This window comes from Rhinolophus sinicus, linkage group LG18, assembly GCF_036562045.2.
Source record: "Rhinolophus sinicus isolate RSC01 linkage group LG18, ASM3656204v1, whole genome shotgun sequence".
Classification (NCBI taxonomy): Eukaryota; Metazoa; Chordata; class Mammalia; order Chiroptera; family Rhinolophidae; genus Rhinolophus; species Rhinolophus sinicus.
This window is the reverse complement of record NC_133767.1, coordinates 18,452,049-18,589,053: the sequence shown is the minus strand read 5'-3', so window position 1 is coordinate 18,589,053 and position 137,005 is coordinate 18,452,049. Positions and strand designations below refer to the sequence as shown.

At 52.2% G+C, this 137,005-nt stretch overlaps 8 protein-coding genes and 3 long non-coding RNA genes across 33 annotated transcripts; 4 read left to right on the top strand and 7 right to left on the bottom strand.

Moving 5' to 3' along the window:
- Positions 1–21,186: 21,186 nt before the first annotated feature.
- Positions 21,187–57,179, bottom strand: LOC109437776 (putative palmitoyltransferase ZDHHC11B). 6 transcript variants are annotated; one of them, XM_019717202.2, is made up of 11 exons: positions 56,879–57,179; positions 55,201–55,932; positions 48,539–48,750; positions 44,409–44,584; positions 43,763–43,864; positions 41,872–41,996; positions 40,163–40,318; positions 36,931–37,025; positions 35,836–35,867; positions 25,921–25,969; positions 21,189–24,981 (listed from the first exon to the last, which is right to left on the bottom strand). In XM_019717202.2, the coding sequence occupies exons 3-11, from the start codon at positions 48,704–48,706 to the stop codon at positions 24,691–24,693; spliced, it is 1,194 nt and encodes a 397-aa protein (XP_019572761.2). In that variant the 5' UTR covers positions 48,707–48,750; positions 55,201–55,932; positions 56,879–57,179; the 3' UTR covers positions 21,189–24,690. The 6 variants fall into 6 exon arrangements, with proteins under 6 accessions (XP_074178782.1, XP_019572761.2, XP_074178780.1 ...); XM_074322679.1 differs by lacking the exon at positions 56,879–57,179 and adding an exon at positions 56,578–56,872; XM_074322681.1 differs by lacking the exon at positions 43,763–43,864 and having other exon boundaries at positions 21,187–24,981.
- Positions 57,180–57,423: 244 nt separating this feature from the next.
- Positions 57,424–58,696, bottom strand: AHSP (alpha hemoglobin stabilizing protein). 2 transcript variants are annotated; one of them, XM_019717294.2, is made up of 3 exons: positions 58,189–58,696; positions 57,994–58,072; positions 57,424–57,781 (listed from the first exon to the last, which is right to left on the bottom strand). In XM_019717294.2, the coding sequence occupies exons 2-3, from the start codon at positions 58,066–58,068 to the stop codon at positions 57,578–57,580; spliced, it is 279 nt and encodes a 92-aa protein (XP_019572853.2). In that variant the 5' UTR covers positions 58,069–58,072; positions 58,189–58,696; the 3' UTR covers positions 57,424–57,577. The 2 variants fall into 2 exon arrangements, with proteins under 2 accessions (XP_019572853.2, XP_074178786.1); XM_074322685.1 differs by having other exon boundaries at positions 58,239–58,477.
- Positions 58,697–61,665: 2,969 nt separating this feature from the next.
- On the top strand, positions 61,666–72,825 carry RUSF1 (RUS family member 1). Of its 2 annotated transcripts, XM_019717290.2 has the most exons (13): positions 61,667–62,005; positions 62,160–62,274; positions 63,474–63,519; positions 65,078–65,110; positions 65,190–65,295; positions 67,194–67,295; positions 68,323–68,393; positions 68,481–68,665; positions 68,748–68,805; positions 70,071–70,141; positions 70,750–70,893; positions 71,005–71,082; positions 71,544–72,825. In XM_019717290.2, the coding sequence occupies exons 1-13, from the start codon at positions 61,718–61,720 to the stop codon at positions 71,639–71,641; spliced, it is 1,395 nt and encodes a 464-aa protein (XP_019572849.2). In that variant the 5' UTR covers positions 61,667–61,717; the 3' UTR covers positions 71,642–72,825. The 2 variants fall into 2 exon arrangements, with proteins under 2 accessions (XP_019572850.2, XP_019572849.2); XM_019717291.2 differs by lacking the exon at positions 65,078–65,110 and having other exon boundaries at positions 61,666–62,005.
- Positions 71,703–78,370, bottom strand: SLC5A2 (solute carrier family 5 member 2). Of its 3 annotated transcripts, none has more exons than XM_074322677.1 (14): positions 77,440–78,368; positions 76,877–76,948; positions 76,698–76,802; positions 75,668–75,832; positions 75,252–75,357; positions 74,930–75,010; positions 74,552–74,781; positions 74,192–74,327; positions 73,837–73,986; positions 73,584–73,734; positions 73,293–73,461; positions 73,004–73,219; positions 72,210–72,339; positions 71,703–72,133 (listed from the first exon to the last, which is right to left on the bottom strand). In XM_074322677.1, exons 1-14 carry the CDS (start codon positions 77,563–77,565, stop codon positions 71,907–71,909), a joined length of 2,064 nt encoding a protein of 687 aa, XP_074178778.1. In that variant the 5' UTR covers positions 77,566–78,368; the 3' UTR covers positions 71,703–71,906. The 3 variants fall into 3 exon arrangements, with proteins under 3 accessions (XP_074178778.1, XP_019572847.1, XP_074178779.1); XM_019717288.2 differs by having other exon boundaries at positions 73,879–73,986; positions 77,440–78,362; XM_074322678.1 differs by lacking the exon at positions 76,877–76,948 and having other exon boundaries at positions 77,440–78,370.
- A 3,015-nt stretch (positions 78,371–81,385) lies between these two features.
- On the bottom strand, positions 81,386–87,070 carry TGFB1I1 (transforming growth factor beta 1 induced transcript 1). Its single transcript, XM_019717293.2, has 11 exons — positions 86,914–87,070; positions 85,173–85,288; positions 85,026–85,078; positions 84,786–84,925; positions 84,564–84,651; positions 84,341–84,446; positions 84,034–84,228; positions 83,023–83,196; positions 82,677–82,758; positions 82,245–82,393; positions 81,386–82,046 (listed from the first exon to the last, which is right to left on the bottom strand). Exons 1-11 carry the CDS (start codon positions 86,924–86,926, stop codon positions 81,780–81,782), a joined length of 1,383 nt encoding a protein of 460 aa, XP_019572852.1. The 5' UTR covers positions 86,927–87,070; the 3' UTR covers positions 81,386–81,779.
- LOC109437828 (uncharacterized) lies at positions 82,518–88,134 on the top strand. The gene is made up of 4 exons (XR_002136310.2): positions 82,518–82,832; positions 84,059–84,151; positions 85,017–85,095; positions 87,565–88,134. It is a non-coding gene; the product is annotated as an uncharacterized LOC109437828 (long non-coding RNA).
- A 1,092-nt stretch (positions 88,135–89,226) lies between these two features.
- ARMC5 (armadillo repeat containing 5) lies at positions 89,227–102,066 on the bottom strand. 6 transcript variants are annotated; one of them, XM_019717312.2, is made up of 7 exons: positions 98,562–102,066; positions 97,212–98,267; positions 95,570–95,677; positions 94,684–95,470; positions 91,164–91,669; positions 90,397–90,529; positions 89,227–90,299 (listed from the first exon to the last, which is right to left on the bottom strand). In XM_019717312.2, the coding sequence occupies exons 2-7, from the start codon at positions 97,687–97,689 to the stop codon at positions 89,480–89,482; spliced, it is 2,832 nt and encodes a 943-aa protein (XP_019572871.2). In that variant the 5' UTR covers positions 97,690–98,267; positions 98,562–102,066; the 3' UTR covers positions 89,227–89,479. The 6 variants fall into 6 exon arrangements, with proteins under 6 accessions (XP_019572871.2, XP_019572872.2, XP_019572873.2 ...); XM_019717313.2 differs by having other exon boundaries at positions 97,212–98,235; XM_019717314.2 differs by having other exon boundaries at positions 97,212–98,235; positions 101,909–102,066.
- Positions 102,067–103,973: 1,907 nt separating this feature from the next.
- On the bottom strand, positions 103,974–105,268 carry LOC141569444 (uncharacterized). Its single transcript, XR_012493067.1, has 2 exons — positions 105,159–105,268; positions 103,974–104,303 (listed from the first exon to the last, which is right to left on the bottom strand). It is a non-coding gene; the product is annotated as an uncharacterized LOC141569444 (long non-coding RNA).
- On the top strand, positions 104,297–105,292 carry LOC109437802 (uncharacterized). 2 transcript variants are annotated; one of them, XR_012493066.1, is made up of 3 exons: positions 104,297–104,858; positions 104,989–105,063; positions 105,243–105,292. It is a non-coding gene; the product is annotated as an uncharacterized LOC109437802 (long non-coding RNA). The 2 variants fall into 2 exon arrangements; XR_002136299.2 differs by having other exon boundaries at positions 104,989–105,117.
- Positions 105,293–106,408: 1,116 nt separating this feature from the next.
- COX6A2 (cytochrome c oxidase subunit 6A2) lies at positions 106,409–107,274 on the top strand. Its single transcript, XM_019717287.2, has 3 exons — positions 106,409–106,545; positions 106,702–106,838; positions 106,933–107,274. Exons 1-3 carry the CDS (start codon positions 106,473–106,475, stop codon positions 107,014–107,016), a joined length of 294 nt encoding a protein of 97 aa, XP_019572846.2. The 5' UTR covers positions 106,409–106,472; the 3' UTR covers positions 107,017–107,274.
- A 492-nt stretch (positions 107,275–107,766) lies between these two features.
- ITGAD (integrin subunit alpha D) lies at positions 107,767–133,297 on the bottom strand. 8 transcript variants are annotated; one of them, XM_074322611.1, is made up of 32 exons: positions 133,173–133,297; positions 132,940–133,092; positions 131,382–131,530; positions 129,468–129,573; positions 127,221–127,324; positions 126,837–126,907; positions 126,605–126,719; positions 124,010–124,140; positions 122,907–123,052; positions 120,922–121,075; positions 120,679–120,829; positions 120,451–120,524; positions 119,070–119,199; positions 118,832–118,974; positions 118,487–118,627; positions 118,185–118,394; positions 117,381–117,511; positions 117,111–117,268; positions 116,042–116,196; positions 115,705–115,836; positions 114,849–114,922; positions 114,467–114,608; positions 112,868–113,029; positions 112,683–112,762; positions 112,492–112,575; positions 110,012–110,090; positions 109,748–109,855; positions 109,565–109,642; positions 109,188–109,301; positions 108,929–109,030; positions 108,554–108,664; positions 107,767–108,155 (listed from the first exon to the last, which is right to left on the bottom strand). In XM_074322611.1, exons 3-32 carry the CDS (start codon positions 131,425–131,427, stop codon positions 108,042–108,044), a joined length of 3,546 nt encoding a protein of 1,181 aa, XP_074178712.1. In that variant the 5' UTR covers positions 131,428–131,530; positions 132,940–133,092; positions 133,173–133,297; the 3' UTR covers positions 107,767–108,041. The 8 variants fall into 8 exon arrangements, 6 of the variants coding, with proteins under 6 accessions (XP_074178712.1, XP_074178713.1, XP_074178710.1 ...); XM_074322612.1 differs by having other exon boundaries at positions 112,868–112,981; positions 133,173–133,296; XR_012493064.1 differs by lacking the exons at positions 131,382–131,530; positions 132,940–133,092; positions 133,173–133,297 and adding an exon at positions 129,689–129,965 and having other exon boundaries at positions 110,019–110,090.
- Positions 133,298–137,005: the final 3,708 nt, after the last annotated feature.

The window sequence follows — 137,005 nt, the reverse complement described above, 5'->3', positions numbered from 1 at the left end:
GGCAGTAGGAATGATGGAATGGACAGGTTGTCTCCGGTCTCCCACAAAACGAAAGGCACATTCAGCCCCAAACCCACTAAATCGTGGTCCCTGGGAGGTGCTACTAGACTGGGATCTGTCCAGCACTAACGGGTAAGGAAGGCTGGGGGGACAGATGCCCCTTATGGGCAGAGGCCCCTCAGGACACACTCCCCTGGGAGCTGGCACAGCCAGGCAGAGGCGCACTGGGAACCCCAGCTTCTCCCACTGGCCACCAGGCCCAATGGAGTAAGTGCACCTGGCCGATGGTGGGGACCAGAGAGGATTAGCTTCCTCGGTCACAAAGCCAAGCTCCCGGGACACAGAACGAGAAGGAAAGAAAAACCTCAAGCGGTTTCTAGACAGGGACCCAAAGCAAAGTTTGTCTCCGCAGACGCCAGTCTGGAGAGAAGCGTTTAACTCCCCAGCCTGTGGGGCCGGCTCCAACGACAGGCTTACGGGAGCCTGTGCCTGTGTTCTGTCCCCGTGGTAGTTCCTTCTTAGGACAAACAACATGCAAGACACAGACACAGGAAAAAGTGAACATCTGTGGGAGGAAAGAATAAAAACCCTAGAGTCTCTATGTTAGGCAAGAAGTTCACAGATTTTTTTTTCTGCCAATCTAAAATCAGAAGAGACAAAAGCCTCGCAACCTTCTAACTTCTACCCAACCCCACAGACAGAGACCAGGAATTGTAATACATGCGCACCTAGAATTCACATAACCATGAAATTTCCAAAGACAGTGAGGAGACATCAGGTAAATATGACATTTTCTACAAGGGTGGGAGTGGGCTCTTCGATGTTATATGTAAAAATGGGAGATTTACAGGTAACTCAGGAAAAGCTGGACACACGTGGCAGGTAAAGTTTTGTGAGGCTCCTGCATGGAGTCTTCCTGTCTACTGCTAAGGGGATTGTGCTCAGGGTTTTATTTATGCTTCAGTCATTAAGGAGGCAGGAAAAGGGGAGCCAGGCTGGACGAGGGAGGCTTGTGTTGTTAAAAGTGCCCGTTTTCAAGTTTTTATTTTATTTAGCTCAGCAGGCGTGGGGCAGTTGTGGGCTATGTTTACATTTCAGATCTACTCAGCAGAGAGCCCGGGGGCAGATGCTGAGACTTTCTCATTTCTATCAGACTGAGAAATCAGCTTCCATTTTTTGTCAATCCTGTTTTAAATCCTTTAAAACCTGTTTCAACATAACTGGTCTCTAAATCTTAAATCTCCAGAAAGGTTTTTAACATTTGCACATCTCTTGATTTTCTCTTCTGCCTTTTTTAAACCTAATATCGATATCAGCATCTGATATGACCCAAGAAGCTAAATACTCATTGAAAAGATTAAGAATATAGTTAAATTTCCTTGTATTCATTTGTATTGAAAATGGGGTCTTTCTCTAGGGTCCAATCAAACAGCTGTTTGTCATAAGAGTTCTCTGACACATTTTCCAATTTAGAAGTTTTTCCAATTCAAAGGATCCATAGTCTGACCACTGAAGATAGGATTTTAATAGCTACTCAAACCGATAAGCCTTTTCACAGCTTAAACAAGAAAGCCAAAGGCTTTCAGTCCCTGTGGTATTTCCTTCTTACAACAAACGACACAAGAGACATAGACACAAAAAATGACCACCTCTGGGAGGAGAGATTCAATAAAGAAAACCTGTGAGTCACTACTCCCAAGAAGCCAGCTTCACAAACATTTTTTCCTGCCAGTCTACATGTAGAAGAGAGGAAAAGGACACGCAGCACTTCTAAATTCTCCCCAACCCCACAGAAATAGACCAGGAAGGCGGGCAGGGTGAACAAAAACACCGCTTACCTCTGCCTGCAGACGTCCTTGAGCTCCCAGCTGCAGCGGTTTCCAGGAGCTAGCAGTGCCCCAGCAAGTAATTCTCCTCGCAGGCTCCCCAACACTGTGGGGGCTTTAAAAATTATTTCTTTTGCTCTAACCTAGTAAGTGTGTTATCGGAGAGCAGGTCAGAGTCGTCACAGGAGGGCATTCCAGGATGTAGGTTGTAACAATGCCTCAAGAACAAATGCAAACAGGCCAAGGAGGTATTAAAAGAAAACATATCCACAAAATGCAAGAGGGGACAAACCCAGGAGTAAGAGCAACTGTGCTGGAACAAAGAAAATTTAGGATTATATTTGAAAAAGGGCGCAAAACATTCAGGGATGGAGTCACAGGTGAGCCCAGGGCGTTTCCAGGGTGTTCCCAGGGCCTGTATTTGCAGACCACTCCTTCCCATCGGAGGAGGGATTCCCTTGTAGGAACTGTCCTGGTGACCTAGAGGGTGGAGACTTTTCCCTGCCAGCAATGCTAATAGTATTAGAATCCATTACAATTAGCTGTAGCTGCGCCCTTTCTTAGAAGTGATCTCATCTCCTCTCTTTTCTTAGTTTCCCTCACATCTTCCTTCCTTTCCTCCCTGCTCTCCCCTTGGCCCTGTTCTCTGTGCCTATAACAACTTCTTCTAGCTGAGCTGATCATAAAATTAACAGAATCAAACTAAGATAAAATAGAATTTTAACATACGTGCATGGGGAATTCACATACACGTGAAAATTCCTAGGACAGCGAGGTAAGATTGGGTGCTTTGCAGGTAATTTAGGAAGAGTGGGACATGGGGAATGGTGGTCAGCAGGCTGTCTTCCCGCCTTATGCTAAGGAGTTTATGCCAAGGTTCCCTCCCTAAACCTGGTCTTTCCATCTGAATCTCTTAGGCAGGAAAGAGGGAGGGTCAAAGGTACTAAATGAGTCTTTTGTTTCCTAAGAACCAGCTTAAAGTCAATTTGCTCAAGGGCAAAACTTTTGGTCCTCTTCATTCCCACCTTTGAAACTTTAATAAAAGTTTCACATCCAGAAGGTAAATTGGTAGATTGTTACGTATTTTATTGATCTAATCACTCAGTCCTGAGAATAACTTAGTTTTCTTAAATTGTCGAATCTTATTTCAGGACCCAGTGATGTAGACGCACTCCCACATTTCACCTTTTATTAAATATCTGATTACTTGCTTATGTGGGGGAGGAAGACTTTCCTCTACCCCCGGCTTCTGCCTGCTGTAATAATCAAATAGACATGGAACAGATTAGCAAGAGGAAATGAGCAGATTTAATACATACATATGGGAACCCTGCACAAAGGAGAGTCAGGGACCCCACGTGCAGGAGAGGTAGGGAGACAGAAAGGGAACACATCCTGAGCTAGGGATGAAGTAAGGTCTCTTGGGGGCTCGAAAGGGTCACTGCAGGGTGACGACAAGAGCATGAGGACGGAAAAGGGGCCACAGGTTAAACCTGACAAGCTCAGGAGACTGAAAATAACGGCATAGAAAGGACGGCGTGAACATAAACGTTCCTAACTAAGGTGGCCATGGCGGGAAGTCACATCCTTGGCCGGCAGCTGCTTTGGCAAAGGTCAGTCTTTACCTGAAGTGAACCTGACTGTTGTCTTTTTGCATCTAAGATAACACACCCTTTGGAAGGTCAGTAATCCCTCCGCCCGCACCACCAGAGCAGGAAGCTGTAGACCCCTCATTATTATTCTTGTCCGGATGACCAGCTCTATGTGCTGTGAAAAGTGAAGTATTAAGTATCCTGTACCCACCTGTGTGGAAGAAGTACCTGTCTCCCCAATTTACTTCAATCACAGAGATTTCCCTGCTTTGCTTTCTCCCGGCCCATTAATCTACCACCAATGGATTTCATGTAACCCTCCTCCTTTGATTCTCTGTATAAAATAAGCTGCAAACTGCCATTTTGTGGAGCATTTTTTCAGTCCATTGAGATTTTGCTTCCCAGCAATCGGTATTGGTTTGGCACAAATAAACTCTTTATAGCCTTTCTCTTAGGCTGAATGTTTTCTCATCGTCAAGCATGTTTTATGAATATCTTGAACCTAGTCAAAGACAGATGTTGACAGAGACTGAAGGAGAAGGTCAGACAGGGACAGAAATAGATGGAGAATGTGAGGTGTGGGGTGCTGAGCTGCTGCCAGCTCAAGGTCGCCAACTGTGTGCGTGGCCTGTGGGATTGGGATTTCTTGGGGTGTCCTCGGCTGACTCCACACTGTGTTCCCAGGTCTTCCATATAAGCCTTTAGGCCCCCCAGGACTGAAGTTCCCACACCAGGCCAGTCCTATGGACCTGAGGATGGACCCACCCTTGGACAAGACACCTTATGCCAGGGAAAGCTGAGGACAGGTCCAGCTACCACAGCTGTGCAGGGGGACGGCTGTTCCAGCAAAGCTGCCCAAGGAGCCCGGTGTTCAGCTCCCCCTGCAAATCCTGCACCAGGTGTGGAGTCCCCAAGGCCCCTTCAGCCCCAGCACCCAGGCCAGAGCCTGGGATCCCACCACAGCCTGCCTCCCCAGCTCTCCCTGGGGGCTGCAGTCTGGCCCCTGCAGGCCTCCCTGTGGTCTTTCCATACCCAGGCTTTCATCTCTCAGAGCTGGCCTCCTTTTGTGGTTGACCTCCTGGGCTGCCTCTTTTACATGCAAAATAAATCTTTGGTTTGCACCCCACTCCCCCAGATGTGGCGACTTACAGAGGCTCTCTCTAAGCACACTGGGAGTTGAAAAACGACCCTGGGGATGGTCTGGAGACAATGGAGAGGGTAGCCTAAGGCAGCATAGGTAAGAGCCAGGCGAGAGGCAGTTAATTCAGGTGTGCCAAGCCCTGGGCCGTGTTTCACCGCGAGGACTCCACACTCCTGTGGGCAGCTCCCAGGGCACAGATGACTGCACCTGGGGCACTGAGTCTGACTCGTGTTTCATTGGCTCGGAAACCTTTGGAGAGAGAAGAGCATTTCCTAGTGACCTCTGCTCAGGTGTTATTCCCATGATGCACACGAGATGGCAGCAGAGAAGGGCATTTTCTCACCACTTTCACTACCTTGGAGTTAGATATGACACCACATAGAAGCAACTATAAAAAGATGAATTGGACTTCCTCAAAATTAAAAACTTATGTGCATCAAAAGACACTATCCAGAAAGTGAAAAGACAGCCCATAAATGGGGGAAAATAGTTGCAAATTATATCTCTGCTAAGAGTCTGTTATCCAGATTAAAGGACTTATAAAACTCATCAACAAAAAGAAAGCTAAAATTTTAAATGGACTTGAATAGACGCTTCTCCAGAGAAGACGTACAAAGCACATTAACATGTTCAGCATCCTCAGTCATGATGGGAACGCAAATTATAACCAGTGTGGTCCCCTCACACAGATGGGAACACGAATTATAACCAGTGTGATCCCCTCACACAGATGGGAACACGAATTATAACCAGTGTGATCCCCTCACACAGATGGGAACGCGAATTATACCCAGTGTGATCCCCTCACACAGATGGGAACGCGAATTATAACCAGTGTGATCCCCTCACACTGATGGGAACGCAAATTATACCCAGTGTGATCCCCTCACACAGATGGGAACAAGAATTATACCCAGTGTGATCAAATCACAGATGGGAACGCGAATTATACCCAGTGTGATCAAATCACAGATGGGAATGCAAATTATACCCAGTGTGATCCCCTCACAGATGGGAACGCAAATTGTAACCAGTGTGATCCCCTCACAGATGGGAACGCAAATTGTAACCAGTGTGATCCCCTCACACAGATGGGAATGCAAATTGTAACCAGTGTGATTCCCTCACAGATGGGAATGCAAATTATACCCAGTGTGATCCCCTCACACAGATGGGAACGCAAATTATAACCAATGTGATCCCCTCACACAGATGGGAACGCAAATTATAACCCAGTGTGATCCCCTCACACAGATGGGAACGCAAATTATAACTAATGTGATACCCCTCACACAAACCAGAACGGCTATAATGAAGAAAAATAAAACTAACAAAAGGCACCACGATGTTGAGAAATTAGGACCCTTAAACATTCCTTGTGAAAATGTAAAATGGTGTGATTTGTGCATACAATACTTTGAAATTTCTACCCCGCAACACATTCCTCTATGGTTCTGTTGGGATGGTTTTTCCTGCAGGCACCCCCTAAAAACTCAATCTCCCGCTTATTTGAGCTGTCTTCAGCAAACTCCCCCTAAGAGCTCAATCCCCTCCTCCTCCCTCCTTATCAGAGCTGTCTCCTGCAGGCACCATAGTTAGAGGCCTCCCTGTCAAAACAAAGTTGAGGGATCACAGCTGCTAGGGACAGATCTCCCCGGCACCCCGGCCAGATTTCTCCCACAAACCCGGAGGCCTAACCCTATAAAACAAAGCACCTGACCCCAGTCAGTACTCAGTTCTTTGGGAACAATTCCACTGGGCCCACTGGCGTCATAAAGTTGTGTTCTCCCTGACCTCTGGGAGCCGCTTGAGTTTCTCGGTCTTTGCCGCTTTTCTGCAACAGTTCAACAAATCCACTTCTAGAAATATACCCCCCAAAACTAAGCCAGGTGTTAAAAGCTGATACCTGAATCCGCAGCAGCTTGGTTCACAAGAGCAGAGATGTATGAACAGTTAAATGTCCATCTTTCTTTTTTTTTTTTTTTTTAAGATTTTATTGGGGAAGGGGAACAGGACTTTATTGGGGAACAGTGTGTACTTCCAGGCCTTTTTTCCAAGTCAAGTTGTCCTTTCAATCTTAATTGTGGAGGGTGCAGCTCAGCTCCAGGTCCAGTTGCCATTTTCTAGTTGCAGGGGACACAGCCCACCATCCCTTGCGGGAGTCGAACAGGCAAGCTTGTGGTTGAGAGCCCACTGGCCCATGTGGGAATCGAACCAGCAGCCTTCGGAGTTAGGAGCATGGAGCTCTAACTGCCTGAGCCACCGGGCCAGCCCTTAAATGTCCATCTTAATCTTTAGTAAAAACTAAGTAAGAAATTGTGCAGTTACACCAGAGTTCTTTAGATAGTTATGACTGTAATGAATAATTTCTAGAAATATATTTCCTCATAGCACATAAAGGAATTTTAATGTGATAAAAGATATGTTTAGTAATACACCCAAATATATTAAGTTACTATACAATAAATAGCAAAACGTTGATAAATCTATATTCAGTAATTAGTGTTTCACTGTTTTCACTTATTTGGAAATGATCTAGACATTCAATGAATATTCATCAGATAAATGAGATAATGAAACTTTACAGTTTCAAATTACCAAAGACACCTAGAGCCTTTTCAATGTATACGTACAATATAATTACCACTGAAGTTTACTTAAAACCTTTTATTTGTACCTATTGTATTTATTAGTTAAAACTTATTGAGATTTCAGTCAATAATTGCCCAAGCTCTCTTCTTGACAGGTTATGTAACATAAGACATACACTTAATATTGTAAACCCACCTAAAACAAATATATTTTATGTTAATAACTTTCCAAAACATAACTATGTAATAAAACTAAACTTACCACTTTTAATATCAAATATTTCAAATTATCATGATCCTGAAACACATTTGGTCAGTTTCTATTTTATTTCTTAAATTACATTAAGTATTGAATTTCTTCAGTCCCATCAAATATTACAAACTAGTAATATCACCCAAACATAAAAAACATCTTAACACACAAACACAAAAATTAACACACACTCGTCAAAAATTAACGCAATTAGCAGTAATTGTAGAGAACACATAAGATGTTTTCCCAAAAAAACAATGATTGTCATGATATCTCTATAACAGTTTCCAAATTAGCGGTTTCCCCTGTTCCAAAACTTCATCTTCTGAACGTGCACAGCGAGGTCTCAGCAGCAACTCACACCCATCAGCCTCTTCACAGCTCAGGCAGGAAGTCAGAGGCCGCCACACACAGAGGACCAGGGACACAGACCTCCCAGAGCCAAAGGGTCACAAAGACAGAGACAGCACGGACCTTCGTCACCCAGGCGGTCAGGATGGTGGGGAGCATACAGTGTCCGGTCTCCCACAGAACGTGAGGTGCTCTAGCCACGAACCCACTCCTCCGTGGCCCCCAGCGCGACTGCACTGGGATCTGTCCAGCACTAACGGTGACGAAGGTTAAGACGACAAAGGCCTCCTGTGAGCTGGGGCCGCTCCTGACACACTCCCCTGGGAGCTGGTGTGGCCAGGCAGAGGCGCACTGGGAACCCCAGTCTATCCCACTGGCCACCAGGTGCACCGCGGAAACTGCAGCTTGCTGATGGCAGAGACCAGAGAGGATTATGTGCCCCGGTCACAGAGCCGTGCTGCCAGGACACAGAACGAGATGGAAGGAAAACCCTCGTGCAGTTTCTAGACAGGGACCCACAGCAAAGTTTGTTTCTGCAGACGCCGGTCTGGAGAGAGCCACTTAAGTCCCCCAGCATGTAGGGCCAGCTCCAAAGACAGCCTTACGGGAGCCTGTGCCTGTGTTCTGCCCCGTGGTAGTTCCTTCTTAGGACAAATCGCACGCAACCCACAGACAGACACCAAAAAAAAACAAAACCAAACATCGATAAAAGCAGAGACTGAATAGAGAAAACCCAGCCCTCCATATGCCGAGAGGCTAACTTCACAAATACGCAGTTGTCACTGACAGTTTAAACTCAGAAGACAGACATAGGGCTCATCACATCTAACCCCTAACAAACCCTGCAGGAATTTTAATATACGTGCAGGAGGAATTCACAGAAGCATGAATGCTCTACAGGCGGTGAAACGACACATGGCATAGATGACATTTTGGAAAAGGGGTGGGATGTGCCTCTAGATTTTAGTGTAGGCATGGGCAGTTTGTAGGTCATTTGGAAAAGCTCAGTACACGTGGCAGGTACATTTCTGTTGCCAGAAAGCAATAGTATATATATACTACGCAGTGTAGAGAGCAGGTGGGTTTCCAGGCTCCTGCTTGGAGTCTTCCAGTCCACCGCTGAGGTCACTGTGTCGCGGTTTTTATTTGCCTCGGACAGTGTTTAAGGAGTCTGGGGAGCGGGACTATGCAAAGGCGTCGCGTGGTAGTAGATGTACATTTTATCCTTTTTTTTCCCCTTCCTTTGCTCCGCTGGCCTGGGGCAGTTGTGGCCTTGTTGAGGAAAAGCGGCGAGGACCGAGAAACACAAGCAGCTCCCAGAGGGCAGGGAGAACACAGCTTTATTACACTAGTGGGCCCAGTGGGATTGTTCCCAAAGAACTGAGCACTGACTGGGGTCAGGCGCTTTATTTTATATGTTTAGACCTCTGGGTTGGGGGGGGGAGTCTGGCTGGGATGCCAGGGAGATCCGTCCCTAGCAGCTGTGATCCCTCAACTTTGTTTTGAGAGGGAGGCCTCTAACTATGGCGCCGCGGGAGACAGCTCTGATAAGGTGTGGGAGGTAGGAGGGGGCAGAGCTCTGAGCTGGAGCTTGCCGGGGACAGCTCCAAAAAGGGGGAGATTGAGCTCTTAGGGGGGCCTGCAGGAAACACCGTCCCAACATATTCCCCCTGTTGATGATCGGAAGGGGAACCCTGAAAGATCATCATCCAAACAGAGAGCGACAGCCCCGCAGGACAAGGGCGTGGGCGGTGATTAGACGGGAGACGGCACCTTCTATGAAGTGGACAAAGGCAGCAAAGACGTCTGGGCCGATGGCAGCAAGGAGGAAAGTGGAGAGCAAGGGGGAGTCAGGAAGTCCAGGACTGAGAGCTAAACCCCAGGAGGCGAGCTCCTCGCAGCAGTTCTATACGCGATCCCGGAGCTCATGGACCCGGCGGCGGGGATCCCAGACTGGCCTACACAGCAGCAACGTTCTTCTTGGAGGAAGAGACAGGTCCCGCACTTTTCGGCCGTGAGCAGATCCAGGGCTCCCCAGTTTATGAGGGCGACTGTCGCCAGGCTGGAGAGTTGGGTCTGGAGTGACGTGAGTGAGTCTGCGACCCGCTCCATGTCATCATTGATTTCTTGAGAAAGTTTGTAGTAAAAGTCGATGGAAGTCCCAAGGCCGGAGGCACCAGCGGCGACCCCTGTAAAGATGGCAGCACCTATGAGGAAAGGGGTGAAAGCCGCCCGGCGGGTGCGAAGGGAAGGCAAGACCCAAGACTGGAATTCAGCGTCAGCAAAACGGGCAGAAGGAGAATGAAAATGAGGACGTAGCCACCTCCACCATGATGCGCTCCAACACCTGTATGGGTCGCTTGTTACAGAAGAGCGTGCAGAGGGCGAAGGTGCAGAAAAGCTCTGGCAGCGGGTATCGGGAGCCTGGGCAAGGCCAGGGGGCAGGTAACAGGCTAAGTTTGAGGCAGGAGCCAGGGGGCGCCGACCGGGCCGGAGACGATGGAGGCTGAGCCGCCGGGCAGGGTCCTGGGCATCGGGGAGTCTGGCCCTGCAGAGGGAAGTCAGGCCGAGGCCACGGCAGCGAGGCTGGGGCAGTGCAGCCCGAGCCATCGCAGCAATCCGGGCCACCGCAATGTCGCGGAGGGCGGTGCCCTGGACTCCACCGTCATCGCAGGACCCGGTTTGGGCTAAGTAAGTCCAGCAGACAGACCCTCGGGGGAAGAGATTGCAGGGGAACTGGGAGGTCTGAGGCTCTTGTTCCGGACCCCCGGAAGCAGGGACACTTCGAGGAGAGACCTAAGGGGGAAAAGGCAAAGGAGGCCTAAGAGCCAGAGGGCCTCAGGCAGGCGAGCACGAGCAGAGGAGAAACCCATAGCAGAAATCGGGACAGGAGGAGACCCCGCTGGGTGGGGGTCCAATCAGGCGGTCTTCTCAAGCGTGGTCTTCAGTGGCTCGTCGGGCACTGGACGAGAAGTCCGGGCAGGCTGGTCCGACCTGCTCGGGTGACTCAGGAGTGGTGAATCCACGGCGTGTTTCTGGGGACCTTAAGTGCAGTGCGGGTGACAAGGATTACTGCGCATGGGCCTGTTTATATGGGGGGAGGGGCTCACGTCTCTAATCTTGACTTAGACCCTGTCACCTAGAAGGTGGGGATGGACGGGGGTCCCTAACGAGTCAGGAGTTACTGCGCATGGGCCTGTTTATATGGGGGGAGGGGCTCACGTCTCTAATCTTGACTTAGACGCTGTCACCTAGAAGGTGGGGATGGACGGGGGTCCCTAACAAGTCAGGAGTTCTTTTTAGTAGATGTGAGTGTAGGCTCCTAAGGATCTTTCCTAGGGCGATAAGCTGACCTGGGAGTCACTTACTACTCTGATGGACGATAGCAACAGGGAAGGCCGGCCATAGAGAATTTTAAACGGGGGAAAAACCATCCTTTTGAGGAGTACACCGGGAGCGGAGGGCGCCTAAGGGGAGTAGATCCATCCATCTCAGGGAGGTTTTATTTTAGCATAGCTTAGACAATGTTTCTTTGAGGGTACGGTTCATGCACTTTACTTTCCCTGAACTCTGAGGCCGGTAGGCCGTCCATATGAAGCTTCCAGGAGACATTGAGGGCCGAGGCCAGAGTCCGCAGTCCATCTGAGATAAAACTGGTCCGTTGCCCTGTGAATGGTGAGGGGTTATGAATGATTATGGCTGGAGTCCTTGAAATTCTAGCTCTCGTTGCCTAAGGCCGTATGTTGTATAAGCAGCTACGAAGAGTTTGGGTGGAAAACTGCTGTCAGAGCAGCTGCAGTCAGTGACGCTAGGAACAAGATCACCCCTGGATTGTCTCATAAGACAGCAGAACTGAGGCTGGTGCATCCAGCACTGATATCGGCACTTTGATTTTCCCTAGTGTCTTCCTCTTCTTCCTTTTCAAACTCAGCAAAATTACAGGTCAACTTTTCTTTTCCTTCCTGCTGCTGGAAGTAGGTGAGCCTCCCTTTTACAGGTGGGTTCTCCATCTGGTAGTAAGGTAACATTAGCGTCAACGCGATCTTTGTTTGGGAGCTTGAGGAGAAGTCGTACGTGCATCGCACTTTTATAAGAAATGAGAAGGAAATAATAAGTAGTAAATCTGTAGCTGCTGTTTAGACGAACCAAGTAACAAAGAAGCGTGTCCCAATACTGTCAGACAGAAGCCAATCAGCACAGGTGCGCCAAACCTCGTTAAAAGACAGGAGATTCACAAAGTCAGCCTCTTCCCAAGCAGCGCTCAGTAAATTTCTCAGGTGTGCATTCAGAGACACTGAGTACGTCGTTTGCCTGCTTCTCAGTTTTGTGGCAGCAGTTTCCTTTGTTACTATATACTATGGCCTTTAAATAGTCCTCATCTAAAAAACCCAGAGACATTTTACATATCGCTTATTATGCTGCACCCGGAACATCAAAACTGTCGCGGAGCTTGTAAGCAGAAAACGCCTCATACAAAAATTAAAGGTTAACTTGTACGCAAAGTTTAAACGTGGTCTTTAGGTTCCCCTTCGACCGTTCCCCTGGCTGGGAACTGAACCTAAGGTTGCCCACTTGGTGGGCGAGAATTCTACCGCTGCACCACGTGTAGTAAAGTCTAAGAAGGAGAAATCCGGAGGCAGGAAGCTGGGCGCGGCCTTCCCTTGATGGTGCTCTTTCTTTCTTTCTTTTTATTTATTTTTCTCTCGCATTACCCAAGCAAAATTGGTTTTACTGTAGTTTGGGGGCTGGGCAAGGCCCAGGCTGCACTCACGGAGCCCGGGGGCAGCTGGGGTGGCCGTCAGGGTGCTCCCGGGTTCCCAAGCCGAGCTGGGACGGCTCCACCAGAGGCTGCAGTCAGGCCGCGTTCGCAACACGGGAGCACGGGACGCAGCGGCAGCGGGGGAGCCCCCGGGCTTCTTCAGCGGCGACCGGGCAGGGAGCAGGAACCCAAGAGCCACAGCTGAAAGCTTCAGGACCTGGCAGAGGGGGCGGGGGTGCCGGGTGCTGACCGCCTTTGGCTTTCGGGCCCTCTCCCTGGAGAGGCTGGTGTGTGGAAGCTCGAAAGGAGCTGTCTTTCCTTCTTCCCTGGGGCCCCCCCTACGAGATGCGTCCTCTCTCGGGCAGGCTCCCTGGGGCAAAGGCCAGAGGGTGCAGCACCACCCGGAGCCCGGGTCCAATCTTGCTGAAATCTCTGCTTCCTAGAACTGGGGTAGAGAGGGGGAGCCGAGGGAGGAGCCTCTCTCCGCCATTATAGCGCAGTCTCCCCTGGAGGCGGCTGGGTTTGCAGGCCAGGAGGAGCCACGTGACTATTGCTTCCAGGACGCATGAAAGCAGAGACAAGACGCAGGCACGCAGGCTCCTGCCGCCCCCAGGCTTGGCTGGCACCCGGGCTGCACCGGCTGACCGCAGGGCGCTCACGCAGCGCCTGGGCCTGGGTCGCTTCCCCTCCCACTCGCACTCGCCCAGAATGTGGGGTTGTGATTGTTACTCTACGTTCCGGAGGTGCCTCTCGATGCTCCCGCTCGTGCTGCGACTCGCGCTGTCCCCAAACACAGTGGATCGCGGCTCCCGGAAATGTTTTACTGGCACTCAGATGTCTGTCCTCAAACATTCAGTGGAGTTTTCTTGTGTCCTCTTGGTGAAGGGGCTTTGTCGGAGGGGCGTTAGGAGTTTCTTTCGGAGCCTGGGTTACGAGAATCCTGCACTGTCCCTTTTTACTAGAGCAGAACCGTACCCCAAAATGGAGGGACCCTGGCAATTTCCAACCAGGAGTTAACGTATGGAAACTGACTTGGTGACCAGGATTGCCGGTCACTACAATATAAACACGCCAGATGACGGCCAGGTCTAGGGTTCCCTCTGACTGCCAGCCGACGTTAAAAGTGGGCTATGCTAATTGACAGAGGGTTCTTAATTTTTCCTGGGGTCATGCAGACTCCATAATTTCTGCAAAAACCCTTTCTAAAATTCTTTAACATACAGTCTAAGACTGTGGGCTTACTTTGCTCTCCTCCCGCAGTGTACGATGTCTCAGATGGGGGGAGGGGGAGTTACTCAGGTGCTGCCCTGCTGGCGTCCCTCGCGGGAACTTAGGAGCGTTTTTCTGGCTACAGTGTATTGTGAATAATTTCACAGACCAGGCCACTCCGTAGAGTGAATCACCGTTATGCCAAATGACGCTCTTGAGACTCAGGGCGAAGCATATCCAGGTTTCCATGGCCAAAGCAATGGAATCAGACAGACACACAATCACTCACACACCGGATTGACACCCTTCCATGGGTGTCCCTGACTGGTAGGTTATAAGAACCTACAAGGAGGTGATCAGGCTCCTCTTCTGTCACATGGGACAGGACTGGCTCCAGACAATGGCCTCGAGGTTTACCTGGTCCGACGGGTGGATCCGGCTGGTTGTCCTCGGTCCCTCTCTGAGGGTCCAGCTGGGGAGGTGCAGGCCGTGGCTGCCCGGGGAAGCCCAGTCCAGGGTCCGCCAAAATCGGTGGGGCGCACCTACACCCTTCTCGGGCCTCCCGTTGCACCACGGCCCACCTCGCACCCCACACTGGTGGCGCAAGGGGCCATCACGGTTGGATTTCCCGATCAGGGAACCAAAAATGTTGAGGAAAAGCGGCGAGGACCGAGAAACACAAGCGGCTCCCAGAGGGCAAGGAGAACTCAGCTTTATTACTAGTGGGCCCAGTGGGATTGTTCCCAAAGAACTGAGCACTGACTGGGGTCAGGCGCTTTCTTTTATATGTTTAGACCTCTGGGTTGGGGGGAAAATCTGGTCGGGGTGCCAGGGAGATCCGTCCCTAGCAGCTGTGATCCCTCAACTTTGTTTTGACAGGGAGGCCTCTAACTATGGTGTCTGCAGGAGACATCTCTGATAAGGTGTGGGAGGTAGGAGGGGGCAGAGCTCTGAGCTGGAGGGCCTGCAGGAGACAGCTCCGATAAGGAGGGAGGAGGAGGGGGATTGAGCTCTTAGGGGGGGCCTGCAGGAAAAACCGTCCCAACAGCCTGTGTTAGTATTTCTGATCTACTCGCCAGGTGGGCGTGGGGGAGGTGCTGAGACTTTTGTTTAAATTCCTATCACACTTTGAAAAATCTGTTTCTATTTTCCCAATTTCTGATCAATAGGTTAATAAATCCATTCAATATCTTGTCAGATTTCAATGGGACACAGTAAATATTTCTGGTGTTGTTAAACAATCCCTTAGACCCAAAAGGGCACTAAAATGATAACTTCTAGAGTCTTTCCCTCTGATAACAAAAATTTTAAAAATGACAGTTTTCATTTCCCGTTTCCCCACTGAGACACAAGGTCTATTTTCACAATACAATCAGGTCAAAGAGATGCAAATAAAGCCTGTTTAAACATTCCAAATTCCATCATCATGCCAAAACTTCCATTTCTATATATTTTTTAATATAGTCATACCCCGAGTCAAGGCTACGCCAATGGGTTTTGGTCCCCTAGTCAAGAACTGCCATCAAGAAGTTCTGGAAATTTATCAAGGAAACCTGGAAAATTTTCTTACCATTTTACACGCTCTTGAGTCAAAATTCTCTGGCTCCTCAGAAAGAAGTCTGCCCAAGGGACCCTGCCCTGTGATCAATCTTTACTTGACTGAACCGTCCTGACTGCCACCCCAAGGGATGGCTGGTCAGATTTCTCATCATAATCGCTTCCTTCCAGTGTTTTAAGTTTCTCCACATGGGGGTAGAATACAAGTGACTTGTTTGAGGCCCTTCATTTTGGGGGGACTATCAGGGGTCAGTTTGGTCCATTCAGCTCTTGATAGTGCTGTTCTGAAACTTTGGTTAGAACCCCATCAATGTCTTTTTTATTTATACTCAATTTACTTAAAGTATCTAAAGATTTCCACCCTGCCAGGATAAGTCCTGTAACTGACTCTTCTTTCTCTCTGTTTCACCTTTATTAATATTTTAAAATAGGTATCTCTCTCGTTATTTGATTTGGGAGCATATGCTTTCCAAATGCACTTTTAAATAGTCTAATAGGAATATTCCTCATAATTGCCACTGTAGTTTTACATTATCATTCCCTTCGGGTCGCAGCAGTTTGATAGGACCTTATCCGTATACGTGGACTTTCACCCGTGTTTCTGTATGGCCATATTTTTGAGCTTTAACATTTCCTAACCTTGTATCCACAATCTACTTGGCTGCCCACCAGATAGATGCATGAGCCTTCTCCAGCTGAGGGAGATAACAGACCATCTCTGGGAGGAATGGGAGAGACACCGAAAGCTCTCTTGAGAGCTTATCATGACCGGATACTCAGCGAGGTGCACCCTGGCAATTGCACCCCTTGAATCGGAGAGAAAATATTCTCATTGATCATAAGGCCAAGCTCTCAGAACATATGAGAGGATGAAAGGAGAGAAACCAGGACTGAGACTGAGAAGTGTGAGACCCACAAGCACTCATATCAAATAACAAAGAGCCACTAGCCCAAGAAATGAGTCACAAATATTTTCTCCTTCCAATCTGAATATAGAAGACAGAAAAAGATTCTCACCAGTTTGGCTTCCACCACATCCTACAACAGAAATCAGGGGGGGTGCTGACGTGGTAAGAATCCTTACCTTACGCAGGCCAGTGTCAGATGTCCCAGGATCTCCCGATCTCCAGCAGCCTGGAGGCGAAGTCCGGGTTCCAGCCAGCGAGTGTGTTCTGCTCACAGCACCAACTCTGCGATTAACTTTCCTCTACCCTCCAGGTTCTTCTGGCTGCTCTAATAATCAAATAGACATGAGACAGATTAGCAAGAGAAAATAACCCAATTTAATACATATGAGGTCGGAAATTAAGTTCACAAACACATCCTAGAAAAAGTTCTACATACCTCACTGCTGAATATCACTACGGTCACCTTCGAAGGACTCCCCTTGGGAAGCTATGCACCGACACCAGCGCCTAGTCCACCCTTCAAAGCAATTTTGGAACTCTTTTTCTGAAATGGCCATTAGAGCTGCCGTCGTATTACCCTTGGTGTCCTGAATGTCATCAAATGTCTTCCTTTCCATATTTCCTTTATCTTCAGGTAAAAAAAGAAGTCATTGGGGGCCAGATCAAGTGAGTAGAGAGGGAGTTCCAATGCAGTTATTTGTTTCCTGGCTAAAAACTCCCTCACAGACAGTGCCCTGTGAGCTGGTGCGTTGTCGTGATGCAAGAGCCATGAATTGTTGGCCAAAAGTTCAGGTCGTCCTTTTCACACAACCTTTGCAGCACTTCCACATAGTAACTTTGGTTAAGTGTTTGTCTAGTGGGTACAAATTCATAATGAATAATCCCTCTGATATCAAAAAGATGTTAGCAACAAGTTCGCGAACTTAATTGTCAGACCTCGTACATCTGTATGGGAACCCCGCACACAAGAGAGAGTCAGAGACCCCACATGCAGGGGAGGTAGAGAGATAGAAGGGGAAGTGGGTATTGAACACATCCTGAGCTAGGGGTGAGGTAAGGCGCCCTGGGGGCCTCAAAGAGCCAGGGCAGAAAGATTAGAGCACATGATCAGTGACAACCAGGTTGCCCTGCCCTGTAGGCGGGTCACACAGAGATGGTGGCTGATGATCTCATTATGGGCAAAGCCCCTATTTCGCATTCTTCTGTGTAGTTAAAGGGAGGGCCAGAAGTTTATCATCAGTCTGAGGAGAAAATTACCCTTAGCTCAAAACAATCTGCACACCACAATCACACATCTTGGAGTGACCTGTACTGAACTCCCACAACTGTGTTTGAAAATTACAGCCATAGGATGGATAAGATAATGTAAAAGAACAGTTAGACCAGAAATGCATTGCTGGCAGGTGGAATAAAATAAGCTTTCCTGTGTAGACGGTCAAAGTTTTCTCTTAATAACATTTGTGTGAAAAGCACTTCAGGTTTGTATTTGTCCTTGGCCAGGGAGCCATGGAGGCACGGCAGCAGTCTGTGCTTCGAAAACACACTAGACCTCCATGTTTTCCATCCATATGTCACTATGAAACAATATAAATTATTCGTTTATCCAACGTGACAATATATGATAACCACAACTTTGGTACTCAGGGTTGACAGGATTGTTTTCTTAGTAATCCAGGACCAGATTAAAACAGAAAACTCTTTTAAGACAGCGTAGGATCTTTGCTTTGCAGACAGAAAACTTTTCATAACATCTTCTCTGGAGCAGAACAATGAAGGGAAACTTTGTCCTTTAACAAAGTCGGAAAGAACCAAACTCTGCTTCCACATCGCCTTACTTTTGATATTTTACTTCATCTACTTAATTGAATTTATTCCAACCTTATCTGGCTTGACCATGCATAACATTTCTTCTCTCAAGATTTCTCTTCACAAACCTTTACAACTGTCCAGTTTACATTCAGATTTTGTCCCGTATCCCTGTTTCCCATTCTGAAACAACCAGCTTCACTTTCAAAGTTAATTGCCTTTCCTTCAAAAATGCATCTCCATATCTCATACCTTTTTTTATACCCAAAACATATCCTGTTTTTCTCGTATATACAATTATTTTTCCTATTAATTTTTATTTCTGTAGCTTTAATTACATATTAGAATTCTTAACTTTAAAAAACCTTCATTTCTAGTGCTAACTAAAAGGTAAGTACTGTGACTATTACACGAGTGTTCTTTAGATTGACATTCATGAACAAATTTAATAATTTCTACAAATACAATTAGCCTCTGGAGGTTCGGCCACAGTGTGGTTTTAGTTGAGTGACAGTTGTAGATCATGGTTCTCACTGAATTAATACAAGAATAGCTGGTGAACAAGTGAACGATGGGAGAGTAGGGCCATTTCCAAAAAGGGAAATTTCATGGTGGGAAAAAAATAGCAGGACAATAGCTGAAAAGATGGTCAAAAACAATGCTACATTGTTTAATGAGAGGTGTCAACACAAGGGAAAGAACCAGCACTGAATAGACATGGGAAGAGAAGATGACTCGTGGGCTGAAGTACTTACGGAGGGAAAGACAGTACGAGCCTGGCCTGCAACCTGACCGGTCCTCCCAAGCAGAAAGTAGTGGAATAAAGTATAAGTTTGTTTATCTACTTACAAAACAAAACAAACCATAAAACCACCCTGTCCCCCACCAGCATGCAGTCCTTCCTATTGGGGACTGTTAACAGACTCCTTAAAATGGGTAGGGTGCTTAAAAAGAAAAAAAAAAGTTACTGAGTTCCCTTTAAGATGAGAAATATCCAATAATACTCTAGATAAAAACATATAACTAAATTAAAATTAAAGTACATTTTGCAATATAAGAGTGAATCGGGTTGTCTTCTAAATGTAGTAATTTAGTCAAAGAAGCATAAAAAAGATAAACCCTCAAAACTTAGGTAAACTCCAACTACTGAAACCTCAGTAGTTTATGTCACAACAAACAGGCGAAATCCCAGTTGGTATCCGATGTCACCATCTACTGAGGTCCCAATAACTCTGAACAAGGACCTTAGGAAATTCTTACAGGCAGAACATCAAATTTCCAAGACGTATCCTTGTCTTTTCTCATTCTTTCTTTCTCTATTATCTAAGAAGAATGGACCTTGAGTATAACACATTTATGTATCATTTACAAAGTTTCTTCCCCTTTTTAATTGAAGTTGATATTGGTGATGATATGGGCACTTCAAGTGTTTAAAGAAATAAACTGGAGCTTAACTTGTCAAGCTGGGAGCAGAGAAAAATAGCATTTACAGGTGACACCCCGTTCCCATGTTGTCCACGAGGTGGCAGCACAGACTCACTTTCCATGATGACGGGCACATGGTGTTAATTCCAAAGTGCACACGAGATGGCAGCAGAACGTTTCCTCGCTCCGCGTTTCAAAGAGAAACAGGACACCCGGGAATAAGCTAGCTCCCTGTGAAATAAATCCTGTTTCAGGCCCTTCACAGGCCTCATCTCACCCACTGCTCCCCCTTCCCAGATAAGGCGGAGACGATTCTTACCTCCATTTCACATGGTACTTAAACGGGAGACTGATTCTAGCGCAGTCAGTCCAGGACCGAGACCGAAATGGATCCTTAGGGCTTGCACGCAAGAGATGCTGGACAAACTACAGTGACCCAAATAGACCTTGAAGCGTTGGGTGGAATCCTGCTCATTCCACTGAGGAAAATCTGTACATAAGATTGCAGCGTGCCAGGCACTCACCCAGGCTGGTTTTGGGGTGGGACTGGGGCAGCCGATGGGGACATGGGGACGGGGACAGGTGGGAAGGGAGATGGTGCCCTGGCCCTTCACAGGAGCACAAGCCGCACCAGATCCCTGTGACAACGACTCCCCGTCAGCTATGCGATGCCTGTGCTCAGGCCTTGTAAAATGTTTTTCCTCGTCCCTGACCACAGCTCATCTTCTGCCCATGCTCCCTTCCTCTGAGGTCACAACTGACAAGAGCTTCCTGGCTGCTCAGAAGGGAGTCTGGGGTGGCACCTTCCTTATGGGGTGGGGGGGCACTGAGCCTCAGACAGGTGCAGAGCTGACAACTGTCCCCTCCAAGTACTACCTGTGTGACTTCAGACAAAGACTTTCATGGAAAGTCCGTCTCCTCACCTGTCAGGTGGGGTAACCGTTCCGTCTCAGGTGGCTGTGAGATCAGTGAGGTGAAGCAGGTCAGTCCTGCCCCACAGGTAATGGGCCCTCACTCCCCCTCCCTCTTCCCTTCTCAGTCCTTTCTCTACCTCCAAGGGCTGGAAGGATCAAGAGTTTAGCAGATAGTCTCCTGGTGGCAGAATGAGCTCTCCTGTTGGTGTCCGCACAGCCACAGTCCCCTGAGTGCTGACTCTGGCATCTGTGCCAGCTTCATCCACAGGGCAGCGCTCACCACAGCCCCTCCCTGGTCTTCACACCCCCGCTCATTTCCAAATTCAAGGCCCTTGTCTCAACTCAGGCCAGAGCGCCTGTCACCACTCTTCTCACTGGTCTCCCTGCTACTGGTCTTGTCCTTCTCTCGTCCAGTGCAACCTCCACACTGTGACCAGCTAGATCTTTCCAACTAAGTTAGGGATCTAATCCTGTCACTTCCTGTGCCTACAACTACCAACAGCTTCCTTCAGGGGTAGGGAATAAAGTCTGTCATCAGCACAATGTCCATTACCTTTATCAGGCCTCATGTCCTTCTCCTGGTCTCATTTCCTATCATAACACCCCAATTACGTCACCAGGTACCCCAGCTGTCAGCATTAACCTGTCTGGTTGATGACCAGTGGGGGCTTTTACAAATAGAGGTGCCAGCACTGAAACTGTACCTTGAATGCGGGAAACTGTATAAAATACAGACTTTCATGACTAATCATATATCGATATTTGTTCATTAATTGTAACAATTCTATAGAAAACTAGAAAGAGAGGGAAAATAAAAGTCAAATAAGAGAAACCTATTTCATCAAAATGGAAACCTAGAGGAAACGGGTGATCTCCTAGTAAAATTAAACATTAATAAAATGGACCCTAATTTAAGGACAATACAAAGAAACTAGCCATCCAGGGACCTCTTCCCCTGCTGGTTCTCCTCTCATTGTTCTGGGGTTCCCTCTCCTGGGACAAACAATAAACAGGGACAGAGCTGGTCGGAAGGCCCTAAAGTCTGACCCCACCCAGTGTCCTCATGTCCTCCAGACATGCCCCACCCAGTGAGGACACCGTGCAGAGGGCATCTCAGAGGTTATTGATTCTGCTGTGTCAGCCAGGACTTTGTTGATTGCAAGAGTCTAGACACACTGCAGTAAAAGGAAACTAATATTTTTTTAATGACAGAAAGAAATGAACACTTGTAAGAAGCAAGTTTAAGAGTGGGTTTGGTCCTGCCAGGTCCAGGTGCTGAGTCTCGCTGTGTGAGCTGATCCCTGTCTGACACTCCATCCTTCTAACTGCCATTGTGCGGCCCCATTAGCAGGCACAGTGTCTCTCCCTGCATCCAGGGCCTCCCGCCACTGCAGGCTCACACCCACTTACCGTCCATTCTACTGGGAGGGCTTCTCATCCCATTGGGTCCCATGAAAGGTCATGGCTTTAAATGCCTTTGGCCTGGCTTGGGTCACACTCTCGTCCTTGAACCTATCCGAGCGCCCAGAAGATAGATTGTGGGGTAGGCTAGACATGGGGTCAGCTCTCTGGAACTGTTTGGACTGGAAGCAGGTGGGGTGAGTCCCCCAAAGGGAAGCTGAGGAGAATACATGCTTTGTTGGGGAGAGCAGCAGATTCCACGTCACTGACGGCCCACTGCACTGCAGTGGTATCTGAAGCCCATGGAAGGAAGGGGTTCACAGGGTCGGGGCTGTACCCCCAAGTCTGTTTGTCCCATCTGCTAACATCCCACTATCCAAAGCAAGTCACACATTGGAGCCTCGTGTCAAAGCGAGGTGAAAGTCAGCCCCACCATGGTAGGTGGCACTGTAAGGTTACATTCAAAAGTTATGGAGATCGGGAGACGTAAGGAATCAGGGCCATCTTTGCAAACTATGACAGATGTCCTGTGGTGTGTTTTTTAAAGATTTTATTGGAGAAGGGGAACAGGACTTTATTGGGGACAGTGTGTACTTCCAGGCCTTTTTTCCAAGTCAAGTTGTTGTCCTTTCAGTCTTAGTTGTGGAGGGCACAGCTCAGCTCCAGGTCCAGTTGCCGTTTTCTAGTTGCAGGGGGCACAGCCCACCATCCCTTGCAGGACTCGAGAAGTTGAACTGGCAACCTTGTGGCTGAGAGCCCACTGGCCCATAGCCCACTGGCCCATAGCCCACTGGCCCATGTGGGAATCGAACCGGCAGCCTTCAGAGTTAGGAGCACGGAGCTCCAACCACCTGAGCCACCGGGCCGGCCCAGATGTCTTTTTAATTAAGTCCTCTTATCCTTCAGTTAGAGTTGGTCTGTCTTGCTTATAAGCACACAACCTAGATGACAGTTTTGTATCCCACTCTTAGGGAAAAAGTAGATCACTCTGTGGGCTGTACGTCTCATGCGGGGGATGGGACCTACTCCCTTGGTTAGTTGCTGTGGCCTCAGTGTCTGGGGGAGGCAATTCAGTAAAATGTGTTGAACACCATTGGGGTGTGGCATCTATCATCTCTTTTAGGGTGCATAGTCAACATGATGTGGTTTTAATTTTCTTCACTGTAGGCCTCTTGCTTGGGGTCTCCAAGCCCAAACTTGGAGCCAGATGCCCCATGCAGCCATGTTTCGATGGCCAGGCAGTCGTGTGGTTCAGAGTTATGGTGTCATCTTTACTGTGTAACATGGCTGAGGGAGCTGCCAGTAACCCCTGCACTTCCGGTTAAGACCCCCAAGCCCCAGAGCTGAGAGGTCCAGAGGGAACTTGTGAGTCTGAGAAGCTGGCGGCTGCTCCTGAGTTCTCCAGTTCTCTGGGGCATTGGACCCAGGCCAGAGATGCTTATGAGACTCTCTGACTTCCCAGCGCCCTGCATTTGGACTGCACAGCTCTCCAGGCGATTGCACAGAAGGAACACCGAGCAGAACGGCGTCACAGCTTCCCGGGACACAGGGGGCTGTGCCTGTGCAAAGGGAGTTTAGCTGGGGATGTTTTGCCATGTTGTTGGCCAGGCACCTAGAAGCACCGTATGTGTGGTCTTCTTTTACTATTGTTTTATTCTGTGCATTTCAAACATTCACAGTAATAAAGGTGATACTGATGTTAGTAATAATAGCAACTAACAGTTATTCATTCATTCACAGTAGGACCTGTATAAACTTAGGATCTAGTAACCTAAGACATAGGTGCTATGACTATTCCAATTTTACAGGTGGGTAAACTGAGGCACAAAGATAGGGTTTCTGTAATTTGAATTCTGTCTCATAGTTACTGAGGACTGGAGCCCAAAAAATGTTCTCCCAGTTTCCTGCTACTCCCCATAACCCCAGGCTTTGGACAGGAGGATATAACAGGCAACTGAATTCTCAAAGAAATGATGGCTTATTTTGGCACTGGTGTCACACGCTGATCCTATACTCAGCACTTTGTCTGTCTAGCAGTTTTGCTACATCAGAGCCTGGCCTCTGATTCATCTGAGATGCGGCCAAATACCAATTTATAGCTGTATATTCATTTCCTCATAATGTGTGCTTCTATCACAAGGCTTCTGCCACAGACTCTCAGGGCACAGCCTGTCCCCTGCAAGTCACTGTCAGCCCCCTGTCCCTTCAATAGCTTTGCACTTGGTCCTGATAGTGAGTGGAAGGGGTCATGGGGCAGCTGCACGGTCACTGCTGGGAGTGCTGAGGAAATTAACTGAGAATCAAATATTTGCCTACTCCAGACAGATTTATCACAATTAAAAGATATAATTATTTACTCTTTGGGTCAAGTCACAGATTTCAGGGCCTTGACTCGTAAATAAATCAAGTTACGGAAGAGTCTTCCTCGATTTTGGTCTGGTACCACAGGTCTTTCCAACTAAAAGCGGGTCATGGCAGGCAGTCACATCCTGGGCCTGTAGCTTCCTTGATAAAGGTCAATCTTTACCCTAAGTGAGCCTTTCTACTGTCTTTTTGCATCTAAAATAACATGCCCTTGGAACATCAGCGTTATCTCCTTTTCCAGACCCTCAAGCCAGGGCCTCCCATCAGAGCACAGACCACAGAACCCCTCACTGTTATCTTGTTCACTGAATACCTTCTCTGTGCTGTGAATGTTCATGCTTAACTATCCCGCACCAACCCAAATAAAAGAAGTGTCTCTCCCTTTTACTTTTTATCTAGTCCCAGATATTTCACAGTTTTGCTTCTCTCGCACCCTTAATCTACTACTAATGGATTCCAGGTAACCCTCCAAAATCTCCTCCTTGTATTCTAATGTATAAAATGAGCTACAAAACTGCCATTTTCCAGAGTGTTTTCTCAATTTATTCAGATTTTGCTTCCTGGCAATTGTAGTCAGTTTGGCTCAAATAAACTCATAAAAATTCTCTATAAGTTTGTATGTTTCTTACGTCAATAGTGCTCATACAACTTAACACTAACAAAACAACTACACAAAACAATGAAAAAATGGGCAGAGGACCTGAATAGACATTTCTCCGAAGAGGACACCCAGATGGCCAAAAGGAAAGATTCTCAACGTCAGCAATCATAAGGAAAATGAAAGTCAGAATGGCTGTTATCAGAAAGTCCACAAATACCAAGTGCTGGTGAGGATGGGAGGAAAGGGAACCCTCATGCACTGGTGGTGGTGTTGCAGGTTGGTGCTGCAAAAGAAGGAACTAAGTAAGGCAAACATGACTTCATAGCTTTCACACTGAATCCTGGCTTCCTGGAAGTTCATGTCACCTAGTCAGTCACTTTCTGACCTGTAAATCTGCCCAATCATGACACATGAACAGACTTGTGTAAATCCTGTTAACTTTTCCATTTTAAAATAGTACCAGAGTCAAACAATGGAAGTCCTTCTGCCATAATCAGTCAATAATCGTAAAGCCTCATTGTGTTTTAACTCTCATGCTGTAAGGATAAATTCAAATTATCCTAACTCTATGAAAATCAAAGCTTTATTTTTTAGAGGCTTATTTAAAATTGAAATCCAAACAAAGGCCTCAAAAATAATTTTGTTTTTTGACTTAATGGAAGATACAGAAACTCTTCAAGCAGATGATTCTTTTTCTCTGCGTGCTTATAAAAGCCAATTATTGAATACTCAGTTTTCACTCGTAAGGATAGGCTGGGCTCTGCTGTGAAAAAAACAAAGAAGCAACAAAAGAACAATCTCAGGGACAGTCCACTGAGGGTCCAGCCGACCTCCATGTGGTCAGCTCAGAAATCAAGGCCATTTTGATCTTGAGTTCAGCTGAAGCCTCATATACCAGGACATAGCAAAGGAAATGGGTTTATCATCCGGAACAACACACACTGCTTCCTCTCATGTTGAACTGCTCAGATCTAGCCATTCCTACCCACCAATGGGCTGGGAAGTGTCATTTTCTTTATGCCTGGACCGATGTTGGTGAACACTAATAATGTCACCAAAATCCTTGTATCTGCAATGAAATCAAGGCTGAATGTAGAACCAACTCTTAACTCATTCCGATTACGATTCGGTTTCTGTGCCTTAACCAGAATTTGACACTGACTCTGTTTTTATTTTAGCCATTCTGATAAGTATACAGCGGTATTCATTATAGGTTTGTTACCTGAGGGTGGGCCCTCCTTGGTAAGGTGTCGAGTCCAGATTCTTGGCGCCTGGAGCAAAGAATTGAATGAGACACAAATGAAGTGTTGAAAGAATAGTTCATTAGAAGAGAGAATACACTCCAAAAAAATAGGAGCAGACCCAAGCAGCAGAGACTGGCTCAAGGGCTCATTATTGAAACAAAAAGTACACTCCAAAGGGTTTGGAGCAGGCCCCTGAGCAAAAGCAAGGCACAGAAGGCTCAAAGGGCTCAGACTGGTGAGCACTTGGAGTTTCTACCCTTTTTCTCTAGAATGGGCTGTTCCTTTCTGGGCATGGGACCACATGATTGACACCTGTGATTGACAAGAGGCGATTATCTCATCTTTTTAGACTATGCATGTTCCTTCCCAGAATTCAGTCTGTTATACTGATATTAATGAACTTCCGGGCATATGCATGATGTTATAATGATGGTATAATGAGGCCCAGGTGAAACGAAGGTCGTTGTGGCCTTTACTGGAGAGGTGTGAGTGGCCGGTTTAATCTAGTTGGGTATTTTGTACCCATTTGTTGCTCATAGGGGTAGATAATTACAATGAAAAGGGCAAACTTTGGGCAGAGAGGGGAGGTCTTTTGGGTGGTCGCGTTCTGTGGGTGCAGGAATGCAGAGACCCGATGCCTGTCTCTAACTGCCTGCCTAGTTTTCCCCTTGAGAGACATGATCCCCATAAAATCTCTATGGGAGGTTGAGGGACAGACAGAAGGTCTTTTCTTCTGTATCTGCTTCCTGCTGGACAGGGGCATGGAGCTGTCCCTACCTAGTGGGGATTCATGGAACTCTTGTCCTATCTGATCTCATATGAGAGGAAGTGGTCCTGAGATCCACCTGGAAGACCGTGTTGGCTTCTTTGGTTGGGACTGGTGATCTTGCTGGGGCATCATCTGTATCCCTAAGGCCCCTGAATGAGGAAAAATAGATTTTTTAAAAAAGATTTTATTGGGGAAGGGAACAGGACTTTATTGGGGAACAGTGTGTACTTCCAGGACTTTTTCCAAGTCAAATTGTTGTCCTTTCAGTCTTAGTTGTGGAGGGCGCAGCTCAGCTCCAGGTCCACTTGCCGTTACTAGTTGCAGGGGGCGCAGCTCACCATCCCTTATGGGAGTCGAACCGGCAAGACACGCTCCAACCAACTGAGCCATCGGGGAGGTCAACGGCAGCTCAGCTCAAAGTGCCATGTTCAATCTTAGTTGCAGGGGGCGCAGCCCACCATCCCTTGATGGAATCGAGGGGTCAAACCAGCAACCTTGTGGTTGAGAGCCCACTGGCCCATGTGATAATCGAACCGGCAGCCTTCGGCATTGGGAGCACGGAGCTCCAACCGCCTGAGCCACCGGGCGGCCCCCGGAAAAATAGATTTTAATAAATCCATTAGCTCTATAGAGCCTGTGGCCATTCAATCAGTCATTCAGATGTTGTTAATTGTCCAGGAGTTAGGCCCAGAACAGGTAAGAGACAACATTAGGCTTCAATGATTAGTCACCAAGTATGAATCACAAATTTTAGGGTAATTATCTAAAGCAGGGGTAAAAGGTGAAAAAAACGGGGGGAAAGGAAACTTAAAATTTCTATAGCAAAGAAATCTTAAAAGTTTTTCAGTGGGGGGAGGGGCTACTCGTTGGCCCACATCAGTTTTAATTTGCATTTGCCTAATGATGTTGAAACTATTTTCATGTGCTTATGTTCCAACTGTTTACCCTTCTTTGATGAAATGTCTTTTCATGTGTTTTGTCTTTTTTCTAACTGGATTGCTTTTTTCTTTTTCTTTTTTTTTAGTGTTCAGTTTTGAGAGTCCTGATACGAGAGTCCTCATATATTCTAGATACTGCTAGTGATTTATCAGATATGTAATTTGCAAATAGTTTCTTCCAGATTGTAACTTGTATTTTTATCCTTTTAAGAGAGGATAAAGCAAGGTCTTTCACAGAGCAAAGTTTTAAATTTTTATGAAGTCTAATTTATACATTTTTTCTTATGATAGCTCATGCCTTTGGTGTCAGGTCTAAAAACTCCGCCTAGCTCTAGAACCCAAAGATTTTTTCCTGTATTTTTCTAATCTAAAAGTTTTATATGTTATATTTAAGCCATTATTCACTTTGAGTTCATTTTCATATAAAGTGTGAAACATAGGTCAAAATTCTTTGCTTGTTTGTTTTTGCCTCCAGCACCATTTGCTGAATAGTTTATCTTTCCTCCACTGAATTGCTTGTGTCAAAATCAGGCATATTTGTTTTGGGCCTATTTCTGCATTCTTTGTCTAATCCACTGATCTATCCCTCCACCAATAGCACATTGTCTATATACTGTAGCTAATAATTAGTCTTTAAATCACATAGAATGATTCTTCCCTCTTTATTCTTTTTCAAAATTGTTTTAGCAATTCTCGTTCCTTTGCCTTTCCATATAATTTTAGAATCTTGCCTATATCTATAACAAGTCTTAACATACTAATTGTTGGCAAGGATGTGGATCAATTGGAAGGCTCCCCTGCATTCAGTATCCATCTAGTCAGAAAAATAGTCAGCATTACATTCACACATGTTCCTCCTGACTTACATTTACACAACTTAAATTGTGCAAAATTTCTCCAGATGCCATGTGCAAGTGTTGCTTCTATTGCCCTAATTTGTGATTATCTCTGGAAACTCAATTTGGAACAAAATCTGAAGCAAGAAAATGGGTACTTGGCATTACTTGGAAATATTAGTACGTATGCAAGAATCCGTTTCATTCATGTGGTCTGTGAAGAAGGAATTGACAAGTTAATTAGTTTTTACACTTTCTTACGTGTTTCTACCTCTCAAATCTTCCCTGCTATTCAAATTAGTTTCTGACACCTATGTCAGCAACAGCACAATCTTTAAATGTTTGTGGATTTGTTCTGCCTTTGCTTTGAAGATACAGATCAAGTGTGATGCAGAGAAGAATTTTCTTGGGATTTGCACAGTGTTTGTCATGAGAGCAGAATTATTGGTTTCTCTAACCCAGCCTGAGCCCTGGAGCCTGAGTGACTGAGAATTATAATCAATATCCAGTGTTTCTTCTAGTATAAGAAGCGTTTATGTTAAATAGGTTAAGCAGCAGCTAAAATTCTACTATGAAAAAATCCAGAAACTGTGTTTCTATGTAAGTTTTTTGTACTTTAGTGACTGTTACTTAAAAAAAAGAAAATGACCCACCATTCTTGAGTAGTTTAGAAAACAGAAACAAAAACCTAGATCAAGTATGAAAAAAAGCATCTAGAATTGAGCTTGCTGCATATTTGTTGCTCAGTGTCTTTTAAATTAGTTCAAATCTGAAGCAACAATTTTTATCTAGTAACGCTACTAATTTGGGCTTATTTTGAATCTGTTTGCTGTTTTGCAATGTTGAGCCAAACAGCTCAAACAAAAAAGCAAAACAAAAACAACTATCTATAGCACCCATAAATGCTACATTTAAAAATTATAACCCATGGGATAAATTTCCAGATATGTTAAAATTTTCAACAGGCAAAAGTTACTAAATTGTAACATTATTTTTCTCTATAGTATGCTGTTTATGAGGAAATGTGGTAAAGATTAGAGACCAGACTGCTGTTGGTGAAAATGTTTCTTATCAAAGTTGTTAAACATTTTTTGGCATAAATTTAGTCTGATTTTCTTACTCTTGGGTTACTTGTGTTGAATGAGTGTATTTGTTCAAGTAAAGGAAAGCACTAGGCTGTGTCCATAACGTCCACATAAGCGATTTCATTTTCTGTGCTGGTGTCAGAGTATTTTAAAATGTCCCGTCAAATATGAATTACTTTTTGAGCAATGTGAGTTAAGATGAGTACACAGCTATTTTTCAGATTCCTAAAATAACTCCAGTAAGCGTACACACTTACCCAAGTGCAGGGGGATTTACATCGTCATTTATTTTCTGTGAGGGACTAAATGACAAATCATAAAATGAAAAGGATGTAGTTATTGACACTGTCCTTATTTTTAATCAAAATCCATTGCATAAGAAGTCGATTTTTCATAAAGGTACCTCAGAGTTCCCTGGGTCCTGGGAAAGATCTCTGGTGGGAGCTACCCTTCCTCCCAATCCTTCTTTTGTGGCCTGAATTGCGGTCCCTCCAGTTTCACATGTTGAAGTCCTAACCCCCAGGAACTTAGAATGTGACTGTATTTGGAGAGAGGGGCTTCAGAAAGGTCATGTTAAATGAGGCCACTGGGCTGGGCCCTGATCCACTGCGACCGGTGTCCTTGTACAATGAGGACAACAGGACAGAAGGACACACGGGGGGAAGAGCATGTAAAGACACAGAGGAGACAGCCAAGGACATGGCCTATCTCTTGACCACCCCTGGATCTCACACTTCCGGCGTCCAGAACTGTGAGAAAACGAGGTTGCTGTTTAAGCTGCCCCATCTGTGGTGTTGCGATGGCAGCTCCAGCAAAGTGACAGGGCATGTTATATGCACACGTTCTCATTCTTGTTTGGGGTTACCGTTCAGTAGCTGAGTCCAGTGGGAGCCAGCAGAAGCATGATGGTTTCTACTCACCATGTCTCAGATGGTCCAGTAGAAGTGCAGGCAAGAGACGCCTGCTTACACTTTCTCTGTCACTAAAGGGGCTGTCCACCCCTGACTGTTTGTACGTCATTACAAGGGGCTCTGTCACAGGGCTGCAGTGAGACAGAACCCCTCCAGAGAAAGTGAAGCCACCTGTCACCCTCAGCACTCAAGGTCACAAACCCTGCTTAGAAAGAACCCGTCAGAAACCCTCTGCCAGGCCGGAAATGATTGAGCTAAAGGAGTGAGCTTGCTGACTCACCTGTGACAAGGGGACACAAATGCTAAAACACACAGACACAACCACACATGTACAGGATCCCATTTACACACGTCACCCACAAACATTCACAGCGTACATCACATACACAAACATCACACACACACACACACACTGACACACACATACTAAAACCTCACAGTTAAGATTATTTTCTGTCCCTCACTACTTCTTCCTGTCCCCACCCTCCTCTGTTCCTATCCTTGGGTACCACATAAAAGCGTCAGACCAGTCAAGCAAGCAATTCCGAATACTGTTCTATCCTCTTTCTTGGGGGCCCTAGACCCCACCTTAGGCTCTGACCCTGCGTGCCAGGCCCACCCCCGGGGGCCTCTGAGCTCACCATCAGTGACTCGGACTTTGCTGGGTGCACCGCAATTTTGCAGAACAGCCATGGCCACCTACAAAGCGGCAGGAAGGGGGAGAGATGGGCCTCAGCAGGGAAGGACCTGTGTCTGGGCAGTGAGCTTGCAGAGGGCGGCTGAAGACGGCAAAGTGTCATGCAAGCGCTGTAACAGTGGCTTCTTCCTGATCTGCGAAAGTCAGAGGCCACGGCTCCTGCCAGGTGGCTGAGTGCTCCTGAGTTCATTGCATAACTAACACCCGCCTCAGGAGCCTCACGGGTAAAGGACGTGACTGCTTGCCAGGGGGATGCCATGAAGAGGTGCTTCTCCCCACCGTGGGGCCCACATCAGACGGGGCTCACATAGGAATGGCCGGCCTGCCTGCCTTGGAGCCCATGTTACGCCTCTGTGGTCTTTCTTGCAGCTGGTCTTTCTATGAAACTGTTCTAGGAGGCTTGTCCGTCATTATCCTAGTAGGTCCAGTGGAATCACATGAACCTTTAAAAACTGGGAAATGAGGGCAAGGAGGACTTCAGAGAGATTCAGAGCAACAGACGGGCTCGACCCCCCATTAGAGACTTACAGGCTGAGGAGCCCGTGGGAGGGCAGGGAGCGGGCATCTGCCCACACCTAAGTGCACTGAGGCATTTTGATGCCCAGAATTCCCAGGAAGGAACACCAACCCACTGAACCCTGACAGCTGCCCCGTGCAGTGCAATAAAGACCCAGCGGTGCTTGCCAGAGCTTGCAACCCACGGAAACAGTGAGATGACGAGTCCTGTCTTAAGCCACTGCATTTGTGGGAAGTTGCCATGCAGCAATTTGGAAAGCGTACACAAACCACCCGATGGACAGCAGCTGAGTGGAACTCCTTGAAAATGAGACAAGAAGCGTCTTTGCATGTCTGCACCTTCTCCTCAATCATATTTTCATCCTCTGGTCAGTTTCTATATGGCCATTCCATAAGAGTCCATGACAGAACACAGTCCAGAAGAAACACTCCTGGCACATTGGCACGACGACTGTCACTAGAGAGACACTTGAGAAAGTCCAAGAACATTCTCCACTAAAACGAGCCTGTGATTGACAGCCTCTCACTCCACAGGCACTTCCTGACAGGATCACATGATTTAAACAGACTCCCTGATCTCCAGGCCCTGAACTTCTGACCTGCTATGGCAGGCTTTGCCTAGAAAATAAGGGCCAGCATCTACTTAGTCAATGATCAGGGGGACCTCGAAGACACATCTGCAACAATAAAGGCCATGGGCATTTTAGTGCTCATTAGACAGTTTGTAAACACGCATTGAGTGGTGTCATGATTCTCACATAATTAACCCTTTCAATAAATAAAGGTAGCTCATTTTCCTGTTGGAGAAGTAAAGACTAGATTGAAAATAAAAAATATTCCCAAAATGAGGCATATGGTACAACCAAAGATGGAATGATTGTAGTCCTAATAATTGTGTTTTTCTCTTAGCAATGTTCACAATATTGAGATCCCCCCTTCTTCCACCTCCCCCCCCAACTCCAGTTCAAACCGTTGTTTCTCAGTCTAGTTGTGTAGGACACAGCTCCCTGGCCCGTGCAGGTGTTATGAGAATCATGTCTGGAAGAATGATGCACATACCGAAATCAAAAACAACTTATTGCTAACGTATGCTAACCATTCTCTGAGCTTTCAGTGAATCATAATCTTCTTTCCGGGGGAGGGTCAGCCTCCATGTTCATGGCTGTGACTGATAGGGGGGGTGGCTGCTGAAGACCAGGGCGGCCGTGGCAATTTCTTAGAATGAGACACTGAAGTCTACCCCATCCAATGACTCTTCCTTTCATGAGTTATTTCTCTGTAGTGTGCAATGCTGTGTGACAGCATTTTACCCACAATACAGCTTTCAAAATTCAACTAAGTTGGTGTAATGTTCTCAATCCTTTGTTGTCATTTCCACAACCTTCACAGCATCTTCACCAGGAGTAGGTTCCATCTCAAGAACAGAATCTCTCTTTGCTCATCCATAAGAAGCAGCTCCTCCTTCATCCAAGTTCTCTCATGAGACTGCAGCAGTTCAGTCACCTAGAGACCTCCTTCTAGTTCTAGTTCTAGTTCTGCTGTTTCAACCACATCTGCAGTGACTTCGTCCACTGAAGTCATGAACCCCTCAAAGTCACCCACGAGCGTTGGAATCAGCTTCTTCAAAACTCCTGTGATGTTGATATTCTGACCTCTCCTCGTGCATCACAGATGTCCTTAATGGCACCTACAATGGTGAGTCCTTTCCAGAAGATGCTCAATCAACTTTGCCCAGATCCATCTACGGCAGCTGTAACCTCATGGAATGTATTTCTAAAGTGATAAGATTTGAAAATAGAAATGCCTCCTTAGTCCATGGGCTGAAGAATGGCTGCTGTGTTAGCGGGTGTGACAACAACATTCATCCCATTGTCCGTCTCCACCAGAGCTCATGGGTGACCAGGTGCATCGTCACTGAGCAGTCATAGTTTGAAAGGAATCATTCCTCTGAACAGTAAATCTCAACAGTGGGCTTAAAACAGTCAGTAAACCGTGCTGTAAACAGCTGTGTCATCCAGGCATTGTGGTTCCATTTACAGGGCACAGGCAAAGTCGGTTTAGATAATTCCTAAGGGCCCTGGGACTTTCAGAACAGTAAGTGAGCACTGGCTTCAACTTAATGTCACCTGCTGCGTGAGCCCCTAGCAAGAGAGTCAGCCTGTCCTCTGAAGCTTTGAACCCAGGCACGGACTCTCCTCTCCAGCTATGAAAGTCCCAGATGGCACCTTCTTCCGATATAGGGCTGTCTGCATTGAAAACCTGTTGTTTAGTGCAACCACTTTCATGAATTCTCTTACTTGACCTTCTGGATAGCTTGGTACTTCATCTCGCATGTTGATGTTATAGAGATGGCTTCTCTCCTTAAGACTAATAAACCAACCTCTGCCAGCTACAAATTTTGCTTCTGCAGCTTCCTCACCTCTCAGCCTTCATAGAACTGAAGAGAGTTTGGGCTTTGCTGTGGAGTAGGCTTTGGATAAGGGAACGTTGTGGCTGGTTTGAGCTTCTATCCAGACCACTAACACTCTCTCCACGTCAGCAACATTCTGCTTCACTTTCTTATCATCCGTGAGTTCACTGCAGTAGCACAGTTAATTTCCTTCAAGAACCTTTCCTTTGCACTCACAACGTGGCTAACTGTTTGGGGCAAGACGCCTAGCTTTCATCTACTCTCGACCTTTGACGTGCCTTCCTCACCAAGCTTAATCGTTTCTAGCTTTTGATTGAAAGTGAGAGACCTGTGGCTCTCCCTTTCACTTGAACACTCAGAGGCCATTGTAGGGTTATTCACTGGCCTCGTTTCAACATTGCTGTGTCCCAAAGAATGGGAGGACCCCGGAGAGGGTGAAAGACAAGGCATGGCCAGTCGGTGTAGTAGTCAGAACACACAGCATCTATTCATTCAGGTTGCCATCTTCTCTGGGAGCTATTCATGGTGCCCAAAACACAGTTAAATAGTAACATCAAAGATCACTGATCACAGATCACCGTAACAAATGTAAGAATAACGAAAGAGTTTGAAATATTGTATGAATTACCAAAATGTGACACGGAGACATGAAGTGAGCAAAAGCTGTTGGAAAAATGATGCAACAGACTTACTGGATGCAGGGATCCCACAGACCTTCAGTTTGTAAAAAAAACAAAATAAAACAAAACAAAAAAATGCAATATCTGCACAGCACAGTCAAGTAACATGAAACAAAAGGAGGTTGCCTGTGTTTTATGTGTGTCCAGTTAAAATTCCAGGTTTCTTGGAACTGCAGAAAATTATTTTACAGTTGACATGGAAAATAAACATGTGACAGAATTCTCAAAAGTAATGAAAAATAAAACAATCTTGGGGCCGGCCCCGTTGGCTCAGGCGGTTAGAGCTCCATGCTCCTAATTCCAAAGGCTACCAGTTCGATTCCCACATGGGCCAGTGGGCTCTCAACCACAAGGTTGCCGGTTCAACTCCTTGAGTCCCACATGGGCTCTGCCCCCTGCAACTAAGATTGAACACGGCACCTTGAGCTGAGCTGCCTCCCGGATGGCTCAGTTGGTTGGAGCCCGGGCTCTTAACCACAAGGTTGCTGGTTCGACTCCTGCAAGGGATGGTGGGCTGCGCCCCCTGCAACTAGTAACGGCAACTGGACCTGGAGCTGAGCTGTGCCCTCCACAACTAAGACTGAAAGGACAACAACTTGATTTGGAAAAAAGTCCTGGAAGTACACACTGTTCCCCCAATAAAGTCCTGTTCCCCTTCCCCAATAAAATCTTAAAAATAAAATAAAATAATCTTAACAGGTAAAATAATCTTAACAGGGGGACTCACCTACCAGATATTAAAGTGTAGCTAAACAAAGCCCTGTCATTAGAACAGCACTGCATGTGGCTGCAGGGAAGGCAACACGGAGACACCAACAGTTATATGTTGTGATGAAATTGCCTTAGCTGCTATCTCAGCGAATGCAAAAACAAATTCAAGATGGCTTCAAATCAAAATGGAAAGAAAGCAAATATAAATTATGAAATTAGCAGAGAATATGGAGGATGTTTGTGTGAACTCGGAGTAAGGAAGGCTTTTTGAAGGAAGACAGTTAAGAAGAGAACATAGCTAATTTTCAGATAAAACTACTCTAGTAAGATTGCAACTTACCTTCGTGCAGATGAAAGCGGGTTATCTGCTTGCTGTGAGGATAATGAAAATACAGAAAACGAAGACAAGTTATTGACACTGAGCTTATCTTACACAAAATCCAAGGCAATGTTTAGTCGATTTTGACTCCCCTGGGTCCTGGGCAAGGACCTCACTGTGGGGACAGCATCCTCCTCCCAGCCCTCGTGACATGTGTACCTACCCTGTTTTTCCCCTTCTCTTTCCTAAAACACCAGGAATGGGACCGCTGGTTCATAGGGTAAATGTGTATTTCAGTTTTTAAGAAGTTGCCTCACCTCCAGAGTGGTGGACTTCACAGTTCCACTAGACATGTGGGAGACTGCCAGTTTCCCCCCAGCTTCACTGACAAGTGCTACGAGTATTGTCAGTCTTTTCAATTGTAGACACTCTCACAGCGTGCAGCGGTACCTTCTGCTTTTCCCTGACCCCCTAATGTTGAGTGAGGCCAGCCTCCTTTCCACGAGCTCATTTGTCACCCACAGATCCACGATGGTGTACAGTATGTACAAATCTTTTGCCCATTTAAAAAACTGGGTCCTGCTTCTCATAATTGAGTGTTGGAAGCTCTTTATCTATTCTGAATAGATTTGCAAATATTCTTTTTCTGTGTGTGGCTCATATTTTCGTGTTCTTCATGGTGACCTTGGAGGAGCAAGTGTTTTTACCACTGATAAGGGGCAGCTGCAGAAAGGGGCGAGCCTAAGGGAGTCAGCCCTGCTGGCGTGGTCCTCTGAGAGGGAATGCAGAAAGGAGGCAGCACACACGTGCACACCACACACACACACACACACACACAGGCACTGCCTCACACATGCACACTCACACACAAACATCACTCCTGCACACACCCCACGCAAACACACACCGACACATTACACACATCACCCAAACTCACTCGTGCACACATACGTCTCCCAGACACACTTACATGAAGATAGGCACTCATCACACATACACATGAAACATCACCCCAAAACAACACACCCACACACTCACACACAGGCACGCTTACAGGACCATGGCCACAGGTGACCTTGGGCCTTGTTCCAGCCCTGCTCACAGGGACTTTCATACCTTTGCTGTAGGCAGGTTTGAACTCAGCACTGAAACTTTTGATGCCTGTTCGGACCCTCTTTTTACATAACTAAGAGTGGTTAGGCCGTTGCACACTAGAAAGGAGAAAGGAACAAAAGGCAGAACTGCCATCAGCTGTGCACAGTGCCCACACACAAGTGGGCAGCACGGGGCCCAGTCTCAGACCCCAGGGCCCCACCCCACAGTGCCAGGGAATGCTCCCTAACCTGGAACCCCGGGACCTACTGGATGGCCTCTCCAGAGCCCATCTGGCTGTGGGCAGCAGCCACAGCAACTTCCCCATTGCAGGAGCGGCTGCCCTGCCTGCCTGAGCCCACAAAGTGGACGTGCACCTACAGCAAGTGGCAGCTGGGACACTGGCTCCAGCATGTGGCAAGTCACCACAGGTTCTCAAAAGAAAGGCTGAGGTCTGTTTGTCAATGGAAAAGCAGTATCAGTGAGAATGGGCTCTGTGCCTGTTTCACCAGTGTGCTTCATGAGGGGCCATCTTTCCATTTGTCTCCCTGGAAACCAACAGGCACACAGCACCTGGTTTACAATCGTGTCTGCAAAGTGAGGCCCCCCACAAGCCGACTTGCAGCTCGCCCAGGTCGGGGCTCGAGGAGCAGAAGCCCACCCCTTCCCTGGTGGTCTGCACCCACTTTTGTTTCTGCTGTGATGGGCCTGCTTCTCTTTCTGATGAACTCCACCTGGCTCTTACTGCATTCTTCCACATTCCCTCTGACCTGGGTCAGAGTTGGAGGCCATACACTCACACGTGTTTATATTCCAGAGGAATAGCCATTCCTTTGCATGGGTTTACACAAATGCCACCCACAGCAGCTTGCGAGCAGGCCCTGCGTGACTCCGAGCACCCGGTCACTCTGTGTCATGTGAAACGTTGACATGTTACATAACGAGGAAGTAGAGGACACACAGCACAGAACTTTGGACCCGACAGGTGAGGAACCTGGAGCCCACAGCGCAGTGTGCGGTAAACGGACGACCGCCCGTGTTCCCTCCAACATCACCCGGTGCGCACACACCAGCTCGGGCCGTCTGTGGGACCCTGCTCGCCCTCAGTACCGTCCAAGATGCTTTCTCTCCCTTTGGCCACAAAGGTGGCTTTTCTTCACACCTGTGCTGTGGGCGCTCTCCACGTTCACACATCTTCCCAGCAGACCTTGCCCTCACCAGGGCGTCACTTCCACGTGCGTTCTGAGGATTCAGCATGATGTCCCTCTCCCCAGCTTTGAAATGGAGCACCCCACTGCTGACCGTCTGTGTCCCCAGCAGTGCCCACTACAGGGCATTCATCCCTTTGTACCGTCCTCTGGACTGCTGGGCCTAGGGACTTGCAGAAAAGCTGACTGCCGGAACGTTGTTTCCATGACTGGGTCACAGAGGCTGGCTTCATCTTGCCTCCCACTCTCTTGTCCTCTCATTTGCTGCTCTGATGATGCCATCTGTCCTGTTGTGGGACGCTCTGCCCGTCACGCAAGGGAAGGAGGCCCCTGCCAGGAACTCACGCGGACTGAGCCTACCAACAACCTGCTGGGGAGCCTGGAGGGTCCTCCCCAGTCAGATGAGACCACAGCCCCTGCCAGCAGCTTTGACTGGTGCCTCACAGGAGACCCAGGGCCAGAGGACCCTGCCAAGCTGGACTCCTGACCCACGGACACCGAGGCAGTAAACACACGCTGTTTGACGTGGCCACGCTTCAGGGTGGTTTTACTATAACTAACATCCCAACTTCTGCCTGGAAACCTTTTTTTTAAAGATTTTATTGGGGAAGGGGAACAGGACTTTATTGGGGGAACAGTGTGTACTTCCAGGACTTTTTTTTCCAAGTCAAGTTGTTGTCCTTTCAATCTTAGCTGTGGAGGGTGCCGTTCAGCTTCAAGTTGTTGTCCTTTCAGTCTGAGTTGTGGAGGGCACAGCTCAGCTCCAGGTCCAGTTGCTGTTGCTAGTTGCAGGGGGTGCAGCCCACCATCCCTTGCGGGAGTCCAACCGGCAACCTTGTCGTTGAGAGGACGCGCTCCAACCGACTGAGCCATCGGGGAGCTCAGCTGCAGCTCAGCTCAAGGTGCCATGTTCAATCTTAGTTGCAGGGGGCGCTGCCCACCATCCCTTGTGGGACTCGAGGAATTGAACTGGCAACCTTGTGGTTGAGAGCCCACTGGCCCATGTGGGAATCGAACCGGCAACCTTCGGAGTTAGGATCATGGAGCTCTAACCACCTGAGCCACCGGGCCGGCCCTGAAACCTATTCTTTGATGTCCAAACCCCTAAACTAGATATGGTCAGTGCTGAACTCGTGTGCTGGTTCCCTGTCAGGGGGTCTCCTCCTGAGCGCGCCCAAAGCAGTCAGTGTGGCACCACTGCCCTCCTGGTTGCCCGAGTTGGAACCCCGGAGGTCTCTGTCCTCAGATCTCCAGTTGGCCATTAAGTCCTGTGGATTTAGGGTTCTCCAGTGTCCCCTCTCTTGTGCCCGTGAACTCATCATGTATGTCCCCAGGCCAGCTTGCCTGCCCAGCTTGTCCCCTGCAGCCTGTGGTGCACACTGCTATTGGGGCACTGTCTCCAAGTGCACCCTCGAACCCTCAACCCCCACTCAGCCTGCAGCGTGCTCAGCAGCTTTGGGAACAGCCTCAGCCGACCAGGCCTTCGGGCGCTATTTTAGGACACTTCTCTGGCTCAGCTAGGGATGTCACCACACTAGACCAACTGGCACAGCCCTTCCAGGTCCACCTTCTCTTAGGGAGCAGCCGTCATGACTTTCAAAGAAAGGCTTCAGGCTGGGGGAAGTCATACCTCCCCTATCCAGGGGCTTGATGGAGCGTGCCACGTGCTGCCGACCACCCCGAGTGCACACAGTCAAGCCACCAGTCCTCCTGCAGCACGTCTGCCTAGTGGACACGCTGTCACTGAGCTGAGTGTCTTCATGGTTAGGATTTCCGGTTGGTGCTTTCTCAGTCACCCTGTTCTCTTCCCATGGTGCCCTGGTCCTACCTCATAGACTCCATTTCTCCCTGAACGTGTTAACCTACAGCTTTTCCATCTCTCATGTTTTCCCCAAGTCTCAGGGTAGAACTTGCCCAGCTGCCTCCCGTGGTGCTCGTTTGTCCTTTCGGCTTCGAGCTGGTTGCTGGCAGAGGCCAGTGGGGTGGGGAAGGGCCACCTGACTTGGGACACCTGTGAACGACTGGCCAATGGGGGGGGGGGTACGTACGCAGGTAGATATGGAAAAAGAGCAGGTACGTGATCACCACCAGGCAGAGGCTGGCCAACAGCAGCACAAACATCTCGATGCTCACGACCACTAGGGTCTTCGTCCTCACGGGGAAAAAAGGCAGGAACAGCAGCCACGTGCCCTGACTGCTGATGGCTGTGGAGACAAGGGAGACACACCTGCATCCAGCATCTGCTGACATGGCAGCACCTCTTCAGGTGAGCACCATGGGCCAGAGCCTGGCAGTGGGGGAGGCAATACCAGCCTAGTGAGCACCTACCGGCCCAGGTGAGCCCGTCCTCCTTACCCAGGTGTGTGCCCTGCCTTACCTAAGTGCCTCACAGCCCCTCCTGTCTGCAGTGGGCATTGTGATTCCATGTTATGGGTCTTGAAAGTGAGGCTGGGAGAGGGGAACTACATCCAGGACACAGAGCCTGACCTCTCTGCCTCATCCCACCACCACCCTGTCCTGCAGTCCACGTCCTCGCCAGGCCCTCCTTTCTGCACCAGCCACTCTCAAGAAGGCTACAGCCAGCACCTTGTGGCATTTCTAGGATACAGTCTGCTGTGATGCTCCCAGCCACATGGCTTCCAAAAGTAAGTAGGAGAAAATCTCAAAGGTTGCGTGCGTGGGGCAGCTGAAGTCTCTGCTCCACAGCAAAGTCCGGAAAAGGGCTTGAGCCCAGGTACCTTCGTGGTGCCCAAATGGGGTTACGCACAGCAGTATTGTGTGGCTGCAGACAAAGTCTGATGCCCCAGGGGTGGCAGCACCATGTGGTGGGGCTGGGCTGGACCCACCAATAAAAGCAAAGCATCCCGGGCAACTGGAGGTTCAGAAGCCCTGCGGAATCTTCCAGAACAGTGAGCCCAGGAAGTGGCTTCCGCTCCCAGTCGAGGAATTCACCTGGAGCCCATCAATTGCACCATGGCTCCAGGACCAGCAAGTCCCAGAGAGGCCAGCCTCACCTCACCCTGCTCACGTGCTGCTGCCCAGCACCTCCTGCCCTCTCCTGCTCTCCTCAGAGCCAGCAAAGTGAGGGGCCCAGTCAACAGGACACTTGACCAGTGACAAAGGACAGGGGAAATGCACAAAGACCATGCCCTGGGCACCTGGTGTGTCGAGGTCTCGCTCGTCAGACGCGAGCCACATTCCCATTCCATCTGTGGGGCCGAGTGTGGAACCAGCCGCCACCAGTGTGGACAGAGGCGCTGCAGGGCCCGCCACGTGCAGCTCACAGAGCTCGTTCTCCAAGGGACGTTCCCAGGCTGCTGGGCACCAAGGCTGCCCCTCTGACTGAGGCCTCCTGTGGGGCGTGTCAGGGAGGGTGGCTGGCAGAGGCCTGGGGCGGCTCTTCCTGCTGAGCAGGGCCTGGTCTCACTGAGCCCCACCATTCACTTTTGCGGCACCCCAGGCCACAGCACCCCAGGCCCGTCCCCAGACAGCTCTGCCTCGTGCCCCACACTGCTCCTGTCCATGACCAAATGCAAGGGCCGGGGTGCAGACCCCACTCTCTGATGCCTGACACTCCCTGGGGGCTCAGGAAGCTGCTGGGCTGATATGTGGACTCTAGTCCCTCTGCCCCAGGAAAGTACCAGCCTCCCTCCCCCAAACAGGCTGACAGCTCCTGGAAGGAGGGCTTTCACCTGGAAGACTGCTAGAAAGACACACAGAAACCCGAGGGGAAGCAAACCTGGGGAGCAGCACGTACCTCCATAGTGGGGGTCCTCGCGGAGGGCCTCTGGATTGATGAAATGCTGGATTAAGATGTACATCACAATGGCAATGATCCCAAGCAGACCCGTGAAGGCGGAGGCTATGGAGCTGAAGAACCACCTGTGGGAGAAACAGGGCTCAGAGCGACCGATGACAGCGCTGCCGGCAGCACCCAGAGCCCGGCGTCCCCACTGCGGGTCGGCCCAGCACACCCTTACTGCTGCTCGGGTCGCATGGTGACGCTCAGGTTAAACCGCAAATACATGCCAGCTTTTCAATTTAAACGATTTTATTACCAACTCTCTCTGAAGTTGACTAGCTCTTACTAAGCTGATAAGAAAAATTCCAGAGCAGAGTGATTCACCAGCATCATCGTTAAGTTGCAAACTACCCTTCATCAGGGATACATTTCAGATCAACTCAAGAACATAAAGTGTTCACAGAAGAAGTACCCAAAGCCATTTATCATGCATTCCAGGGCCTCACAGCCCCTTCTGCAATTGTCTAACTCCTGACCCAGTTTCTTGTAAACAGGAATCACTCAGGTGAGAGATCCCTTCAGAGCATTGTTGAAAATATATGAAGTGTAGAGATATCCCAGATCCCTGTTCTAAGTATTGAAAGTATATTAGCACTCAAAGAAAACATCCGTAAATACATTCTATTATGTTCTAATGAGTTTTTGCTTCCCCATTTTTGATAATATCTTCGATTTCTTCTGAGACCCTTCCTTTGTAGCCGTTTGGTTCTACTGCACTTCACTACTTTTGAGACGCCAGTACAAAACCATTCTCTTTTGCACTGATGTAAGTGACCTTTTTATACTGGGGTGAAGGGAGAGCACTCATAATTTTTCATCTGATAACTTCAATAGGTTATTTCTTCTCCTTCTTGAGTATAAACAGTAAGTTCTATTGGGACATATGTTCCGCTATTGACCCTTTCTTGTTTATCCAGAGAACTTAAATTGCTTTTGTTCATTTTCCATACTTCCATCCTTCATCGCCAAGACTGAAAAATGGTGGTTATGCCAGCCCTAAGTAGCTGCATGCAGGGGAGGGGCCATGCCAGCATGCAGACTGGGGTTCTGCCCTGTCCCTGACCTCTTGGGGCCCCTCTTCTATAGGGGCAGAGGCAGGACAAGCGTTCCCAGGTCCCTTCCAGTCATACAATTCTGATTGGATTTTTCTAATTATGGCACGTTTGGATTTCCTTCTGGTCAAAGCAGTGAAGCTTCTTTCCATGCAGGCACAACTGGGGCATTTCCCACGCGGTGTCCCTCGCTTGGTGGCTGGGAGAGCACTTGGCACCTTTGCTGCCTACTGGTGGGTGAGCCACGGAGCCCGCTCCACCCTACACCTGACTATAGCTGGCAGGCCACGTGACCTGCCAGCAAAGTCTTCCCGTTTCCAAGTGCGGTGCAGATTACTGGGAGGTACTGTGTCTTTCCTGGTGACACGCAGCTCTTTACCGCCAGCAGAGCTGACTGACAGCCTGGTGAACCACAGGCCCACACCCTGAGCTGAGCAAGTGTCCAGCCTCCCGTTCACGGCTGGACACTTGCTCCTGGCGCAGCCCGCGGGCTACATCCTCTGTGCTTGGGCCTGAGGCCTCTGGCGGGCAGAAGGCAGAGGGACCCAGGCCAGCAGGGTAAGGACTCGTCAGCCCAGCCCATGCCCTACGGACAGGGACTGACTCCTCGCCAATCCTAATGGGGGTCTCCAGTCATTTACTTTGTGAGGACGGGCTTGACATGGCCTGTCCAGGGATGGCCCTACCCAAACACGTCTCAGGACCAGACCAGGACACCTGACGGACTGGGAGAGCGGCTGTGCTGGGGGGTGGGACACAGCTCTCACCCAGAGCCCCCTCCCCCACCCCCTCACCAGTAATTCCTGCTCCCCACGCAGTTGTTCATCCATTTGCAGTGATGGTCAAAGCCAGACACACATTTGTTGCACGTACGACAATGTTTTGCTTTCATGCTTCTGGAAGGAAAAATTGGGGAGGGGCAGCCTGTCAGCAACTAGTGCAGGAGAGGGACTGGGTCAGAGCCCCCAACTGCCTGTAGGGGGACAAAAGGGCAGCAGCAGCCCATGTCAGAGTCAGAGAGGACCTGCGCCCAGCGGTGGCGTGCCTTCCCTTGGCCACGCCTGCCACGTGGGGCCAGGGTTTGAGGGAGGCCTGGAGGCCGGGCTCGGATCCCACCATGACCACTGGGCCTTCCTCTCACTGAGGTCCCCAGGTCCTACCACCCTGTGATCCAGTGGGGCAGGGGCTCATCTGAGAAACCCCAAGGAAGACCATGCTCTGGCCCCTAAGCATGGGGCGGGGAGGACTGTTTGTCTGAGGCCACAGCACCAAACACATGCAGGCCCGAGGCAGCCACCCCTCCTCCGAGCCCAGCCCCCGCCTCTGTGGAGGACAGCGTCTGACCCTCACGAGTGGTGGGGGCCATTGGTTTTGCCCAGCCCCACCCCCAGCACTCACAGCCCCGCCCCCAGCACTCACAGCCCCGCCCCCAGCACTCACACAACGGCATCACACAGGCTACAGTATTGATCCTGGATGACATGGGCCTGGTGGGCGCGATCGAAAGAAGGCCGAGGTGCTCCGTAGATTTTACAACGGACGCTGGCTTCGGCCGGGTCGATTGTCATTGCAGTGACGTAAGCAATGTAATGTAAGACAAACCCTCCGCTGGTCACCTGAGGGTGGTGTGTCAAGGAAACAGCCCTCAGACTGGTCAGCACGGAGCCACGTGTCTGGGCCCTGGTGTCCGGCCAGGAGCTGTGGGCCCACCTGTTGGCAGGACCCAGAACAGCCTCTCTCGTTTCCCATTCCTTGTTCCAGGAAGCCAAAGCGGGGGGCTGTTGGAGGGAATCTCTCACCCTGGAGCCAGGGCCCCACGAGGTAAACCATTGTTCAACACCTGAGAGTGTGGCTCCCACTTGTCTCACTAAAGGCAGTGGGAAGGCCTGTGCAAGCAGGTGGCACCAGGCCACATGCTGAAGTTTGTCCTGGGGTGAGAGCAGGGGGTCTGCACAGGGGTTACCAATGCATGGGTGGCATTCTGAGCTTATGTTCAAGACAGAAAGAGCAGGCAGAGGGGAGGGAGGACTCACACACTCAGCCAATGAGCTTTGGGGTGAGTGGGTGGTCTCCCCACAGGCCCCAGGGGCTGTAGCAGCTGCTACTCCCTCTAGAGCCTCATGGTGGAATTAAATCCTCACGTCCTTCCTTTGCACCTTGAATCCAAGTCAGCCTCCGTGGGAAGCCATCTGGGCGCTGCGACCCTGTGTGGATGAGGGCCCGTCACAGACATCCACAGTGCAAGAAGCCTGAGGGGGGCTGCTACTGGCCAAGGCGGCTCATCCCTCCCTCATCCTCTGGCCTCCAGCCACTGGGTGCAGACCCAGGGCCCTAAGTGCCCAGTGTGAGCATGGAGGCTGCAGGGTCCAGGGCTGGGGGGCAGCTGAGATGCCCCTGATGAGGGCGGGTGAGAGTAAAAAGACAAGAGGGTCAGACAAAACCAGGGGAGGGCCTCCACGTGGGGTAGGGGAGCCGGCTGACAACAAGCCAGGCCCTGGGGGTCCTCTGAGGGGGACAGGACTGACAAGACCCCTCCGGGGCCATGTGGGGGGCCAAGTGACATGCAGACCCTTCCCATGGCCATGGGAACCTGCAGGGCTGGGTGGGGGAAAGGCTCGAGCTGAAGTCAACTTCAGCCACGAGAACTACATGGCTGACTGCTGCACTGCTCTGCTGCTGAGCAGAATGAGGCCAGGCCCCTGGACCCCTGGATAGGGTGTGGGGTGGAGCGGGGAGGTGCTCAGTGGCTGGGCCGGGCCTCACAGTCACAGCCAGTGACACTAACATTGTCCTGGCACGCTGGTCCCCCTGCACCTGCTCCCTGAAGCCTGAGGTTCAGGCCAGACGCACGCAGCACTGTTTGTGTGGTCACTGGGGCAACAGGAGTACATCCTGACCAGCAGGCAGGACACAGGCGGTGACAGCCCAGGACAGTGAGAAGTAGCACTGGGCCCAGGTGTGGCCCTTTTCTATGCAGTCCTAAAGGAGAATGGCCCTTGTCAGAAAGTGGTGGGCTAGGTGGTCAGGGGGACAGCTGGGGGCAGTGGATGGACAGGATGGGGAATAGCCAGGGACAGGTGGGTGGACAGGAGGGGTCAGGGTGGCCAGGGGACACTTAAAACTTGTGATTCATACTTGTTGATTGTAATCATTGAAGCCTAATGTTCTCTCCTGCCCGTTCTGAGCCTAACTCCTGAACAAATAACAACACCCGAATGACTGGTCAAATGGCTTCAGGCTCTATAGAGCTAACGGATTTATTAAAACCTATTTCCCCTCATTCAGGGGCCTTAGGGATACAGATGATGCCCCAGCAAGATCACCAGTCCCAACCAAAGAAGCCAACACGGTCTTCCAGGTGGATCTCAGGACCACTTCCTCTCATATGAGATCAGATAGGACAAGAGTTCCATGAATCCCCACTAGGTAGGGACAGCTCTACGCCCCTGCCCAGCAGGAAGCAGATACAGAAGAAAAGACCTTCTGTCTGTCCCTCAACTTCCCATAGAGATTTTATGGGGATCATGTCTCTCAAGGGGAAAACTAGGCAGGCAGTTAGAGACAGGCATCGGGTCTCTGCATTCCTGCACCCACAGAACGCGACCACCCAAAAGACCTCCCCTCTCTGCCCAAAGTTTGCCCTTTTCATTGTAATTATCTACCCCTATGAGCAACAAATGGGTACAAAATACCCAACTAGATTAAACTGGCCACTCACACCTCTTCAGTAAAGGCCACAACGACCTTCGTTTCACCTGGGCCTCATTATACCATCATTATAATATCATGCATATGCCCGGAAGTTCATTAATATCAGTATAACAGACTGAATTCTGGGAAGGAACATGCATAGTCTAAAAAGATGAGGTAATCGCCTCTTGTCAATCACAGGTGTCAATCATGTGGTCCCATGCCCAGAAAGGAACAGCCCATTCTAGAGAAAAAGGGTAAAAACTCCAAGTCCTTGCCAGTCCGAGCCCTTTGCGCCTTTTGAGCCTTGCTTTTGCTCAGGGGCCCGCTCCAAACCCTTTGGAGTGTACTTTTTCTTTTAATAATGAGCCCTTGAGCCATTTCTGCTGCTCGGGTCCGCTCCTATTTCTTTGCAGTGTACTATCTCTTCTAATAAACTGCTCTTTCACCACTTTGTGTGTCATTCAATTCTTTGCTCCAGATGCCAAGAACCTGGGCACAGCGCCGAGAAGAGCTCATCCTCCAGTAACACCACCACTTAGGACAAGCGGGAGGGGCAGCACAGAGTGGGCGCTCAGTCCCTGGGGGTGGGGACGACCAAGGCAGGTGTGAGCAGGGGGTGAGGTGAGCCCGGCCTCGTCACTGGGCTGCACAGCGCGACTCATGGATGAAGACACAGGGCCAAAGAGAAACGAGATGATGGGTTATAACCCAGCACGTGAGCAAGACCCACAGTTCGGGGCTGAACTGGGTCCCAAAGGACACTGAAGTCCTAACCCTCAGGACCTGCGAATGTGACCTTATTTTTCGGATGAAGTCCTTAAGGTGGGTCCTAATCCATGTGACTGGTGCCCTTATAAGAGGAGATTAGGACACAGACATGCACAGGGGAACAAATACAGAAGGACAGAGAGGAGGCGGCCATCTACCAGCCCAGGGACACCTGAGGCCACAAGGCTGGGAAAGAGGCCTGGAATGGGTCCTGTCCTAGAGCCTTCAGAGGGAGTACAGCCCTGCCGCCACCTTGACATTGGACTTCTGGCCCCAGAACTGAGAGAGAATACATTTTTTGATTAAGCCACCCTGTCTATGGCACCCACTATGGCAGCAACCAGGGGAAACTCACGCAGCACAGTCCATGCTGCCGCCAAGGGGCTGCTGGCCTGGCTGCCACCTGCAAACAGGCTGACGTTATAAGAGGACCAAACAAGAGACACGGATCCCATGCTGCCCTCACGCACCCCGCTGAGCTGTAAAGGCAGACGTCTCTGGGGTGCCCCACAGAGCACGGCCACCCGGGAGGACCTCAGATGTGAAAGCCCACAGCGAGCCATGTGAAGGCTGACCTGGAAAGCTCTGCGTGGGACAGGGCTCCACAGCACACACCCGACAGAGGCTGGGCTGTATGTGCTGATGTCCTTCCTTATTAAACTCACTTTTCTTCATTGGACAACACACACTGACCCCTGTACATCCTTGGGAAAGCTGCGGTGGGTCAGGTCTCCACCTCCCCCAGTCCCCCGGCTCCCTGTCCCCACCCCAGGACCCTGGCCGCCCCCCTCCCCACCAGGCGCAGTCTCCCTACACCGGGGGCAGGTGAGGGGCGGACACTGCTGTGTGAGCATCTGCACATTTAGCCAGGACCCTGAGCCAGTGAGACACACAGAGAACAGGTGTGTGAGGGTTCAGGCTCCGTGACAATGGGGGTGCACAGGGTGAGGAGTGGGGAGCGGGAGAGGACACCTGTGGGTGACTCAGGGTGGAGGGCAGAGCACAGAGGAGTGTCACAGCAGGCACAGGAGCCCCTCTGCCCGAGGAGAACTCCCGTGACCCTGCCCCACCCTAGACCACAGGCAGGTGCTGCCCTCCCTAAAGGATACAGCGTAGGTGACGTACTGCCACTCACGGGGCAACATGGGGATGAAGACACAGAACATGGCCAACACATGGGTCAGGAGCATGGCCCAAGCCACCACCTGGAAGGGATCGAAGGGCTTCGACCAGCCGTTCACTCTGGACCAACGAGGTGGCGCCACCTCCTTCACCATGCTGGGCAAGGTGTCCGGGATGATCGGCCTGGGCAGCAGCCCCTCTGTAAGAGAGAGGAGGGGAGCATGGCAGACCGTGAGCCTCCTGCCACAGCCCCGCATGGCTGGGAGACCCCAGAGGCAGGAACCCACCACCCAGCATCGCCCGGGGCCTGCTGTTGATGGCAGAGTTGGCAGGGCGGGGCCAGAGTGGGCAGGGGGTCCTCCATGGGGGACCAAAGCCAGTCCTGTAGAGCCTACCCAAGCCACAGCCACCATGCCGCTCTGGAAAATGGAAGGGGCACCCACCCAACAGGACCCAGGGGTGGGCAGGGGATAGTCTGCAGCGAGCGCACAGTCTGTCTGAAGACCCATCAGTGCGGGAGGAAAACCCACACGAGCATGAGGCCCTCACCCTGGGGAAACTGAGGCCATGCAGGGAAAGCAGAGCCAGTTTACTATGACCTGGTGATGTGTGTACCCAACTGAAATCCACCCTCAGAATTCTTCCTGAAAGCTCCCCTCAAGCACAGCACCAGAGACCACATTTCCAGAGAGTTCTGTGTTAGTCCTCCTGGGACAGGACAACCTGCCGACATCCAGGCATCCTGGTGTCACCCAGCGGCTGGGAGGGACTGTGGTCCCTTCTGTCCAGTCAGGTGGGCAGGAGCCACCGGGATAAGAAAGGACATGGCGTCAACTGCAGAGCAGTGAGAGTGTGGGGGAGGGGTGGACGATGTCTCACAGCTGCTACAGGGGGACTTTTGGGAAACTCTGCCACATTATGCACTGTGCAGAGCCCTTCATGTCCCTTCAGAATAAAATGCACAGAAAATGTAGTTGCTAAAACTGTTTCTTTGGGAAGAGACTTTTGTTGGAAAATATTCAAAGACTATTTCTTATGAGCTGCAAATTCCCTTGGTAATTTTCCTAAGAGGTTTTGGCTGCTGTCCACTCTGATACTCTGGGTGTGAGACCATGTGGACATGAGGCCACAGTGGCCTCGAGCTTCCTTGGGTTACATGAGAATCTCAGGGAGACCTGCGACAATATCACATTTATAAAACAAGACCAGGGTACCATGCGGTGGGGGGAAGAGAACACAGAAAGGTAGTATTTGTATAAAAACACGATTCCCACATCAAAACCACATGCAGCTACGAGGCCAACCACAGAAAACACATGGCTAAAAGTCAAAGTCCCAGAGTGGGGAAGGCAACATCAAGGACTTATCGCAGATCTGGGAACAGAGAGGTGAAGACGTCATAATTATGAGAGAAAATTGAAGTGTCATGGAGACTAGAAGCTGGAGACATATGTTACTTGTTAGGATTCTGCACAAGAGACAATGGAGAGGGTGTAAGAGAAGAAACAAGGAAAAAAGGGGGAGAAAATGTGTCTGCAATTCAAGGGATTCAAGACTTTCGACCTGAAGTTGGCTTCAAGAGCCAGATAGGAGTCGTGACAAAAAGAAATAAGATTACCTACACTAACTATATGGACACCTGAAAGTGGGAACTGGCTTCAGATTTTGTAGAATTCAAAACAGAGCAGCTCTTCCAGTTCAAACAGTACTTTGAACCAAAATAGACACAGCCAAACTCTCAGTAAAGTGACCCAGGGCTGGGGCAGCAGCACAGTGGAGGCTGTGTCCCAGCGACAGAGGCAGAGGCCAGGCCAGGTACCACCCCACCCACAGTCAGCAATAGCAGCTGACCAGCAGGCTCACCCCCTCAGCCCCTGGTCAGGCCCCAACAGCCAAGGAAAAGGCTGTTCTTCCCCGCCACACCCGGCACACGGCTTTGACATTGCTGCTGCACAGGAAGACACACATCACACCACACATACATACCACTCACACACACTAAACCCACATCACATACTTACCATATACACATATATACCACACACGAAAACCACTTACACACACAACTCACACACCTCACCACTCATACACCAAACGTACCACACTACACACACACACACACACACACACACACACACACTATACACACAAACCAAACACAGAAAGCACTCACACACAAACTACACACTACACACACACACCACACCTCTCTCTCTCTCTCTCTCTCTCTCTCTCTCTCTCTCTCTCTCAGGTTTCTGGACTCATTTCTCATTTCTGACCTCTTTCATGTGGTTTCCTAGACCTGGAAGCTCGACCTACCTCTGCCCCTCCCCCAGCTCTCACCTTGTGCCCCGTCCTACGGTTACTTCCTCTCCATGTCCTCCCAGGCAGCCCCACCAAGTCTGAGTTGGCCCTTTCATTTATTCCTTCCATAGATGTTTTAATTAATCCCGATTCATTCTAAGGACTGGGAACATTTATGATGTCATTGTAGGGCAGACTTCTAGATTGGACTCAGGAAATTAGCCCTGTTTGGGGCTTGATGGTGCCTGGGTCCCCTTTCTGCCCTATTTCAGCTCCTGCCTCTTATTTTTCATTGTCCCTCAGCTTTATAGGCTGAGTTTCGGTCCATGACGCATCGGAGCTGGAATGACCCCACAAAGTGGTCCTCACCCCCAAGTCCTCAGACCTCCAACACAACCATGGCCGCCATTCACAGAGCTTTGCCAAGCCAGCCCATGGTTACGGAGGGAGGCAGAAAGGGTAGTACCAATGGGCGGTGACCACCTTGCCAGGACCTTCTGCCTCTCCTTATCTGTGGGTGTAGAAACAGCCCATTCTCACACTGTGCCTGTCCTTCCCAGGGACAAGGCGTCCTGGCACATCAGCACGCAGGCTGGGGACGCTGTCCTGGGGGTGCCCTGGGCACTCCCGTCAGTGTCTTTATGACACCACGACCTCTGTGCCTACATTTCTGAACCCCATCATGGGACACAGATCCCAAAAGCTTCTGAGTCGTTATTCTGTCTGCTCTGTGTCCTGCTGGGTCCTGGTACTTTCATGGACCTCCAGAGGGTAAAGCTGCTAGTCCCCTGGGGAGAAAAGGAAGAAGTAAAGCACCTACCTCCCCCGCAGACAGAACCAACTATTTACAACTATCACAAATGTCCCAGATGAACAGGAACGCTTACAGCTTCTTGCTCAGCCCAGGCTAAAGTGAGGAACACCGCCCAAGGAGAACCTCACAATCTCCCTGGTTGACACGCCCAAGGTACCTCATAAAGCCAGGTCCCCGCCCCCTGGATATGCCCCATTGCCAGGTGTGGGGGAGGGTGGAGGGTGAGGACATACCCTCAGACACCCCCCCGCCCCTGCCAGGTGTAAGGGAGGACAGGTGCAGGTCCTGGGGAGACCGTGTGGACAAAGTATGGGGCCCTCAGACAGGGTAGGCTGGAGGCAGTGTCACCATTTGCCACCTGCACTTGATTCCTTTTACATGGTTCTCAGTTTCCACTAGAACATTTCCTATCACGGACCCTCAGTGACAAAGTAGTCGGCTCATGCCGCCCCCTGACCTGTTTCAACAGCTCATGGTGCCTGAGGACTCGGTCCTAACTTTCCTCATTACACATGATCCCGTCAGCTGCTTTTGCTCCAGGAGCACAGACTCGCACACTCTGTCACACTCTGTCTAGGGCGTGGGCACCTCTGGGTCAGACCCAGGGACCATGACACAGACTCAGCCACCTGAGCTCGGTGGCTCTGTGGGCTGCCCCCTTGGTGGCCACAAAAGGGCCACAGCAGAAGGAAAAGAGCCAAGGAGTGAGGGACCTGTGAACACCGTGTTCCGAGTGGGAGGGGGTCACGTGCCAGGGAAGCTTTTCTCCCAAAGACAGCCAGCCAGAGGCGTCCCAGCACCCTCCCTCCTGCCCTGCTTCTTGCCTCAGTGTCTCACTCGTTAAGCTCCAGAAATTTCCGGTTATTGTCTGTGGGGTCCAAGGACTCCTATTGGAAGGCCCCCAAATGCAGGCCAATCACCAATCCCTTCCTTGGTGGGGCTGGGGAGGGTGGACGGGGCAAACCCCTTTTCCATCAGCAGAGGTGGCTTCCTGTGGGCTCCACCAGTCCCTGGCACCATGAAACTTCCCAGGGAAGCCACTGGAGCTGGGGCAGTCTGGGCAGCGGAGGGCTGGCTGTGCTTCTCCAACATGTGCTGTGTGTGGCCATACAGCCAGACGCCTGTGGTGGCCAGTGGGTGGCTGGGCTCAGGTGTACAGAGGAACAGGACAAAGAGAAATGAGCAGATCACTGGGCCCACCAGGGACCATTTGACAGGAAGGGGTTCTTCACGAATTAGAGCTCGTGTCACGTGACACGTGGACATGACAGCCTCTCTGGAGAGCCAGGGACCTCTCCACTGGACAGGGACCCAGACTCACATGGTCAGTTCAGTCCGTCCAGCCGCCTGGCCTTGCCCTCACCTGGGCTTCCATTTCCTCAAACTGAAGCAGTACCATCCTAAAGGGCAACGGGGAGCAAACTGGGGCTGACCACAGGCGAGTGGGAGGAGACAGGCCCGGGAGGCTCGCCTGGGATCGCCAGCCTCACAGGTCCCAGGACATGACGGGGGCTGGGGGCTGAGACGCCAGGTCACTGTGGGGTGAGTGGCTGCCTCCCAGGGTCCCTGGACACCAGTACTGCCCGTGGGCAGGCCTGAGCTGGCACTAACAGAGCTGCACTGACCTCCACCCAGAAACCACATCTGAATGAGGTAAGAGTCCAAAGGCGCCCACAGCTGACCAGGCAGCCACCAGGACTGCCAGGCACCGCTGTCCATGGTGCTGCCCAGGCCAAGCCCTTGTCATCATGCTCCCACCAGGTGCCAGGCCAACAGGCTACCAAAGAGACTTAGACAGACAGTCAGGCTGCCCAACTGGGTCTTAGAGCCCTGAGGATCCAGCCAACAGCACATGGAAGCAGAGGTTGTGGGAGACATCCGAGCCGTGTCCCCAGTAACTAAAAACCAGGGTACTGCACCCCTCGGAGAGGGCAGTCTGTCTACGGCACCTTCACTTTCAATAGGATGTGACTCTGAGAAAGACCATGGCTGATGGATGGCAATGTCACAGCTCCTGTGCATGGCGATGCATAGCTCCAGCTCTTGGTCAGTGTGGTCTTCACAGTTCTTGAAAGTGCTCCCCGGTAACTGAAGATGAATGCTGTTTGTCTCCTGCACAGAACATGCTTCTCCAGATACATGTGTGCAGCGCGTGGATGGTGCAGGGTGGCCACTCATCCATCACTCTGGAGGCTGGTGACCTCAATACCAGGTGTCCCGAAGGCCAACAGGCCCCAGGGCAGCTCCTGAGTGACACTGAAGGAGGTTACCAGGAGGGAGTGGGAGATCACACTACCCCAGGGTGCCCCAAGTCTGCAGGCAGTGGTCTCCAGACCCAGAGCCAAGGCAACCTCAGCTGCTCACGCCTTTGAGAAATGGCCCTCCTCAGGGATGTCTTTGCTTCAAGGGAATAACTTTAGAAGCTGCCAAATCAGGGTCTGCTCACTGTATAAACATTAGGAAATACTGTGTTTTCCCAAAAATAACACCTACCTGGATAATGAGCTCTAATACGTCGTTCGGAACAAAAATTAATATAAGACCCAGTCATCCTGCTCATCAGAGTATACACCTGTTTATCAGGACCATTTGAGTGAGCTTCTCAAACAAATCCTAAAAAGCACATTGACAGACACTGCCTTGAGAAGCAAATGGGAGGCCTGGGCACCTCAGCACTAGAGAGAGAGAAAGAGAAGGGAGACGGGGAGGCAATTCTACCTAGTCAAAGCCTTCATACAGTGTGAGGAGAGGCCTTTCCCCCTCTTGGGATTGGTCCACTCCACATCTTACAGTGTATCTGCCTTTACTAATAAACTTTTTATTGTCCTATACCTGCACAAAACTCCCTCTTGACTGAAGTATTTCCCTCGAGAAGAGCCAAGGAACTCATCACAAGCCGGTAACACCTGCATTAAAAGCCACAGAATAAAAACCATGGCTCCCAGGCAGTCAGGCGGCAGGGGAATAACTGGGTATTTCAGCGCCATGGCCTGCCTCCTGGACCGGCACCACCTACACACAGAAACAAGAAGACCCACTGCCAGCATGTGCCCTCCACATACACATCACACAAACTAAAATGCACTGGGTCACACACTCAACAGGCACTGACACAGGAGTGAGCAGAAACCTACAGATATACATGTGAACAAGACTCACAGTGGCCCATTCACGTGTCACTGGTGCACAGGTACCCAGACATGAATACACAGCGACATTCCAAAACACTTGTGCACACACTCTGAGAGGTATACACACACCTGGAGGTAAGACAAGACCTGTACCTGCAAGCCTAAAGGAGACACATGTGGGTCAGGCCTTCGGGGACCTGGGCTCCCCCTCCATAAATCCCCCCTCTCCTGCCCATCAGAATAACTTGCCTTCCAGCCAGCCCCTTGGGTAGATGCCCAGTCTTCCCTAAGCAGAGGCAGTCCTCAGTGCAGGCCTTGCCCTGCAAGGGGACACCAGGTAACTGGCTTCTGAGGCCCAGGCAAGAAAGGACAGAAAGGAGCAGGAGAAGTGGTTACTCACCAGCCTCTGCAGTTGCTGAGCACAAAGGAGGAGGCTTCAGTCACGCCGGCCAAGTCTCCAAATTAGAGGCAGGTCCCAAGCAGGGTGTCATGCGGGGTCTCTGGTCCCGCTCCCCACATAAGAACGCAGGACATGGTGAGGCCAAAAAGGAACACCCATGGAGCCATAGATAGAGGAGTCAGACCACTATATTCTTGCTGGCAGCTGGGTTGGACACACAGGAGGCAGGAGCCACATGATCCCAATCCGGCCCCGCCGGCCAGCCAACCAACCAACGCCGCCGTCACAGCAGTTAATATCAGTGGCTAATTGGCTAACTGGTTACAGCCGATGGCCAACCAGTCACAGCTGATGGCCATCTACTACCCCAGCCAGCACCTTTCCATGTGAGGCCGAGAGCCTGGAAACTGCTCTTGGGGACTCTGTCCCCACACAGGGGCTCCACAGGGCATTCACTCTGCCATTCCACCATGGCCCCTGGCACCATGACTCCGGCATTGGTCCGCAGGTGCAGGTCTCCACCATAGACCGTGACATTGTACAAAAAGCTGCCTCCAGAGTCCTCCTCCCTGACTCTAGGGAAGCCTGGGGTGCGCACCAGGGCGGCTCTGAGGGACCAAACCCCCGCCTGGGCTGTCGCCGCCAACACCAGGAGGGACGCCAAGAGACCCTGGGTGTCAGTGCACACTGACACCGCCAGGGTGCGCTCTGCTCCGTGCCCCGGGGACTCGCCTGCAAGGAGAACGGTGTTAGAGCCACGGAAACGTAGGAGCCCCCAGCTCCTCCCACTCCCCCGGGGCCCGTACCCCCCCCCTCAGCCCCGCCCCCACTGCAAAGGGAAGGGCATTCCGCCAGGCAACCCCCAGGAACTAGCCGGCACCTCCATGGCCTTCTGCCTACCCGGGAGGGGCCTTAACAGCCACCACTCCATAGCCCCGCAGCCGGGGTGGTCCACTCTGGGACCCTGCAAGCCGAGCGCTCTGCCCTTGCCCCGTTTCGCGGTGGGGCTCCGCGGTCTCTTCACAGTTCCCCAGAGGACAGCCGCGTCAGAGCGACCCCCGGCCCGTGATCCTACCATCCTTGGCAGGACGTGGGCCACTCCGGAAACATTCCTGCTTGGCGCTCTACACCTGCGCCTCTACCCTTCAGTGGCCCATGGGGCGACGAGGACTCAGCTCCACCTCATACGGGCAGCTCGTCCTCCGTTTCCAGCTCACACTGAGCCCGCTGTCCTTTCCCGTCCCTGGATGGGTGGAGAAGGGTCCCTCGGAACTTTGGGGATCCCCTCATGGGCGCCCTAACCAATACTCAGGGCCCCAGGCTGTGTGCTGAGCACCGCTCCAGCGTCCCCGCACGCCAGCCCGGGCGCTGCCTCACCGTGGCTCCCCCGCTGGCTTTGCGGGGTCCGCCGCGGGGCCCTCCCGGCCCTCCGCCTTCAGGCTCCGCGCGCGTCCGGGGAGCCGCGAGAGCTCCGAAGCTCCCCACGGCCCGAGGCGCCTGGGTGCGCCGCGGGGCGCCCCCTGCGCAACAGCCCCCACCCCGAAGGTGGCCAACTTGGCCGCGGGCGGATGGCGCGGAGTTTGGCTGAGTACGGCCGGACGCCGCCTGGGAAGGGGCGGAGGGGCGCGCGGGATGGGGCACAGCCGGCCCGGGGCGGGGGCGTGGGGTCAGCCCGCACCTATGCGGCCGGCGAGGCGGCGATCGGCTTCAGACCGCAGGTCCCAGGCAGCCCGGGTCCCGCACTGGCAGCCGGCGTGAAAGTTCCCCGCGCGCTCGCTGCCAACATCCACCGGTAGCTGCAGCCACCCGTAGCCGCAGGACAGCAGGCGCGGGGCGGAGGAGGCCAGGCGCCCACCGGAGGCACGGGACAGGCGGGGAGTGCAGCGGCCCCGGCGCCCCAGCCTGCGGTGACCCGCGCTTGTCGGCCCTGCCGCCGCTGCTGTTCCAGGCTCGCAACGAAGCAGCGACACCCGTAGGCCGCGGCAGAGAAACCCCCGGCCCGGAGAGCCCGAGCACCCCCACCCAGGGAGTCCTCCTGGGGCGCCCGGGTCCCACCAGTCAGCCCCGCGATGCAAGGGGCCACCCTGCCCTCTCTCTGCGCCCTGGTTAGGAAGGGGCACAGGGCTGAGATGGAGACTCCAGAGACCAGAGCCGCTTTTACAGGCGGGTCTGAAGGAAAAGGGACCGAGTCAGGGACCGACAATCAAAGAAGAGCCAGGAAGATGAGCAATACCAGTGTGAGTCTTTATTGGGGTGTCGAGGTGGAGTAACATCAAGAAGGAGCAGAGCCTGAGGACTTGGACGATTCAGAGGCAGGATTTCGGGGTTTCTGGGAGGCGCAGGCCTAGCTCCCTGGGCCAGGAGAAAAGCTTGGCGCTCACAGAGACTTCAGGAAGGCCTTATACTTGTCCAGGAAAGGGGCGCACAACCTTCTCAGCTGTTGCCCCAGCTCCTGCACAGCCCTGTCCTGCTCCTGCTCTTCTCCCACCACCTGCTGCCTGTAATAGTTGAGGTAGAAGTTCACCCAGTCGTCCAGTACAGTAACCATGGCTTCTTCAGCGATTGGAGGGTCAGTGAAGACCTGGGGGTGGGCGGGGGGATAGTGTGGTCAGCAGTGTCATTCAGGAATAACCCTCAAACCCGGACACCCTCTTTTCTCTGTATTCCGTCTCTAGTTGTTTCTATCAATTCCACCATTACTCTCCCCACTCCCAATTATCCTCCCTTCTCTGTCCTCACCCCCCACCCCCCACCACACCAGGCCTGTCCTTTGAAACAAAATGCCTGGCTTACCTGCTGATTCAGCAAAACATTAAATTCCTTCATTCCTGTGGAAATGAGATCTTTATTAGCCTGAAGAAGAGCCATCTGCCTGTGTAGAGAAAGACAATTTAAGTGTCCTTTCCCCTCATCCCCGGGTATTTCCCCCCGTTTCCCCACTCCCCTCAAAGACTCCTGGTAACCGGCAGGACCACTTCCCTCAGATACCTTTCAAATCCTGCCCTGATTTGAAACCACCTTCTACCAGGTTGGCTCACCTTCAGGTCGAAAGGTGCTTTCACCCACACTTTTCAGGGTATGTATGTTCTTCTGTGCCAAGCTAGATGGACGCGAGGAGTCAAGTGTCAGCTTCAGAGGGAAACGCCCTGCATCAGGGTCTGAAGGCGGGTGATAGGTCAAGCATGGGAGGGGAAAGGAGGGAGAGGCTTCCCTGAAGTTAGAAAGATAGCAAAGCTGGGAAACAACAGATAAGTGGCGAGAGGCAGAAAACCAGGCCAGGGACAGACCCTTGCCCTCTGCCCCACACCCCACGATCCAGGCACCAAACATTAACAAAACAAACATTACCTGACCCCATTTCATGACAGGCACTTTTAAATTATCACAACATTGTGATGGCAATTATTGTCCCAACACCTAGATGATATATTAATAACAGTTTACATTATCTTTATCATTTATGCCAGGCACTGTTTCAAGCATCTGTTAAAGTATTTATCCTTATAAAATACCCTATTACGCAAGTAGTCACATTTTGCAGACGAGCCATCTGTAAGACATGAGGACTGAACTCCACCAGGCTGTGCTCTGCAAGGACATATATTGTTCTCTAATATATCATCAGGTATTCAACAAAACAGAAACATCTTTTCTTTTTAAATATTTCCCTGGTTTCCAAATTTCAGAATTACCATGTACTGAGGTAAGTGAAACAACACAAAAAAATGTACACTGAGAAAAGGTGATCATCTTTGCTCCCTCCCCCTACAAAGTAACCAGCATTAAAGATGTGTTTATTTCCTGTCACATCTTTCTGCACTCAAAAACCAACATTCATAGGCACCTATTAGATGTTTGTTGATTTGCTTTTTTGTTTATAGTTTTGTTTTTTGATTTGCTTTTTTTCTTATTTAACATATAGCAAAATTGATCTCCTTTTGGTGTACAATTTATGAATTTTAATTCATAGATTCATGTAACTACTACCACAGTCAGGATATAGAACATTTCCATCGCCCCCAAAACTCCTTCATGTTCTCCCTTTGTAGTCACAACCAGCACCATCCCTAAACCCTGCCAAGTGCTCATCTGTTCTCCATGACTACAGTTCAGTGTTTTGAGGACACCCTGTAGTGGCTTCATGCAGTACGTAACCTTGAAGACCGGCTTCTTTCACTCAGAATAATACCCTTAATGTTCACCTGACTTGTTGCACGTAGCAGTAAGTTGTTCCTTTTCATAGCTGAGTGTGCCTCGCGTGGATACCCCATAGTCTGTTTATTCATTCACCCACTGACGGACATCTAGACGACCTGCAGTTTGGGGCAAGCATGAATAGAGCTGCTATAAATATCTGCGTACAGATTTTTGTGTGAACATATTTTCATTTTTCTAGGGTAGAAAATATTTGTTACCACTAGGAGAAATAATGCAATACTACCTGACAAAGAACATGTAAACTCTTATAGTTCCATGTTAAGACAACCCAGTTTTTTACATGGGCAAAAGATTGGAACAGACACTTCACAAATAAGATATACAAATATGATAAGGACATGCAAAGACAATCAACATTATCACTTACCAGGGAAATGCAAATTAAAGCTACAATGTGATACAACTACATCCTCACTACAGTGACAAAAATTTTAAAAGACTATTTACGTGTCAGTGAGGATATGGGACAACCAGAATTCTCATGCATTGCTAGTGAGAGTGTAAAATGGTAGAACACTTTGGAAAACAATTTGGCAATTTTTTATAAAGTTCAACATACACTTACCACGCAACCCAGCAATACCACTCCAAGGTGGAGTTTGTGAGAAATGAACATTCATGTCTATAAAAATACTTACATGTAAATGTTTATATTCATAATATATTATTCATAATAACCCCAAACTGGAAATAAACTAAATGTCCAATAACCAGTGAGTGGATATACAAATTGGGGTATAATCATACAATGGAATACTACTCAGCAATAAAAAGGAACAGACTAATGGTACTTGTGACATGAGTAAATCTCAAAACCATTATGCTGAGGCAAAGAAGCCAGACAAAAGAGACCATATACAGTATAATTTTATTCCTATAAAATCCTAGACTAGACAAAAATAGTGACGGAAAGCAGGTCAGTGTTTACCTGGAATCAGAATACAAGAGTGGAGATGAAAATGCAAAGATGCCCAAGGGAACTTTTTGCAAATAATGGAAATATATGTATCTTGATTATAACGTGCATTTTCATACACTGTTAGGTATGTAAATTGGTAACACTTTTTAGAGGAATAATTTGACAACACTTGTTCTAATTAAAGTATATATACCCTTCTATCCAGTGATTCTGCTTTGGTCTCTATTTTAAAGAAATATTCATAATCAGTGCACAAAAAGGCCTATACAAGGAATTTACCATACCAGTTTGTAATAATGAAAAGGCAGAATCAACCTAAATGTCCATTAATAGGGGGATCTTTATAGAAACTACGTATGGCATATTCATGCTATGGCATGACATGCAGCTATGAAAATAAATGAGGTAGATACATCTGTGCTGATATGAAAAGATCTCAGAGAAATGTGAGATGAGCTACAGTAGAGAGGGCTACCCCAGGCTGCAAGTGGGGCGCATGAGAGTGGGGGTTACATGTAAATCTCTCTCCCCATCTACACACCTCCCTCTCTCTTTGTGTAGAAAGGTAAACAATATTTACTTCTGGGGATTGACTGGTATTTGCTGGGACATGTTAAAAAGGATAAATGTCAAGGGAGAGTTTGACCTTACCTATCTATATTATTGTTTGAATTATTTTACAGCAAGAATGTATCCTCTGTTATTTAGTAATTCTTAAAAATACAAAATAAAACAGAAAGAATAGTTCTAAAGTCATTAGCCTCAGATTTAAATCTTGCCTCAGTGCCTACAAGAGTAGCAGCTGCTCACTAAATATTTTTGTTGAGTGACTAAATGAATGCTTTTGCCATTTTCAGTTTTGTAAACTTGAAGTCACTTCACATACACAAGCCTCAGCTTTGTCCGTAAGGGAGGAAAAAAATAATACCTGCCTTACAAAGGCTCTTTAGAAAATGAATCGTTTCGTTCCACAGGTAGGTATTTGGCACCTGCCTGGGGCGGGGCACGGCCACAAGACCCTGGGAATAAACCAGTGGCGAGGTCAAGGCTCGCTGTCCTGCAGGGCGAGGGTGCACGGCAGCAGCACGGACCTGGGGCGCAAAGGCTCCCCGGATGCTCCTTCCTTCTCCCCGTAACTGGAGGCTGCGGGTACCAGGAGTGCAGGCGCCCCCCGACCCGGCCACAGGCCCCCATTGCTCTAGCGGCCTCGCCAGAAAATGCTAGGAGAACGAGGGTCGGGAGCGGGGATCCGAGACGGAGCGTCCGCTGCCGGAGCCCAGAGGCGGGAGGAAGCTTGTCCCTGTGCAGCCGCCGTAGCGGCGCCGGAAACGCGTCCCGGCCACGTCGCGCGCCGCGCGGGCCTGGGGCGAGTGAGGCGGGATGGCCGAGCGCGCCGGCCTGGCGGCTCCGCTCTGCTCCGAGCAGTTCGGCTCCCGGGCCGCCCGAGGCTGCTGCGCCGCTGCGGACGGGCGTCTGCACTGGGAGGCCTGGGGCGGGCTCTCCGAGGCCTTTAAAGTGAAGCCCGAAGGGCGCGATGGGGGCGCAGGGGGTGCACCGGGGCCCGCCTCTCCGCTGGCCTCCCGGCTGCTGGCCGTCTTCCTGCCCCAGGGCTTCCCGGAGAGCGTCAGCCCGGACTACCTGCCCTACCAGCTGTGGGATTCCGTGCAGGTCAGCGGGGCGGCGTCCGCCGGGGCGGGCGGGCCACCTGTCCCCCCGCCCGCAGACGGGACGAGTCCCAGGTCACACACCAGGAGAGCCGATGGCAGGCTTAGACCTCCGCGCTCCCGCGCCCGCTCCTCACCCGACCGCTCTTCTTCTCCAGGCCTTTGCCTCCAGCCTCTCCGGCTCCCTGGCCACTCACGCGGTCCTCCTGGGCATCGGGGTGGGGAACGCTCAAGCCTCCGTTTCAGCGGCCACAGCCACCTGGCTGGTGAAAGGTAAGCTGGGCCCCAGGAGCCCGATCTGTCGCCACTACTCCCAGCCCTGCCATCTCTCTGGTCTCCTCCTTTTGCTCCTCCTAAGAAGCCCAGCCTCTCCTTTACCCCTCGCCCCGTGTTCTGGACAGTGATGTGTATATTTACAGACGACGCCTGATTGGATCTGCGGGCCACGTCTCCCCAGTGCCTAGAACAGTGCCTTGTACCCTGTTAATGAAAAAACAAAATTCGGTTGAGTAAATCTGACCTTTTTATTGGCTTCATCCAATGTTAATCGGCCTCCCCATGCCGGAATGCCCTCCTCCCACGCCACCCCCTTGCAGCCACAGCCATACTGTTCAGAGTCCCTAAGTCATCTGGAGCCCAGATCCCCTAAGCTAGCCGTTCCCTCCCTTTACCCTGGTCTCTGTGGAGAACTGCCTACGAGTGCTATTACTGAATCAAAGTGCCAGCCGCCTGGGTTTGGGAAATTAGTTAGTACTAGGGGGGAATAAATCGTAGTTGGTCTCCCGAGTAGGAGAGAGAAGGTTCTGGGAAGAGTCAAAGGCATTTTAGGTGGTGCTATGCATAGTAACTCTAGTAACTGTTTGTTTAGCATGTACCGCTTTTTGAAAAGCCACTAATAAATAAAGGTACGGTTTGGTACCGTGGCCCTGCAGAGTGGGGCACGGAAGGGAAACTACCACGTGTCTCACATCAGCAGCACCATGGCCCCCCACTGCCCTCGGTGTCACAGCTGTTGCCATATAGATACATATACACGGAAACACTGCACTGCTTAGTTTAGTTTGCGTAGTTTTAGAGCTTTATGAGAAGTGTATTGGGCTGTAGACAGTCTTCATGACTGACTTCTCACGTAAGACACTAGGATTCATCTGTGCTGATGTGAGCCCATTGGTTTTTCACAGCTGTCTACTAGGACATTAAGTGAAAGAAAGGACCCGAATTGTTTTCGCCGATGAGCGTTTGCAGTATCCCTAGTCTTTTGCTTTTATGAACAATGTAGTCAAGACTGTTTCTGGTCCGTGTCTCCTGGGTGCACACTGAGGAGCTGAGTCTGGGTACGTCTGGCCCCTCGATCCCGCTGGTCTGTCTAGAGCTTACCGGACTAGACAGAGCTCCCATGCAAATCAGCCATTTCGGTGCCAGGCCCCACAGGCCCAAGGCTTTTCCTTCCTCATCAATGCCTCTCTCCCCAGATTCAACTGGCATGCTGGGCCGCATTGTCTTTGCCTGGTGGAAGGGGTGAGTTTCTCTCCCGGTCAGAGACTTCTGGCCACTCCCCGCAGACCGTGGTCCTGCCTGTCAGCCCTGGCTGTATTGTCAGCACCCCCTCCCTCTGTCCAGTCTCCAGGGGAGGGGACTTTCAGCAGTTACATCATTAGAGCCAAGGAGTCTTTCATTACAGGACCCAGTACAGGTGGCTCACCACGGGTCCTCTGGCAGTGAAGCCACAGCCATTGCTGTGACCAGATGTGCCTTCAGGAGCACTGGTTTGCCACTGGCTGCCTGTCACCACGTGTCCTCTGTGTGCTTGTTGAAAGAAGCCTGGAGGGACAGTGCTTGGAAGGAATGAGTACTCCAGAGGCTACTGTGCTGGTTCAGGCGCTTCGTCAGACCCTGCTGAGGGAGTGAGGCGTGGCCTGGGCGGGTCACCAGGATCCTTCCCACGTGCGATCACTGGCACTGTGGGTCCCGAGGGACTGAGCATCTGTGCTGCCTGCTGCCTCCTCGAGTCAGTGCTGGGCAGCCCCAGGAGTGGTTTCTATCTGCCAGTTACTGTGGTCATTAAGTGAGGTAGTTTATGCGATTGCTTCACACATTGCATGGCGCCTAATAGGTGCTCGGTAAACATTTGCTGCCGTTAACACTTCCAGTTGCCTCATAAGCTCTCTGTATCTCGTCTCTAATTCTCATAACAACTTTGTGGAGTAGGATTAAATGTGTACATTTTACAGATGTGAAGCAAACCTACGATGGAAGTTACCCACATCCCATAGCTTGTAACTAGTAAGGTGGGATTTGAACCTGAAGCCTGTAGTCTTTCCGTGGTATCAGGCTGCGTTATTGGGCAGAGCCCTAGACCAGGCCCACGTGTCCAGGCCCGCCTTTGTTTGCTGTGTGGCCCATCCCCACCCAGGAGTGCCCCCTTTTCTTCAGGAGAGTTCAGATGAAGGGTCAGGGCTAACCCTGCACTGGGGCTGCCACGTCTCCCGCGTTGGGGCCTTGGAGAAGCAGCCCAAGGTGTCTGCACGGGGCGGGGAGGAGAAGCCGCTGTCCCGTGCTGTGTAACAGGAGTACGCTAGGTCTGGAAGTCAGCGCCTGGCTCTTGCCCTTAGCCCCCACTCCCCACGGGATCCGAGGGCAGTCACATGCTTTCTCTTAGTAGTTAGCTATGAAATGCAGGGGGTTACACTAAATGTCGTGTTTACCAGTGCAAAATATGTGGACTGCTTGCTGGGCACCCTTGAAGCAGGAGAAGAAGAGGGGAGATGGCAGGGGAAGCCAGGGCTAGCATCTGTCAGCAGAGAGCAGGAAAACGGGGAGCAGCCATAGGCAGTGTTTTCCCTTGGTCTGTGTGTCATGGGTTAGGAAAGGGAGAACACTCAATGGCCATCAAAGGTCCTCCCAGCTCACCGGGACATTTCAGGCAGTAGTGACAGGGTGCTGGGGCAGACGTCTGGCTGGGATGCGGGTTTTCCTAAGCCCTTCAGACCGTACCATGGCCTAAGGGTGGCCGGGACTGCCCGCAGGGGGTTTTCTCCTTAAATCTAACTGCAAACCAGACTCTCCTCCCCGACAGGAGCAAGCTGGACTGTAATGCCAAGCAGTGGAGGTGAGCAGGGCCTTGGAGGAGGGGGCTCTTCATTGGGAAGGCCTCACCTCTGACCTCTAACCTCCGATCCTTCCCACAGGCTTTTTGCCGACATCCTCAACGACGTGGCCATGTTCCTGGAGATTATGGCTCCCATGGACCCGATAGGTTTCACTGTGATCATTTGCATCAGCAACCTGGCCAAGGTAGCCTGGTGCTGTGTGGGCTCAGCCTGCACCCAGAGGAGTGAACAAGTTCAGATGTTTCTGCTCAGATGCAATAGTATCTTCTGTTCCTTCTCCAGCCATACAGCCTCGGGTGTCAGATAGTCAGTCTGAGGCAGTGCCAAGAGCCACGGCACGTGAGGGTGCTCTGTGCTCAGCATCCCGCATTCCTCTCGTTCTTTCAGTAAGCTATTTACTGAGTGTCTGCCTCGTGTTTGGCACAGAATGTGCCCCCCCCACCCCCGGCTACAGGTATTCCCGATGAGAAGCTTCGGGGCGAGAGGCGCAGCAGGAAGCCTGGCCTAGGGAGGAGACGCAGGCAGTCCTCCCCGGGCTCTGGGTCCTGACGGATGGGTTGAAGGTGCAGGGAGGTTATTCTGAGCAGAAAGAGCTGCATGGGTCATGGTCTGGCGGCAAGACAGCACAGGTCACGTGGTGAGGCTATGGGGACACGCGAGGCACCTGCGAGCTCTTCCTCACAGTTCCTTCAGGCTGGCCTCCTCCAGGGGGACGTGGAAGCCAACCAGGTTCGGTGAAGACGTAGGCCCGTCTTCACCACAGGGTGAGTGCCTGGTGCAGAGAGAAGAGGCCTAAGGCGACGTACGACCCTCGCACAGGCCCATCCGTTCAGAAGCCCATCAAAGCCGTGTTCCTCACAGGGCGCTGCCGCTGTCTCACGTGCAGCGGGTCTTTGCAGAGGAGGATGTTCGGCTGCCTTGGCCCGGGCACTCAGTGCCACGAGCACCCTTTCCCTGCAGGGCAGGAAGCCCCAGGAAAAACCACTGCGGTAGCTGTGGACCCAGGTCTGCCACGTTTCAAATTCTGCTCCGAACCCCACCTGGGGCCTCAGTCTCTTCACGTGAGGGATAAAATGGCCACGACCTCCATCCTTTTCCCTCCCTCTCCCCCTCAACCCGACCCTCTCTAGAGTTCTCGTTTCGGTGACCAGCACCGCTGTTCCTCAAGTACACCAGCCCAAAGCCTGGCGGTCATCGATGTCTCCTCCTCCCCCTTCACCTGTCACCTCAGCCAAATCCCCACTCAATCCTTTTATTTCCCCTCCTGACTCTCCAGTCCATTCATCCTCTGTCCCCGTGCCACCTGGCGGTTCCTTGATGCTGAAAGAGCACAGTCGCTTCCTATGTAGGCTCCAGCTCCCGCTCTCACTCCTCTTCAGTCCTCGTGGAGCAGCCCATGGTCCTTGTAAGAATGGACATCAGACCTGGTCACGTCCCTGCCCATTGCTCTTAGGATAAAGACGAGGCTGGGGAGGTTCCATGTGGTCAGTGCCTAAATCTGTGCCTGACATCTAAGATTTGATCAGTAGGCGATGAATGAAGGTGGTCAGTGACAGTCCCCAATGAGCTTGACCATCCTGGATCTCAGAGTGAGCGACCAGGTGTCCTGGGAGGTGAGGCAGCAGCGTGGGCTTTGAACTGACCTGGCGGCATGGATGGGCCTTTGCTGGGGCACTTGGAGCGTGGAGTCCGTTCCAGGCAGGCGGGCAGTAAGCAGACTGGACCAGGAGCTGCAGGAGGGAGGCTGCGGCCAAAGGGACATTAGGGCTGCGACTTCTGGGCTTGGGGGTCTCTGGGCTTCCACCTGAGGGAAGAAAGTGAGTGTCCTTAGGGTTGGGTCCACAGGGTCAGATTGCAGGCAGAACATGAGTTTTCTCCTAGAACAGGGCAGGGGTCATGGACCCAGCAGAAGAGCCGGTGAGAACAAAATACCAGGGGTGGCGTCCAGCGTTTTGCTCTGGGGTCACCTGAGGCCTGGTTTTCTTGAGCTGGTTTAGCTGTTTGCGTGGCTCGCCCACAGAAGCGTCCGTGTTGCCACAGCTCGTGGCCACTCGGACCATTACTCTCCCCTCTCCCACGCAGTGCATTGTGAGCGTGGCTGGTGGGGCCACTCGGGCTGCACTGACCATGCACCAGGCTCGGAGAAACAACATGGCCGACGTGTCAGCCAAGGACAGCAGCCAGGTGAGCAGCCGGAATGGGAGGGATGGCAGCGCGTCAGGCCAGATCACTGGAGGAGTGTGGAGAGAAGCACCCGAGTGCTCCTGGGTTCCCTGGACGCGTCCCCCCTCAGGAACTGTAGGTTGTTAGGGAAGGGGAAGGAAGCACACCGCAGGCCTCGCTCCTCCTAACCCCTCAGCCCTCCCCCCACCCCAGCTGTGTTTCTAAGGCTCCAGGCTTCCCTCAGTGCACAGATGCAGTGACACCTCCCAGGGGCAACCTGGGCTTACGTGCAGCCCCATAGCAGACCCAGGCTTTATTACCACTGACTGTGGCTGCTGGAAGTGACTGTTCCCACCTGGGGAAGAGGTGGTCCCTCTGCTCCTGAGCTCCCCCGGCTTCTGGTCCTCAGTTTACTGTCATACCCCCACAGCCACCCCCGGTAAGAAAAGCTCTCCAGCCCCGCACACCCCTTTAGTGCCAGGACCAAATCTCCTGGGGAGCACAGTGGTAGGGGTACCCACCCAGACTCCTCCTCCCTCATGGGGAGGTGGAGCCGGCAGCTTGGGGTCCTTTCCCCTGGGGTGAGCTCAGTCAGGCCATCTCAAGCCATCAGAGGGATCTAACAACATTGATTCTCCAGGGAAGAGGTTTAGATCTTGTGCCTTTCTTCCTAGGTCGTTCCTTGACCAGTTACTGCATATCAAGGGGTTAGGGGAGACCAGTCTTTTTAAACCACGAAACAAAAATACTTCCCCACTCTGGATATTTTCTCGCCTGAGTGTGGGGCTACTCAGGTGACTCTTGCAAACAAAGGAGACATGTTTCACGGGCATTGTATCTACCGGGGCAGGACGGGCAGATGAAGTAGCTAGTATCTTTTAAATGACAGCTCACTCGCTAAAAATGTTAAAAATGTACGAGGCTCCCTCATCAGCGTGGGGAGCACTGGGAGGCTCTGGGACAGGGAGGAATGTGTGAAAGGGACTCAAGCCTATTGTCTGGCCTGGCAGGGAGCCCTGCAGCTCCCAACCCCTCTGCCGTTTCCCAGGAGACGCTGGTGAACCTGGCAGGGCTCCTCATTAGCCTCTTGTTGCTTCCCCTGGTGTCGGATTGCCCCAGGTAAGCGGAGAGCAAGCGCCAGGCGGGGTGCTGGGGGGGAGAGGGGGGGCCTCTGCCCCTGTTGACCACCTCACTCTCTCACTTCAGCTTCACCCTCGGCTGCTTCTTCCTCCTCACTGCCCTCCACATCTACGCCAACTACCGGGCGGTCCGAGCCCTGGTGATAGAGACCTTGAACGAAGGCCGGCTCTGGCTGGTTCTGAAGCACTTCCTTCAGAGGGGGGAGGTACTTGATCCCACTTCAGCCAATCAGATGGAGCCACTGTGGACAGGTGACCCAGCCCCCTGGTTTCCAGTCCTGTGTCTCTCCACCTGTCCCCCTGCCTGGGATTCCTGACTTCCCACTTCCCACAGGTTTCTGGCCGTCTCTGTCTCTCTCCCTGGGGGTCCCCCTACATCGTTTGGTCTCCAGGTAAGTACCCAGTGTCTCCCACTCATCACTACTGGCACCCAGTACCCACACATGCATGTCATTCCCCTTACACGCTGGCCTTCCCACTAGGCTGCACCTGTGCTCTAGGTTCTTTATTTCTACTGACCAGACCGGTCAGCAGGGTGCTTGAGGGCAGCAGGGCGTAACATCCGAGGTGTGATCAAACAATACGGTGAATGTTTAAAGTTTAAAAATTTATTATAGTAAAAGACACGTTGCCATTAACCCGCCTCAAAATGCTCCCCCTCGTTCTGGCCGCTTTCTGAAGCAGTTCTGGAAGTCCGCTTTCGTGAGTGTCTCTAGTTGCGCTGTCGTGGCTGCCTCGATATCCTGAATCATTTAACTTTGGGGAAGAGCCAGAAGTCGCACGGTGTCAGATCCACTGAATAAGGTGGGTGAGGTCACACCATAATGTTTTTATTTGACAGAAATTGCCCTAGCAGAAGCAGTGAGTGACACGGAACGTTGTCATGATGGAGGATGATTTATGGCACACTTTAAAATACACCTTCTCTCAACCATAGCTTACATCTGACTGACTACACCGAACAAGTTGAAACTTGTCACACACTGTTACTAAGGTTCCGATGCGCTGCTTCCCATGTTGAAGATCCCTGCCTTTCTGTTGGATGGCACTCAGCAGCAGCATTCACCGTATTTTGTGATCACAACAGAAAGGTTCCGCGTCACACATCGCTTCCGGTGTACAGCAAAAACATTATGTGTGTCCTCATTCACCTTATTCACTGGGTCTGGAACCGTGCGACTTCTGGCTCTTCCCTAAGGTCAAAATGACCATGACAGGAAAATGTTTTGAATCAATTCAGGTCATCGAGGCAGTCTCGACAACGCAACTAAAGTCACTCACGAAAGAGGACTTCCAGAACAGCTTCAGAAAGTGGCAAAACGATGGGATAAGTGTGTCCAAAGTGAGGGGGAGTATTTTGAGGGGGATTAATGGCAATGTATCTTTTACTGTAGTAAATTTTTGTAAACTATGTTTTGATCATACCTTATAGACTAGATTTAAAGGATATATTTGTTGGATGAAGGAAGAATAGGTGGATGAGGCAAATGGATGACGAGATGCGGGAAGAAAGGAAGGACGGGTGTTGGCTGTATGAGAACAGCTAAAGGATGGACGGGAAGTGTGCACATTAGGGTTAGCGGCCGCTGTGCAGCTGATGGGATGGTTGCTCCTCCCTTTGCTTCCCCCTCCCCCACTGCCCTCTCCTTTCCTTCAGAGTCTCTGAGCTGCAGCAGCTGGTGGACGGACACCAAGAACCCTACCTTCTCCACTGGGATCAGCCGCAAAGTAAGTGCCATGTCCTCCCAGCCTTGGACTTGCCCTCCTGGGGTCAGCCTCATTCTTATAGCTCCAGGGCCATAAGCTCTGGACAAGCCCTGGACCACTTGGAATCTATGTTCTGTTCCGAGGGGAGATTAGACTGAGACATTGCAGCTGCATGCCCCAGTGAAATGCCCTTTACCCCTCTGCAACATGGAGCTAACAATACCGCCTTGCTACCTGCAGTGTTTTGTGAGGATCAAAACACAGTTAATCCAATGGGATCCTGACCTTTGATTACCTCAGGGGAACCACTTTTTTCTCCCATCGGGGATCATCTCTTCAGGGAAAAAGTACTGGAGTTTATTGGTCTGCTGGTCGCGTGGTAAAAGTGCTTACTCTCACTGGCCATTAAAGACCTGCAGAGGAAACCGCCTCAGTGAGCTGCTGTGAAACCGCAAACTGTTCAGAGCATTGGGGAGCAGCAGAAGGTGGTGTTGGAAAGGAATGCACGAGAGGTGGCCTTCCAGGCCAGGCCAAGGTCTCTCGGGGCAGACGGGAATGAAGCAGAGTGATAGGGTTAAGTGTGTGGGGAGGTGGCTTTCACTGGTACCAGTCTGTCTCTGGGTCTCCAGACCAGGTCCAGGTGGTTCTGAGCCACATGGCTGGCCCTGAGACCATCCTAAGGGCTGCCACACACGGGCTGGTGCTTGGAGCCCTGCAGGAAGAGGGGCCGCTCCCAGCAGAGCTGGAGGAACTGAGGCACCGAGTACGAGCAGGTAAGCGCCTCCTAACCTAGACTGCTGAGGATTTAAAGTGGGGTGGAGAGAGGATGCTGGCTCTCTCTCTGCTTGGCTGGGGGACCCGAGCTGGTTCTACACCCTCTCCAGGTCCTGAGAAAGAGAGCTGGGTCGTCATCAAGGAGACACACCAAGTGTTGGACAAGCTATTCCCAAAGTTCTTGAAAGGTAACATCCTTCAGGCTCCCTGGCCTCTGACGCCTTGTCCCCAGGGGCTCTTCCTGCCCCCTCCCCACCCCTCCACCTGGGAGGGGGTAGACCCGGGTTCTCTCTGTGAGCATAAGTCTGGGCCTCAGTTTCCCCGTCTGCAGGATGGAGGGTTAGGACAGTCCCTGAGGCTGTCAGTGTTGACAGTCTGTAATGCCAGTTGGCTGAAGGACAGGAAGTGAGGGCACTTCCACAAGTGACCGGTGCTGATCTTTTATTTAGCACCTGCTCCTTTTCAGCCTTTTCCATGTGCTAGCTCTGAATTCTTGCTGCAATCTGATTAGGTTTTAGCCTCATTTTATGCCAGAGGTGACCCAGCAGAGCAAGGCATAGGGCCTGCACCCAGCCTGCCGCTCCTTTCCTGCCTCCAGGGGCAGCCCAGACTCCTCCCTTAGTCCCCCTGTGACACCCCCCCCCCCCAGGACTGCAGGACGCGGGCTGGAAGACAGAGAAGCACCAGCTAGAGGTGGATGAGTGGAGGGCCACGTGGCTCCCGTCTCCAGAAAAGAAGGTCTTGTGAGTAGCCGACGGAGGCCCAGGCCCCAGCCCAGGAACCTGAAGCAAGGACACGGCCCCAGCAGGACTTGGGAAGGCAGCTTTATTTCTACTTAGGGGAGCTGCTGCGACAGGTTGGCCCAGGCCTCCTAGGAAGTAACTGCCAGGCACATGGGCTGGGTCCCTGGGAGAGACCAGGCAGGGAGGAGAACCAGGGCCTCCCTCCTCCCACCCGCACTCCTGAGGCTGACCCTGCCTGGCTGGGCCCATGGTGTCCCTCACGGTCAGCCTCAGGCATAAAAGCCCCAGAGGAACGTGGCCACAGCCATCATAAGCAGAGCGTTCAGGTTGACTACACGGGCCCAGCTCGGGTGCTCACTGATGTCCTCCAGCCGCCGGGCGCTGGCCGCTGCCTCCTCCTGGGTGGGCAGTGGGACCCTGCCCTCCCGACTGCTGCTCATTCCACAGAACCACAGCAGGCACTGGCGGAGCAGGCCTGGTGCCCGGGACTGGGCCTCTGCGGAAGTCAAGGCTACAGTTAGAGGGACTCGGCCCCGCCAGCCCCTCGCCCCCGTGCCGGGGCAGTGCCTTACCCTCCATGTCCACTGCCAGCTCGGGGCGCCCGTTCTGCACGGGCGCTGAGGTTGGGCCTTCCTGCTCGTCAGCATCCAGGTCCTCCCGCTCCTCCTTGCTGTGCCGGAGACTAAAAACCAGGCGATGGAGCTGGGGAGTGGAAGCAGGGGCTGAGCGGGTGGTGTGCTCCCCACCCGCCCTGAGGTCTTGCCCACAGGGCACTTCCCACACCTAGCCCAGGTCAGCCGACCTTCCATGGCTGCCCTTTGCCCTCAGGCTAAACCCAAGCTCCTCCCTGGGTTTGGAAAGCTCAGCCTTTTTCTCTCCTCGTCTCCTGTCTACACTCAGAATTGTACTCTCCTCTGGTCCTGCTAACACAGTTCTCCCCCTGTTGCCTTCCCCCCACTTCTCCACCTGTGGAATCCTGCCCCCCCCCCCCAAAGCGCCCTACGGCACAAGACCAAACCCTTTGGTGGGCTTTTAAGATGGCATCCAGTTCCTCTCGGGCACCAGTCTGATCTGTGTTTTGAGTCCCAACAGTCATGCCAAGGACTTTGGGGGCTTTAGTCACCTCCCCCACAATCTTCAAGCTACTTCCCCCAAACCACCTCAGATAAACGTCATTAAGTAAAAACACCGTTTGCAAATGCATCTTCTAACTGGACCCCCAGGCTGCCCTCACCAGCCCTTAATATACAGAATCAAGCCTCTCCACTGGGCATTCCTGGAAGGAGACTGACAAACGCTGTGGACAGGCCTGCCCTAGCCACGTGGTATATGGTCCATGCCCATCCGGAGGGAGGTCGGCACTTACGTGCTTGCGCGGGATGGGTTCTGTGCACAGGGAGACCACCAGGGTGAGGAGGCTGGAGCAGGCGAACAGCACGATGGCGAAGTAGAGGTAATGCACGCGGCACAGGAGCGCAGGGCACGCGGAGGGCCTGACGCAGCTGCCAGACCCAAAGGAGAACTCGGGAATGAGGCGCGCCAGGCCCATCAGCAGGCCGCCAATCAGTCCCCAGAAGGCGCCCTGCGGGGGAGAGGACGTCAGCCTGCTGTGATGCCCACGCCCTGCCCCAGGCTTAGCCTGTATTCACGCTCACCTTCTCATTGACGCGGGGCACAAAGAGCGCCAGCACGAAGACCGCGGACACGGGCGGCGCCAGGTAGCTGGAGATGGCCTGGATGTAGTCAAAAAGCTGCCCGCCCTGCGCTGCCTGCACCACGGGCAGCCAGGCCACCGACACGGCCACGATGAACACCACCCAGAGCCTGCGGCGGGCGGCCATCAGGAGATTCCACGCAGGTCCCCCAACGCCCCCTAATTCTACGAGCGTTCCGTGCCCCCACCCCGGGATGATTGAGGGGCAGGAGATGGGAAACCCAGGCCGCACCGTCCTACTAGCAGCAGCTCGCGGTCGCCTGCACGGGGCCGCAAGCGCGTGTAGATGTCCATGGTGAAGAGTGTGCTGCTGCTGTTAAAGATGGACGCCAGCGAGGACATGAGCGCGGCCAGCATGACCGCCAGCATGAGTCCGCGCAGACCTGTGGGCCGACGGGAGCCGTGAGTCCCGGGCCACCAGGTCTCCCGGGAGGATGCGGGTTTGACGATGGGTGATTCCTCCCGGCTGCAGTTCCGCAACGTGCCTGCGCCTGTGGGCAGGCGGCCACCTGAGTGCCCGTCCTCACCGTTGGGCATGAGCTTCACGACGAGCCGTGGGTAGGCGATGTTGGAGCAGCCCACCTCCGTGCCGCACACGCGCTTGCACACCTCCGGCACTACACACGCCACCTCGTCTGCGGGGAAGGGGGCACAACACTGCTAGTGGGGACTGGGAATTCTAACGAAAATGAGATGGGACCCCTGGTGGGAGGTGAGACTGGGGTCCGGATTCCCGAATCTTAGGACGGGAATGGGAGGCAGGCACCTGGATCCTTGCACAAGAAAGGGTCTGGATGGGTCACAGACAGGATTCGGTCGGGGCTGGGGTGCATAAGTTACCCGGGTACAGAATGCGGCTGATCATTCCCGGCATGACCATAAGGAACATGGGCAGCAGCTTCAAGTAGCCGCACAGGATACAGCCCGCCTTGATGTGGGTCAGGTTCTTCCCTGCCAGGCAGCGCTGCACAATGACCTGTACGAGGGGCGTTCAGCTGCCTGCGTCCAGTCCAGGCTACCTCCCCGCCTCAGGCCTTGCCTCACTCGCCGCTGTAATTCAGGCCCTGCTTGGCTCAGCGTGGCCCCACCCAGGCCCCCCGGGTTTAGCTTTGGTCCCGCCCATTTCAGCTACACCTACAGCGGTTCTGGTTCTGCCCCAGCCTCGCCCCCCCTCCCCCCGCGCAAGCCCTGACCCCGCACCTGGTCGCTGCACCAGTACCAGCCTGATACGATGGTAAGCCCCAGGAGCAGCGCGGGCCACGGCAGGTCGCCTGTCACAGGGTCCCGGAGCAGATGGTAGGAGTCAGGCCGGGGTCGATAACAGATGCTGGAGATGTTGCCCACGGCAGGATCCTCGGACACGGTCAGCGACGTCATTGCCCCCAAGTATTTTTCGAAAAGTCCCGAATACCCGCCCACCTCGTGGAAAGCTGTGCGGGGAAAGGCAGTCAAGGGACCCAGCGTCCACGCCAAGATCCTCCCTAGGACCCACACGCCTGAGACGCGCCATGTCCCAGCTCCCAGGGTCAGAGGCCTGCGACCCTCGACCTCCACGCTCCCTCCCTCATTGGGACATACCGTAACCCATGAGGATGAAGGCCCCCCCGAGAATGACGAAGGTCTGCACGGTATCCGTGTACATCAGCGCTGCCAGCCCTCCTGCAACGGGCCTGGGTCAGTGGGGACAGCCCAGACAGGCTGCTCCCGGATAAGACGGTGTCTTTGTGCGAATGTGAAAAAGGTGCCCCTTCCTGGAGAACAAATTTCAAAACGATGGCCCCTTCTCCGGCTCATGCATTCCGGCCACAGAAGCAGGACTTGGTGAGCAGAATATGGCTGAGTGACGCTCCTCGCACATCTCCCGAGCCCTCTCCCTTCCCTAAGCCCCTGCCACGGCCACCTGTCACCGTGTAGATCATGGTGATGCCCAGCAGCGCGATGACAGAGGCATAGATGTTCCAGCCCAGAGCCTGTTGAATGAATACCGCCCCAGAGAACATGTCCACCTTGGAGAAAGGAGCAAGCATACAGGTGAGGACCCAAACGCCAGGGCAGGGACCCAGGTCCACTTCCTGCCCAGACCACGACCCTGTGTGGCCACGCCTCAAAGGTTCCCTCATTTTTCGATGGCCTGGCTTTCCCGGGTCCCATCCACCGTGGCCCGGGTCCCAGAAATCGATGCTTTCTTGGCCCTGCCTCCATCGTAATCTTACGCCTACTTCCCCTTGGCCCCGCCCCTCCAAGGCTTTTGAGACCTCTGCTCGGTGGCCCCGCCCTTCCAGGACCCAGTCCCGCCTGCCGCGCACGCGTGCGCACCGAAATCTTGGTGAAGATGTACAGAAAAAGCGAGAGCACGGACAGGTAGAGGCGAATACGTTGGCCGCCGAAGCGCTTGCGCAGGTACTGCGGCATCGTAATGACGCCCGCGGTCAGGTACACAGGCGCGAAGAGCCAGCCGAGCAGCAGTACCACAAACAGCGCCTGCGGGCACAGCGCGACAGCCGAGGGTGACTCCCTGTTTACGATGCTGCCCTGAGCGCTTCCCCCCCCCCCCCCAGGGTACCAAAGACCTTCTCTTTCTGAACGTGCTGCTGTAGAGGCAGCGTCGAATCTGGGGCCCAGAGGACACAAATGCAGACGATATCCCTGGGCCCTGAGCATTAAGGGAAAGGTTCTTGGACCTTTACCTGGAGCCATCCTTGCTCTCTCAGGCCATGACCCCTGGCCAGTCCCTCCCAAAACGGTTCCAGCCCTCCACCCCAAGCACATGAATCAAAGTACAGACCCCTCAGACTGACCTCAGCCTCTGCCAGGAGGGGCTGCTTCCACTCTCCTCTCCACCCACCAAAACCATCTGTGCTCAGCTCAGAGGCCTCCTCCTCCAGGCAGCCCTGAGCTCAAAGCCCTGGTCTCCCCAGCCCTGGGTGGCGGCCCTCAGTCCCAAGGTTTGTCTCCCTTTCACTTCTGCAAGGGGCTTTAACTTGAGATCCCCACAGACCACAACTCCAGAGCTCATCAGAACAAGCACTTCACCATCTTTGAGGCTGGTCAGCCCACTTCACAGAGGAGTAAACCAAGGCCACACAGGGTAGAGGCTGGTCCATATTCACCCAGCAAATCAGGAGTGAGGCCTACCCCCACTCTAAAAATGGACATTTCCTACATCCCCTGCTTCCATGCTGGATGTGTGCCCCTCACTTGAAACCCAACCCCACCCCACAATTGGTAAGTCCCTCCTCCAGTCTCATGTCCCCTTGGCCTGGAGCCCCACCACCTTGCCCCCCGGGTGTGACCCTTCCAGGGGTTCCTGCTGGGGTGGGGGTTACTAGACAAAAGGGGGCCTCACGTTCCATTCAAATCCAGCCACGGCCAAGCCGCTTGCAGCGCCAGTCCCTGCCAGGCCCACGAAGTGGCCACTGCCGATGTTGCTGGCAAAGAGAGAGGCTCCGACCTGGTGGCCAGAGGTGTGGGTGAGCCAGGCTGCCTCGCTCGGCCCTTCCCACACTGCGGCCAAGCCTCTCTCACCGGCCACCACACCATGCTCCGTCCGGCCAGGAAGTAGCCACCCACAGTGCCTCTGTTGGTTCTGTACATGGACTGGGGGACAGGGGTTGGAGACCTAGGGTCAGGGCATGTCTTTGGACCTCATTAGCTTCCTGAACACATTCCTCAGCTTTGTTCTGGGCTGAAGATTAACCAGTGCTCAGCTCCCCACCCTGCAAACTTCCCAGCACCCAGAGTGATCCAGGCCCGAACCCGGTGTCCAGCCACCCAAGCCTGAGCATGGCCGGATTGGGCCTGCCTTTCCTAGGGACCCTGGATCAGGCCTGTGGGCTTCCGTCAGCCCTAATGCAGATGGGGGAACAGAAGCCTCACTTGGAATGCCGACCTTGATGAAAATACTAGCCCAATCCAAAGGTGGGACGACAGAGTGCTGGCTGGCACTCCCTGAGGCTGTCAAGACTTGCTTGCCCCCCAGCCCGGTTTTTCCCTCAGAGAGCCAGCCCTTACTGCCACCTGGGGTCTCCCTGAGACCCCCCCCACGCCCCAGAAACCTGGCCCCCAGCAGCACCCCCTTGACTTCTCACCCACAAGCCGACACCGATGACCAGCAGGAAATAAGTGGCAATGACCAGTATGTCAGCAGGGTTGTCAATCAGGACACTCTGACTCCCCAGCCCGGGTGCCAAGCCTGCCTCTGTGTGTTCCTCCATTCTGTCCAGGAACTGCCCCTCAAGGGAACAATCTCTGGATTCTCACAGGGGAGGGATTAATGGTTACCTCAGGGGCAGTGAGCTGACAAATCCCCCAGGCCTTGGTCCCCCCTCTCCAGCTTTGTTTAGCTGAATCAGGTCACATCGAGGCCGAAGGCTGGTCCTGGGGAGGTGGGCCCTTTCAAGTTCAGGAGCGCTCCTTCCTGGGCCTTAGTCCCTACCCCTTCCCCAGTGCCTCAAGCTCAAAGTCACTTTCTTCACCCCCCAAAAATGCTTACCCTTCAGCCTTGACGTGATCGAGGGGCCTGACTAAGCCAGCCCCCTGGTTCTGACTAATCCAGAGGGATCATTTTCAAACCCTGACATCGTCACTCGGCTGCTCAGAAACCCTCCACATAGCTCCTCATCACTCACAAGGAAGTAGGAGCTCCTTGGCCTGGAGGTCGAGGCCCACCGTGGCCACCCCCTGCCCACCCTTCCCTTGCTCCTGCATCCCGAATCTGGACTTTCCTTCCTGCTCCCTTGCTCTTTTCAGCCCATATATTTGCGTGCCCCAAACTGCTGCGTGAGTTGTGCCTTCTGCATAAGGGCCTCCTGGCCCCCCAAACGGCCAACTCCTTCTCATCTTCAGTGCCCAGCCCATGTCACTTCTTCAGGAAAGCCTTCTCTGACTTTTCTGATACAGTTCTGAGAACATTGTATGGTCCTTGTCTGGGACCAGGCCATCTCTCCAACAAGTTAGAAACTCCCCAAGAACAGAAAATGATCTGATTATCCCTGAATACAAGAAGGGAGGGGATTGATACATAGCTGTACCTCTGCCTTTCTTCTAGAAATGACCAGAATTGGATGTCTGACTACGACAGTAGGGTTCATGCCTAAAACGGGGAAAGAGAACAATATTTTAGGAGAATATCATGAGTTATGTTTAAGGAGTGCCGTAGTTTGGGTACCTTCAAAAGTAAACCCTACAATGAGAATTGGAGCGCAAGGGCTTTCCCGGGGAGGTGAGCCCAGTAAGGACTGCGGAGTAGGGAAATGAGACATAGAAAAGGGAAACGCCGATAAAGAGTGTGCCGCCCAACAAGTTACCACTGTGAACAGCTGGAACCCAGTCGCAATGGAGAACACACCTGACAACTGACCCCCCACAGGGCCAGGAACCTGGGGTGTTTATCCACTAATTCCTCTCTCTAACTGGTGGGCGATTACGGAACCTCCCCACCCACTTCAGGCCTGCTGGGTACAGGAGCACACTCCTTCCCCCTGAGGGCACCCTCAGACAGAAGCTCAGGCAGCAGCTGGGGAGACTGGGTGTCTGGGCACTGCCTACATAGGCCTTCCCTGATGATGTCTGCTGGGCCAAGCAGATATGGGCAGGACACCCAATGTCTGCTTCAGGGGCTGATGAAGTGCCTGAGAGGAATTCGGTATCAGAGGACACATTGGGGGTATAGGCTCTGTCATACAGGGTGTTATGCAGGGTCTCTGGTCCTGCTCCCCACACAAGAACGCAGGATACGGTGAGGCCAAAAAGGAACACCCACGGAACCATAGATAGGGGAGTCACACCACTATATTCTCTCTGGCGGCTGGGCTGGAGACACAGGAAGCAGGAGCCACACAATCTGCAGCCTGCCATTCGCTTCTCTACCAACCAAACAACCTCACTTGCTAGCTCAGCCACGGCAGTTACATCAGTGGCCAATGGCTCACTGGTTACAGCTGACGGCCAACTAGTCACAGCTGATGGCCATCTACTACCCGAGCCAGCACCTTTCCACGTGAGGCCGAGAGCCTGGAACCTGCTGTCAGGGGCTCTGTCCCCACGGCTCTTAAAACAAAATCTGTGTGCTCTCACGGGGGCCGGTGGCACCTGATCCTCTATGAGCACATGTCCTGCTACTGTCCCCTTGCTCACTGGAATCCAGCCACACTGGACTCCTTTCCTTTCTCCCAATATGCCGGTCTCCCCCCACCTCCTGGCCTTTGTTCTCGCTGCTCCCTCTGCCGGGAATGCTCTCCTCGGGCTCTTTTCCTGCTTGGCTCTTTCTCTTAGACGTCACATTTGCACAGAGGCATTCTCCGACTATGTGGTAAAGTAACCCCTTCCCCAACTTCTCTTAGTTCTCTATTTTTTTCCTTCTCATCTTTGCACCTTTCTTCCTTGTTCTTTCCTTCATTAACAAACTTTTACTGAGCCTTTACCACATGCTGGATGCCGTTCTAGACCCTAGAGAGACAATGTTATCTGACAAACACATCATCTGACAAATAAGCTGTCAGGAGCTTGCATTCCAGTCTCAGAAACAGACATTAACAAGCAATAACTAAACAGATATTTGCAGTAGTGCCCAGTGCTGTGAAGGAGTAGGGCGGGGCTGTCGGGCGAGTTCCATTGCTTGATCACACTCATCACCTGCGCACTTGTTTGTCCTGGGTCTCCCCTACCACACTTCAGCTCCACAAGGGCAAGGAGCATGTCTGCTTGGTCCCCTGTGGTCTGCCCAGCACCTGGCATGGAGCCTGGCACAGGAAGTGTTCAATAAACACTTGGAGAATGAATGGAGACAGGTGCCTGGGCAGACTCAGGGAAAGGAGCCTGAGACAGAGCAGGACCTAGGGCTCTGCCTGAGGCAAGGGCAGAGGACACCTCACCTGTCTCCTGCCCACACATGCTCTGCTTGGCTGTTGGCTCTCTCGCTCTTCCTCAAGCTGAAAGAGGCTCTGAGGATCCATTTCCATCCTCAAAGATCCCTATAATTTGGATCTAGGAGTCCATGCCCCCTCCCTAGGGACCTGCAGGGTCCAAGGTGAAGTTCTGGGGCTCAGAATGGGCCCCAGGGCTCGGAGATTCAGATGTAGCCTGAGCTCCACACCTAAAACCCTCTGGCTCCACCCCTCTCTTCGGGGGCTTAGCTCAGGTGTCACTTGCTCCAGGAAGTGTTCCTTGACTCCCAGGCTGGCTCCTCTGGCCCCCAGGGCGTCCCTCAGTCACTGCCTTGACCACACCAAGTGTTACCCTCTGCCTAGAGGAGATGTAATGAGCCGGTACTGGTAAGAGGGATCTCTGCTTTAGTGCCCAGATCCAAAGGGTGGGCATACACTGGCATTTCTGGACAGACCCCCACCTCTGAAAGTCTTATAGGGAGGGGGGAAAAATCTGGAAACCAGACAAGATGGCAGAGGTGGGGGGAATTGGGAAGGGAATAGATTAAGTCCTTATTTCAAGAATATAGAGCGGGCTGGCCAGTGGTTCAGGCTGTTGGAGCTCCATGCTCCTAACTCCGAAGGCTGCCGGTTCTATTCCCACATGGGCCAGTGGGCTCTCAACCACAAGGTTGCCAGTTTGACTCCCAAAAGGGATGGTGGGCTCCACCCCCTGCAACTAACAACTGGCAACTGGACCTGGAGCTGAGCTGCGCCCTCCACAACTAAGATTGAAAGGACAACTTGACTTGGAAAGAGTCCTGAAAATACACACTGTTCCCCAACAAAGTCCTGTTCCCCCTCCCCAATAAAATCTTAAAAAAAAAAAAAAAAGAATATAGAGCTAATGAAGGGGAATGGGGGCCGGAAGTTTCTATGGGGCCCAGCTTGAGCTCCTGTCCTGGCTCTGCCACTATCTGTACAATTCTGCTATGGTGGCCGCCCTTCCGAGCTGTCAGGCTCATCTGACGTGTGAAGGACAGCCTGCAAGGCTGAGGCTGGAGGTCCCACTCCAGCCACAGGGTGGTGGCTTAGAACTGGCTGTGGAAAGAACCAGCACAAAGGACGGGGTGTCGCAGTAAAGCTCTACAGTGCAGAGTCAGCACCAACGTGATGTGGACTGTGTATTTATGTAGGTAAAAAAAGTGCACAGAGCATTGCGGGCCGGGGGAGAGGAATGTCCTGGCCCGGCCTCTGGTCAATTGTAATTGCAATGGCCCTCCTGCAAAGTGAAGGACTTAGGTGGCATGGCATCGCTCGTCAGAGGACGACCCACTTTGGGGGCGTGTGGCCTTGGGATTGGCCGGGCCTTTTCTGAATCTGCCCTTGGAGCACAGAGTAGGGTACCTTGGGGAGGGTCACCCCGGCGGGCCTCACAGGGTGGGGCTCACAGGAGAGGCCCAAGCTCAAAGAGCAAGGTCTTCAGGTGTGGAGGGCATGGCGTTGGGGGTAAGGGCTGGGTCTTTGGGGTCGTGGTCTCCCAGAGGGGCGAGCCCCACAGGCAGTCAGCCGAAGAGTTTGAGGAAGCAGGGCTGGCAATAGGGCTTCCCAGCGCGCTCCTGGAAGGAGCCCTTGGTGAGTGGGCGCAGGCAGAAGGTGCAGGTGAAGTGGTCCGGGTGGAAGCGGCGGCCCAGGGCCGACACGCAACGGCCGGTCACCGGGAGGCCACACGTAGCGCACAGGGAACCGCGCCGCGCGTGGAAATGGTTCTCGCACAGCGGGCGGCCCTCGTGCTCGAAAAAGCTGCCTGCCGAGAAGGGCGCGAAGCATTCCTGGGGAAAGGCGACCGCGACAGGGTGGGTCAGCGGCCGAACCGCCTCCCAGATGACTCGCTCCGCGAGCTAAATAACCTTCCTCCGCCCGAGACACCGAAGCCCCGCCCAAATACAAAGCCTGGCCTCTAGGAGCACCCCGCCCACCATCAATCACCCGCCCGGCTCCTAGTCCGGCCCCGCCCCCACAGAGCTCACCCTGCAGACGAAGCAGTCTGGGTGCCAGAGCGCGCTGAGCGCTGAGATGTAGTTGTCCAGGATGGGGCCCTGGCAGCCCTGGCAGCGCGGGGCGAACAGCTGCAGAAAGTCCCGGCGGCAGTAGGGGCGTCCCTCGCGCTCGTGGAAACCTAGGGGCGGAAACCCAGTGGGCGGAAGGAAAGGGGGCGGGGCGGTACCAGGGACCTATAAGATGTGAGACTGTGGGGCCAGAGGAGGGGCAGTAGCCGGAGCGGGACGGGCTCTGGGGCGGGGGCAGAGCGAGAGGCGATGGGATGGGAACGCACCGGGCCCGAGGCGAGTGGGAGAACGTTCCTGGCCCCGAGGACTAAGGAGGTCGTAGGGGCTTGGGCCAGAGGGGGCGATGCGGACGTCCAGCGGACCCCTGGCTTTCAAGGTGGGGCTCAATCTCACCCTCGTCTCCGAAGGGCTCCCCGCAGCTGACGCAGCAGAAGTGGTCTGGGTGCCAGTGGGTGCCCAAAGCAGTAACCATCTTCTGTGGGGAATGAAAGTGGACACTCAGCGTGACCCTCCATCTCTTCTTTCCTCCCTCTCCCGCCCTGAACCTAGGTGAGCGGGTTGAAGTATGAGTTTGAGGCGTGGGAGACGTAAGGAGGCACTTGGGAGGCGGAGAAAGAGCTGGGAGTTAATGGAGAGGCCATGGGCAGGGCTGGGGCTGGGGACGGCGAGCGGGTGAAGCCCATCGCGCGGGCTCCTTGGGTGAGACCGTGCAGGGGCTTGTGGGCCAGGCGGGGCTCACGTGTCGGATGGGTTGATTGCAGAGGCCACATCGTGGGGAGAAGCGCTCAAAGTAACACTCAGGGCAGAAGGGGGCGCCATCCTTCTCGAAGAAGCTGCTGCCTCCCAGGGCCGTGGAACACCCATTACACAGGAAATGCTCAGGGTGCCACGCCCGCCCCAGCGCCGTCACCACCTGGGAGTTGGAGATGAGGCCTGGGTCAGAGTGTCCCGTGGGCTACCGTGTGCCCGCCCAGTGAGCTAAGGTTTCCGTGCTCTTTTCAAGTCTGCTTTCTGAGATCAGGATGAATAATCTAATGTCCAGGTCACTCCCCTGTAAGTGGTGGAGATTCCACCCAGGTCTTCCAGTCCAGGGCCCAGGCCCACAAATTTTAGGGGCCTGCAAAAATGTTGTATTTTCTTTTAAAGCCAGAAGAAAAAAATGAGTTAGAAGAACATAATTTCACGCATAATATTAATACATTCATCTTTACATTAACCCACTCATAAAATACAATTTTAAATATTTTTTTTTAATGGAGGAAGGGACTCATGAATGCAAAAGTGCCTAGGGACCACAAAATCATAATGCCACCCGGCTTTGCTGAGATGAGAAATTTGGGGATGAAAGCAGGGCGCTTCATCTACTGGGAGGATCTGAGTTAACTGGGCACAGTTGTCAGTAATAGCTGCTCAGTCAACATGTCAAGAAGCACTCTGCTGGAGGAGAAACTGTCCTGTGGTGGCTGCAGCCACTAGGCTTCTGTGAAGATTGAATGAGGCGGGGTGGTGTGACGGAGTGAGTAGCAGTGCCTGGCACACTGGAGAACCACAGCAGGTGGTAACTGAGTCAGAATTCTCACCCTGCCTCTTAGGTGCTGTATGACTCAGAGCTTTAGTTTCCTCATCCATCAAATATGAATAATAATACCCACCTTCCAGAGTTATTTATTAAAGGAATAGCACAAAGGCTGGCTTTCGGTGAAGATGGGTCTGTGGGTCCCTGTCTCCCTGCTCCCAGGGCTCCACTTACTTGCCCAGCAATGGCTTTATTGCAGGAGCCACAGAGGCCTTTGGCCTGGGTGGGAATGCCACGGCGACTGAGGTCGGATTGCAGCAGACCCAGCATGGTGTCCAGGCCGCCCTTGCTGGTAAGCCCCGTTGGGGACAGGGAGCCCTCATCCACGGAGCTTGGCCCTGGTGGCTGGGTTGGCCCAGGAGCTGGGAGCTGCAGCAGGGGGCACATGTGAGTTGAGTCAGCAAGGCAGCAGATGTGGAAAGGTTTAAAATGGGCCAGGGAGCCACACATCCACACCGGCCCACCCCCTTGCCTGACTCACGTGGTTCTGGACTCGGAAGTCAGAGAGTGAGGCCATCAGTCTGTCCAGCTCCAGGGTGGCAGAGGTAGCCGAAGGCTTTTGGAGAACGGGGGATGGGCTAGGGGGTCTGTGAAGAACACAGCATGTGTCAGCTCAGAGCTGCCAAGAGGAATGCTTCTTCCAGTATCTCAGTCATTCAGGACCAATCACCTCTCTCCCAGCCCTGCCAACTGTGCAAACTCACCCGCTGGGCCTTTTCTTGTCCTCAGATTGGTCCTCTTTGTGCTCCCCTGCAGTCTCCTTGCTAGATGGGAACTGAGACATTATTTCATCTGCAGAGAGGAGAGAAGGGCTGGACACGGGACTGTGCTCTACCCGCCTCCCTCATAAGGCTTTGAGTCCTTTCCGCTGCTGCTCTGGGGAGTCTGTACCCCTTCGTCAAGGCCTGTGGCAATAACCCCCCTACCTGTGATGTTGAACTGAGTCGCATTAAGTTCCTGAAGCAACCGGTCCAGCTCACAGAGCCCTGTGCCCAAGACACCACTGGAGGAGAACGGAGGGGCCGCGGGGGCCGCAGGCTTCGGGGACCGAGGCTTGCATACCGTGCTGGGAAACAGGGTGGGAGCCGGGGTTCAGGGGTGGGGAGTCCAAGCCTCCTCACCTGAGTCTCATTTGGTTTCCTCACCCCCGTTCCCAGGCCCCTTACCTGTACAGATGGTCCTTGTCCCCTGAGGCTCCTGAAGACTCCCCAGACCCCATCTACAGAGAGGACACAGGTATGGGATGGCAGACCTGTATCTTGCCTCACTCAGGTCCAGATTCCCCAAGCCCAGTCCACAACGTCAGGTCTCACCTGTGGCTGGTGGCCATAGGACAGGGAAGACATGAGGGCCTCTGGGGGCTGCTCTTTTGGAGCCTCTGACCTTGGCATGTGTGAGGTGGTGGTCTCCAGGTCAGAGAGCAGGGCATCTGCAGGGAGAGGTCATCGGAGTGAGAAGCTGAGATGTCAAAGTTAGGTCAGAGACAAAGAGGGTCTTAAGAGATGAGAAGATGAGTTCCAAGTGGGCAGTATTTGAGGACAGAAGCGAGTATTGAGAGCAGACGTCCGGCATCAGGGAGGGCGGACGGGTGGCTCAGTCGGTTAGAGCGCGAGCTCTGGGCAACAGGGCTGCCCGTTCGATTTCTACATGGGCCAGCAAGCTGCGCCCTCTGCAACTAGAATGAAGTCAATGAGCTTCTGCTGAGCTCCTTGGGTGGCCAGATGGCTCAGTCGGTTGGAGCGTGTCCTCTCAACCACAAGGTTGCCGGTTTGACTCCCTCAAGGGATGGTGGGCTGTGCCCCCTGCGACTAATGGCAACGACCTGGAGCTGAGCTGCGCCCTCCACAACTAAGACTGAAAGGACAACTTGACTTGGAAAAGTCCTGGAAGTACACACTGTTCCCCAATAAAGTCCAGTTCGCCTTCCCTAATACAATCTTTAAAAAAAAAAAAAATCAGAGGGAAGCACAAGGCCAAACCAAGGCAGAGAAGTGGAAGGGCAGCAAGGAACATTTATGAGCAGAACATCCCAAATGGCTCATCCTGGGAGTTACGCACAAACCCACCCACCTGATTTTTTTATTCTCCGAATCTTCCCTAATGCAGTCAAAATTGGCTCTTTACTGGAGCCAAGTTTGGCTCCACCCCAAATTGCTCAATTGGCTATATGCCTGGAACCCAGCCTTCTGATTGGGAGCTCTCTTGCCACGCCCACTAGTTTCTCCCCCGACCTGAACAGGCCCGCTCAGCTCTGGCCCACCTCCAGACCTACTGGGTCCCACCCTATGCACCTCATTGGTGAGTCTGCAGGGACCTGCTTGCTGATTGGCGTATTCTCCACAGTATTAGTGCCCCGTTACCCCTACTGAGCAGCACCCCTTATTACAGAGTGCTGGAACCCTTTCTGTCCCACGGTTGGAGCCCCAGTTCCAACAGACAGGGAGGACAAGATGCCTGCGTCCTCCTTTCTGCCCAGACAGCACAACTGCCCATTCCCAGATCTGGAGCTTTTGAACACTTTCCCTTCCAGAACTTAGAAGCCCCTGTCCCTTTACTCTTCATCTCTGAGCAGCGTGGTGGAACCTTTAACCTCTCCCTGCCATCTATGGATCGCTGCCTGACTTAGGGACCCCTCAATGCTTTCCTTCCCGAAACCCCAGGGCAGGCCATTTCCTCCTCCAGAACTGGGTGTCACAGCCTCCCTTCCTGCCTCCTTTCCCAGTCCCCAGACCCAGGGTCCCTTTAACCCCTCCTGTTCCAGAGCCCAGGAGCCCAGCTGGGGCCACCGCACCTCCCTGCCCATCTGTCCGCAGCCTGTGAAGGAAGAGTGGGGCGAGGCGAGAAGGGAGGGAGCGGCCAGCCTGGGAAAGGCAGGAAGGGAGAGGCAGGAAGGGGGACGTGGAATTAGAAAGGAGCTCCGGCAGAGACAGAAGCCAGACGACAGGAGGCGGGGATGCGGAGATGCAGGAGGGGAGTGCAAGGGGGCTCCAGTATGGGGAAGCGGGTCCAGGGGATGGTGAAGGGCTGGGGACAGGGGGACCCAGCCCCACTCACCCAGGTCCTCCATGGCGGGGTGCAGACGGACCACGCTGGGTGAGCAGGGCGGGGGCCGTGTCCGGTGGAAGGGGGGACGTCCGGGAGCTGGAGGCCCAGCCCGTGACCATGTAAGGAAGCGGGACCCGTTGGGATGGCGCTGGAGGGAAAGGTGGGGGGAGTGGGGGCAAGGAACAGGAGAAGCCGGGGTGGGGGCGTGTAAGGGAGGGAGGGCCCAGGCCACGCAGGCCCGGCCCCTGATTGCAGAGAGGCGGCCACACCCCGGCCTTGGCCTCGGCTGCAGGGAGCCCCAGGCAGACACAGCCAGAGTCAGAGAAGTGGCTCTTAGAGCAGCCTGGGGAGCTCCGCCCAGAGAGACGCTCGGATGTAGACTGAGACCCCCAAACAGAATCTCCCGAAGCCAGCACCCCAAATCGCAGACACAGCCCCTCCTCCTGCTGAGGCTTGCTCCAGACAGAATTTGGGGGCTGGAGACAGGAATGATGTTCTAAGGATCAGTCAGATCGCAGCTTCAGAGAACTTCGCTTAGCGACCCTGACACACAATGACATACAGATCCCAGAGGGCACGTGCACTAGACACGAATAAATCTCTCAGAGACTGAGACAGACACAGTGAACCTTTCCACTAAACCAGGACCTTCTCTCCTAGACTTGGACACAGACACAGTTAAACTGAAACTCAGGCACCAGCCCCACGCAGACTCAGAAAACACTGCCAGCCAGCCAGACCCCAGGCAGCCTTCAAGACAAAGCCCTTCCCCAGCACTGTGACTGCCCAGCCCTATTCCTGAGCTGCTGATGGGCACGGAGAAGAGAGCAAGCCAGACAAGGCTCCAGCCAGCCCAGCCGCCAAGGAGTCAGAGGCCTTCCCTGGACTGAGACCCTGAGAAGTCAGGGCAGAAATGAGACACGCAGTAGACGGGTCTGGACAGACACAATTGGGCCGTGGTGTCCACCCAGACCAGAGTCCAGCCACGAGCACCTCAACCTTGGGCACTTAGCTGGCCACGTGAACCGATGTGGCCGCCAGCAGGCCACGGTACAAGGCATTTACTGCCATTGCGTGTACAAGGCACAGTGCATCTGCTGCCAGAACTGGGTACAAGGCACCACGTAAACTATTTCATGTAAAACGGTTTGCGCTGGGTGGAGTATTAAATTTTTAACATAGGCTTTGATTTATATGTGAAAATCTTAAATTAAAATGTAAATTTCCTTACAGCACGTTTTTTGGATGTGGAACTAAGGTATACAATGTCCTGTTGTAAACAGTAGAGCAAATGATTAAAACAAGGCTGACAACCGTAGAAGAGGGTACGACCCTTGTTTTAAGGTTTTCATTCTGAAAAATAATGTAAGAATCGGTGCCACCGGTGGTTCCCAGTTGTGTATACTTGCTGATAATATCTCTTGTGAGATATCCCTTGTTGAGCTGAGATCCTTACAAGAATCGATCTTCATTTGGTATTTTTCCTGTAAGGCAATAGGCCATATTAAACTGAAGAAGGAAAACAATCAAAACCAGAAGCCAATCAGAACGACCTGGGGGGCTTTTTAAAAACACTGCTGCGCAGTCCAATTCAACCAGAGAGGACTCAGGCATCAGTATTTTACCTGTCTTCCAAAAGCGCTCTGGTGGTCTAATGCGCAGCCTAATAGAGACCTGGACAGTGACATCAGTGTCAACCTTAGTCCACAGAGGCCACTGGCACAACCTGTCCAGCCAGTCCCCTCAGTCAGGTTGCCACCTGAGTGGTCAGACCTGGGAGCCAGGTGACGGAGACCCTGCCATGGGGACAAAGTGACAGGAGCCCTCAGTGCCAGCCCAGGGCTTTGCCAGCCCAAGACAAGGCCTCAGGGACTCCAGGAATGCAGCAGACCTTCCTTTAGGAAAACAGCAGGACACTTGACCCAAGAGATGAAAATGAACCCATAGACTGAAGGCCCGAGATGGGTGATGGACACTTGGAAAGCACAAACGCCCAGGCCAGGGGCATCTTGCAGCATTGCCCCAGCACAGCTCTCGGCCTCCACGGAGGGTGTGAGGCCAGCTGAGAAGCTGTCTGAGCAATGACATCATGTGAGCAGGAGGCAGGCCTCCCTTGGGGCCCAAAACCACATCCTAGGGAGAGGGCTGGGGACTCCACCCTATGCCGAGACTCCAGGAACCACTGCATGTCACTCATGAAACTCCTCCATGCCAGACTGTCCTGCACTGAGACACAGGGGCCTGGACAAAACCCTCCTTGATGGGTGAGGGTGTGAGGAGACCCCCACGGGAAAGTAAACAGAGACAACACACAGCTGGGTATCCACTTCCAAAGTTTAATCCCACTCCAGGAGGCTGGGCCAGCCCCAGGGCCCTGGGCTCTTCCCGTCTCACGGGCCCCAGGCCAGACCCCGGCCTTGGCTTCTCACTCCTGAGTCGTCAGCCCATCATCCTGGGGTCGAGGGACACCCTCTCCTGTCCTTGGTGGCACCTGCTGCTCAGCCTCCTCGCCCAGCCTCTCTGAGGGAGACCTCCTTCACAGCCATCTCATCCTTGGGTCCCCTCCGAGGGGATATCAACAGTCTACGCTGGGACCCTTACCCCCCGACACACCCTCCATCACCACGGCCAGTAAAGCTTCAGTCAGGGGACCAGTCTCCTTGCCTGCTGCCTCCACAAGCCCCAGCAGACCCAGGGCGCGCTTCCGCGGACACTGCTGTGGCCCCAGTGTCCAGCGGGCACAGTGAGCAGCCAGCCGGGGCCGGCCCAGGCGGAACACCTCACCCACGGACTCTGGGCCACTCTGAGGTCCCAGGTGGACGTGGCCCACGGCCTCTTCCAGCTCCTCCTCCAGCCCAGGCAGCAGGAAACGGCCAGCAGCCTCCAGCGCCTCTTCAGCTTCGGAGCCCAGCAGGGGCCTGCCTGGCGGGGGGATGGGCCCCAGGGACGCCCCACAGCCCCGGCAGCCGTGCAAGTGATGCAGGATAGGCCAGGCCGCACTGGGTGACAGACCTCGGAGTGGTACCAGGTCCATCTGGGCTTCGGCAAAGCTGCCATCCAGCAGGGCTCGGAAGAAAGGGGATGCTGTTGAAGAGGCGGCTCGCTGGGCAGGCAGCCGCAGGCCAGAGTCGAGCAGGAAATGCAGGTCAGGGGCTGGGGTGGGTGCTGGGCCCAGCAGAGGCTCATAGAGGCAAGGGGAGGGCACCTCTGGGTCCGCAGGGACTGCCGGTGGGGAGGCTGGGGTTGCAGTGGGCGACACCAGGCTTTGCAAGCAGAATAGGGAGTCCGCAGCGAAGAAGAGGAACAGCGGGTGTGGGGCTGGCCGCGTCAGCGCCGACAGGAGGACACGGAGGCCGCCCTGGTCCAGAAGCAGCCGGCGCCACAGAGAAGGCTTCCTTCGGGGAGAAAGAGAATCCTTTAAAAGGTGGGAAAGGACAGGACTGGGGAACAGCAACCTTGCTCCCAACCCATGAAAAGCACCCACGGCCTCACCGGCAGATGAAGGGCAGGGTCAGTGCACAGGCCACTCGGTCCTCGGGGCTCCCGGAGAGCAGCAGGTGAGTGAGGGCACCCACCCCGAAGGGCGACTCAGCCTGCACAGTGAGGTTCTGCAGCAGCATCTCCCCTGCAGGGATGGGCAGACAGGGTCAGGCTGGGAGCTGACAAGTGTCCAAGACAGCTGGACGGGGCTGGCCTGGGCAAGACAGGGCTCAGGCCCCAGACAGGGAGGAGAGCAGGACCTCAGGGCACTGGAAGGGGGCAGCCACAGGCTCTGGAAGGATGGGGCCAGTGGCTAGGAACTGGAGGTCAAGGGCAAAAATGAGAAGTGGGAGGGAGTCTGAGGGAGTGAGTCAGGGCCCATAAGGACTGAAACACTCCCTGGCAGTGCTGGAAATGGGGGTAGGGTCTGGAAGGCCATGGTGCCTAAGCCTGGGCTCACAAATCCGTGTGCCCAGTGGGGAGCAGGCCTGACTTCAGAACCCACACTGGGTCAAGGAAATGCAGGCAGGCACAATTCTAAGTTGTTGGGGCCCAGCCTGGTTTAGGGGTATCTGACCCCAAGGCTGGGGCAGAGGATGGAGATCTCTGCATGCTGGGACGGCGGGGCTGGATGGAGCTCTTCCTTCCTAATTCTTGGTGGCTGGAGTCGTTTGGATGGTGGGCCGGGCAGTGAGAGCGGTGAGCACTAAGGCACGGTTCTGGGTTCTGGGCTCACGGAAGGCATAAGGGGAGGATGGGGCGGCGGCGCAGGGACACACCCAGCTCCCGGTGCTGGCTGTGGCGACTGAGGGGCCGGGCACGCAGCGTGGGCCAGTCGTCTGGGGCTACGCCGAGCACAAGCCAGGAGCGCAGCAGCGCGGCCCCGTAGCTGCACACGAAGGCCTCCAGGCAAGCAGGGTTACAGGTGAGGCGCGCCAGGATACGCAGTGCACGCGGGCTCGGAGGGCCGGGCGCGCCCGTCACATAGGCCAGCAGGCCGCACAGAGCCGGGCCGGTCACCAGTGCCCCGCTGGGGTCTGGAGCCTGGGAGAAGCGCGACAACAGCAGCAGTGCTGGCCCCTCGCGACCCCACGGCTCCTCGGGGGCCGCAAGGCTGCGGCCTGGCGTGCGCAGGGTTCGAGGGGGCCGCAGCAAGGCTGGGCCAGGGTCGGGGCTGGTCTGTTCAGCCGGCTCAGGTGGTGGAGGCAGAGGGCAGCGCTCCGGTGACCAGTCGGGAGAGGTGTCTCCCGGGCCTGCGGCGTAGCCCTCAGATATCAGCCACGACCTGCGGAGGGGAAGAGCGTGTAAGAGCAGAAGAGGGGAGGCTGAATGCTGGGCCAAGGTGAGGGAGGAAGGCGGGCCAAAGGAGGCGACTGACGCCTGGGAGAGGAAGAGGGAGCAGGGGAGATGGGGGAGACAGCAGTGGGAACCCCAACTCATTCAGCAAGTACTGAGGCCTGTTATGTGCCCAGTCCCATTTCAGGTGCTGGGGAGCAGCAAAGAAGAAAACAAAACGTCCTGTTGTGGGGACAGAGCCCCAGAAAGCAGTTTCCAGGCTCTCGGCCTCACATAGACAGGTCCTGGCTCAGGTAGTAAATGGCCATCAACTGTGATTGCATGGCCATCAGCTGTGGCTAGTTGGCCGTCAGCTGTAACCAGTGAGCCACTGGCCACTAATATAACTGCTGTGGCTACGCTAGAAGGGAGGAGAAAAATGGGGGCTAGCAAGAAGATGGTGGCTGAGCCTGCAAGCGGCGCAATGAGGGTTGAGAATTGTATGGCTCCTGTTTCCTGTTTCTGCAACCCAGCCACCAGCGAGAATACAGTGGTATGACTCCCCCATCTATGGCTCCAAGGGTGTTCTTTTTGGGCCTCACCATATCCTGCGTTCTTATGTGGGGAGCGGGAGCAGAGACCCCGCAGGCCATCCAGCACGACAAATGGCGCAGCGAGCAGGGTATGGTGCCCGCCAAAGCTCCCCAAAGGGCGGTGGAGCAGTTTATGTGTATGAACACTCAGTCTCTGGAAGACCAGGAGGAGCAGCTCCCGGAGAGCTGGACCCCCGTGGAGGGGTGGAAGGATGTGGACGGTTCTCCCACCAGCACAGGAAAAGCCATGCAGCTGCTAGAGAGATGGAGCCCCGTGGAGAGGTGGAAAGATGTGGACGGTTCCCCAACCAGCACAGGCCGGAGAAAGCAAAGGTCGTTGCGGCCCTGCGGGCTGGGAAGTTCTGGCTCAGGCAGCCCAGATGCAGGACTTGTCCCAGGAGGAAAGGCTTGCTGAGTCCTCCGTGGGAGATGCGGGTGAGGTCAAGGTCGTCCTTCACCCCCAGGACAGCCCTGGTGAATGACTATGGACTATGGGGAATTGCCTTCCATCCCTAATTTAATGGACAGCTTGACTGTTTGTTTGGGAACTGTTGTTAGTGGAACTGGGGGATATTTGCTTTTGTGTCTTGACTGGCCGCCATCGAGAATATGTAAGCACCTTGATTGTGAGTCGCTGTTGTTTCAGCAGGGTACCCTGAGAGGCACAGAGAGAGTGGCAGTGCCCTGAGAGCCCTGGCTGAGTCCAGAAAGTCTGGCTGTGCCCAGAGAGAGTGGCAGTGCCCTGAGAGCCCTGGCCGAGCCCAGGAAGTGTGGCTGTGCCCACAGAGAGTGGCAGTGCCTTGAGAGCCCTGGCTGAGTCCAGGAAGTGTGGCTGAGCCCTGAAGATACCCTGGCTATGCCCAGAAGCACTGGTGGTGCCCTGAGAAACCCTGGCTGTGTCCGGGAAGACAGGTGGTACCCTAAGAAGCCCAGGAAGTCTGGCCGTGCCCAGAAGTACTGGTGGTGCCCTGAGAAACCCTGGCTGTGTCCGGGAAGACTAGTGGTACCCTAAGAAGCCCAGGAAGTCTGGCTATGCCCGAAGCACTGGTGGTGCCCTGAGAAACCCTGGTTGTGCCCAGAGAGCCTGGCTATGTCCAGAATATTGCATTCACCTCCAGGCTCCTCTCACAGGGCCCCTCGTGGAAGACGCTTGTCGCGTAGATTGTGAGGCGAGAGCCTGTTGGGGTGGAATGTGGGGGCAGAGCCCCAGAAAGCAGTTTCCAGGCTCTCGGCCTCACATAGACAGGTGCTGGCTCAGGTAGTAAATGGCCATCAACTGTGATTGCATGGCCATCAGCTGTGGCTAGTTGGCCGTCAGCTGTAACCAGTGAGCCACTGGCCACTAATATAACTGCTGTGGCTACGCTAGCAGAAAAAGAGAAGAATGGGGGCTGGCAAGAAGCTGGTGGCTGAGCCTCCAAGCGGCGCAATGAGGGTTGAGAATTGTATGGCTCCTGTTTCCTGTTTCTGCAACCCAGCCACCAGCGAGAATACAGTGGTGTGACTCCCCCATCTATGGCTCCGTGGGTGTTCCTTTTGGGCCTCACCATATCCTGCGTTCTTATGTGGGGAGCGGGAGCAGAGACCCCGCAGGCCTCCCTGCACGACAAATGGTGCAGCGAGCAGGGTCTCCCGCACGACACCTGTCCTCTTTAGAGTTTATATTCTAGTGAGACAACGAAATAAATAAGGAAGCCACAGGTGTTAGTGTGCAGCGATGCATGTGGCGAAAAAGAAAGGGCACAGAAAAAAGCCAGAGGAGGGAAGAGCTGGCATTTTCACAGTGGGGGTGATCGTAGCCTCCACTGAGAAGAGAAGATCTAGTCAAGGCAGGAGGAAGGGTGCTCTGGGCAGAGAACAGCAACCGAGGGGGCCCTGAGACGGCGCTCATCTGCGTGGTCAGAAACCAGCCAGGAGGCTCGAGAGTTAAGAGCGTAGAGGACACCGGGGAAATCAGAGCCTCACAGAAGGCTGACTTTTCCTGGATGTGTTTAGTGCCAGGTAAGGGGCAAAGGACCCTCATTTCATCTTCACAACTCCAGGGGGTAGGTGTGTACTAGGACCCTCCAGTTTACATACGAGGAATCAGAGGCCCCGCTAAGCTATCTTTCCCCTGAAACCTCAGCCTCTAAATGCCGGCACCAGAATAAGAACCTAGAGCCCAGGGCGAACCGTCACACCCACTGTACACACCACCTTCCGGGGATGGCTGTCGGGGCCCATAGTTCAGGGTGCCGGTGAAGCCAAGGTCAAAGGTGGACTCAGGGGAGAGGAAGTGTCTGTGATGGGGCCTGGAAGGTGGTCATGTCAGGAAAGCAAGAATCAGGAGTCAGAGTCAAGAAAAGTCTTATCGAGACAGAATGGAGGAGAGGGCAGTGAAGAGAGCCAGAGCGGACACAGCCCCGTCCCAAAGCCTCAGGTGGGGGCTCACCTGAGGCTTCGGAAGCTTCCAGCTTCCACTCGCTCAGGCGTCTGCTCCTCAGGGAAGTCCCAGGAAGCAGCTTCTCTTCCCTCTTCTTCGTCATCACCAGCCTCGCCACACAGCTGCCCGGCCAAGAGCGGTACGAGTCCCAGAGCCTGGAGCCTGCCCAGGGCCCCCGTATCATAGAGGAAGCCCACGAGGGCGGCCACGACACGTGGGTGCCAGGCGCTGGCACGAGGGTCCCGCAACAGGCCCATCAGCAACTCCAAACCACCAGCATCCCGCAGCCGGGCCCGGTTGATGGCCTCCCGGCACAGCAGGCACACAGCCCGCACCAGGGGCTGCTGGGAGGCTGGGCCAGCCCCACTGGGGCCCCGGCGCCGCTGGAGCTCACCCAGCAGCACCTCCACACCACCAGCATTGCCCAGTGCAGGCCGTACCAGGCCCTGGGCACACAGGTTGGCAAGGATCAGGATGGCTGCCTCGCGTACCGCCTTTTTAGGGTGGGAAGCCAGGCTGACTAGTGGGCTTAGCCCACCACCCAAACTCAGTTGCTCAGCACAGGCCCGGGAGCAGCCTCGACTCAACTCCAGGAGGGCACGGACCAGGGCCAAGGTCAGCGCAGGGTCTGGGGCAGCCGCCAGAAGCTCAGCCAGCGGGCGCACTGCTCCCTGCTGTGCCAGCGCCAGGCGGTGCTGCGGTGAGTCTGCCAGGTTGCGGATTGTGCGAACCACACTCTGTAGACACTGAGAGTCCTGGCAGGCCGCCAGGCTCTCCACCAGCAGGGGGACAGCACCTGGATGGGGGTGGGGAGGACAGACAGTGGCCGATGACGGACACCCAAGCTCCTGCCCCACCCCAAGCCCTAGTGAGCTGCACCCCACAGCCTTCTCACCAGCAGAATGGATGGCCCTGCAGCTCTCAGATTCCATGGCTAAATTGCCCAGAGCACGGGCTGTTCGGTTCTGGATGCTGTCGATCTTCACACACTGAAGAATAGTCACTGCAAGAGAGTGTGGCCTCTTGAGGGTTCTACCCCTTCTTGTCTTTCTCATTAATCCCCTGAAAAATGTGTCCGAGGGGTCAGGGAAGGCCTCAGAAGAAGCTAACACTTGCTGGGTCTGGAAGGTTAAATAGGTAGGTATTGACCAGACGGATGACGGATGGGGCTGTTACTGGGCATTTCGGGTTTGGAGCAGCCTTTGCAAAGGCCCAGAGGTGAGACCAGTGACCTCACAAAGGGCCTCCAATGCCAGGCCGAGCAATTGGGGCCTGAATGTGAGGGCACTGGGAGCCACGTGGGGCTTTAAGAAGGGGGGTGACATGATAGAATCTGAGAGCCAGGGGGAGAACAGATTATAGGGGGAAAGAATGAGGCAGGGGAAGCAATAAGGAGGCTGCCACAATAGTCCAGGAAAGGACAATGACTTGGCTCAGGTCAGCTACCAGACAGCCCAGCGCCTGGGGACAGGTCTCTGGGCACATGACGGAAGAGGGGCAGGAATGGATGGATTCAGGAGACATTTAAAACCCAGAGAATAATGACTAAATGATGGGGGGTTATACACTAAAAACGAAACCTATAATTTCTTGAGGACTTCTTAATGTGCCAGAACTCTTGTCAAACACGTTTTGGTCCAACTGCATTTTATGCAAATTAAAATATATTAATGTTTCGTTTTATCAAAAAATTTAAGATTTTGTCAAAACTGGCATAATTTCAGGCAGGCTCTGTGTAAATGGTGTTCACAACATTGCCACTAGGTGGCGCCAATTTAGCTAAGTGAACGGAAAAGCTTTCTTATCTTTTGTTAGGATTTATTTCTACTGTATTAGTTTTTAATGACTCAAAAAACCCAGTTCATGCTTAGAATATCTGCGTTATGTATTTGTATTTCTTTCTTTTTTAAAAAATTAAACTTATTGCGGGTGACAATGGTTAGTAAAATCACATAGGTTTCAGGTGTACAATTCTGTATTACATCATCTATACACATATATCACATTGTGTGTTCACCACCTAAAGTCAGTTCTCCTTCCATTGCGGTATGTATATTTGTATTTCATTTTCTTCCAACTCCAAGTTTGCGACGTAGCTATGATTATCCCATTTTACAACAAGGGATCCTAGCCTGGGAGGGGTTTAGCTCTCTGCAGAGCCCACTTTCTGGACCACTAGCCTTCTGACTCTAACTCATCAAAGGGGAGCTTTGCATAGGGCCGGACATTCAGGAGACACTGTCTGCTATGACCCTCACAAACGGAGGGTAAAATAAGTCACCAAATAACTCTGCCATCACCAGCCCAGATGCAGGCAGGTGTCGGACAACCAATACCCAGGCAATGGCTATTAATGATCTGATCTGGGCGGGCTCGGGTGTAATCTATAAACAGTGCTGCAACCTAACGGGGCGCTACGCCGACATAAAGCACGTTCTTCCAGGATACAACACAAAGAACTCAAGACAGCGCCCAGGCCCAGACAAGGAGGGAGGTGTGCGTGGAATCCTTCTAAGAAATGGGGGCGGAGCACTTACCCAAAGGGAGAATGCCTCCGAGTCTGCGCACTTCATCCCGGCACGCCCCTTCTGTACAGCAGTTGGCTAGTATGCTAAGCGCCAGGTCCAGGGTCTTGCGCAGGCGCGCTGGCGGCGAGGACGTCGACGAGGACGCAACGGAGGGGGTGGGACCCGACGAGGGGGCGGGGCCAGCAGAAGCCGCTGACTCGACCGACGAGGGGGCGGAGCCTGGGCCAGCCTGGGACGGGGCGTGACCCGCTGCAGACGCTCGCCGAAGCAGCGCGAGAAGAGGGAGGAGCCCGCCGCGTGCCCGGAAGCGCTCGATTCCCCCCGCTCCCTTGACGTGGCGCGTGCGGAGGGCTAAGAGCGCACGGCCTAAGGGTGTCTCGTTGGTAGCTGTGTCCTTTCCCCCACCTAGACCCTCCCCGGCCGCCGCCATGAGCTGCGCGAGGCAGAATGAGAGCGAGTCCGTGGGGGTTGGTTTCGCAGCCGCCATCTTGGCTCAGGCGTAAGGCTCCGCCCCCCTTCTCGCCGCTGATCCAAGGGAGCGGAACTGGAAGAGAGGGACGTAGCCAGGCACCTCCTCTCTGACGCTTTTAAAATAGCGCCCCCACAGTTATTAAGCAAGTCGGAAGTTGTAGTTCTCAAGCCCGATACTCTGATTCTTGCACAGTCGCAGAAAGCACTTCGAGGGACGTGGTCGTCTAATCGTTGCGCGAGCCCAGGAGGCGCGTGCGAGGCATGCTGGGATATGTAGTCCACGCTAAGCTTAACATGCTTGGTTTAGGATGGATAGGACCCAGAATGGGCCGGTGCCTCTGTAGATCCCAAACATGGGACCATGGAGTCTCAATATAGTGCTGCGCCAGGTGACTTGACTAGCCCGCCCCCAAGGTTTCCAGGGTAGCGACCGCCTTTTCCTTTAGGCTCGCTTGGCCGCCCCCCAGCGATGGCGGGGCACCGAAGTCCGCGCTGACTTACTCAGAACCCAGAGCCAGGTCGAAAGTGGCACATTCCTAACAGCTGCTGCAGATGGGGAGTTCTGGATCAGACAGATGAATGACGGGGTTAAACCTACCGAAACAATTCACTGTCACTTCCTAGATCCACAGGGGCTGGTGGACATTTCCATTTTGGTCCACACACTGCTGGTCAGGCTCTGGATCTGGCGAGATAGAAGCCCACCCCAGGACCAATTGTCCTGCAATCCCCAAAGCCTTTGGGTGCCAAGAGTGTGGATTGACCAGTCACCACCAAAGCAGCCACGCTGGTGTCAAGCCCTACCGCTGTCTGCAGTGTGGCAAAAGCTTCCAATGTAGCTCAGGTCGGGTTAAGCACTACTGGGGACACACTGGTGAGAAGCCATACCATGCGCTGAGCGTGGCTGTTGCTTCAGCTTCAGCTCCAACTTCATCCAACACAGTTGCTCCCACTCAGGCCTCCTGCCTCACAAGTGCCCTGAGTTCGAGGAGGCTTGTGACCGCTGCTTGGAGCTGGTTAAACACCAACAGGGCTTTCACCCTATACCTGTGCCAAGTGTGTTAAGACTTTCACTGTTAGCTCCAACCCGATCCAGCACCAGCACACGCACACAGGTGAGAAGCCCTACCGCTGTGACAGCTTCAGGCGCAGCTCTCACCTGGTGCAGTGACAGCTTCAGGCGCAGCTCTTACCTGCTCAATCACCAGCGTTCACACTGTGAGCGTGGCAAGAACTTCAGCACCAGCTGACTGCCTGCAGCACCAGCAAACCCACAATGGAGTGTGGCCATGGCTTTAGTGAGCACACCCATTTACTGAGCACTAGTGCATCCACTTGGGTGAACGACCTATGCCTGTCTAGAGTGTGCCAAAACCTTCTGCTACAGCTCCAAGCTCCTTAAACACAAAAGCTCACACATGGGCGAGAAGCCCTATAAGTGCCCCAACTGTAGCAAGCACTAGAGTAAGATGAGTGAGGCACTGGCCTCTAGTGCAAAATTTAAGGGGACACAGAAATACTCAGTAATCAAGATAAATAACACTTGAATGCAATTTATTTTTAATCAGCAAACTACAGCATGTGGTGTCCACCTGTTTTTATAAATGGACAACAAAAAGAATAAAATACCTAGGAATAAACTTAGCAAAGGATGTGAAAGGCTTATATACTGAAAACTATGACATTATTAAAAGAAATTGAAGAAGACATAGAAATGGAAAGATATTCTGTGTTCATGAATTGGAAGAGTCAACATAGTTAAAATGGCCATATTACCCAAAGCAATATACAGATTTAATGCAATCCCCATTTTAAAGGAATAGAACACAAAGTTGTATGGAATCACAGAAGACCCCAAACAGCCAAAGCAATCCTGAGAAAAAATAACAACTAACAAAGCCAAGGTATCACACTCCCTGACTTCAAATTACACTACAAAATGACAATAATCAAAACAGCATGGTGTTGGCAGAAAAACAGACATTGACCAATGGAATAGAATTGAAAACCCAGAAATAAACATATATATATATGCATATAAATTTTGGCAAAGGAGCCAAAAACATACAATGAAGAAAAGAAAGTCTCTTCCATAAATGGTGCTGGGAAAATTGGAAAGCCATGTGCAAAAGAAAAACTACACTGCTCTCTGTCACCATATACCAAAATTAACAAAATAGATCAAAGACCTAAACATAAGACCTGAAACAATACACCTCATGGAAAAAACCATTGGTATTAAACTCATGGAACTTGGTCTCACAGAGGATTTTATGAGTTTGATCTCAAAGGCAAGGGAAGTAAAAACAAAAATAAATGAACGGGACTATTATCAAACTCAAAAGCTTTTCCACAGCAAAAAACCCTCAATAAAACAAAGAGGAAACCAACCGAATGGGAGAAGGTATTTGCAAATAGCGCCTCCAATAAGGGGCTAATATCCAAAATATATAAGGAACTCATACAACTCAACAACAATAAAACAATCCAATTAAAAAAATGGGCAGAAGATCTGAACAGACACTTCTCCCAAAAAGGCATTAAATGGCCAAGAGATATATGAAAAAATGCTCAACTTCTCTAGCTATTAGGGAAATGCAAATCAAAACTACAATAAGATACCACCTCACACCCATTAGAATGGCTATCACCAACAAGACAAATAATGACAAATGTTGGAGAGGCTGTGGAGAAAAAGGAACCCTCATACATGGTGGGAATATAAACTGGTGCAGCCACTATGGAAAAAAGTATGGAAGTTCCTCAAAAAATTAAGAATAGAATTACCATATGATCCAGCAATCCCTCTTATGGGTATCTACCCAAAAAATCTGAAAACATTTATTCGTCAAGATTTATGTGCTCCAATGTTCACTGCAGCTTTATTTACGGTGGCCAGGACATGGAAACAACAAAAGTGTCCTTTGACAGATGAATGGGTAAAGATGCGGTGTATAAAGACAATGGAACACTACTCTGCCGTAAGAAAAGATGAAATACTTGAGTTACCATGCAAAGCGTAATAAATCAGACAGAAACGTCGAGAACTATGACTTCACTCATATGTGGGATATAAAACTGAAAGCAACAAAGGAACAATACAAACAAAGAAACAGAAACTTATACAGACAATAGTTTAGTGGCTACCAGAGGGTAAGGCGGGAGGAGAATAAAAGAAGGTAAAGGGGATCAAATATATGGTGATGGAAGGAGAACTGACTCTGGGTGGTGAATACACAATGCAATATATAGGTGATATATTATAGAAATGTACACTGGAAACCTATATAATTTTACTCACCAATGTCACCCCAATAAGTTCAATTAAAAAAAGTTTTATTGGAACCAGGGCCATGATTAGGTTGAGCTGAGTGAAGGAGGGTCATGAAAACTCGGGGTTGAATGTTGTTTTTATTGAAAAATTTGGGGGCCAAGCCCAGTGGCTCAGGTGGTTGGAGTGCCGCGCGCCTAACGCTGAGGTCGCCGGTTCGAATCCTACATGGGCCAATGAGCTGCACCTTCTACAGCTAAGATTGTGAACAGCTCTCCCTGGAGCTGAGCTGCGGTGGGCTACCATGTGCTGCCATGAGTGGCCGGTGGCCAGCATGAGTAGCCAGCAGCCAGCGTGCGTGGCTGGCAGCCATCATGAGCTGCCGTGGGCTACCATGTACTGCCCTGAGCAGCTGGTGTCCAGCAAGAGTGGACGGCTGCTGCGAGCACAACGACTCTCTCAGCCTGGGGGAGCATAAGGCTCATAATACCAGCCTGGGCCAGGGAGCTGTGTCCTACACAACTAGACTGAGAAACAACGGCTTGAACCAGAGTGGGGGGGGGGAGCGGAAGAAGGGGGGAAGAAAGCAAAAAAAGAAAAATTTTGACATTTTGTTCTCCATGGACTTTTCACATTTTGATTTTTTGAAATACTGCATTAAAAAGTCATTTATCTTGATTACTAAGTTTCGGGGTGCCCCTTAAATTCTGTGCCAGAGACCAGCACACCTCACGCGCCTCACCCTAATCCCAGCCCTGTCACTCAGCGCCCGGCCTCCCCCTCGCCATCTTAAACCTCCAGCGCTGTCCAGCCGCGGTGACGCCCCACGCCTGCAGCCGCTAGGGGGCGCGGTCGTCCCGCCCGGGGCGCCTCACCTCCCCCTCCCCAACTCCCGGGGAGGCGCTGGGCCCTCGCTGCATGAGTGGAATAGAGAGTCCCACGGGGCTCCTTGTAGTGGACTCACTGCTTTGGCCTTTTCGTCACCGCACAGGTGGGGGCAGGGCTTGGGGACGTGAGAAGCAAGCAGGACGAGCCCGGAATGGAACACCCTGGCCGACGCTGGGTGAGGATGCCGGAGACCCTCGCATCCTGGGCGGGGCGGGGACTGCCGCCCACGTGACTTCGGGGGCGTGTCAACGCTCCTCCCGCTCCCAGGGCACCTTGCGAAGGACTACGTTTCCCAGCGAGCGCAGAAGGGGCTGCCGGCACCGGGGCCTGCGCCTTCCCTTCCCGGAGTAGGGCGCCTAGCTGCGAGGAGGCGGCGTCTTAGCTGCAGCGTTCCCTGCCGTGGGCCCTCTCGGGTCGTTGAGGCCTCTGCAATGCCCCATGGCCTTCCAGGAGCTAGGGGTCTGGCTGTCTCCGGAAAGTGGGGGTAACTGGCCCCCACTTGGCTGCATCTCCCGGTGTCATGCAGGAGGAATGCAGGCTCGGGGTCTCACTGGGTCAAAGCTGAGGGGTAGCAGCCTGGACCTCTTTCCTGCAGCAGGAGCCTCTTTCCTGCAGCAGGAGTATTTCTGAATACACGCCTCTGCAAGCCACTTTCGCAGGGCACTCCATGAATCCCGGCAAGTTGTCGGGGTGAAAGGGGTGGGACAAGCACGTCTACTACTGCCCCTTTCCTCTTTCCTCTGAGAAAGGAATCTGTGCTTCAGCTTCTCTGACGTAATCAGCGCTTACAAAGGGTTGTTGGTGCCGATATCAATACCAACAGGAATTCCCGATTTAGGGTGTAGTGAAAAAGGAAACTTGTTCAGTGCAAACAGCTCAGTTGTGATACAGCACAGTTGTGAGACAGCTCAATAGTGTCACAACTCAATTATGAAACCGCAGGTTTGTGAGGCCACCCTTCTCTTCAGTGGTCCCCAACTCCAACTAGGAGCCTTCAGTGGAAAGAGACACTATCTGAGTCACAAGGGGAGCTGGCTTATACATATTACTGCAATGAGAGAAACATTTCGTCCTCTAACCTTTGGCACGGTCACATGAGCTGGTGTAGTAACTTTCGATCATGCCTTCGTTTTTCAAAAATTAAGTTCTGCACAAGAAATATTTTGGCTGATCCATCAAACCATGAGCATTTAGTAGATGTTATTAATCATTCCATTGCAACTATTACTCCTACAGATTGTCATAATTATTTTATGAATATGTATATGAAATTACCACAAGCAGTGGCAGGAGAACCGTTATAAATGAAGCTATAAGTAAATAAGTGTTTCTGATGTTAAATAAGTATTTTATGTTTATTACTAAATACATGCAATAAAATGTTTAATTTTAACAATAACTTAACATTGGAGTTATTTTTATTACAAAGATTAAGAAAACATTTTTTTGGGGAAAAATTTGATCTGCAAAAGGATGGATTCTATTTGCAAAAAGGTGAATTTGATTTGCAAAAGGGTGAATTTGGAGTGCAAAACCTGTGTAGACAAATCCCCACCCTCTGGTCCCCAATTGGTCTGTCATCATGCAAATGAGAACTCCATATTATTGCAGTTTGGTCCAAAAGGCACTGTCATGATTGGTCAGATAGAGCTGCACAGCTTTGATTGGACAAGGAAAGCCTCGGTCCTATTGATTGAAATACAATTCCAGAAACTCGTTTATAAGGGCTGGCTCAGATGTCAGGAACACGTGCAGGCAGACTGTTCAGTGGAGGTTTCTCAAGTTCAGTTTGTATGAGAGGCCCCTGTTTAGAAATGGCTGCTAGGCTCTGCTTTTAAATTTGAGCCAGTTAGCCACCAGAAGCCCTTTTTGGTAGGTACCGTCTTTCTCGGGGTCTACATCAGTAACCAAGAGGGAACAGTGAACTTCCCCAAAATTTCTTTATAAGTTTCAAACCATGGGAAATAATCACATATAAGATCTACACAGTTTGAACACTAAAAATAACATTGCCTGTTCTACATCCTGGTAAAAAATAATCTCAAAGAGTCTCAAAGTAATTTGTTTCCAGACCTGAGCATAAATGTACCAGTTTGGCTAAAAGAATCAGTGTCCCCAGCATCAGACACGTTTCAGAGAAATCAGGTCACAGCATGTAGATTTATTTTGATGCATCACACTACAGTGTTCTGAAATGGAAGGAGAAAAGAACAGTATAAAGGCTCAACCATTAAACCTTTAGCAAGTTGGAATACAGCTCGACGTGTCGGTGTCTGCGGTCATAAGCTTTCTATCCCCCTCCAAGGGCAGAGCGAGCTGAGTCTCCTCGTAGACCCTATCATCCTATTGCCATCAGGCCACTGATGGGATCCACCTGGATTCTCTCTTCGCTCCAGCTCCCTTTACCATTCATGTCCTGTGTCATCATGGAGTCGTCTTTCTGGGACAATCTCAATTTCAAATATTCTGTTCTAGAGCACCCATAACAAAACTTATATTTAGTAGATCACATGTTGGATTTCTCTGTGCTTTGGAAAATATGGTCACCGCTCCACACCCTTCACCACCAACAGCTGAGGACTGTCTGAAAGCGGGCTGGGACGCTGCCCGCCGGGGTTTACTTAACACCTGGTAAGTTCATTCTTCCCTCTGCCCAAAGCAAAGAAAAACCTAAACCTCCAGAAACTGGAAGCTTTGGCAGCAGCCCAATTAATTGTGTGAGAGACAACTCACGGAACGATGGGGTACAAAGACTGCTGGGGCCATCTCTGCACTGCCGCTACACAGTTCAGACAAAATCACCATCAGCCTAGGAAAGCGCTAAGTATCTACACAGAAGGCGCGGGGGTGTGGAGGCAGCTGCACTCCAGCAGAGGGCAGCAGCCCTCAGGGCAGTCACCGAATACCAGCAAGAATAGCTCAGTGGGTACTTCCAAGCTGAGACAAAGGGATAGAATCCCCCGGAATTGTTTGGCAGTGACCAACAAAACTCTGAGTGCAGAGAGGGGAGCCTAGAACCTTCTCAGGTAAAAAACCCTCTTTACATGTGTTTTCTTCAAGAACCATATCACAAGTAGGGAGGGGGTTTGAGGGGATTGTGTGCAGAGGGCAATGCCAAGCCACTTTAACTGGAATTAGACCCCATCTTCTCCACAGCAATTCCAGAGCCCAACTGGCAAAAAGCAACTGTAGGAAGAATTCCATTATAGCTCACTGAGGGCCCAGGAAGAAGTAAGCAACACTCTAACAACTGCCTGTTATTACGAGGTTACCAAAACTAAAAGCGTAAGAAAGTCAAGCAAAAGCTAAATTCAGTTTAAACTTACTTTGAAATGTACCTTCCTCATTTTTCTTCTATATGTCTAGGTGAGGTGCATAACATTTGTTTTTCTTTTGTATATTCCTATCAGGTACATCAGCTCTTGATCAAAGCTGCAGGCACCCTATTGGGCTGTGTGGGTAAGTGAACTCACACGGTTCAAGCATTCCTCCGACTCGTACTTTTAGAACATGCACTGCATGCCAGGTTCCACGCTGGTGCTGAGGACGGAGCAGATACCACAGCAGGCTTCAGCTCTGCCCCGTCCTGCAGCTTCCTAGCAACCTGCTTAGATGCAGTTTCATGCAGACTTGCCTAGGCTTTCTTCTTTTTCTTCCAAGTAGTCCAATTTTTCAGACTGAAATAACATATTTAGCAGTAGACACCTGTCCAATTTGTGGCTGCCCAGCATCTTTGGAATACTCTTCCTCTTTCGGGGGATTTTCTCTAAGTTACAATTCCTGTCCTCTTAAGGCAGAAGCCAGAATTCAATTACCTAGCCTCTCTGGAAACTAGAGCACAGGCAATGATCTCAATGTTGCCAGTTGGGGCGCACAGGATTCAGAAGACAGGAAATCGAGGATGTAAGCTTCACAGAGAATCCATTTTCAAGAGAGGGTGAAAGGGGCAGAACCTGGCTTTCCAGGGCAAACTGATGAAGGTTTTAGAATCCAGTGTCCAGCAATGCGAACTGGGATGGTGTCTCATGGCCCCCACCACAGAGCGCTTTGTGTCTGGCTGTGCAGACTGGAGGCCTCTCCAGCTAGACCACGGATACTGTGAGCTACCTAAGATTCTCAATTGCTTATCTTCTAAAAACTAGTTAGAGTGATTTCTATTCTTTGCAAAGAACTGTGACTAACACATGTACTGAATTACTGTTATGCGCCAGACTCTAAGCTGGCATATCCATGTTACTTTATTTAAACTTCATACACATAATTTAAAACACAAATTATTATATATGTCACAGATGGAAAGAAAAACTGAGATTCAAAAGGACACTTAATTCATTCTACAAATATTTATTCAGAACCTACTGTGTGCCAGCCACTGGGACCGAAGTACTGAACAAAACAGTTCCCGGCAACTATAAAAAGAATGGTGTATTGCATTTTCAATAAAAGAGGCACCACAGTACCACAGCTGTCTGCAGAGGACTTCATGCCAGGCAGGCCTCATTTTAAATATAGAAAACCCCTAAAAATAGCCACCCATGTTATGGACTCAACAGGTGATTGGCCCAAGAAGAGGGGAGGGGCGGCTAGGGCTCGGTGAAGGGGACTGAGAGGACAGTGGTGTCCCAGCTTCTCTCACCGCGATGGCTTTGCCCCTGAGGTCCCTGAGTCGGGGCTTGGCCAGTGCCGCCAAGGGAGACCACGGCGGGGCAGGAGGTGAGTGGGGCCGGCTCTGAGCCTGTGGCTTCCTGACCTTGCCCCTTGGACGTCCTGCTGCCTCTAGAGACGCCCAGCGCCCTGGCAGCACCCCCTCACCCGGGCTAACTGCCTCCACCTCTCCGCTTGCCTCACCCCGGCCTGTCCCCTCTGCAGGCGGCACCTGGCGCCTCCTGACCTTCGTGCTGGCACTCCCCGGCGTGGCCCTCTGCACCCTCAACTGCTGGCTCCACGGGGGCCAGCACGAGCGCCCCCAATTCATCCCTTACCACCATCTTCGCATCCGCACGAAGGTACGCGGCCCGAGGCCTTGGCAACCGGGGCGGGAGCAGGCAGGGTCTTGGGGTACAGGGGGACCCCCAGGCTGACAACTCCCTCTCTCCACAGCCCTACTCTTGGGGGGACGGCAACCACACTCTTTTCCACAATCCGCACGTCAATCCTCTGCCCACCGGCTATGAGCGGCCCTGAGACCCGGCAGGGGGGGGCCCCAGGCCCAATAAAGGCCCGGAAGTCGCGCGTCCGCCGCCGGAGCCTCGGGGACCTCGGGGACCTGCGGGTCGGGCAGCGGCGCTCCCCGTGACGCATGCGCACAGTGCGGTCTGCGCTCATGTTCTCCCCAAGGCCTGATTTGGGAGGGCCTGGGGGGGGGACACATCCATGACAAACACGCAGGAGATCCCTGCTCCTTCTTGTTCACCTATTAATAAATAGGGCTCTAGGCTCTGACCGGCTTTCGCAATGACTCTATGAATTCTGGCTGTCTGGAAACAACCCTGATTTCAAACAAGACCTATAAGCACTCTGTGTGAGGTTTCATTACCTAATGCTGAATATGGAATATTTCCGTCATGCTCCATGACCACCTTTAATGGGTCTAGTTAGGGAAATCAGATGTTCCTTTCTGGAAGCCTGGCTCTCCTAGCTTCTGGGGAACCCATTCAATGGGGCACATTGGTTCAAACCAGCTCTGAACATTCCATTCGCCTTCTAAGACCGCCTGCTCAGCTCCCATTCCCACCGAGCCTGACGCCTGTGCCAAAACCCACGAGCAACACACAGAGAAAACTTCTTTTGGCCTTGACACCACTAAGAAGTGATGGTCGCAGGCCCCCCTCACCCGGGAGAGAGACCAGTCACTATACCTAGGAGCAGGTTCACCCATCCCTTCTGACAACAGCAGTCAGGTCCCTGGATTAGAGCTTTTTCATACAAGGAAAATGTGTTAGAAACATACTCATTTAATGTGACAAATTCCCATGCACAGGAAAATTCATGCTGGCATCATGCCTGCTTCTGTAAAAGTTGGGTTGTCACTGAAGACGTCTGGCAGATATGTAAAAACATAAAAATCTTTCAAGGTCTTGGGAAGGTAGCACAGCCCCTGGTAACTTGCTCAGTCTAGTCCAGATCAATGCAGAAGTGATCCCCACAGAAGAGATCTGTAGGCTACGCAAGACCAGCCAGTGGGGCTAGAGATGAGCAGGAAAAGGTTATTAGGACAAAGGCAGACGTGGGGCTTCACCGCTGAAATCCTCCCCATTGAGTGTGGCAATATTTTCAGGCTTGTTTTCCAGCATTTCTTTGTACTGACGTTTGAAGAAGCCAAGCTATGAGGGGAAGGAAATCAGGAGAATTGGGTAAGAGGGTTAGGAAGAAGCTGAGAGAGCAGAAGGGAACTAAGCGGACTTGTACTTGTGTGCCAGGACAATTATGGGAGCGACAGCTGTCACGTGTCCTGAAGACAGTGGTTATACACATGATCCAGAGCAGAAAGGCACAGATTCTGTGGTCTGCAGGCCTGCACCCGGCCTCCTTCCTGCCTTGCATTAGCCGCTCTGTATTATTATTTCAAAAATGAAGAACAGCCTCAGAGAGGTTGAGCAACCCGCCTGACAGAGCCACAGTTTGCACCTAGGCTTGCCTGACTCCATTGTATGGGTCTTCCTACCTGTGGGAGGGCTTGGGTTGAACACTGGTGGCGTCAAGTGGGGACAAGAATACGCACCTTGTACAGTGTGGCCGTGATGAGAGCCAGCAGCAGCAGGCCCCCCACAGAGCTGCCCACGATGAGGGGCACCGGGTTGTGGATCTCGTACTCCTCTAGCACCGTGCCCGTCTGCAGAGGAGGGGACCCCACCAGGAAGTGTCAGGCCTCTGGCTGCCCCAGACTCTCCCAGGTTCCCCGACCTTTCAGGACCCTCCCGCTTCTCCACACCAGACTCCAAGGGGTGAGGTTCAGATGCACTTAGGCCACTGTCCCGCCCAGGGACCTCCGTCCTCCCTCCCTCCAGGCTTGTGAGCCCCCACCCACCCAACATCGCAGATTTAGCCTCAGAAGCCCCCTCACCTGCCCGGCCACTGCCCACCCCACGGTCACTACCTGGGCTCTCAAAAACACCTCCTGTCCTGGGAACTGGGAATACACAGATGTGTTGAACGTGATTTCCGCCACAGTCACCACCAAGACCTTCTTCTGCAGTGTCTGCAAAAGGGAGCAGGACAGCGGGTGAACCAGCTCTAGGGAAGGCTCAGTGTAGAGACGTGTCCTAGCTTGAGGATGGGTGGGCCCAGACCCACCGGCACCACCTGAGCCTGGGGCCGGGACTCTGCTGCTGGGCCTGCACACCTGGCCGACCCACCTGGCTGACCCAGCCAAAGCTGAGGTTGCCCTTCAGGATGAAGTCAAGTTCCTCCTGGATGCCAAAGGAGGGGACGTCACAGCGGAACCTCAGGCAGTCAGCGACGGAGCAATTCTAGGGACGGGGAGGAATGAAGTTAAGGACGGTCTTAACTGAGGGGGAACCACAAGATGAAATAGTCCGTTAGATTTGGGGTGAGGAGATTAACAATTGCAGGACATACAAAGGTGGAAAATTAAGATCGTGAACTTTCCACTGGGCACTTACACAGTGGAAAGTTCGCAAACGTAATTGTCCAACCTTTTCGTATATCGCTCTGCAACCTAGCAGTTCACTGAGCAGCTGTTCCTCCCCTGGAAATGTAGGGCCTGTCTCACCAGCACAAGACTCCTTGCAATCTGGGCCTGGAAGTCCGAATGCTGGTGAGGTTCCATTTCTGACACACAGGAGAGACTCTAGAGACAGACAGAAATAGCCACTGAATGATCAAAATGTCTGTGGTACGAGGTGGGAGAAACTGGGGCTCAAGCCCTGGAGAATTAGGAAAAGCTGGCAGGCACCTGAGAAGGGGCCACCACAGCCACGTCCCACACTGCCACGCCGTTCAGCAGGACGGGAACCCAGAAATTAACACTGATGGCCAGATCTCGCTGGCTCAGGTTATTCACCTACAGAAAACAAGACAATATCACTGTGGTATCTGGAGCACCCCAAATCCCTCTTCTTTTCCGGCTTGAGCCCTCGGTTCCCCTCCACCTTTTCCCACCAGCTTTCAATGTCAGCAGCACCATGGCAGGGCCGACAAGAATATCCCCCAGCCTCACACTATACCGATGCTCGGCTTCTCTCCTGCTCTCATCACCAGATGCTGAGAAGTTGAAGTACTTGGTGGATTCTTCCTGACTGGAGAGAGAGGGCTTGTTGGTGAAAAATAGCCCTGGGACCATCCTGGGTGGTGCCCCAGCCTGCTGCCAAGGGCTCTTTTGGGACCAGCAGATGCCCCAGGGAAATGATGGTCACCATAGCAGCCTCAGCTTTGGCTCCTGTCCCCCACGCCCTTTGTCCTGATCACCTACCACTGCTAGCTTGTCCCTTGATACCCTGGCTCTTTCGTATCCCTGTGACTTTGTTCAAGCTTTTTCTTTGGCTGAAATGTCCTTACTCACTCCCTCTTATGGAAACTTCCACTTAAAGGCCCAACGTAAACATCACCTTGCTTAACACTGAAACATTTCCCTTGGGAAAAAGGTATTCACATGCTTTCTCTAGATTGGCTTTCCTGGCAGATCCACGGTGGGCCTCAGAGGAGGCTCGCACAGGCTACTGCAAGAATAGCCTAAGGAGACTCAAGGGGATGATGGCTGGGTCACTCAAGAGACAATGGAGTGTGGATCCACTGGAATGAAAAAATAGATGTGGCTATCCTGGGTGGTTGAGTAAATGTGATGGAAGATGGCACATGAACACAAGCCCATGGAGTGGACATAAAAGTTCGTGGCTCCAGGTGGCTTTCCATCCATCTATCATCCACCCACCCATCCATCCATCCGTGGTCTGCTTCAGTAAGTGTTTACCCTGTACCAGGCTGCATGCTAGGTTCTGGAGATCCATCAATTAACAAGTCACAACTCCTGCCTTGTCAGACGCCCCCTCTCCCAGCTTCCCCACAGGTGAGGCTGTCAGCTTGATGAGTAAGAACATAGGCTCTGCAGCCAGACCACCTGGGTTCACATCCCAGGCCCACCACTGCTTGCTTCAGTTTAAGGCAAGCTACTTAATGTCTCTGGAGCCCTGTAATTTTTCCCTCTTTAAATGGGGGTGCTAACGGCAGTGCCACCAACAACGGAGTTGTGGTGAGATTTGTGGCACTGGCATAAATACTACAATTCACTTTTTTTCCTTCAGTATATTAGTCTTCCTCTGCTCCCCACCCCAGCCCTTTCTCTCTCTGCTTCCATGTTCCCAGCTCACAAGCTCCCAGTTCTAAATCTCTTGTCCTATTTGAGTAAATCACTCAGCTTTCCCAATCCCGAGAGAGGTATGTAGCATTGGCCATGGTGCTAGACCATCAGGGTTTCATCCCTGGTTCTGCCACTTCCCATCTGAGTGACAGGGGAAGTTATTTAAACTCTTGATTTCTTTGTTCGTCAAAGGGGAATAACAGTAACCATATCGTAGAATTGTTAGAACGATTAAATAAACATAAATACATGTAAAGTACTTAAAACAATGCCTGTCACATCCTAGGGATACATACCTGTAAGCTCTTAGTATAAGAGTCAGTATTTCCCACGGACAGAAGGGGGGAGGCTTACGTGGAGGGTGGAGGGGCCATGACACCCCTTGAGTCCCCCTCCCTCATATGTGCGTCCACAGCAGCAGCCAGCGCTGTCCCAACTGCCTACAGCTCTGGAGTGTACAGACATGTGGGCTCCTCGTCCTGCTTCCGGCTTGGCCTGCCCCGCTCCTCCGCTCACCTTCAGAACCCAGGCTTGCCTTTCTGGTGGCCTGCCTCTGCCTGGGGTGTTCACAGACCTTGCTAACAGCTTATCACATCTCCGCTCTTCCTTCAGTTCCGTAAAAAACTGATCTTTACTTTCCTCTGTGTGTGAAAGACCATGTCCTGTTGGGCACCAGTGCCCCACTTCAGAATCTCAGGAAAGCCTCAGTCTCAGTCTGGCATTTTAGCTTCTGCATGTCCGTGTTTCACACAAAGACGAGATTGGCTTCATGTGAAAGGGAACCTGCACCTTGGAGACACAGGCGGGCACGCACAGCAGTGGTGGGATGCGCGGGTCCCGCCAGAAGGCCAACTCGTCAGAGAAACAAGAATCATGGTACAGGCGGCCTCAGGGACGCGGCAGGTCCGGCTCCAGAGCACCGCGATAAAATGAGTTGGCTTCCAATGCCCATCAAAGCAAGGTTTTCACTACACTGTCGTCTGTTACATGTGCAATAGTATAGCGTTATGTCTAAAAAAGTGAACAGACCTTAATTAGAAAGCACTGTCTTGCTGAAAACTGCTAACCATCATCTGACCCTGTTAGAAAACTGGCGCTGATAGACTTTGCAGGACGCAAGGTCGCCACAAACCTTTAATTTGTGAAAAACACAGGAGCTGCAAAGTTCAATACAGTGAAGTCAGCCAAACAAGGTATGTCTGTGTGTGGTATACACACGGCTGGTCCCAGTATTCCCATGTGAGAAATCGGAGGGCTAGTTTCGATATAGAGTGGGCTGGCTGCAGCGGTGCTGGTCTGGGAGGAAGGTCAGAGGTCAGAGGGAAGGGCCAGGGAGGAGTCACCTGCTGATCACTGTGTAGACAGCGTATTTCACTGGGAGCCCCACCTGGCAGGTGGACTTGCTGGTTGCAGGCCTGTTATTCTCACTGGAGAGAGAGGGAGAGGCCAGTTGGGAAGGAAACCAGGAGAGGAGTCCCTGGCTGGGACAGGAGAGTGGCGGGTGAGGGGCACATCACAGCTGGCCTGGGCTCACCTGCTTGCATTGGCCTTCAGAATCAACTTGTCCCCCAGGGTGGCCTTGTAGGAGACATCAAATGTGACCGTGAAGGTGCCCTGAGAGAAAAAGCAAAAAGGAACGGGGATAGGGAAGGTCAGGGGGGAGCGAGGACAGGAAATGGGTCAGGACAAGGGAGGGAGAGTGACGGGGAGAGCAGTGACCTTAGCGCCCTCTTGGAAGAGGGGGTGGTTGACGCGACAGCGGGTGCACTTCAGGGGCTCGTTCCCAGTGGGCAGCGCCTCACATGCCAGGTGCAGTGGACGCTGATGGGGATGCTTCCAGGGGAGGAGAAGCAAGTCCACACAGTTACCCACATGCAGGGTCTAGAACAGTGGGGGCTTATAGAGAAGCAGGTGAAAGGACGGACTGTTCACTAAATAAATGGTCCTGGGAAAATTAGTCCACGCAAACAAAGGAAAACAACAACAGTCAAACACTGGACTCCTACCTGACTCCATCCAATAAGATAAATTCCAACCAGATTAAAGTCTTAAATGTCAAAAGGCAAAATTGTAAAGCTTTTAGAAGATAACATAAGGGAATATTTTTTCATGACCTTGGAGAAGGTAAAGATTTCTTAAACAAGATCCACACAAAAACACCAAAGATTGATAAAAACCAACCACAATCAAATTAAGACAGTCTGTTTATTAAAAGATTATAAAGAGACTGAAAAAACAAGCAACAGGGTTGGAAAAGATATTTGAACACATATAACTGGAAAAGGACTAGTAACCAGAATATGTGAGCAACATTTACAACTCAGTAAGAAAAAGATGGATAATTCAATAGAAGAAGAAAACGACTTGGAACTTGCTAAAAGAAGAAATCCAAATGATCAGGAAGTATATGCAAAGTTGCTCAACTTCACTAAAGAAATGCAAATTAAAACTGCAAGGAAATATTCTTACTCACCCACCAATTTGATGAAAATTTAAAAAACAGACAATGACAAGTTTTGGATTGGATAAAAAGCCACAAGACTCTCATACGCTGCCGATGGAATTGAAAATAGGTGAAAATGGTTTGGCTTTACTTATGAAAATTGGAGACACACATACCCAGTGATCCAGCAATTCTACATGCAGTATATGCCTTCCAAATATTAATACATTGGTACACACCAGAATGTGTGCTCAAGAAGGGTCTGGCCCAAATCAACAACTGCAATGACCTTCGATTGTAGAACGGATACATACATTGTGGTATAGTCAACGGGCTCTGTGTGGCAGTGAAAATGTTCTATAGCCACATGCAGCAACGTGGGTGAATCTCACAAACATAATATTGAAGAAAAGAAGAATGACACACACACAAACATATAACATGTTTCTATTTATATAAAGTTCAACGACTGCAAAACTGACCCATACTAGGGATGTACTCACGGGTGGTAAAACTATAAAGAAATACAAGGGGTTGATTATCACAGAATCAAAATAGTGATTTCCTTTGGGGAGACAGTGAGGATGTGATGAGGAAAGGCACATAGTGAGAGGGCTTTTGGGGGTGCTGGCAGGGCTTTATTTCTTGACCTAAATGCTAATTGCATAGACATACACTTAATAATATTTGTTAAACTATACATGTGCTTTATGCATCTCCTCTCTCTCTCTCTCTCTCTCTCTCTCTCTCTCTCTCTCTCTCTCTCACACACACACACACACACACATCTCATCGTAGAAGAATTAAAAGGAATCGACTATAACCCAGGGCAGGAGAGAGCTCCCGGCCAGCTGGAGCCCACGGGACTTACTGACCCGAGTTCCCGAGACCCGTCGGTAGGACAGCCCTGCTGGGTAGTAGAAGTTGATCATGGTTCCATAGGAGTCCTCACCCTCATTCCACACAACCACTGTCAGGTTGAGCTCCAGAGAGCCCCCCACCACCAGGGTCTGCAGGCTGAGGAGGAAGCACAAAGTGACGGCTCCTTTGGGGACAGACTGGGAATGGGTCAGGGGCAGGACAGGCCTGTGGGAACGCAGGAGCCGGCAGGGGGTGGGGGGGTGGGGGGGGAGGATAACATTCCAGTCCAAATCATTCCTTGTCAGAAGACAGCCAAAGGGAGCACTTTTCATCCTGAGAGGGTGGGAGACTCGCAAGTCTGAGCATCTGGGGTGAAAGGAGACGGGGCTCACTCACCCTGAGAAGCTGAGGTTGACATGCAAATCCTCCTCACACAGGCGATCTTGCCCACAGTTCTTCTTAAAGGGGAGCTGCAGCGAGACAGTCTGCTGTCTGCCCCTCCACGTCGCAGTGCTTCTCCAGCCCCTCCTTAGGGGTGCCCACCAACATCGAGTATTACGGGTCATACACCCCGCACCCAGCACTGTGCTGGACCGGCGAGGAGTGTGGTGTGTGTGGGTGGGCAGTTAGAACATCAAAGAAGGCAAGACAAGCTCCCTGGCCTAGGAACATAATCCAGCTGAGGAGTCAAAGCCAACTCACACTGGAACAACTATTCAACAAACACTGTTAAGTGTCAATAAAGGGACAGGTTCTGGGCTGGGGAGAGGGTGGAAATTAGAAACTACAGGGGAATTAGACCTGGCCCTTGCACTCAAAGAACCTAAGATGCCAAGAGAGCCACAGGGGCAGGTGCAGAGCGCGCTGGGTCCAGCTGTGTGATATTTGGCATGCTGTCACCATGACATAATAGGAGACCCGAGAAGTGACAGATGCTGAGTGTGGTTTTCAAATGAAAGGGAGAAAAGGCTGGAGCTTTGAGGAGCAGAACAGACCTTTGAAGTGAAGAGAGGACATATTTGCAAGTAAGAGCTGCGAAGTGGACAAAGGCAGAGGCCGGAATGAGAAAAGTGAGGAAGGGCCTGCAGAATGGAAACCACAGACTTTACGTGGGGATGAGGTGGATAGCCAGTGGGGACAGGTGTAGGGTCCAGGCCAGGCGGGTCTCGGGAACTGGGTGGTGGCATCAGAGTTTCTCAGGCACATGGGAGAGTGAGCATCACGCACCCTTGGGGCTCTGTCGGAGACTCACGTAAGCAGTGACGAGGTCCTCTGAGCCCTCCTCCAGCACGGGGTGAAGGTTCTGGGATGAGGGGATGGGCTCCCCCACCAGAGACAAGTTGAGGCGCAGGGCGATGGGGCTAACCACATCTTCCACGCAGCCCTAGGGGAGCAGGGCAGCTCCAGAACCCACTCTCCTCCTCCACTGGACCAACTCCCCACCGTCACAGTTTCCCAGCCAAGCCGTGGGGCTGGGTTCTCCAGCCTCAGGCTCCCCACCTTCCGCCCCACTGAGCGGGCACGCCAGAAGCCAGCCTGGGGCGCCTCCTCGCTCCCCTCTTCCCTTTCCCAGAACCCAAAGTCCTCACTGGTAGAAGCAGTTTCATGGATTCACAGTGATCCCCCAGCCCCAGGGTTTTGCTCCGACTTAAAGTCCAGTGCTTGGTCTCTTCAAAAACGGCACGAGAAGTCAGGCGGCCTGGGTCCAGTGCCAGGTCATACCTGACAGAGCTCCGCATGTCACCTAAAGTGGGAGAGGGACAGAAGCTAGAAAGTCAAAGAGAGCCTCGAATGTTCTGTTTTCATTTATTCAGGCCTCAATATTTGCGGAGCAGTGTCTACGGGCCATGAACTGTACCAGGTGCTAGGAACACACGTGGAGAAGAGGACAGGCAGATGTGGCCCCTGACCTCAGGAAGCTCAGTCTAGGACAGGAGGCGAGCACGTAAGACAGACATCACAGTGTGACCGTCACAAGGGTGGGGCCTCAGGTATGAGGAGGCCTGAGGCTTAGAGATTTCTTCCAGGCCTGGGTGGGGCCTGGCTCCCACCTGGAGAGGAGCAGGAGGGGGTGAAGACTGGGAAGGAGTGTCCCTGCTTGTGGGAACAGTGGGTAAAGCCCAAAGGGAGAGGCTGGCACATTTACCAAAAGTGCATTGAGTGAGGGGAGTGGGATGTGAAAGGCTGGAGTGGCCAGGAAGGGCCATATCACGAGGGCATCGCGAAGAAGGAGTTTGGTAAATGCGACAGCGAGGGGGCTGAGAAGTGTTGAGCAGCAGAGCGAGGAGGCCAGATTTGTACTTCTCAGCGAATCACTCTAGTTGCTCTTTGGAGAAGGGGGGTGGTGGTGGCGGGGAGGCGAGGGGAGGCAAGGACAACTGTGGGAGCAGCTCCAAGTGTGGGTGGAAAAGAAACAGGTGGCCTGGGAGTGGGCAGCGGCCAGGTAGGAGGAGAGGGGTGGGCACACTCCAGATTTATCCTGGAGACAGAGCTCTAGGTCTGGCTGTGCGAAGAGGGGGAGAGCAGGGACCCAGGTTTCTGATACCAGCAGCTGGGTGGGGGTGGGAGTGACATTTGGATTCCTGGGCCCATTCTGTCTGGGGGACCGGCTGGGGACCTCAGTGGGGTGAGGGCCTGGGTCCACTGGTGGAAACTCACCTAGATAGTCGAGGGAGATTTTGTGGATGGTGAGACAGACTGTGGCAGTGCCAGCTTCCAGGGGGGTGGGCACCTCCTCCCAGCATTGGTACACGGCCTGAACCAACTCGGAGGGCGTGAACCTGATGGCTACAGCCACGTGTAGCACCGGCTGGCTCCTAAGGGTCAGAGAGCTGGTGGGGCTCTGGCCTCTGGAAGGAACCCCAGGCTTGGGGCAGCCAGGTGAGTCAAACACACGGCAAGCAGGGGTGGGAGGAGGGGAGTCGTCACCTGAGCAGCAGCACGTGACCCTGGGCCCCCACGGCCAGGTCCACCAGTCCATCCTGGGTGAGGTCCTGACCCCCGCTCAGTGACTGCCCAAAATACTGGAGCCTGGGGGTGAACTGGGAGCCTGCAATCCTCTGGCCAGAGAGGGAAAGGAGACGTGGAAGTCAAGGGGAGGTGATGAAAAGCTTTGAGAAGAAAGATTTGGGAAGGAGACTGCAGCAGAAGCGGATCTGACTGGAGAAATTGAAAAGGCAGATGAGAGTATAGGAAGGAAAGCAAGCAGAGGGGGGATCTCAGGGAGTCCAGACAGACAGGAGACTCTTTGGGGCAAACTCTTCAAGAGGGTGCAGGCTGACAACAAGAAAAAGGCATAATAATAGGAGAACAGATTTGCTCAGCATTTGTATGTGCATTCATAAATATTTGCCGAGTGTACTCCCATTGACTTATCTCTACAAGAAGCCTATGGAGCAGGTTTATCATTGAATGCTTCCTAGAAGGAAACTGAGACTCACAGATGCTAAGTCAGCCACTTGCCTAAGGCCACACCACTGACCTGGCTGGCCAGGACTTTACCTGGGGCTTGTGGTCTCTTAGCCACTAAGCTGCCCCCAACAGACTGAAGTCTGCTTTGGACCAGAGAGAGGAAAGATAATTTGTGCTTAGCTGGGCCTGGTGAAATTCAGGGATTTAAACCACTAAAAGGAGGGTAATGGCAGCTGCTAAGGCCCCTGAAAGGAGAGGTCACCAGGTGACTCTAAGAAGGAAAGAGGTGGGACTGGAAGAGGCTGAAGACATGGGGCCTACCTGGCTGTGGGAGGGGCTGATGCCCAGTCTAGACGTTCCATGGAACAGGTAGACAGCACCCTGGTTCTCCTGCTCCCCCGGGGCCCCGATGGCCACATCCGTCAGCCTGTCCCCATTCACGTCCCCCAGCACTGTCAGGGCTGCCCCAAAGCGGCCCCAAGGGTGGCCTTGCTCCCCACGGAGAATGACGTCACACTGCCACTTAGCCCTCTGCAGAACAAAACCAGTGTCAGGCTCTAACCCAAGCAACCCTCCACCCCACACCCAAGCCCCACCCAGGCCAGGTCTCATCAGCCACTCACCCCCCGGGGCAAGGGACACACAGACACCTGCCCCCCCCGAGTCGGCTCATAGTGATGGGGAGCCCCGATGAGGACCAGGTCGGAGCTGCCATCTCTGTCCACGTCCACGGAGCAGAGGGAGGCCCCGAAGTAGGAGCCGATCTGCAGGGCAGAGCTAAAGTCACCCTGCCTGCCCCTGCCAGAGGCACCCCTTCGGGGCCAGGTCCTGCCTCTCCCCAGGCAGCAGGACCTCCCCCCAGGCAGCAGGACCTGCCCCCATGAGCCCCGAACCCCTTCATCTGCCCCCTCTCCACCCCTGGAGACCCCGCCACCCTCAGGTTCCACTCTGGCTCCTCCACACCCCACCTGGGTCCCTGTGACTTCAGCCTTCGGCTGCCATTGCCTGGACTTCTGGGTGAAGATGACAACCTTCCCAGTGTGCTGATGGCGGGGGGCTCCCAGGACCAGGCTCTGTACCCCTTTCCAGAGCGCCAGTTCGGTGGAGTAACCTGAGGGGCCAGGCCTCAGCACAAAGGCTCCCCTCAAGCCCCTCCCCCAGGCAGCCCCTGCCCCACCTGTCCTCACAGCCAAAGCCTCTTCTCACCCAGGTAAGAGTCCCTCATGTCCTCATGCTCCTGAGACATGTTGATGAAGGTGGGGTTTGCATTTGGGGGGTACAGGAAGGCCCCTCCAGACCAGCCGAAGCTCCCCACAGCCCCCAAAGCGGGTCCATCCTGGAAAGAAAAACGGGTCCATCCTGGGCTGAGCAGGGCGGAGAGGAGAGGACAGCCATTCCAGGGCAATCCTGCAGCCGACTCCACTCACTACCTGGAATTGCCCCCCCAGCCCTCACCAGCAGCCTGTGTCCGACTCCCAAGGTCCTCAGTTCATGTCCCCTGTCCCCACCCTGTCCCACCCGCTCTGCCTCCTGGCTGGCTCTCCTCTGCTCTATCTTCTACACCGACTCCAGTTCTCCTCAAACCCAAATGTGCAGCCACCACCCTGCTGGCAAAACCCTGTGCCCACACCCCTTAGGAGGGCATCTAGGATCCAGCCCATCAAACCTGTGGAGTTAGCCTCTGTCCCATAACACGTCCACCCTCAGGCCAGACACCTCTCTGTCCCCTCTCTCTCTGGGACTCAGCTCCTCTCTCTGGAAGAGTCAGCCTCCAAGTCACCTGCTCTGGGGGCTTCCTTAGTTCCCTCAGGGAGTGACAGGCATTTCCTCCTCTGCATCTGTGGTTTACTGCCTTTTAAAACTTTTGATTGTGGATAATTCAGAACATATACCAAAGTAGAAAGAAGCGAATAATGAACCCATAAGTACCCGTGACCCAGCTTCGATGGTCAATTCATGACCAACCTTGTTTCATTTCTGCATCCCCCTCAGTCGCCCCCCAAATTATTTTGAAGCAGATCCCTTCGGATGTTTTGCATACACACCTCCTTTTGGACAAGGCAGGCTACATTGTCAGTCTTTGGTCTGCATGGTCTGGCCCTTCCCACCTCTGTGGCCATCTCCTTCTGTGCTGCCCTTGGCTCACTGCTCCAGCCATGCTGGCCTTCTATCTCTTTCCTGTAGCACCTTGTTCCCGCCTCACGACCATTGCACTTGCTTTTCCGTCTACGTAGAGCAAGTTCTCGCCAGCTTTCTCCAGGGCCGGCCCTTTCTCCTCATGCAGCCTCACTTGTCACTCCTCAGGCTGCCGCTGATTACCTCTCTCCATCCCAGTGCGACACGTGAACGTCTCCTCTGTTGCCTGTCATCTCCTCCCCTGGCTCAGCGCTGGCGAGAGCGGGAAGCTTGGCCACCCTGATCTCTGCTGTGCCCCCAGCACTTACTTCTACTGCCCTCGGTCTGCCCCCTGCCATAGGGGAGCCCGAGGATGGGCTCTGCGTTCTCGTTTCTGCTGGGTCCCAGGTGCCGGCAAGTCCCGCCCAGGGTTAGTCCTTAATAGCTATTACCAAGCTCCCGCTCCACCCACCGTGGTGAGCACTGAACTGAAGCCTTTTTGTGACATCTCATACTGGAAAGAGCTGCTTGTCCTCGATTGGGTTCCTGTGGGAAACAGGTCACTTAGGCTCCAAGGGCTCCGAGCAGAGCAAGGAGAATGTGGTCTGGGGATTGGGGACAGGGAACAAGTTGGGGTGAGCTGTGTACAGGGACTATTGGGGAGGGACCTCCTCAGTGCCGAAGCCTGTTCCCCAGTTACCCTCAACCGCGAAGATCTTCTCCTGCAGCTGCTTCAGGATGCTGCCAAGTGCTGTGAAATTGTTCACCTTGAACACGTGGTCCTGCGAGGGGGCGGAGCCAATGGTGGCCAGCTCCTGCCTGGCGCGGGGTTCCTGAAAAGCGCTGCCCACCTGCAGCGGAGAGGCAGGTGAGGAGAGGGAGCCCAGCAGCCTGTCAGCCTGGGCAGGTGCATGGAGGCCGGCAAGCGAGCGAGATGACGCACCCCAATGGCATAACGGATGATGCCGGCTTTCTCAGCCTGGGGGATGACATCCCTGTATTCCCGGGAGTCTTTGTATTTCTGTCCATCTGTGATGACGATGAGAATCTTCTTGGAGCTTCTGCGGGCCCCATTCTTCCAATGAAATAGTTTAGTCCTGTCGGGGAAGAAAGGGAGTGGACTCTCCTGAGATGGGATCTATTCTGGGAAGAAATCGTTTGCAGCATGAGAAGCTCATCTGGACAGACTGAGGAGTCCTGGTCCCCTCAGACTCCGTTGGGTATGATCAGAAATTAATTCGGCCCTTTTTGAAAGTCGTACTGACAATAATTAGTAAGACCAGTAATGAAGGTACTCATATGCCTTGTTCCTAAAATTCCATCCATATGGCACCTCATTCCCAGGAGGCAGAATGGTTTGGAGCAGGAGTGCTGGAGTCAGGCACTCTTCGGGCAAATTATCTCAGCTCTCTGAGCCACTGCTTCTCCCAATATTTGAGAATAATAACTGTGCCACAGCTGGTCTCCAGAGATGGCCCCGGGAGCCACACTACACTCCCTTCCCCTACTGGACTGGCCTGCAACGTGCTCTAACCAGCGGCATGCAGTGGATGTGACACCATGCCCTGGGCCATGGGCCCAAGAAGCCTGGTGACCACATGGACAGAGGGGCCCGGCCATCCCGACTGAGCCCAGCCTTTCAGCCAGTCCAGCCAAGGCCGCAGCCAGGTAATGAAGGTCTTACGTTCTGGCCTCTGACGCTACCTGACCACAGCCACACCAGAGACCCTACGCAAGGACAGCTGAGCCCCAGGATTATGAAAACTTAACAATTACAGGGTTGTTGTTTGCACCATAATGATACTGGCCAAGCGAGTAGCCCCCCAATCCGTCCCCCGAAAAACTTTTAAGTTTTCTTTCCTACAGGCATTTTAAGTTTCCCTTTCCTTAAGTTTTCCATCCCCCAGTTTCTTAGCTCCCTAGTTCCCGATCTTAATCACCTTTCAAATCAGCTTTTTCATCATAAACAGAAGGTTGTTCCTAACCTGAATCATAGGAAGTCCCCTGCCCCCTGCTCCAGGCCCAGCTCCTGGGTGAACACCGCCACCTGAATGACCAGATTAACCAGAGGAGAATATCACAGGCTCCATGAAGCTAAAAAGAATTTCTATCCCACAGCCACTTTGCGTCGATGGCTTTGGGTCCTGCTTCTTGGGCCAACACTTTTAACCAAAATCTATTTTTCCTCATTTAGGGGCCTTGAGGACGCAGAGGATACCCCAGCAAGATTACCAGTCCCAACCAAAGACACCAACATGGTCGTCCATGCAGATCTCGAGACCCCTTCCTCCATCTGAGATCAGATAGGGCAAGAGTTCTGTGACTCCCCCAATAGGTAGGGAAAGTTCTACGCCCCTGGGCAGCAGGGCCTGAACTTCCCATAGAGATTTTATGGGGATCACGTCTCTCAAGGGGAAAACAAGACAGGCAGAGACAGGCATCGGGTCTCTGCTTTCCTGCGCAAGCCACAGAATGCGACTGCCCAAAAGACCTCCCCTCTCCACCCAAAACTTCCCCTTTTCCTTGAAATAACTGCCCCAATGACCTGCTCTAATCAGCGGCACGCGGTGGATGTGACACCATAAACCCAGTGTGGATTTCTCCTCCTTTGACAGTTTACTAGACAGAAAGAGTCAGTAACTCCCGGGGTTGCCCAGACAACAAGCAGGGAGCCAGGATGGGAAGCCCATGAGCTGTCTGCCCCAGGTTGGCTCGGGGTCCAGCCAATGTAAGGCCAGGCACAGGGACAGCACAGGACAGAGGAGCACTGTCCTTTATCAGTGGGAAGGCAGCAATGGAGGAGGCCAGAAACACTCCAGGAAGGACTCTGCCTGCAATCCCCCTTCCCTCTGTGAGACCCCCCTGTCCCCCGCCCCCCAGAGCCTCTCAGCTTGGCATGGGCTGTGTGGAGGCAGGAGGGGGACTTACACCACTTCCTGGATGCCCGTGGCTGTGAACGTCAGTCCACTCAGCTGGACAATGGGGTCCACCAGGCTCTGCGGGCTGGCGCTGGCCTGGAACTCAGCGAAGGTGAAGTGGGTCTTCAGGATGTTGGAATATTGCATCAGTGAGAACTGTGGGGGCCAGGAGGAAGGCTCAGGCTCAGGAACTGGGGCTGTCGTCTCTGTTTTTAATAAACTTTTTGTTTTGGACTAACTTCGGGTTTCCAAACCATGTTCTATGTGTTTTTCAGGCCCAACAAATACTGGCGTGCCAAAAAAATGTATACAAGTGGACCCTTTGGTCAACGTTGCTCAAGCAGTCATTCACCGTAATCAGAAGTGTCTGGACACTGATGGGAACCACTTTGAGCACCTCTTGTCATTGCAGAAGTGAAACATGACTTGTATTCATCTTTTGTTATCAGTATATATTGACTATTACAATTTTAATACTGTTTTCCTTTCTTAAAATGTGTAGACATTTTTTTTTTGGCACCCTCTGTAAATACTGAAACACAGAAGGAAAAAAGTGGCCCAAAAAGAAAAACGGAAAATTGAAATCAAATAATGCTTCTTTCATAGTTTACAGAGAATAACCCTGTCAATCACAATATTTGTTAAACTTAAATTTTAAAAAAATTGTAACACGAGAAATCAATTTGTAGGCTATATTCCCTCACTTCTCAAGAATCTGTCCATACATATGCACTAATGACTGGGAAATTAAATAATAAGATAAAGAAATCAGGTGTCACATAAAAAGCATAACAAAGAATCATCAATTATTTGGCCAAGTTAAATTTCATAATTTAAGTTCAGTTAAATTATTTTACAATCCTCCAGTGCTTGTAAACAGCAAAAACATCTATTTTTTGTGGCATGCGGGGACCTATTCAATGCAATGGGGGGATCTCCAAGGGTCGGGCTCAGCTCTGCCCTGTGCTGGGACCTTACCTTGACCCTGGCACAGGCCCACCGAGCCCACAACCCAGGGAGATGCCAGAGGAGACCCACCCCCAGAAGCAGACCCGCCCCCAGAAGCAGACCCGCCCCCAGCCCACTTCTCAGGCCTGGCGGGCTGGTCTTCACCAGGGTATTGGTGCCCTCAAACTGGCCCATCACCGCTCTGACAAAGCCCTTCATCTGCTTAAAGTCACTTTGGTGGATGCTGCCAGAGCCATCAATGAGGAAGGCAATGTCCATCTCTTGATTTGGACACTCTGCAGAGAGGGAGGGAAGAATGAGACACACGTGTGAGTCCCAGCCGTTTGCTGGGGCCCCGAAAGCCTTCCTGGTCCAGAGTCAGAGGGCCGTCCTTGGCCTAGGGTCACTTCCCACCCTGTTTCTAACACCCTCCCCAGAGGAGACTCCATCCTTCTCCCCTCATCTGAGCCCCTGCTGCTCCCCTCTTCCCTCCAGGTCTGACAAAGGGGAGCAGGAAGACGAGGACAGGGGCCCGGTGGGTTCCTCATTCATTTCACCAACAAATATTTTCGAACACACGCGGTCAGGGTGTCACAGACCGCAGGGGAAGGCGGTTGAGCCAAGTGGCTGACTGTGCCTCCTGGAGCCCGCATGCCGGGCCCAAGTCCCAGTGGCACCACCTGCTGGAGGTGCATTCAGGCAAGTTCTGGAACCTCCCTGGGCCCGTGTCCCACGTCTGTAAAATGGGGTAATCATAGTGCCTGCCACACGGCACTGCTGCAAGGATAAAAAGAATTCATATGTACCTAAAGCGCTTAAGCCACGGCCTGCTCCACAAGGGGCAGCTGTTACGCTGTCATCACCACGTGCCAGGCCCTGGTCCAGGCCCGAGGACATGCCTCGGGGGTGCTGGGCTGTGCCACCGAGACCCAGCCCCTACCAGGACAGAAGCGCCCACTCCAGCTGCAGAGAATTGGCTGTGAGTCCCTCCCCAGGAGTCACCCCAGTCAAAAAGGAGATACCTTGCCCCCGGGACACTGCCTGCCCCATGCCCCTCGCTCAACCTCCAGGCCAGGCCTCTGTCCTGAAGGCTTTGTGGGGAAATGTGATAAAAGACCCCCGATTTAAAAGCAGACGCCATTCTTGCCATGGTACCGTCCTCACCATAATGGAGAGCCACGTTCTAAGTACGTAACGAATAAGACATTTCAGATGGTCCCCAGACTCATGTCGGGGAGTTGTGGCCTGTGTGCAAGACCCGTTTGGGACCTCCCCCAGTGCTCCATATCGTGTCACCCCCAGGCGGCCACGGCATTGAGCAGTGACGCTAAGCTGTGGCAGCTCCTCCGGCATCCCGCCTGCTTCAGCAGCTAGTGCTGAGAAGAACTGGAGGGTCACCTCCCTCCCTGTTCCCTTGGTGACTAAGAAATGCAGCCACAGCAGGCCTGGAAGCCCTCAGGTGCTCCCCTTCTCACCGGGGTCCCTCCACCCCCACCCCTCACATCCTCTCAGGCCCAGCAATTTCCCTCACAATGTCACTTCTGTAGCCCCTGGGCCTCACTGAGCATCTTCTCAAAAATGACCAGTCAGTCAGGCCCAGCTGCCACGTCTAACAACGGGAACGCACCTCTCTGAGCCTGTTTTCTCGTCTGTGAATGGGGATCATCCTGCCCGCACCCCAGGATCCTGTGAGGATGCCACCGGGAGATGCACCCCCGGCACCCGTCCTTCCCACCCCTGCCCCAGGTTCTGAGCTCACGGCCCATTCATCAGCCATTTTCTGAGCCCCAGAGACGTCAAGAAGACATTCACCTCCTGGCGTTTCAATGCCACATCTCCTGCGTGGACTGAACACACATCCTAGGCAGGGCATGGGAACCCCAAAGCCGGGAGCACTCGCCGGCACTCTCTGTTCCCTCTGTGGACTCTGCTCTGTTTGTTCTGGGGGCGTTTCTGCTCACCTCTCGCTAAAACCCCACCAGACCTAGCATCGTAGCTTCTCTGGTCCAAAGCAGTTCCCAGTCAGCACCTTGAGGGGCCCCAGCCCTTACTTAGGGGGGCCTCTCTGATGCCACAGATGAGGCTGTCTGTCCCTTCATCCCAGCCCACAGGCGCTCCGCTAGACCCGTCCTAACAGCCATCTCGTGTTGTGCGCAAGGCAGGGCTCTCAGCACTTCGTCTGTGTTACATCTTAATTCTCATAAGCGCCTTGATGATTTAACCCATTTTACCAACGAGGAAACTGAGGCCCAGGGAGTGAGGCCACTTGCCCAAGGACACAGGAGCTGAGTTTATGCAGACAGATGGTGCTGCAGCGTCCCAGGCACCACTGTCTGTGCAGGAGAACTGGGTTCACTTTCCACAGCCCCATCGTTGCGCCCCTTAGAAGGGGAACTAGTCGGCAGAGTACTGTCAGCTCAGCAAGGCACCATCCAGAACCGCCTCCATCATCCTCATCACACATTGTCACCAGCCGAGGCCCTTCCTCTTCAAGTCCAAGAAGTGTCCCTGCACCTGCTGACAACTGGAGACCCCCATGACCCCTGCAGCCAGCACACTGGGTTCCCTTCTGCCCCCTGAAACTTTCACCCCTCGACCAGCTTAGGGCTCCTGCTGCCTCCTGCCAGGACAGACCATGCTTCCAGCCCCCTTGGGCTCGTGAGGCTACTGGGAAGGTCACCTCAGACGCGGGCCTCACGCTCTGCCCATCCTGAGAGCCCACCCGTGCTCCACAGAGAATCCATGTCCCTACGGACCGACCTGGCTCTGCAGCAGGGAGTGTCCGGACGCTCTGCAGGCGGGAGTCCAGCAGGAGGCAGGCTCCCTCTGTGTACATGTTTTCCGCACAGGCTCTGTGTGCTGTTGGGCCACAGGCCTGGGTGCAGAGGCCAGTGTGGGCAAGGGGCCCGGGCACGCCCCCTCGACTCCCCCAGCCCAACAGCCTCCTCTGGCCATTCCCCTCTTGGCCCTCCTGTGACCCAGAGAAACTCACCAGCAGCTGGGAGTGGTTGATGGAGGCTGCCATGGACAGGCCCAGGGACATGTTCAGGGTCCCTGGGGGTGCTGAGAGGGCAGATACACATGGTCACCCTAAGGCACACCCTCATTTGGGGGGGGCGGATACACATGGTCACCCTCAGGCACACCCCCATTTGGGGGGGGGCAGATACACATGGTCACCCTCAGGCACACCCTCATTTGGGGGGGGCGGATACACATGGTCACCCTCAGGCACACCCTCATTTGGGGGGGGCGGATACACACGGTCACCCTCAGGCTGGACCCTCATTTGGGGGGAGAGTCAGGCTGGAGGCCAAGGAGGGGCACTCCGGGGTGGGAGGGGTGAGGGTCCCAATTCCTGGGTGGAATCACTCACTGTGAAGTGAGACGGGCTGACACAGGCCGGTGGCAGCATCACAGTTGTACAAGCGTCCTGTTTGGTTGACCACCATCACCTCCAGGGGGGCCCCCACCACAAGCCTGGAGGCACAACCATGACAGACAGTGGGGGGGTGCACAGGGCGCTTTGGGCGTGTGAAGAAGTGAGACTTGGCTCTTGGCATTGAGCACTCCAGGCCATTAAAAAATCAGGGCTGAGTTTAACCCTGGGAGCGCGTGTGCGTGCGTGCGTGCATGTACTTATACACATGATTTGGGTTGTTTTTGTAACCTTCACCAAAAAGAAAACTATTCAAAACAATAAGAAAGTATTTCCCAACCATGGGTAAGTGCATTTTGCTTCTGGGTACCCTCATTCTGAGTCACCCAAGAAACAGATCACCTCAAGTTAAATACAAGAATGTCTTGAAGCCATAAGCTTTCAAAACAAATAGATAATTCTATAATTAATTAAACAATAATAGAATATAAGTAATTTAAATTGGACAATTTAAAACAGCTATATCAGAACCCATATCTGTACCTATAGTCGTATTAAATGCAAGGAGTTTATTTGCAAAACTCCTTGAGAGAATTTTTTAATTTTGGAAAAATTTTTATCACTGTCAACAACCTCCCACTTAGGTGAGAAGACTAGATAAACACTGGTGTATTTTAATTAATTAGCCAAGCAAGGTTTAGTGAAATTGGTATTTATAGGTTCCTCCTCGAGAGCCATTCCTTTATGGATAGCTGGAATCCCTGTGTCTAAGCAGATGCAGTTGTCTGGGACCTGCTGGTCTAAACGCATGAACTAACATTTAGTCTTAAACTACTCTTCTGCATGTTTTTTCCTTATCACAACCCATCCCTCACACGCAGACTCAATCTTTTCAGTATTTGGGGTACAATTTAGCAGAAACCAGCAAAAAGAGTAAACGTGTAACAATCAGAATGTCATCCAACATATGATCTGCCTTATTATAAATACTAGTGAACAGTGATCAATCAATCAATCGTTTTATATTCATTTTTTTAAGATAGAGGGCTGGAACACAAATGGATGGGCATGGAAGAGGGACAGTGGCCGTCTCTGGATTTGCTGGGCTTTGGGTGATCAGAGGGGCCCAAGAAGACCTGGGTGGGGGAGCTGGAGATGGAGTCCACGTCAGTCTGGGTAGTGGATTCCCAGGAACACACACATGGAAAAGTCCACCGAGCTGGACTTTTGGATTTGTGTTTTTCAGTCTAGGTGTTATATTTTAAACCAAACAAAGAAAAAACAAAAATGTGGCACCTGGCCCTTGCTTTTCTGTCCCTAGCTTGCCAGCTGGGTGGGGGAGTGGGAGGGACGTGTGCGCCTTTGGAACTCTGCACACGTCTTCTTGGCCACCTGAACCTCCCTGAGCTCAGGCTCGTTGCCTGAGCCTTCCTCTGTGAAGCCCTCCTGGAATTCCCTCCTGGGTTAGATCTCTCCCTGCCTGTGCTTCCCAAATGTTGGTTACGCTTGCATTACATTGTGACTTCAGCTCCTTGGGTCTTTGTCTCTGGGCCCTGAGAGCATGTACTCCTGGAGTCAGGGCAACTTGCCAATCCCAATGCAACATTAAAATGTGAGGCCTTTTGTTGATGAGAAAAAGGTTTTTCCTTTCTTTTGGAGTCTCTCCCTCTCTACCTGTCTTGGTATTTTCTATGTGTTATTGAGTGTCACACTCGCTTAGGTCTAAGGATACTCACGGGGCAAACTGGGCACAGCCAGCCCTGACCTTGCCCAGCTCATGCCAGGGGCCGAGGCTGGCAGGAGCCACTAGGTGGGGAAGTGGGGTGAAGCAGGAAGCTGAGACCCTTCCCCAGAAGGCAGTGGGAGGCTTGGCCGCTCAGGAGCCAAGCTCCAAGCCCCCAGGGCTCCTCCACTGTCCCATGAATCCTCACTTCCAAAACACAAATGCGAAGATTAAACTATGAATAATTTCAAGAGGGAGACTGCAAAACATTAATACAGCGCAGAGGCGAGATAAAGCCAGCCCTGCCTGGAGGGTAGATTCCAGACCTCCCTCCCAAGGCCACATCTGGCCCAGAGTTTGTGGCCCTTCCTGGGATGGTGAATGGTGAGTCGTGGTGTCAGGGGCCTCGGGCAGGCTTCCAACCTATGCTGCTTCTCCCCCAGGATACCTCTTGGGCATGCCCCGTGCAGCCACCTGCCTGTAGGACAAGGGGAGACAGTGAAGGGACTGGGCAGACCTACCTAGAACTGCCAAACTGGACCACACTCAGTCCAAAACCAGCTCCGTCCTCTCGGAAGACCTTGGGCTCTTCCACGTCCAAGTAGAATCCATGACAAGACACGAAGACTGAGGAGTATGAGAAGGTAAGGTGGGAGGGCAGTCAGAGAAGCTCCCCTGCTCTGGCCCCCTGATTTCTTAGGTTCTGGGCACCCACTCTGCGGTGGCAGCCTTGGTTTCCCACCTGCCCAGGAGAAAGGCTTCTCTCTTTTGTTTCCTGGTTTGCCAGCTGTGTGGTTCCTGTCTCTCTCCCTCCCTTCAAAATAATCAAAGCACAATGCACAAGACAACAATCCAGAGAACTGTCCCCTCAAGGACACATCAAAGGACGTCCACAATCTGAAATGAGGCCAGTCACCTCCTTGTGTGTGAGACGAGGAACGTCTTCTAAAGATAAAGTGACCACACAGTTTAGTATCGAAACGGGGACCTTCTGAGCTGATCATTTACACAGGGGAGGGACGCTGAGGCTGCCCCAGATACACCAGGGCATATGGTCACTCTACTTACAGACTGCCCTGTGCCATCTTCTCATTACACAGAGGCCCCTAAGGTCCAGATGGGAGAACCCACTTAGAACGCTGATTAATCATTTGAAATCATGCGTTTCCCGGGTCACTCTCCCTTGGTGTCGGGCTCTACGTGGGCAAGGAATGCGTCTGCCTTGTCTCGGTGCCTGGGGCTGTGCCTGGCCCTTAGCAGGTGACTAATTTCTGTTTGTTGACTGGCCCAGAAGGGCAGCCGCCGGCACCGCCAGCAGCCCAGCGCTCCTCCTGCTCCTGGACCCACGCATCCTCCTCCCTGCTGACTCAGCTCGAAAGCCTTAGGGGAAAAGCTCCTATTTCAAGGGCTTTTTCTGACTCCCCTGTAGCCAAGCAACCCCCTTTCCTCTCCATTCCTCCCGGAATTTCCATCTCTCTCTTGGGATCCGTCAGGGACTGAGGAGCCGACTCCCTCCCAAGGGAAGAGAAGCTCTGTGGATGCCACATACCGGGCTGGGCAGTAACAGGGTGGGTGTGGGGGGGTGTCCGGACATCTGAGCCCCAGGGTTCTGGGAAGAGGCCAGATATTCGGGGTTCTGGGACCCTACAATAGCCAATAGCAAGGGAGCCTCACGTCCTACGTCTTCCTCTCAGAGAACGATTCTGATTCTGAGCCTAAAAGCAGCCCTGATGATCTGACAAGAGGTAGGGTACCAAAGATCTGACTCAAGTGCCTGAGGGGCTAGGCAGGTGACATTGGTGAGTCACGTGGGTGGGTGTAAGCACCACAGAATAATGGACACTCAGAGTGTGGCCTCTCCCAATGGGGCAAGCATCACAAGGCTCCAGTGCCCAGAACCACCAGACCTTGCCATTTCTCAAGAGAAGCTGGAAATCTGGATTTTTGTGTGAAATCTGATTTTTAAATGACACGCAAATGTGGTCCTAATACAGTTTTCTATTTCTGGAACATTCTCTTGGCAATAGCGGGACAGCCAACCTGAGGTCAAGACGTGGGACCAACACAAGAGCCAGGAGATGGTACCCAGTCTTTTCCCCTCTAGTGGCTTCTGTGCCCCCTCCAGGGGTGGCTGGGGCTGACTCCTCTCACCTACAGAGTGCCCCCACCCAGCGCCCCCCAGGAGGGAGGCAGGGATGCTTAGGGAACACGAAGAGGCAGGTCATCACCTGCCCGAGCCTCACCCACCAGCCCACCTTCCCTCATGTTTGCTCAGATCACACCCTCCCAGATTCCAGGCCAGACCGTGGACACTAGGCCCTCCCCTGCCTTCAGCTCCTTTTGCGAGCTGTGTGAGCTGACCACAAGCCCCCAGCCTGCCTCACCAGGTAAATACCCTCCCCCGAGGCTTCCCCAGCACTGAGGGCCCCACTCACCACCCAGGAGGAATGTAACACCAAAAGCCATCTCTGAGCAGTGCATCGGAGGAGTGGACAGTCAGGCACCAGAGCCCTGGATGGCACTCAGTGGCTTGGGAATGAGTTAGAATAATGACTCACGGCCTTGAAGTGACAGGAGGAAGGGCCTATTGAGGAAGTCCTTGGTTAATCATAGAACAGAGGCAAGGGCAAGAGGCCAGAGACACCCTGGGAGAAACCCCCAACTTCTCCCCCCACCACCACCTCCAGGGCATGGTTGTCCCAGAAAACCCCTCCCCCAGCCCTTGAGACTCAGTGAATACCCAGGGGTTAGCTCCCTGGTAGGCTTAGAAAGCAGGAAGTGGAAGTGGGGGAACAGGGGGATGCAGATGGATGGATGTGAACCTAGTGAGGGGCAGACCACCCCTCAGGCAGCAGGGGTTCGGGGCGGGGGAGGGGAGGCATGGGGGAGGGTACTGGTTAACAAGCAAACCCCACTCAGAGGAGAATGGATAACCAGCTGGTAAATACATACCATGCATTCACTAGTCAGCAGTAAGTGACAGACAATGTGTATCAACAGGGATGAATCTCAACATTAGCATAAGTGAAAGAAACTAGACACCAGGATGCATAATGTATGATTCCTCTCGTATGAACAGATAAAACTAACTTATGAGGATAGAAATCAGAAGGGCGATCACCTCTGGTGCAGTGGGGAGGGAACTTCTAGCATTTGTTAAATTTAACATTCAGCACTGAATATTTTAGCATATGTTAAATCAGGGAGGGGTAGATACATGGGTAGAGGCTATTTATTCTCTGTTGTCTGTGTGTTGTAAAGATTACACAATTAAACATAAATGAATGTTTTGAAAGCCCATGAAAAAAATGTCCCATGTATAAAAACCCAGGCATAGACTTAGAAGGTTAAAATGTATGACAAAAGCCCTAACTATGGTATATTATTTTAAGTACAGATATGACTGCTACTTCTAACACTTAAAATATAGATTAAGTGTCAACTATAGACAATATAAAATAGTTTTCTAAACAAACATTTAGCTCAATTTACTTGAGGTGATATTGAATGGACAGAAAAATGAACAAGGTATCGGCAAGGTCATGAATAATGCCCTTGCAGAGAACGGCAGACTATGACTCCTCGCTTTCGGGCTGGTTTACCAACTTCCTGCAAAGATTCTTGTTAAAGAGAAAACCACAGGCCCAAAATGGCATCACTCATGCTAAAAACCTAGAGTTAATACCTGATTTACCTGCAGTTTTGACCTCTCTCAGAAATGTAATCTTAAATCAACCAGTCTGGAATTTTCTGGTCAAGCACCATTAAGATAATGTCACATGGGCCCTCTCCCTCCCCCTAAAAGGAAGGAGAGGAGATTTGCATAAAACCCTTGCCTTCCCTGCCACCCAAAAGATGCCCTGGTTCAAAAATAATCCTTTCTTTTCTTTTTCTAGTAACTCCCCTGCCATATCCGTCTTCCAATAAAAACAATCCCTCGAAGCACCCTTCTAGTTACTAGGTGGGATGCCGCCTAATTCATGAATTACTTACTAAAGCCAATTCAATCTTCAAATGAACTCAGTTGAATTTTGTCCTTTCACACTGTCGAGGCCAAGTTGAGCGATAGCTTTCTCCCTCTGGTGCTAAGTGGTCTGCAGCAAACAGCACTCTGTCAGTTCTGTGGATCTGGGAACTTCTCTGCGTCTGGAACCACAAAATAATTATTTGATCATTTTCCTAAATCCAAAATGTAAATATCTCTTCATTTTCTCCATCTTCCTCACATTTCTTCTTTAGACACTGCCTTGAGTGATATCACATTTCACACATAATCTTCCATTTTGGACCTGTCTTCACAAGCAGGTCTTCAGGCTAACGTTTTGCTGATTTCAGCAACTATAAGGATTTCCAACTTTGCCTCAATTGTATTATCACTTGTCTCAGCAAAACATTTTTGTTTCCCAGTCATTTTTAAAGAACAAAAAGGTCAAATTGCAAAAATATGCAAATACTTGCAAAAAAACCAGACACTGCCATGAAACCCTCTGTTCCAGGATAGGCTGCAGGCACTGGGCTGCAGGGCAACCACAGGGTGCCAAGTGGGGCTCCCCACTTAAGAGAACCACCAACTCAGTACATGTTCTTAAAGCTTGTGATATTGTGATTTATACTAAGAAAGATGTATTGGGTCTTTGTCCTGTTTCTGGCACGGAGCTCCTAAGACTCTTGGAATTTCCTAAGTGATGAGAGTAGAACTGCAGGCAGCAGCTCAAACTGGTCCTATCCTGTTTCTGACAAGATACTGAGTTGCTTTTCAGGGACAACAGACCCAAACCACATGTCCCACAGCTGAAGCTGCACAGAGGAGAGAACCTGGACCTCCCATTTGCACCCGGGACCAAAGTCTCACCTCCTGCCTCCCACCATGGAACCAAAGTACTGGAATATGACCGGAACCCTTTCCGAAGCAAAGGGTCAATTTTCCAGGAATAGCCGATGCTGAAGCCCCCGTACCACAAATGACGAAGTTCCAAAGCTCTGTGATTGGAACCTGCCCCGCCAGCGTTCCTGCATACCAGCCTGCTCCCCCAACCCCTTAAAACTCACCTGAAGCACAGGATCAGGGAGACAGATCTGAGCCTTGCCTCCTGTCTCCTTGCTGGTCTACTTAGCAATAAAAGCTTTCTTTCCCCCCCAAAACCAGTGCCACAGTATTGACTCCTGTGTATGTCCTGTGTATGTCTGGCAGCAGGCCCTTGCTCCGTAACAAAAGCAATAAATGTGTCTTTTGTCACATTAATGAGGTGACTTTTGGAAAGTACCTGAGGATGGAGACTGGTTGCCAGTAGAGCCAACTATGTGATTAGAGGGTTGGAAATTTCAGTCCCACTCCCCATCTCCTGGGAGGGGACACGGGCTAGAGGTTGAGTTCAATCACTAATGGTCAATGACTTACTCAGCTATGCCTGTGTAATGAAGCCTCCATAAAACCCAATAGAATGGGGTTCAGAGAGCTTCCAGGTTGGTGATCATGTGCAGATTTGGGAAGTGTGGCATATTCAGTGAGGGCATGGAAGCCCGGTGCCCTTTCACATGCATCTCTTCCATTTGGCTGTTCCTGAGTTATATCCTTTTATACTGAACTGTAATCTAAAGTAAAATGTTTCTCTGAGTTCTGTGAGCCACTGTAATAAAACCAACCATGTCCAAGGAGGGAGGGTCATTGAAATGACCAGTCAGAAGCGCAGGTGGTAACCTAGGCTTACAAATGGCATGTGAGTGGGGGTGGGAGGCAGTTTTGTAGGACTGAGCCCTTCACCTGTGGAATCTGATGCTATGTCTGGGTAGACAACGTCAGTGCTGAGCTGAATTGTAGAACACCCAGCTGGTGTCAGAGAATTGCTTGGTAAGGGGAAAGCTACCTCCTAACCCCATTGAAATTTGCGTATCTTTAAAAAATAATTAAACAATACCTTTAATAATCTTTTCAAATAAGTGTGACGCAGGATAGTTTTGCAAACTTTCACCAGAATGATTCGTGCCTGCCTTAGTTATGAAAAGCATGAATACAGGTCCACACAGTTTAATTTCCACATTCAGTGCTTCCTGTTTGGTTTACTCTTTATTTTGCTTAAATAAGAAAATCCTGACACACAGTCATCAAAATGGCGGCGTGAGGTGAGCCTCTGTAAAGCTCCCCTGGAATTTGCAGCTAATCGAACAACAGTGACTCCACAAAGGACTCCCTGCACAGCAGACAGGCAAGACGAAGAGGCCCACTACTGAATTCACCTAAAGGTGGGCGAATTGCACGAGCAGGAGAGGAGGGAAGGGAGAAGAGCGAAGACGGAGCCACAGCCACGCGGGCGCAGGACGCAGACCCAGCTCAGTGCTCCGAGCTCGCTGCTTCCCGGAACTACCGCAGCTGCGAGTGAGGGAAGAACTCAGACTGCTAGGGCTCCGCTTATGGCCCACACGGCTGAGGGGACAGCATATAACACGGCTGAACCCAACGCTCACGGCAGAGACCTCAGAGAAAAGACTGCGGGAAGAGGCTGAAAACGGTGGTTTAAGCCCTCACTGCTGAGCAGAGAACGGAGCCTTAGGCACTGAGAGTAGCTGCCCCCTCCCTCCCCTCCCAGAGCTCGCCCCACCCCCACCTGCCCAGTGCTAGAAGTGGAACAGTAGCAGTGTCAGATCAAAAGAACAGAATATTTGCTGTTCTGAGAACTGTGGACCACAGACACACATTCGCAGCCCAACTAGTTCCAGCAACGGGGAGGGAGCTGTGGAAGCAGGACTGGCAGGGGTGGTGGTCGCAGCCATTGCTCTGGGCCACCCCTCACAACTCACCCCGCCCCTGACCCCACCTATCTGGGCGGATCCCTCCAGGAGTAAACAGAACAGCTGAAACATAGGGGTTCTGAATCTCGTGCAGGAAGAGCTTTGGAACTTCAAAAGCTCTCCGCATACCCACACGGACACTGCACCCTGTGACCTAGGTGAACTATTAACAGAGGAGAAGCCCGTCTCCCAGGGAATCCCCCCATTGTGTGAGAAGCTGGAATAGTGCAGAGAAAACATAGCACTACCGTGTGAGAGAGAAAAAAAAAGGCTGCAGTCGGAGAGAAAATAAAACATTCTACCAACAAGTACTGGAAAACAAAAGAAAGACCTCTTCCTATCAACCTGTTGCAGAAGCCACTCCTGTAGATTAAGAACTCAATAGAAGAAATTAAGAATGAAATAACCAGCTTAGGTAGTAGAGTTGACCAGATGGAGGAAAGAATCAGTGACATTGAAGATAGAAACCTGGAAATTGCACAGATGGAAGAAGAAAGAGACTTGAGACTTAAAAGAAATGGAAGAACTCTACAAGAACTTTCTGACTCCATCAGAAAGAGCAATATAAGAATAATGGGCATACTAGAAGGAGAAGAAAAGAGAAGGGAACAGAGAATATATTCAAACAAATTGTTGATGAGAACTTCCCAAACTTGTGGACAGAACTGCATCCTCGAATCCAAGAAGCAAATAGAACACCTAATTACCTCAATCCCAACAGGCCTTCTCCGAGGCACATTGTATTGAAGCTATCTAAAATCAATGACAAAGCCTCAAGCAGCCAGGGAAAAGAAGACGGTAACCTACAAAGGAACGTCCACTAGATTGTCATCAGATTTTTCAGCAGAAACTCTACAAGCCAGGAGGGAGTGGAACCAAATATTCAAACTACTGAAAGAGAGAAATTATGAGCCAAGAATAATATATCCAGCAAAGATATCCTTTAGATATGAAGGAGGAATAAAGACCTTTGCAGGCATACAGAAGCTGAGGGAATTTTCTAATACACAACCTACACTATAAGAAATACTAAAGGAGGCTATTCAACCACCATCAACAGGGACAATTTGTGGCAACTGAAACATAAAAAGGGGGAGAGTAAAGGCCTGAACCGGAATATGGGAATGGAGAAAGTAAGCGTGCTGAAGAAAATGGAATACTCTAAATATCAAACTTTCTTTTACATAAACTTAAGGATAACCACTCAAAAAAAATCCAGAACTGAAATATATACTGTAATAAAAGAAGAAACAGAGGGAAACATCATAGAATA

Coding starts and splice junctions, on each gene's coding strand:
- ITGAD (XM_074322609.1), bottom strand. CDS start 129,950: ATGATCAGCTCAGAAGGTCCCCGTTTCGATACTAAACTGTGTGGTCAC. Junction 118,628..118,831: donor CTGAAGTCACAGGGACCCAG/GTGGGGTGTGGA, acceptor TCTGCCCTGCAG/ATCGGCTCCTACTTCGGGGC. Junction 108,156..108,553: donor TCACGGCCACACTGTACAAG/GTGCGTATTCTT, acceptor TTCCCCTCATAG/CTTGGCTTCTTCAAACGTCA.
- RUSF1 (XM_019717290.2), top strand. CDS start 61,718: ATGGCCGAGCGCGCCGGCCTGGCGGCTCCGCTCTGCTCCGAGCAGTTC. Junction 62,275..63,473: donor AGCCACCTGGCTGGTGAAAG/GTAAGCTGGGCC, acceptor CTCTCTCCCCAG/ATTCAACTGGCATGCTGGGC. Junction 67,296..68,322: donor CAGCCAAGGACAGCAGCCAG/GTGAGCAGCCGG, acceptor GCCGTTTCCCAG/GAGACGCTGGTGAACCTGGC.
- LOC109437776 (XM_019717202.2), bottom strand. CDS start 48,706: ATGGTGAAGGAGGTGGCGCCACCTCGTTGGTCCAGAGTGAACGGCTGG. Junction 40,319..41,871: donor CGAGGACCCCCACTATGGAG/GTACGTGCTGCT, acceptor TTGTCTCCACAG/CCATCAGCAGTCAGGGCACG. Junction 24,982..25,920: donor CAAGGAGGGCCCACCCTCAG/GTAACAAACCTA, acceptor CTTCTTTTGCAG/CACCAACCTGCAACACCACC.
- ARMC5 (XM_019717312.2), bottom strand. CDS start 97,689: ATGGCGGCTGCGAAACCAACCCCCACGGACTCGCTCTCATTCTGCCTC. Junction 95,471..95,569: donor CAGGGCCATCCATTCTGCTG/GTGAGAAGGCTG, acceptor ACCCCCATCCAG/GTGCTGTCCCCCTGCTGGTG. Junction 90,300..90,396: donor ACCCTGCCCTTCATCTGCCG/GTGAGGCCGTGG, acceptor TTCTCCCCGAAG/GAAGCCTTCTCTGTGGCGCC.
- SLC5A2 (XM_074322677.1), bottom strand. CDS start 77,565: ATGGAGGAACACACAGAGGCAGGCTTGGCACCCGGGCTGGGGAGTCAG. Junction 73,987..74,191: donor CAGCCGCATTCTGTACCCGG/GTAACTTATGCA, acceptor CCTTCCCCGCAG/ACGAGGTGGCGTGTGTAGTG. Junction 72,134..72,209: donor GCTGGCAGTGGACATGGAGG/GTAAGGCACTGC, acceptor TGACTTCCGCAG/AGGCCCAGTCCCGGGCACCA.
- AHSP (XM_019717294.2), bottom strand. CDS start 58,068: ATGGCTCTTCTTCAGGCTAATAAAGATCTCATTTCCACAGGAATGAAG. Junction 57,782..57,993: donor ATGTTTTGCTGAATCAGCAG/GTAAGCCAGGCA, acceptor GCCCACCCCCAG/GTCTTCACTGACCCTCCAAT.
- COX6A2 (XM_019717287.2), top strand. CDS start 106,473: ATGGCTTTGCCCCTGAGGTCCCTGAGTCGGGGCTTGGCCAGTGCCGCC. Junction 106,546..106,701: donor AGACCACGGCGGGGCAGGAG/GTGAGTGGGGCC, acceptor TCCCCTCTGCAG/GCGGCACCTGGCGCCTCCTG. Junction 106,839..106,932: donor ATCTTCGCATCCGCACGAAG/GTACGCGGCCCG, acceptor CTCTCTCCACAG/CCCTACTCTTGGGGGGACGG.
- TGFB1I1 (XM_019717293.2), bottom strand. Junction 84,926..85,025: donor GACAAGGACCATCTGTACAG/GTAAGGGGCCTG, acceptor CCTGTTTCCCAG/CACGGTATGCAAGCCTCGGT. Junction 84,229..84,340: donor ACTTCCGAGTCCAGAACCAC/GTGAGTCAGGCA, acceptor CCCCTGCTGCAG/CTCCCAGCTCCTGGGCCAAC.